At 46.2% G+C, this 121,896-nt stretch overlaps 2 protein-coding genes and 1 non-coding gene across 8 annotated transcripts; 2 read left to right on the top strand and 1 right to left on the bottom strand.

Moving 5' to 3' along the window:
• Positions 1–14,566: 14,566 nt before the first annotated feature.
• GALNT12 (polypeptide N-acetylgalactosaminyltransferase 12) lies at positions 14,567–68,001 on the bottom strand. 5 transcript variants are annotated; one of them, XM_060154764.1, is made up of 10 exons: positions 67,263–68,001; positions 39,998–40,167; positions 35,180–35,369; positions 32,299–32,484; positions 29,439–29,556; positions 27,882–28,058; positions 25,361–25,492; positions 23,328–23,441; positions 18,015–18,161; positions 14,567–15,790 (listed from the first exon to the last, which is right to left on the bottom strand). In XM_060154764.1, exons 1-10 carry the CDS (start codon positions 67,325–67,327, stop codon positions 15,650–15,652), a joined length of 1,440 nt encoding a protein of 479 aa, XP_060010747.1. In that variant the 5' UTR covers positions 67,328–68,001; the 3' UTR covers positions 14,567–15,649. The 5 variants fall into 5 exon arrangements, with proteins under 5 accessions (XP_060010747.1, XP_060010743.1, XP_060010745.1 ...); XM_060154760.1 differs by lacking the exon at positions 67,263–68,001 and adding an exon at positions 53,812–54,202; XM_060154762.1 differs by lacking the exons at positions 27,882–28,058; positions 67,263–68,001 and adding an exon at positions 53,812–54,202.
• On the top strand, positions 42,476–42,548 carry TRNAE-UUC (transfer RNA glutamic acid (anticodon UUC)). The gene has a single exon. It is a non-coding gene; the product is annotated as a tRNA-Glu (tRNA).
• A 328-nt stretch (positions 68,002–68,329) lies between the features above and the next one.
• ANKS6 (ankyrin repeat and sterile alpha motif domain containing 6) lies at positions 68,330–121,639 on the top strand. Of its 2 annotated transcripts, none has more exons than XM_060154765.1 (15): positions 68,330–68,698; positions 75,997–76,493; positions 81,116–81,160; positions 81,859–82,063; positions 83,065–83,171; positions 85,217–85,365; positions 86,680–86,878; positions 87,660–87,709; positions 90,828–91,031; positions 92,106–92,259; positions 94,336–94,505; positions 103,280–103,466; positions 108,385–108,452; positions 111,592–111,708; positions 121,396–121,639. In XM_060154765.1, the coding sequence occupies exons 1-15, from the start codon at positions 68,346–68,348 to the stop codon at positions 121,498–121,500; spliced, it is 2,610 nt and encodes an 869-aa protein (XP_060010748.1). In that variant the 5' UTR covers positions 68,330–68,345; the 3' UTR covers positions 121,501–121,639. The 2 variants fall into 2 exon arrangements, with proteins under 2 accessions (XP_060010748.1, XP_060010749.1); XM_060154766.1 differs by having other exon boundaries at positions 103,283–103,466.
• The last annotated feature ends 257 nt before the right edge of the window (positions 121,640–121,896 follow it).

The raw sequence follows: 121,896 nt of genomic DNA on the forward strand, positions 1-121,896 counted from the left end.
GTTTTGCTGGAGTCATACAGACCACAGAGACTAAGAGGGCAAGGGGTGGATCCCAAAGAAATACTGGGGTTCTTGCCAGAGTAAAGGGAAGTAGAGGTCAGGGAGACAAACCACATCTTTCCAGCTTTGTGGACAGCAGGGGAGAAAGAATAGCAGGTTGGGGAAAGAAAAGATGACGAGCCCAGGGTAGAATGTGTTGTTTTTTCAGGGTGGATGGGACAGCCGGAGGGAAGTGCTCAGCGGGCAGCAGGTTGGGAGAGACCCAGGCTGGGGGGAGATGTGCGAGTTGCCAGTGTGTACATGGCAAGAGAGAGGCTTAAGAGGGCGAGTAATGCCGTGGGCTTTGGAAACCATTCTGGGCTCCCTGTCTCAGGAACAGCACATCCAGTCTAGTGAACGTCTCTTCCTTCCTTTGCTCCTCAGGATTTGGTGGTGGGACAGCCGCTGCAGCCCTTAGGCAGGCAATGCCCCAGCTTCCATCTTACAGCTCTAGCTCTTTCTTCTTGTCTTAGATGCTTTGCACCTTCCTCTCCCTATGATATTAGGACCTGAATATATTTGACAGCTATCTGAGCTATGGATACAGCAAAGGCAAGAGATCGAAGCCAGGTCTTGGTGCCAGGCCACGATGTGACAGAGCCAGGACCCTTCAGGGCTGATGAGCATGTGCTGGGAATGACACAGGCCAGCACTTCACTAGAGACAGAAGGACAAGCAACTCCAAATGGGGATGACGTCGATGACTTCTCCCACCTCTGCTGGTAATGTTCTCCCATGCCCTCGTGCAGTGGGACTTATGACAGCACCAAATAAGGGAGGTTTGTGAAATGTTGCAACAGGAGGAGGGGACTCGGTGGCCACATAAGTCTTGTGGTATGGCCTGTCTCTGTGTCCTGGTGGCTTCCCAAGGATAATAAATGTCACTAGTGTCACTGCCAACCAGTGTGTTCTCTAACTTCATTATTTTTTACCTGGTAGTTCCTGGGACACAGCTATTGAAAAAAGTCCTGCCAAAGTGTGCCTACCAGATTTCCGTTCTTCCCTCCTTCCTCACCATCAAAACCTTGAGTTTGTTTAGGATGGCAAAGTGCCAGCCGAAAAGCCCACACTTGTCGGCCTCCTGTTCAATGAAGGGGTGACAGGACACAGGACTGGACGGAGACCGTGTGAATGTGGATATTACTCCACAAACATGTGCTCTTCTCTGCCACTGGGGATGGAGGGTGAGTACTCACCCACTGATGCTGGACTTAGCTCCATGACTTCCTTTGGAGCGTTCGCAGAAGGAATAAGCAGAAACCTTAAGTTTGCTTGCGCAGTTTGGCTTGCTTGTTCTGATGACTCACCATGAGAAGAATCCTCCCCGGCTCATCTCTGCTTGTTCAGCCTGGGTTCCAGAACTAGTGCACTTGGAACTGACCTGGACCAAGACTGGCTGGCCCAAGTCTGGAGTGCTGCCCAGCTGAGCCTGGCCAGCTGAGTTTGGGGGTGGTTGTTACAGAGCGTTACTGTGGCAATAACTAATACAGAAACAGGAAGGGTCTTCTGGGAAAGCTCTTTAATGGTGGACAGACTCAGTTAGCAGGTCTTTTGCTCTTTACTCTTCTCATTCTCCTTGAATGATGACACACTAAATGCTTGGTGGGGGATGGGGGAGCATATTACAACCACAGGGTGACAGGCACATGCTAAGCATGGTTGAATGGGAAGACAGAATGAGCACCATCCCTAACAGCACCACAAAGCCACCAAATCAGCCCTGAAATGCCTAACTCTGGACTTCCTCTTATGTAACAAAAATAAAGCCTTGAATTTGATTAAGCCACTGTTTTTCAGGTTTCTGATACTTGCAGCTGAATATAGTTCCTAACTGATGGACACAGGTAACGGTTGGCATTGAAGCCACATCTGTGTTTGAGATCTCTGGGGGAGAACATAAAGGGTCCCCTAGGATCCTGGGGAATGTGGCTCAAGGATGTTGGAAAGGAAGCCCACAGAAGTCTGGGTTGAGTGGAGAACTAAGAGATGTGGTAGCCAGGAGCCTACCTGGAGAGGAGGAGAAAATGCCTGGAGACAGGGGTGGACCAGGCCAAATGCAATGGTGAGATGCAGGAACATGAGGAAGAAAACTTATCAATGGATTTAGCAAACAAGAGGTCCTGGACCTTGGCAGGGGTAGTTCAGTGCAGCGTTGTGGACAGAAACCAAACCACAGAATGTGATAGAATCTGCAGCTCTGGGGGATGGACACTCAAGGGAGGATGATGCAATGGGAGGAAGCTGCCCCTCGGCCAGCTGCAGTCTTGTCCTGACTGCAAAGACCATTTTTCCTCGCTGCCTCCAGGATGACCTCTAAACTCCTCAGCTTGGCATCCAAGCCCCCCACAAGATGTGGACCCTGCCAGGACCTGGCCTCACCTCCCAGCCTCTCTTCCTCACATTCCAGTAACACCACTGCCCACCATTCCTGGCCAGGCTGCCCTCCCCTTGGACTGCCTTCCCCCTACCTATCCACAGGCTGCTCAGCCTTTCAAGATGGCACAGATGTCACCCCTCTCTGAGGAAGACGAGATCAGCCCTTTCTTCAGGCTCCTCCCATCTCTCTGTTTCCACCTTGAATCGTAATCTCCTGGGTCCAGGTGGGAACAGGGTCTGTGTTGTCTGGCACTTGTATGGGGCCAGTAGCCTTGGTGAGTGTCATCAGGGGCCGGTGACAGTCTGCCCTCCACGAAGTTCCCAGGTCAGGGAGACCATGCGGGCATCTTCAAGTCCACATCTGTCCCTTCTACTCCCACAGAGAGGGCTTTCGAGAGATCAGGAAGGAAGCAGAACAATTAGCAGGGAAGCCTGAGGGCTTTCTTCCCTTCCTTCTCCTCTCTGAAGACTTCCCAGGGGGCAGCTGCTTCCTCCCTCTCTTTTTAGAACAAGACGACATGATTGTGACCAAATTTAGAAAATAACCAAAAATTACAATAAAACACAACCCATGTTTTAAAATCCATTTTGACAGCTCCACCCCACTAAAAGGAACGTCTCTTCTGAGGGGTCAGCAGCACGAGCAACAGCAAGGCAGGCTGCCATGTCAGGGGCTGGGAGGCTGGTCGGGGGAAGGGGGCCCTTCTCACCAAAGACAGACCTACCGTATCAACCAACGGGTGGGATGATGAGACCCCAGGGGAAGGGCAGGGCCAGGCATGGGACAGAGGGGTCCAAATTCAAGGGAGCATCTTCTTGGCTTCTTGTTTCTGCCAACAGCTGGAAAGGAAGGATGTTCTAGAAGCCATCTCAGAGACCAACCACGGTGGTTGGACCCCTCCTTAGCACAATGCTACTTTTAGCACATTGTTGTGTGTTTTGTGGGGAACAGAGGGAAACCCAGGTAACCAAACAGTGTCACCCACCTCATATAATAATAATAGCAACCAGGTACTGGGTGAGTACTATGTGCCAGGCAATGTGCTAGGAGGGCTTTCTTTTCCTTTTTTTTTAATCATTGCTAGGAATTCTACATGAGTCATGTTGCATCAGAGAGATTATCACAAGAGAAAAAAAAAAAAAGATCTTTGTGGGCCAGAATCAAGGAGATAAATTTGTCAGGAACAAATGTAAAGGTGTGATTTGCAAGTCTGGCATTCAAGAGGCAGTTTTAGTAAGGCTGCATTAATAAAGATAAAAAGGCCAGATTAAGGGAGGTGATAATCTCACTGAACTCAATTCCCATCAGTTCAAATGGGACCCATTCTCTCTGAGCCTCAGTATCTTCCTCTATAAATTGAAGCTAGAAAATACCTCCTTTGTAAGACTGTTGTGAAGATTAAACAATGTATGAAAATATTAGTTCAGTGCCTTTTAAGTAGCACGCTCTTAATAAATGGCAATGACCATAACTGTTAAAAACTTTGGTATTTAAAATGGAGTTGCAATTTTCTCCCAGAGGAGGGAAGAATCTGGAGGTGCATATTGTTGTCACACATCTACACCCCTGTTATAGGCAGAGGAAGGAGACTAATTCTCCATTTCCCCAAAGGACAGAACCATGTTCATTTGGCAAAAGCTAATACTGAGCCAATTCCAGCCAAATAAAAGGAATTGTAATAATGAAAAAAGACTGGAAAGAAATGCTTCCAAATGGTGCTGTCATTGGGTTGTGAGAACTTAAGTGACTTCTTTATATTCTTGCATAGTTTCCAAATTTTCAGCTGAGCATATATATATTTTAATAATCTGGAAAAAATAAAGTGTTAAAAAAAAAAAAAGAAGATGGGACTTCCCTGGTGGCACAGTGGTTGGGACTCCACGCTCCCAATGCAGGGGTCCTGGGTTTGATCCCTGGCTGGGGAACTAGATCCCATGTGCATGCTGCAACTAAGAGTTTGCATGCCACAACTAAGGAGCCAATGAGCCGCAACTAAGGAGCCCTCGAGCCACAACTAAGGAGCCTGCCTGCCACAACTAAGACCCAGCACAACCAAATAAATAAATAAATAAATATTTAAAAATTAAAAAAAAAAAAAGAGACATGTCAGGAATGCTGTAGTAGAAGTGGGAGACCAGACTTGATTCGAGATTCTGCCAAATGTGAATCTCATTTCCAAGCTTCAGAAAACTGAAATCTGGGACTTCCCCGGCGGTCCAGTGGTTATGACTCCACGCTTCCAATGCAGGGGGCACAGGTTTGATCCCTGGTCGGGGAACTAAGATCCCACGTGCCCTGAGGCATGGCCAAATAAAATAAATAATAGCTGTAATATTTTTTAAAAAACTACATTAAAAAAAATGAAATTCATTCCCAATACAGGCAATGCAGTAGGAGGGCATCCTGCCCTCACCCTCAGAGGACAGGGAACAGGCACCTAACAAAGTACCACTTCCAGCTCCAGAAGCACAGGGACCGACTGCTCCAACGGAAGGTGTCACCCAGGGTCTCAGCAGCCCGTGAAGTGGGGAGGGAGCTTTCCCCCCAGCATTAGGGTGAGCCTGGTCTCCTCACTGGGCAAGTTACCATCAGAGTGTGGCAGAGTTAAGTCTTCCCTCAACTTTTGATTAAGAAAACAACCTTGGGCTGGATTCTAAAAGGCAGGAGTGAGAGGCAGGGGTGGGTGATGAGACAGATGTTGGTACCGGCAGCAGCAGATGTGGCTTCTGGGTCCAGCCTTGTCTCCCCTCCATGTGTGATGCTGGGTAAGCCCCTTCCCTCTCTGGGCCTTGGGGTCCCCACCTGTAGTTTCAAGAGGTTGGACAGAATGAGTTCAAAGCTGTTTTACAGCTCGGAATCAGCAGCTGGAAGCCACAGGCCCTTGGCCATACTTTCTCGAAGTCTCCATGGCCCAATGGACCTCGGAAGTCTTTCAATCCCATTGCTCTACCCCTGACCTTAATGAAGCCACATCTGGAGTGTATCTCCTCTGATCCCTGTTTTGTACAGTTCCTCACAGCTGGATCCCCATAAATCAATTTGTTTTGCAGACAAGTTCCCAGAACTGTCCAGAATCCTACCCAGAAAAGGCAGTTTTATTTTGCCTCAGTTTCTGGTTCCAAAAGGAGTGAGCTGAGCCTAGTCTACCTCGGGACAAGCTCCCCGAGTCTTCCAAATCCTGTGGCCTGCTAGGGTTTTGCAGAGAGGCTGAGGCTACTGCTCCTGTCCCCTACCCGCAGGCACAAAGGATGAACTGGCCTGGTGGCCCCCTTCTTGGCCGCTCTCGAGGAGCAGTGCCCCCACTTCATGGCCAAAAAATTGGACTGAGGTGACCCCCAACCCCCGGCTGCTCTTGGGTTCAAAGTTTTCCCAGAGATAAACTAGTTATGAGAGGAGAAGGGTTAAAAAACTAATTTCCGGGCTTCCCTGGCGGCGCAGTGGTTGAGAGTCTGCCTGCCAACGCAGGGGACACGGGTTCGTGCCCTGGTCCGGGAAGATCCCACATGCCGCGGAGTGGCTGGGCCCGTGAGCCATGGCCGCTGAGCCTGCGTGTCCGGAGCCTGTGCTCCGCAACGGGAGAGGCCACAACGGTGAGAGGCCCACGTACCACACACACACACACAAAAAGCTAATTTCCTTGAGGATGGAGAGGGAAGGAGGACTAGGAACCATTAAGGACTCCTGCTTGTTTGTTCTGCCATAAGGCACTGAATCCAGGACTTCTATGAAGAGCAAACATTCTGCAGGCAGGAGTTGAGACACGTGTTTTTTCTGACGGCTGCTCTGGTCCTCAGGATATCTCTGGGATCGAGCAACAGAGAATCTGTGGCCAGGAAATGGCCCCTGAGCCCCCATTCTGCTGGGTGCCCTGAGCCTGCCTCATCTCATTTAATCCTCACAACCCCCTAGAGTTAGCTCCTAGCACTGCCTCTATTTTACAGATAAGGAACTGTGGCTCAGAGAGGTTAAGTAACTTGCCCGAAGTCACAAAGCTGGCAAGTTCACCAGACCAAATTTATATCCAGGTCTGTCCTTCTACATATCTCAATGTCTTTTAAATCTACCCTGACAAATAAAGCCAAACCTAGGCCCCTAATTGTTTCCCTACTAACAAGACTTTGAGCCCAGACTCCATTTGGGAGAATTTTTAGAGATAATTTTCAACAAATACACTTAGCTTAAGTACATGTACTTAAAAAGCCTAATAATACTCAAGGTTTATAATAAAATCAGCAGTCCCCTGTCCCAATCCTACCCAGATCTGGCTCTCAAGAGAGCCCCTCCTCTCAACATTTTCAGCAATTTCTTCCAGTATTTGCCTCAGAACTTCAAATAACACATTAGCCCTGCTTTCTCACGATTTTTCAGTTTTAGACCATTATTACTGACTTCCTATTATGGAAAATGAAGTTTCTCTTATACCATTTCTCTCCCTCTTGTTGTCCCACCCTACAGCCCACTAATGTCGTTTCACTGCCCTCAGAGCATTTGGGGGGTCCTGAGCTAGATGAGACTTCTCTGCAGGGATGGGGAATGGAGTCTTGACCTTCGGTTAAATGCAGAAGATTTAATGCAAGCGTCTATCTTTACTCCCTCACAGAACTCCAGTGAAAACCACATTCCATAATGATGTTTTGAAGAAGGGAGGGCTGACAGCCTGGAGGAGAGAAGATTGAGACACATATCCTCTCTCCTTGAATCTCTGAGGGGAAGAGAGAGCACACATGCTGGGTGGCCTCCAAGCGGGGGGTCCAGAGCAATAAGGAGGCTACAGAGAGACAGATTTCAGCCTCGTAAGAAGTTGTCCAAGAACACAACGGATGACCTGTGAAGAGGGGAGAATCCCCGCACCAGCAGTGGGCAAGCTAGGGCTGGCTGGCCACTGCTGGGGACAAGGAGGGACTCCTGCTTAGGAGGGAGTTGAACACATGACTTGTAAAGTCCCTGCAAATTCTATAACCCAGTAACTTGCTTCTTTTTATAACAGTTGGCAGTCAGAATCCAGTGGTGCTGTGCAATCACTGTTGAGTTAATAACCAGAGCTGCCCAATAGACACACCCATCGGGCAATTTCTTTTTAGGACACTGAAATAACCATCTTAACAGTCTGATGAGCAATCAGTTCCACTGACCCTTGCCTTGTAAAAGAAGGTTCGAGATGATTCACAGAGCAATCATGACATGGCAGATGGGACAGAACTCAGTCCCACGGGCTCTAAACCCTCCAAAGACAGCAAAGTGCTGGATGGGGCAACCGCAGGGGATCTGGCCACGGACTGTGGGCCTCCTTGGCTTTGCAGCAAGAATCTCAAAGGGGAAACTGAAGAAACACCCCCCACCCTCTTCTTGAATCCTGCCTTCCTACTCATGCCTCGTTTTAAAGAGAAAGAGGGCAGAGTGTGGGTGTGGGCAAAACGGAGCCCACCAGGACAATGGCAGCTGGAGGAGCAGGTCTGCGCCCCCAGCGGCTCTGAGCCTGGAGCTCTAGGCCTGGCTCTGCTCCCTGACTTGGCACTTGCCCAGAGACGTGACTCTGCTGTGACCCCTGTACTCTCCAAGCAGGACAGACTCTCATTAATTCTCGTGCCATGACCAGCAGTGTGCTGTAACTGGACTAAGAGTGAGGGGAGGGCTGTGGCCAGGGTGTACGAGCTACCTGACTTGGGCAAGTCGCCTCCCCTCCCCTCCAGGAGGTACCAGGTCCCAGCAGTTACAACTGAGCTCTGGAGTTAGACCATCTGAGTTCAATTCTAGCACTGCCCCTGATTAGCTGTGTGACCTGAGACAAGTTCCCTACACTCTCTGAGCCTCAGTGTCCTCACCTTTAAATTGGGGATGGGGGAAGCTGGTAGGAGGGGAGGGGAGGACCAACACCTACGTTACTGGGTGTTTTCAGCATTAAATTAGCTCATTTACATGAAGTGCTTAGAGCAGTGCCCAAACTCATGGTATTATTATTATTATTATTATCAGCAGATGCTGAAAATAAAAAGGAGACAGCAATCCTCACTCGGCTGACTTTATAGGAGCAAACAAAATAAAACTCTTGAAAACAAAACTCTAAAGTTGTGTATAAGTGTGAAAAATTTGGTGTACAGTGCATTAAATCTCACAAACATTAGGAGACTGTAAGAGGCCAGCATTTCCAACCCCACTTGCTTAAATAAACGTTGCGGCTATGATACAACAAACCATGTGGCAAAGTCTTTAGAACTTCTTATCAAGCTAGGAAACTAATTTTCCTTTTTATAATTTAATGTAATACAGCAAGCCAATATTTGAAGATACAATTTTTTAAAAAAGAGTACCAATTTAAAACTTTAAGAAAAACACACCCAGGCCAAATTTAGAACACTGATTACTACATAGACTGACAGGTATTGACAAAGAAAACGCTGTCCCTAACTTGTTGTGTGATCTCAGGCAACCCCCTTCCCTCATGGGCCTCATTACCACCTCTACCCACTGGGCAAAGGATGATCTCTGGGTGCCTTCCAGGTCTGCATCCCATGGACCTGAGATTTGGAGGATTCTTTTAGATCAACAGACATGCCTGCAACTAAAGCACTGTGATATTTCCTGAGCTGACAACACCATCTAGTGTGTGTGTGAGAATAGACACCAGTGACCAGGCAACCAGGACCTGCATGCTTATTCTCACTTGAATAATCTGCTACTCAAAATTTGATCCAGTGTGGCATCATCTGTGTGCTTGTGAGAAATGCAGAATCTCAAGGCCTATCCCAGACCTGCTGAACCTGAATCTACCTTTTAACAAGATGTCAAGTGATTCCCATGCACATTAAATTGTGAAAAGTACTGCTTTCATAGGAGGAGAAAAGGGAAGCTAGTTAGCGCAGGAAATTTCCCTTTAACACATATCCAGAATCGACCCATATAAATAAAACAAATCCTTCCCAACTCATGTGTAAGGACACTGTCATGCAATGAAGGTTCAGGTTCTTGGGAATTTTTACAAGTTTTCAAAAAGGAATCTTCTGGAATGGTAAGTAGGCATCTGATGAGATGGGCATCCCTGAGCCAGAGTTTCAAATGCACCTGCATGGTCTACATTGTTATTAATGTAATAATCATACTGATGAGTCTTTGTTTCCACAAATTCAACATGAACTTGACCACTCTGAGCTCCCATAGGCCACCTCAGGTCCCAGCCACATGGCCCATCACAACATGGCAGCTGATTTCTTCAAAGCCAGCAGGAGAATCTCTCAGCAAGCGACCTCTAGAGGCTGAGGTTTGCAGTCCCACAACCTCAAGGAACTGAATTCTGCCAACAAACAGTGGGCTTGGAAGAAGAGTCCAAGTCCCAGATGAGATAGCTGCCCTGGCCAACACTTTGATTTCAGCCAGTGAGATCCAGAGCAGAGAACCCAGCTAAGCCATGTCCAGACTTATGACCTACAGGAACCACTATATTTGCCGCTATATTTGAGGCAATCTATTAAGCAGCAATAGAAAACTAATAAAGATTTTGGTAACTGGGAGTGAGATGACACTCTAAGAAATACCTAAAATGTAGGAGCAGCTTTAGAATTGGGCAGTAGGAGGAAGCTGGAGGAATTCTGCAGCACATAATAGAGAAAGCTTAAATTTTCTTAATTAAACAGACTGTTAGCAGAAATATAAATGTTGAGGATGCTGCTGGTGAAGGTTAAGAAGAAAGTGAGGAACATGTTATTAGAAAGTGGAAAAAGGAGATCCTTATTATATAGTGGCAGAAAGCTTAGCAAAATCGTCTCCAGCAGTTATGTAGAATTTTTAAGGGATGAACCTAGTTATATAGCTAAGGAGATTTCCAAGCCGTGCTGAAGATGCTGCCTGGTTTCTTCTTGCTGCTTATGGTAAAATGAAAGAGGAGAGAGATTATATATGTATAATGTTATACGTAACATTATATATGTATAACTGTTATACAAAAATTAAGTAGGACTGAATTATTTAGAAAATTTTCAGGCTCTCCAGATGGCAAAAGAGGCTAAAAATCAGAATGGCTACTGAAAATGTGGCATAGAGAAAAGACTGAGTGTGTGACTGTACAATCTTTTGTTAAAACCTCAGAAAGATCAAAAGCTCAGAACGTTCAGTCACACAAAGGGCCCTTTTAAGAGATCAAGAGTGTGTGCATGTCATGGATCTTCTTGACTACACCAGGGGCATCCAGGAAGCTGAAGGTCATTATCACTCAGCCTTCTCAACAGGAGGCCAAGAGAGAAAAGGGATTTGTTTGAAAAGATCTAGTGGATGTGGCTTCTGTCTAATGGAGTGAAAAGCAGTGAATCCATGAAAGACCACAAAGTTCTTGAGAATTATCTCAGCAGAAATCCTGCCAGCTAGGGGGACTTCCCTGGTGGTCCAGTGGCTAAGATTCCATGATCCCAATGCAGTGGGCCCAGGTTTGATCCCTGGTCAGGGAACTAGATCCTGCATGCCACAACTAAGACCCTGCACAGCCAAATAAATATATAAATAAGTAAATATTAAAACAACAAAAAAAGAAAAGAAATCCTGTCAGCTTGGACAAAATGGGACAGAGAGAGAGAGAGAAGAAAATGAAAAGAGGAGGTTGGACAACCAAAATTCTACTGGTGGGAAGCAGGCTCACAAAACGACTCAGCTGCAAACGTGTGTTACTTTTCATAAAATAGTAAGGATGACAAGAAGGTGGAACCACGTGCCCAGAGGGAAGAGCCAAAAGCCTCTCACGATTATTCCCAGGTCTTGAAACTGAATCAAGAAAAGTCAAATGTTTACCTGATTTCAAAACAATTATGGACCCATGACTCCTTTTGACTTTCATTTCCCCCTGTTTGAGCCAGAATATCTATAAACATTATCCTATGCCCTCCTACCACTGTATGTTGGGAGTATTGGGGTGGATAAATGGCCTCTTCAGTGTAACAGATGGAGAGCAACCGTGTCCTAGCAGCTGCATATACTGAAATGAGCTGCACCTGGACCTGGACCTGGACCTGATTTAGATTTTGGACTTTTAGCTGATGAGATTTAGATTTAGATGATGAAAATTTAGACTTTGAACTCATGCTGTAATGAGATGAGACTCTTGGGAACCTTGGGAGGGAGTGAATGTATTTTGCGTGTAAGGGATGTGAATTATTGGGGATCAAAGGTGCACAGTGATAGGCAGAACTCTAAGATGACCCACCAAGATTCCTGCCTCCTGGTACACATGCCGAATACAATCCCCTCCCCTTGAGTGTGTGCAGGATCTGTGAATATGATGGCATATCACTCCAGAGAAGGAATTACCTGGATGTAATTAAGGTCCCTAATCAGTTGACTTCTGAGTTAACAGAAGGAAGATTATCCTGGGTCAACCTGACTAGATCAAGTGAGAACTTAAAAGAGATAAGAATCAGCAACAGACACTCTCCTACTGGCCTTGAAGAAGAAAACTGTCATGTTGTGTAGAAGGCCATATGGCAGGGAATGGAAAATGGCCTTTTAGAGCTGAGGTCCTCAGTTCTACAGCCTCAAGAAATTGAATTCAGCCAACAATCAGTGAGATCACAGATGAGATCACAGCCGTGGTGGACACCTTGACTGAAGCCTTGGGAGACCCTGAGCAGAGAATCCAGTCAAGCCATGTGCAAGGGACTTCCCTGGTGGCACAGCACAGTGGTTAAGAATCTGCCTGCCAATGCAGGGGACATGGGTTCGAGCCCTAGTTCGGGAAGATGCCGCGGAGCAACTAAGCCTGTGTGCCACGACCACTGAGCCTGTGCTCTAGAGCCCACGAGCCACAACTCCTGAAGCTCGAGCACCTAGAGCCCCTGCTCTGCAACAAGACAAGCCACCACAATGAGAAGCCTGCGTACCGCAATGAAGAGTAGCCCCTGCTCGCCACAACTAGAGAAAGCCCACATGCAGCAATGAAGACCCAACGCAGCCAAAAAAAAAAAAAAGAGCCACGTGCAAACTTTTGACCTACAGGAACTGTAAGATAATAAATATATTTAACGTTTTAAGCTGCTAAGTTACAAAGGCTTCAAAGCAACTATTAAAAATATAGTCAAATAATTAAAGAAAACTATAATTAAAGAACTAAAGGAAATATGCTAACAATGAGTCAATATATAGGAAATCTCAACAGAGAAACAGATACTACTGAAAAGAACCAAATGGATATTCAGAGTTGAAAAAAAATGACTACAAAAAATGACTACTGGAATAAAATGACTACATAGCTCAATAGTTTGATTTGACAGAAGAAATCAGTGAATTTAAAGATAGATCATCAGAAATTATCCAATTTGAAGAACAGAGAAAGGGGCAGAAAAAATATTTGAAGAAATAATGGCTAAAACCTTCCCAAATTGATTTTTAAAACATTAAATTACATTCTAAGCTCAACGAACTCCAAGTACAATAAATACAAACCACATTTACACATATCTTAAACTCCTGAAAGACAAAGAGAACATCTTAAAGGCAGCAACAGAAAAATGATTCATCCCATACAGGTAACAAAATGATTAATGGATGACCTCTCAGTCAAAACAATGGTGACACTATGGTAGTGTAACCCCAAATTCACTGTGCTGAAAGAAAAAAATCCTTGTCAACTAGCATTCTATATCCAGCTAAACTATCTTTCCAAAAACTGAAAGCATAATAAAATCATTCCCAAATAAACAAAAACTGAGAGAATTTTATTGCTAACATATCTATCCTAGATGAAATACCAAAGAAAGGCCTTATACTGAAAGAAAATTACACCAGAGGGTTACTCAGATTCACAGGAAGTAATGAAGAGCATGGAAAATGGTACATAGATGGGTAAATATAAGAGACTGTGTGTATATTATGTGTGCATATTTTTTCTTTTTCTCTTACTATTTAAAGCAAGACCTAAACCACTCTGTTACTGAGTTTATAACATATAGATATAACATATATGTCCATAATAGCACAGGGGAGGAGACAGGAGCTATACTGATACAAATTTGCTAAATTTTACTCAAATTAACTCAATACGAAGAATGAAGAAGATTGTAATAAATCCAGGAAGCATAATATAATCCCTTAGGGCAACTGCTAAAAAAGTAACTAAAAAATATATCTGAGAACTTAACAGAAGACATTCTTATCCATATCATGCAGATGAGGAAATGAGTGCTAGCAGGTGAAGCAACCTACCCCAGCTGGGGCTGGCCCCCAAGATCCTGACTCCACACAACAGGACTGGAGGCCAATCCATACCTTCCAGTGGGGCAGGTGGAGACCTACCCAGGCTGAGATTCCTCATCCATTAGGGAAGGGAAGATTCCTCAAAATATTGTAAATTGCCTTACAGTCGGAAAATATCTTCCTGGACACCCTGAATATTTTTATTAGTTCTTCCATCCTAAAAATTACCCCGTAGAAACTGCTGGCGAGAGTAAGAGGGATGACTTCTCAAGCAAAGCTAATTACCGGCAGTGTCCAGTGAACACACCCAAAAATGCTTGTGTAGACTCCCAGCACTCATTATGAATTTGATCAGCATTAATTTTCCGTCTGCCTGAACTGCCTTCCTATACCCTGGGAGGGGCTGACACCCCTTCAATGGAGCTCAGACTGACACTGCAGGAAGGGCGGGAGGAGGGGGCAGGGCAGGACTTCTTACCTCCATTACAGGCCGAGGGGGCATCTCACCTGCTTTATAAGTTACCACAATGGAGGAGGGAAGCTTTGGCCTCACAGCATATTACATTTACAGGAGAACTGAGCTGTGCTGGAAGGAGTTCATATCGTATTCCTGCCTGCTGAGGAGCTATTTAATCCTGTAAAGATAAAATAACTAAATTATTTAATATTTATTTTTGAATAAACACCTACTGATGTTTACTGTGCTTCACATTTTATAAAGTGCATTTTTGAAAACAGAAATTTAATGAACCCATACTGTATGCCAGGGACTAAGCTAAGCCCTCACCTGCTCTATGTTATTTAATCCTCACAAGTGCCCCACAAGCTTGGTTTCATTATTCTCATTGCACAGATGAAGAAACTGAAGTTCAGAGTGGTTAAGATGTATCAGATTGATCCAAGCCAGGTGAACTGGATTTGTTCCTGGCTAATTGTTAAACTGCATCCCTCAAAGGGGAATGTGTAAAAAAGAGCCTGAGACAAAATTTGATGCTTTTTAATCAATTGAAGACATGTGTGTCATCTCTCACATCTGACTGACTGCAAAAACAAAGATTGGCAATGTTCTTGCTTTTTTTAAAAAAATCACTCATATTGACTTCATCAAGTTGACAAGATCTCAGAAGTAGATCTGGGATCGTTCACAAATCAGAATTATGAAGAGAAACTGCAGCAGCTGCTGTGGCACAAAATCTATCATGGATTGAAATGACCAAATATTATTAATGAACAAATTTGAAAACTGAATTTCACATACAGCATTACATTTCTCCCTGACACTAATGTGTGATAAAAATTAAAAATGATATAAACATGTTTTAAAGTCATTGTGGTAATTACTAAAAGTAGCCAGCCATCCCACAGCTAGGCACTGTCAGAAGTCTACTCTGTGCAGTTGAAGTTTATATTAGCCCAGTACATCAAATTGTTCCCTTGAAGTTTCAACTTTGGTGAGTCCTCTTCGACTAACATAAAGTTTTGACTATGACAGCAACACATAACCACATAGCATTCTTTATTAAATAAATCTAGATTATCTCAATGACCTGAAGGAATCAATATAATGTTCCAGTGTCCACCTATCTACAATGAGAAAAATCTTAACCCAATGTTTGAGGTATTATCAATTTATGCAAAGTACATTGCATGAGTCTAATTTCCATGCAAACATCTTCATACCTGGGAATCCTTTCAAATACCAAAATAAAATATTTACCTTTTTGCTAAGGGGAATAAAAAGACATGACAGTAGAATATACATCTTGATAGAAAAATAGTTAAAGCTTTTAATTCTCTGAATACCTAGAGTTAACATTTTATGACTACCCTTTGAAAACAGGGTATTTGGGAACAATTTTAAAGTTTTCAAAATCAGTACAAAGCTTATTCACATTTTTATTAAAGCCAACATCACTTTCACAAATCACAGAATGATTTCCTTATGAAAAGAAGAGCAGCCAAGTGTTTGGTGTGTCTGTCTCTGTGCTTAGCTAAGTCTGTTAAACACGGAGTCCAGGGGCTCCCCCCATCTCCTCTAGATGGGCTCCATAGTACAGTGACACTTCATACCATGTGTTCCTTGAAGAACCATTTCTGATGATCTGAGTTGGTACAGTCTCGTAAGAGTGGTACAAAACCGTCGCTCAATTCCTTCCTCTCAGCCTGAACACATTTCTTGGACTGTACATGAAATAAAGAACCATCCTACAAAAGATAATAGACATTGGGTGTTCAAGATAATTATAAGCAATTCCTCAGAAAGTATCTTTTCCTTAAAATGTGTTGTTAAGTGCTCAGGGTGATTTTTATTATTTCAGAAATATTTATTGAGTAGTGAGTGTCTGCAGGTATGAAGGCAGCCCATGACTGTCTGTGCAGAGAGAGGGCCAGGCGTGTAGAAACGTATGTCATGCTTGTCTCTCCCCGGAGCTCTTCATGGGGTCCGTGACTCTACCGTCAGGGCCGATGGTGCCACCTGCTGGCCATTCTGGGATCGGTCAGACCCTATATCTCACCCTTACTGATGTTCTTTTCCTTCAGGGTAACCAGGACCAAAGATCCTTTATTAATCTCTTCCACTTCTCTTAGGTCAACTAATTCCATCTCTGGTAGTCTCTTTCTCCTATGTATTTAAGTGGAGAATCTGGAAACTTGGCTTTAGTCCCAGCTCAGCCACAGACCGGCTGGGTGAGGGTACAGGTCACCAGAGAGGAAGCTGGTTCTGCAAACAATGCCAATTCCCAAACCCCGAAGGACAATGACCCTCTTTACTGCCTCTCCCATTTCTTCTTTCCCCAACTGTTGTTGAGTTAACTTGGCAAGTCTCTCCCCAAGTTCTGGAGTTTATTTTTTTCCCTCTGTCTCTCTCTGGTGTAAGCTGTACAGCCCCAAGGAACTTCATCATGGTTGAGAAGCAAAAGGGCAGAACAAGTGGCATACCTGTTCCAGGGAAACAGAACCCTTGGAAATAAAATTAGATGCAAAAGAATCTCTATAATATTAATCTGGAAAGCCCTTAAAGGTGCTCATAAGTTGCCTTTAGAATAATGTGAAAGTAAATAATTAAAACTTCCCTCCTCCCACCCTTCTAAAGAAACTTGCTTAAATGGTCACTGAAATTAAAGATTTTTAAGGTAAAATTTTAACGACATTTCAAACCAATTTCATGATTTCTTTTTTTTTTTTTTTTTACAGTACACAGGCCTCTCACCACTGTGACCTCTCCCTTTGTGGAGCACAGGCTCCGGGTGGGCAGGCCCAGCGGCCACGGCTCAGGGGCCCAGCCACTCCACGGCATGTGGGATCTTCCCGGACCGGGGCACGAACCCGTGTCCCCCGCATCGGCAGGCAGACTCTCAACCACTGCGCCACCAGGGAAGCCCCATGATTTCTATCTTGCATTACTCTTCTTTGAGGGCTTACAATGGCTTCCAGTTGGAAGAAAGAAGGGAAGGACAAAACTTTTGGGGTTTACAAAAATATTTTTCCCTATTATTTTTTATATCACATAGACAGCACTATGGTGCCTGGTTTTTCCAGGAAACCTGCAAATTTCGTTGCTAATCATAACACTTTCTACAGGAAAGCATATTCCAACTTCTAATTATACTTAGAATTAATCCATTTATAAGTAGTATAGATGAATCTTTCTATCCCTGGGGCCAGGCTGGGAATGAAAGTTTTCCATTGACATAAAAGTGAACTAATTCTTTCTTCTGAATTATTTTCTTTGGATTTATTCCCTCAAGTGCTTTTTTAGTGAGTCTTTGGAGATGACTGGTGTATGAGTCCCACCACGGGCTTACTGCAAACATGGTAGAGGTAGTGCCTTTCAGGCGTGAAATAACACCCAGTTCCAAATCAACAATGGCTCTTCTGATAGAGAACCAACTCCATCAGAGAGGTTTTCTTGGTTATTATACAAGTAACAATTAATGTCTATAGAGCTTTACAGCTTCCAAAGACTCTTTCTGGCCATACATCTACTCTTCACTAGAGGTAGACAAGGCTGTGATTATTGTCCCCACTTTAGAGCTGGGAAAAATGAGACTTAGACAACGGGAGTGGCTTCTACTTGGATCTAACCTCATGTCCTCACACTTGGCAATTTGTTTCACTCGTTTGAACCCCACATGATCTCTGAACACATTGGCGACAGCGCCTCTTCCCATTCCAGCCAGTCACAGCTTAAAGTGTAAGGAGGACAGGAAGACTGAAAGGGAGTGGACAGTGAGGAAAGAAGGAAAGTGCTATGAGTGCTGGATGCCATGGGATCCCTTGGGGTCACTGTGAAGTTCCTGGTCTCCTGTAGGAGTATGTAGTCTCACATCCCTGAGACTTGCTAGGGACTTGCTTTACTTCTAGACTCCCCTCTGCAGCCCATGGGACCAGGAGTGACAGCAAGGAAGGCATGAGACAGCTCCCTTACCTCCTGCAAGATGAACTTCTGATCCTCTGGGGTGGCTCCCTCGCAAAGATGCATGATGAGAACATCCATTCCGGCCTCCACCGCCACGCAGCCTTCTGGCTGGTGGGTGTTATAGCGTATTTCATTCTGGGACGTGTACTCGAAAAACTAGAAACAGGGCGGCCAACATGTGCCGGTTACCCTCTGATGTGCAAAGAGGGAAGTCTTTAGAAAGAGGGATGAAAACCTGGGGTCACCAGGGCGTGGGTGCTGGGATCCAGCCTTCTCCCCTCACCCACCAACACCAGCCTGTGTCCCCGGAGCACCACGTGCACCTTTGGAGGGGTGCTTAGCAAGCATGAATGGAGGGGCCCTTTCTCATCCTTCTCGTTTGCTAGATTGTGAGGGTGGGGCTGGTTCCTGGGTCACCCCACACCCGCTGTGCCTATCCCCAGGCTGTTGCAGAATGGCAGGAAAGAAGATGGACTGGTCCCAGCAGTCAGGGGCTCTCTGTGACCTTGACCAGCCACTTCCTCTCCTTTTCTTCATTCCTTTCCTCCTCCTTCCCCTGAAATATAATGGAGGCAACCATACCTTGGAGACTATAAAAGTTCTGTGCACAAGCAGGCAACAGGACTGCTAACAGGAGGACTTGTTCTTCAGAGCAATGGTTTTCCTACCCTAGTGTGCCTAGGAAAAATGCTGATTCCAGGCCCCACTCCCAAAGAGGGAATGAGGATTCCTTCTGTCTGAGATGGGGCCTAGGAAGCTGCACTTTTACACTTCTAACAAGACCCACAGCCACCCATCCACCATGATCCATCCCCTTGCTTCCAGGAGACTCTGACACAGGTGACTGTTCTTAAGGCATATGGAGCACTGCTTCTCAAACAAATCTCCCTGAAAGCTGGTCAAGACAAGAGGTGGGTTGGGGAGGGATGGGATGGACCTGAGAATCTGCATTTCTAAGCTCTCAAGTGATGCTGATGGTACCACGTGGGGACACCTTTGAGGAGTGCTATTCTAAAGGGGGTTGAAGAACCTGAAAATTTTAAGGCTGTAGGGGTCCGAATTATGAAAGCTTACTGTTGACCATAATGGTGCATAATATTCAAATGGAATCGGGGTGACTCCAGGTTGGAGGAAAACTTGAATGCCCATCCCTCGTCTCCAGTGTCTGACACCTTACTTAGGACAGCAAGGCTTTGAAGGTCCAGAACCAATGCTTTGCTCTCTCCTGCATCCTCCCCTGGGCCCACCCTGGCAGGCTTGCCTGCTTCCCGGGCAGGGTCCTGTTATGGTCCTCAGAACTTCCAGGTCTTGCTCCCCTGCCCAACTTGCAGTTCAGCACTTAACCCAGACCGATCTACCTGGGCCCTGACTGATGAAACTGCCCTAAAAACCGCTTTGCAATGTGGCACTACACATCAAATCCTATAATTTCATTTAAGAATTAATTCTGGAGAGACCTTCAAGATGGCGGAAGAGTAAGACGTGGAGATCACCTTCCTCCCCACAAATACATCAGAAATACATCTACACGTGGAACAACTCCTACAGAACACCTACTGAACGCTGGCAGAAGACCTCAGACCTCCCAAAAGGCAAGAAGCTCCCCACGTACCTGGGTAGGGCAAAAAAAAAAAAAGAATAAACAGAGACAAAAGAATAGGGACGGGACCTGCACTTCTGGGAGGGAGCTGTGAAGGAGGAGAAGTTTCCATGCACTAGGAAGACCCTTTACTGGTGGAGACAGGGGTGGGGTGAGGGAGAAGCTTCAGAGCCGCTGAGGAGAGCGCAGCCACAGGTGTGCGGAGGGCAAAGCAGAGAGATTGCTGCACAGAGGATCGGTGCCGACCGGCACTCAGCAGCACGAGAGGCTTGTCTGCTCACCCGCCGGGGCGAGTGGGGGCTGGGAGCTGAGGCTCAGGGTTCGGTCGGAGCGCAGGGAGAGGACTGGCGGCGTGAACACAGCCTGCAGGGGGTTAGTGCACCACGGCTAGCCAGGAGGGAGTGCAGGAAAAGGTCTGAAGCTGCCTAAGAGGCAAGAGACTTTTTCTTGCCTGTTTGTTTCCTGGTGCAAGAGGAGAGGGGATTAAGAGCGCTGCTTAAAGGAGCTCCAGAGACCCCGGAGACGGGCATGAGACGCTAAGGCTGCTGCTGCCGCCACCAAGAAGCCTGTGTGCAAACATAGGTCACTATCCACACCTCCCCTCCCGGGAGCCTGTGCAGTCCGCCACTGCCAGGGTCCCGTGATCCAGGGACAACTTCCCCGGGAGAACGCACAGCGGGCCTCAGGCTGCTGCAACGTCACACCGGCCTCTGCCGCCTCACGCTCGCCCCGCATCCGTACCCCTCCCTCCCCCTGGCCTAAGTGAGCCAGAGTGCCTGAATCAGCTGCTCCTTTAACCCCATCCTGTCTGAGGAAGAACAGATGCCCTCAGGCAACCTACACACAGAGGCAGGGCCACATCCAAAGCTGAACCCGGGAGCTGTGCGAACAAAGAAGAGAAAGGGAAATTCCTCCCAGCAGCCTCAGGAGCAGCGGATTAAATCTCCACAACCAACTTGATGTACCCTGCATCTCTGGAATACCTGAATACACAATGAATCATCCCAAAAGGGGGTGGACTTTGGGAGCAACTGGAAACTTGGGGTTTGCTTTCTGCATCTAATTTGTTTCTGGTTTTATGTTTATCTTAGTTTAGTATTTAGAGTTTATTATCATTGGTAGATTTGTTTATTGATTTGGTTGCTCACTTCCTTTTTTATATATATATATATTTTTTTTTTCCTTTTTCTTTTTGTGAGTGTATATGTGTATGATTGTGTGATTTTGTCTATATAGCTTTGCTTTTACCATTTGTCCTAAGGTTCTGTCTGTCCGTTTTTTGTTTCTTGGTTTTTGTTTTGTTTTGTTTTTGTGGTACGCAGGCCTCTCATTGCTGTGGCCTCTCCCGTTGCGGAGCACAGGCTCCGGATGCGCAGGCTCAGTGGCCATGGCTCACGGACCCAGCCGCTCCGCGGCATGTGGGATCTTCCCAGACCGGGGCACGAACCCGTGTACCCTGCATCAGCAGGCAGACTCTCAACCACTGCGCCACCAGGGAAGTCCTGTTTCTTGGGGGTTTTCTGTAGAGTTTTTAGCACTTGTTATCATTGGTGGATTTGTTTTTTGGTTTGGTTGCTCTCTTCTTTCTTTCTTTTTTTAAATTACTCTTTAATTTTTTATTTTTAATAATTTTTATTATTTTTTATTTTAATAACTTTTTATTTTACCTTATTTTTTTCTTTCTTTCTTTTTTTCTCCCTTTTCTTCTGAGCCATGTGGCTGACAGGGTCTTGGTGCTCTGGCCAGGTGTCACGCCTGTGCCTCTGAGGTGGGAGAGCCGAGTTCAGGACACTGGTCCACAAGAGACCTCCCAGCTCCACGTAATATCAAATGGCGAAAGCTCTCCCAGAGATCTCCATCTTAATGCTAAGACCCAGCTCCACTCAACGACCAGCAAGCTACAGTGTTGGACACCCCATGCCAAACAACTAGCAAGACAGGAACACAACACCACCCATTAGCAGAGAGGCTGCCTAAAATCATAATAAGGTCACAGACACCCCAAAACATACCACCGGATGTGGTCTTGCCCACCAGAAAGACAAGATCCAGCCTCATCCTCCAGAACACAGGCACCAGTCCCCTCCCCCAGGAAGCCTACGCAACCCACTGAACCAACCTTAGCCACTGGGGGCAGACACCAAAAACAACGGGAACTACGGACCTGCAGCCTGTGAAAAGGAGACCCCAAACACAGTAAGATAAGCAAAATGAGAAAACAGAGAAACACACAGCAGATGAAGGAGAAAGGTAAGCACCCACCAGACGTAACAAATGAAGAGGCAACTGGCAGTCTACTTTCCTGAAAAAACTTTCAAGAAGAAAGTTTTTCTACCTGAAAAATAATTCAGGGTAATGATAGTAAAGATGACCCAAAATTGTGGAAACAGAATGGAGAAAATACAAGAAACAAATACTGTATGCTAACACACATATATGAAAAAAAATATGGTTCTGAAGAACCTAGGGGCAGGACAGGAATAAAGACACAGACGTAGAGAATGGACTTGAGGACATGGGGAGGGGGAAGGGTAAGCTGGGACGAAGTGAGAGAGTGGCATGGACATATATACACTACCAAACGTAAGATAGATAGCTAGTGGGAAGCAGCCACATAACACAGGGAGATCAGCTCGGTGCTTTGTGACCACCTAGAGGGGTGGGATAGGGAGGGTGGGAGGGAGACGCAAGGGGGAGGAGATATGGGGATATATGTATATGTATAGCTGATTCACTTTGTTGTAAAGCAGAAACTAACACACCATTGTAAAGAAATTATACTCCAATAAAGATGTAAAGAAAAAAAGTATTAATTGAGTAAGTCATCTGAAATGCAGATCTGTTGGTGTTTTTTCCCTCTTTTTTTTTTTTTCTGACCAAAGATGTCAGTGGCAGGGTTATTTATAGTCTCAAAAACAGAGAGAAAGGGAAATAGTTACCTCAACAGTAATTAATATAGCCACACAAAGGAATATCAAGGGGCCGTTAGGAATGATATTCTCAAAGGGTGTCTAACAATACAAGTAAAGTATGATTAAGTAATGGAAATAAGAGACTATAAAACATGTAGACATTATAACAACTATTTAAAATACATAATACCAAGCTCATGCATTAAAAGACATGGGGGGACTTCCCTGGTGTTACAGAGGTTAAGAATCCACCTGCCAATGCAGGGGACATGGGTTTGAGCCCTGGTCCAGGAAGATCCCACATGCCGTGGAGCAACTAAGCCCATGAGCCACAACTACTGAGCCCGTGTGCCACAACTACTGAGCCCGTGCACCTAGAGCCCATGCTCTGAACAAGAGAAGCCACCGCAATGAGAAGCCCACACACCACAATGAAGAGTAGCTCCCACTCACCGCAACTAGAGAAAGCCCGCACACAGCAACGAAGACCCAGCGCAGCCAAAAATAAATAAATTAATTAAAAAAAAAAAAAGACACGGGAAGTAAATATATCTTAATTATAATGGTGGTCGCTCTGGGTCCTGTCATTTACTACTTGCTTCTACTTTTTATATTTCCCAAATGTTCTGTGATGAGTATATATTACCTTTATAATAAAAAAGTCACATATTTAATGCTTTAAAAACACACAGATTTCCCCTCATCTCCCTCTTTAAAGGCCCACACCAATGATCCGTTGAGCACTGAGCGTCCCATTGTCCATTGTCCCAGAGCTTGAGAATGTCAATCTATTAAAGAAGCAGCACCTACCTGGTTCTGACCCATCCCATGACAGTGGTACAGAATGACCTGATGTCCTGTGATCTCGTGTTCATTGGGAGGGTTATAGTCAAAGCAGTAATCTTTTAGTCCTTTGTTCTGGAGCTAAACAAAACATAAAGGCATTTTAGTCCAGATTCCACCTAAGGCTGTGTGGGCGGGTAAATGGAGTAAGAGGAGTGGCTGCCTCAAGAACTGGACTCATTGCTAAGAGCCCCTGCCATTTCTAGTTTTAAAAGTGTTTTCCCATCCTATACCACAGGCAGGAATCATAAGCTCCATTTTAAGATGATAAACCTGAGGAGCAGAGAGATGAACTCTTTATGGCCTGAGAGCTCATACCACTTCATGTCTCATTAGCGCAGCCTTACTGCTGCACTAGGCCAAACACAGCTGGATTGTCACCTTGCGTACGCACCAAGGAGCTCCTGCTATCGCACATCTGCGAAGGACACCCCAATTGAGAGACCCAGCATTCCACAGATCAGAAGTCCATCATTGTAGATTACAGGAACAGCATAATACAGAGCCAATGATTCACACACAAAGTCACACAACAGGTAAGCGGAGATACCTGAGTCTTGAATCCAGGACCTCAGACTCCAAGTCCAGTACTCTCTCCATCACTCAACATTGCCTAATCTAATGTCATCTCTAAGGTACTTTTGGATCTAAATCCCTTTAATCATTCTAAGAGCAAAAAACCATGGGAGGTTCCATGCTCCTCCTCCCTTCCAGGAGCCTCCAGAGAAAGACTCAAACATCTTGCAAATCCCTTTCTGGAGAGTTTAAAGAACCTCCTTCTGAACCCCACTCTTGCCCTGGCCCTTGTCCACCTTTGACTAGCCTGGTCCTGAGGATAAGACTCAGCCATATAGAAAGAAGAACCCACAATCCACTAGCTCATAAAACACAGAACAGCATGCTCTTGATGTCCCTTTGCTTGTGAAGGAATCTGGGAACAGGAGATGTGAATAATCAGAGCATCTTATATCTAGAAGAACTCAAACGTCATTAAGCCAAGTTGTCCCCACTCTTGACCACCAAAGAACCTCAACCTCAAATCAGCTCCCTATGTTCAAAAGATGTGGTCTACCAAAGAAACTACAAGAAAAACTAAAAAAGAAGAAAAAAAAGGAGCAACCCCGAAAGATTAAAACAGATTGATTAAGCTAACTATATCAACTTGGTGATACACATAGAGAATGATTTTGAATGACTTTAGAGCATAGTATGTTTGACTACACTTCCTTAGTGAAATATATTTCATAAATAAATAGAGCTGCAAGAAATCTTAAACCTCATTCAGTATTACACTGTCAGTGGCAGGGTGGAGCAGAGAAGAGGGAAAGCAAGAGAGGCAAAATCTTGGTAATTGTAGAATCTCAGGGACAGGGCTCATTACACACTCTCTCTGCATTTCTGTATGTTTGAACATTTTCGTAATGCTAACTGAAATGAACACACTAATACCCTGCTTTGTATTTATCAAAACTTCCAGAATGGAACACAGCTCTTCTGATGAACACAACACAGCAGAAGAGGCCTCCCTAAATTGGTGGAGTTTCAAGCAAAAGCCAAAGGTGCTGGACATTTTAGTTGACCTCATCCCAACAACATTTCTTTTAGGTTTTTTGAAATAACACAAGTGACTCTCCTTCCCTACTACTGCTTTTGTGGATCCCTGAGTTGGGAATTAGTAACTGGTCCAGTTACTGAGACTTGAAGTCATGTGATAGGAGTTAGTATAAAAAAATAGGACTTGGGAACACCAAGTTTCCAAGCCTCAGTTTCCATCTGTAAAATAGGAGGCTGTACTCACCAATTCTGAGATGCTTCCTGTGCTGACATTCTGGACCTGAGGCCCAGAGACTCAAGGGGAGAAGGAAGGACAGTGGATGAAAAGGGGGGAGGGGTGTGGGAGAGGCCAGCTGTCGCCATGAAGGGGTCTTTCTTTCACAGAGTTCGTCAATCAGACCTGGAGGCCAGGAACACCCTGCCCAGCATGGGCCCACCTCGCTCACCATCCCGAAGAAGCCAGGCCTGTCCTCAGGCACGTGCAGTTCTGGATACACAGTACTCAAGAACCACTTGAAGTCCTTACACTGGAGCCTTGCACGGAGCTGCCTCCTCTCTGTCACATCCCCAAAGGGTTCCTGAGAAAATGACAAAACAGTGAGCCCCTGCAGGCCACGGCGCTTCCTATCAAAGCCCCTCTCTCACTCACTCAGTAAGCTTTTATTGAGCACCTATTGTGTGCGTAGCCTGCACGGTGCACGGAGGATAAGGAATGGCCTCAGACATAGTTGCAGCATCTTAGTAGGAGAGACTGCTGCACAAACAATGACATCCCCAGGTGCTCTCACTGCAGGGAGGTGTGGCCAGGTACAGGAAGGAAGAACACAAAGCACCTGCAGATGGGACAGGGAGCTGAATTCTGGGGCTGCACCAGCATCCCTGGCCCCATGTGTCATCCATGAGCGTGTGATCACAGACCAGCAACAAGTCAGTAGCACACGTATGCCATAATGTTCTGATTCACCACTGATACCTGAACACTCACTTCCAAACATAGGTAAGTATTCTAGAGGTAATTATGAATGAAAACCTTATATGCCCAATCTATTGAAGTCTAAATATATTCTTCGGATAGTAAGAGCAAAATACTGCAATAATAAATACTTGTAGAAGTTTAGTTTTATGGACAAAACCAATGATTAAGAACTTTTTTTTTTAGTTTATTAATTAATTTATTTATTTTTGCTGTGTTGGGTCTTCGTTTCGGTGTGAGGGCTTTCTCTAGTTGTGGCAAGCGGGGGCCACTCTTCATCGCGGTGCGCAGGCCTCTCACTATCGCGGCCTCTCTTGTTGCGGAGCACAGGCTCCAGATGCGCAGGCTCAGTAGCTGTGGCTCACGGGCCTAGTTGCTCCGCGGCATGTGGGATCCTCCCAGACCAGGGCTCGAACCCGTGTCCCCTGCATTAGCAGGCAGACTCTCAATCACTGCACCACCAGGGAAGCCCCCAATGATTAAGAACTTCTGAATTATTAAATAAAGCAAGCATCTATTTAGCACAGCAAATGTGCAACCACAAGAGCAATGCTGAGCGCAAAGATAGGACTGTCCCTGACGTTAAACTATTAAAATTTGACAAGTTAAACATTTAACAAAATGGTAATGAGAGGAAAAACATTTGAATAAAATTTCCAATTTCTCCTTATTTCCCAGAAGTTCATTCTTTGATGAGAGTCACTATGACCTCATCTTCAACCAAATGTCCATTTCAACACATGGCCACTGGTCATTCAGACAAAAGGTGCATGCAGTGCCCCTCTTACTAACATATTACTCTTTGGGAACCATCAGGAAGAGGGATCTGTGGGTTTCAGACTGGGTGACAGGGAAAAGCAGATGTTTCTACCCTGCAGCCCTGGGCAAGAGAGAGGAAACAATGACCCTGGAGCCCAGAGGCAGAGAGAGACCAAAGGGGAGATCAGGGTGAGGGTCCCGAGGGTTCCACAGAGCAGAAAGAGATCCACTGGGGTGGACCCAGTTCTACCCGCATCAGCTATGAGGCCTTGGGCAAGTTCCTTAAATCACTCTCTCTCTGAGCTTCAGTGTTCTCACCTATAAAATGAAAATTTCAGAGCTACCCTGAAGGGCTGCTATAAGGATTCACAAGAAGAGAGTTTCATCAAGTGGCCAGGAAAGAGGTCTTGGGACAGAGCTTCTTGTCTTTCCACGTGGCCCCTTAGTTATGTGAACACAGGTAAGTGGGAACCCTGTCCTGGGGTGTGCAGAGGTGGTGTGTCAGAGGCAGTGAGGCTCTTTGCTAAAATGTATTTGTAACCCCAAAATCAATACTTGTGGTGTCTTCACGCTTTCAGTCATTCTAAAACATGACAGTCACCCAACGTGCATGTTCCCAGCTGAGGTCACGTCTCAGCTCTTGTTCTGAAAGCAAGTGTCCTGTTCATGGTCTATTTAGTGGCACGGTTTTCAGATTGTTCTGCATTGTGTTGGTGATTTCACTGTTTTAAATGGCCCCCAAGCGTAGCGCTGAAGTGCTGTCCAGTGTTCCTAGGGCAAGAAGGCTATGATGTGCTGGAGGGAGAAAATAGGTGCATTGTATGAGCTTCACTTGGGCATGAGTTCAACGTAACCAATCAACAGTATATATTAAATAAATTATTTAAACAGAAACACACATAAAACCAAGTTATGTATTGATCGATCGACAAAAACGTCCACCTGCGAGAGGTTTGCAGGACTCTAACCCTGTACTTCCCCACGAGCAATGGCTCAAGAGTTGGTTCCAAATTCAGTGACTGCAGTGCCTGTACACAGCATTAACTGCTGCGAATAGTGAGAATCAACTGTCTGTTGTTACTGTAAGTGAAGGAATAAAGTTTTCCCATACAAGTGTCATGAGCACCCAATTTCCTCTCTATTTCTGGAACTAGATCTACTATGGTAGGAGGACAGAATTAGCTGCTGTTGTTCGGATGCAGCCAGATGGAGCGTGGGCAGGCCGGGAAACTCACCAAGCGGGCCTGGGGGTTGCGATGGTAGTAGAGCTCTTTAAATTCATCCATCCACACTTCCGCTGCGCGGACACTGTTGGCCAGAGCCTTGTTGCGGGAGTAGGGAGCTTGCCTGGGGAAAACGTGGCCAACGTGCGAACACGGGTGTGTCTCCAGGGTCCCCCCGCACTGCCAGATCTGTACACAGAGCGGGTAGGAGGTGTGGAGTGGGGAGTGAGCGGGAAGTCAGCTGCAGGTCCACAATGCCCAGAGCAAGGAGGCTGGACACACGGAGGTCACGGTGAACACTGCCAAGGCCTCACCCCCCATGGGGCAGGGGGCCACTCCCCCAGGATACTCAGGACACGGGATGCAGTCAAAGAGCAAGAAAGCAGCCTCAAAGACAACTAAGCCATCGGAATCCAGACCCCAAAGTCCATGCACTAAGGCGCATGCGCTTGACTCCTAGGAGCACCGACAGTGGACCTCGCTGGGAACTTACTTATTATGTAAAGCACAGGCTGATTACCTGGTCTCCTAGCCACAGAAGATAGGAAAGCAGCAAGTAAGAAGAGAGGTTTGGAAGGGGGACAGGAAGAGCTTCTAGAGGCAGACAGAGCAGCCTGACACCTGGGGAAGAGGTAGAAAGACCATTAAAAGCACACTCCAAAACTCAGCAGGTGGAGTCATCTGAAGCCTTTTCATGCTGGGGCAAACGGCTGTGAATACCCCATTGTCCCCTGGATGTATGACCAAGGACAGCATCTGGTGCTTATAATGGGGGGGGGGGGTGTGAGTCCTTAGTGGAGAGTCAAAGCCTTGTTTATTAACTCTTAAAGCAGGAAACCATATAAAATATTTGTAAAGTTTAAAATTTTCCATTTAAAAGCACGAACATCGACATAAGGTTTTGATACTTAAAATGCAAGATTCAATTAACTAGAAAATCCACCCAAATGCTTGGGCTTTCCCAAAGGGGCCTCTGTGGATCACATACAGCAGGATCAATAGATGGGCTCATTACAAAAGGCAGATTCCCAGTCCCTACCGTAAATCTATCAAATCTGACTTTCCAGAGACCATGCCTTTTAATCCGCATTTTTAACAAGTTTCCCTAACAATTCTTCTATGTGTCAAAGTTTGAAAGTCACTGTGCCAAATAAAGAGGCTACTTTATCAAGCAGTCAAGCAAATCAAGGCTCCAAAACATGGGATCAGGAGGCAGGGACCCGTGTTTTAGTCCAGTCTCTGCCATACACTCTGTGAGTGACCTTCAGCCAGTCGCTACCCGCCTCCGGCCTCTGCCCCTCCTCTTTATGGAGTGAGAGGAAAGAACCAGGTGAGACTTGCAAGACCCTTTCCAGCCCCAAATCTATTAAAAGTGTATTTTTAAAAAAAGTTTACACAAGAAGACAGGCGTGATTACAGGATATGTGTGCCACTGTCATCTTTGAGGATCGTTGGATAAACTGCCAATATGGAGGAAAAGTCCACCAGGCTCTCCTAGCAAATACATCCTTCCCAGAGAGAAAGAGAACAGGTTAAGAATGAGTCCAAACAGAAGACTGGAATACTTACTCTAAATGAGAATTCGAGGTTTTCTCCGCCCCAAACTTCCATTCCTGTATCGTAAGACCCCAGGTATTCAAAATATTTCTTACTCACAGAAAACAGCCCACCAGCCATGGTTGGAGACCTAGAAGCATGTGAATCATAATTCAAGGTAAGCGGCAGGAAACCATCACAGTTAGTTGAATCCCTTCTCACCACAAGTCTGGAGTCCATTCATCCATATAAGCATACCCTGAGTTCACGTTCTGGGCCTGGTGCTGAACTGGGCTGGATGCACAGACGTGCCCCATAGCCCCTGCCCTGGGGAAGCTCACAGACATCTCACCAGGCAAGCACAGAGCAAGGTGTGGGATGACTAAGGCCAACCTAGGGCCCAGCGGGAATGCAGAAGCAGCCATGAGATGCGGAGGGGGGCGGGTAGAGCTAAGTTTCTCGGAGGAGGCATGGTCTGCAGCACAAAGGGAAGTTAGCCAAGAAGAGGAATGGAATGGTCCTCCGAGAAGACAGGAGCATGAGCAAAGGCCTAAGGGTGAGAGAAAGCCTTGTACTTCTAGGAGCACAGACAACAAGGAGAGATGAGAAGAGAGAGACCAGGTTCTAAGAGGGTGGCAGAAGTAAGGGTGCGGTGGCCTTGCTCGTGCAGCCCTCACAGATGTCCTTTATGGGCCAGTAGAGGCCACTCTGGCATCTTAAAGCTCCCCAAGGGCTTGAGCCTCTCCTGTTGGAATGGCCTCCCCTGCAGGACCCACACGGCCAGCTCTGGCCTGCTGCCTCAGCCAGCCCTGTTTTCTCCCTTCCAGGTTCATCTAGGAGACGGCACTGGTTTCAGAAATGGCCCAAGGCTTCCATCCTACCCCCGCAGAAAGCTATAGCGTCAACACACCACAGAGATGCAGAGGAATAAATTTAAAAATGGGGAAATTATAACATGAAGAGCCTAACAGTTCAAAATTTTAAGATCCTCCAGTAGTGCTTCCAGGCCTTGACAAAGTATTGGCTTCTCCTGCACTCCAAGCTCTGGGCCAATGAGAACAGGACAGCAAGACTATGGAAGAGAAGGTTCTAGGCTACAAAGCATTTTCATGTGTGTTCATCCTAAAGGCTAGGAAATAGGTAGGGTGGATATGCTCATACCTATTTCACAAGTGAGAAAACTGAGGCCCAAGGATATTACAGGAGGGGAACGATAGCTGGCCACAGTGTCCCTGAGCATGTGTGTGCGTGCGTGCATGCGTGTGTGTGTGTGGGGGCAGTTTGTGTCAGCATCACAGGCTGCATATGTGACGCTTGATATGATCCCTCCTACTTGGTGTCTCAGTTTCCAAACCTGTTAAATGAGGGGTTGGGCAGGATGCCGCCCCTCAGGGCTCCCGTAGAAGCCTACATGTCATCCTTGAGTCGTCCTCCCCTCATTCCCATTCAATTCCTCTCAATTTTCCCACCACAAAGTCTCTGGAGTCCACCATGTCCCTCCATCTTCTCCTGCACCATCATCTCTAAGCTGGAGGACTGCAACGCCTCCCAGTGGTGCCCCTGCCTGCAGCTCCACCCCCTCCAGGCCCCCACCCCCCATCATGTGGCATCCAGCACAGACTTTAGAGAATGCAACAGGCTAAATAAGGTCACTTCCAGTTCAAATCCCTTCAGTGGCTTCTGAACACCCACAGTAAAGTCCAAACCCCTTTCCTTGGCCTTCAAGGCTGGATATGACTTGGCCCCATTCACCTCTCCAGCCCTGTCTCTCAACACCGTCTCCACAGTTGTTCCTCTCCAGCCAGCACTGGGTCATCTCAAGGTCTGGACTCAGGTGGAAGGATTCAGAAGGCCAGCTGCCAAACATGGGTGCAGATCTACGACACCACTTCTGGGTCAATACCCCAGTGATAAAGCTGAAGTCCAACCTCCACCGGCCTGACTCCCACATCTGTCTCCCATTTGGTGCTAAACTTGGAAGGAGAGGAAGAAGCCAGACTATGACTTCAACACCTCAAGAATGAGGGCAACCCAGCACCGCTTGAGCCTTCTCTTCTCAGACCCAGGCTCACCCACTGGCCAAAGCTGGACCCTGTACCCCCAGGTCTACTCATCCCCTGCAGCTCAGAAGGAGCCTGACAGTGTGTCCTCAAAATATTAGCCATGGAATTACCATAGCAAGTCCAGTCCTAGGTATATACCCCAGAGAACTGAAAACAGGCACTCAAACAGACAATAGTGCACCGCTGTTCACAGCAGCATTATTTACAATAACCAAAAAGTGGAAATAACCCAAGTGTCCATCAACAGACAGATGGATAAAGAAAATGTGGATGCATACACAATGGAATATTATTCAGCCATTAAAAGGAATGAAGTTCTAGAAGGACCTTGAAAATACTTTGTTAAGGAAAAGAAGCCAGACACAAAAGGATAAATATTGTGTGATTCCACTTATATGATGTACATAAAATAGGGAAATCCATAGAGATGGAAAGTAGAGTAGAAGTTACCAGGGGCTGGAGGAGGGGAGGAAAGGGAATTATTGCTTAACAGGTATAGAGCTTCTATTTAGGTTGATGAAAAAGTTCTGGAAATATGTAGAGGTGATGGTTCTACAACATTGTGAATGTGCCTGATGCTACTGAATTGTGCATTTAAAAAATGGTTAAAATGGTAAATGTTATACATATTTCAACACAATTTTTAAAATAAATTTAAAAAGTATATATATATATACACCAATATAAAATCCACATATATAGCAATGATATTTAATAAAAGTAAACAAATACTCTGGAAAAAGAAAAGAAAGGCAACAGCTAACCATCCCTCCTGAGGGCCTTCACTGACAAGTTGGCCAGATGCGTGCTCAGAGAAGTCAACCCCTGACCTGATGACATCGATGGGGGACCGCATGCGGATCCTCTCCCTCTCGGGAACCACGTGCCACGTGAACACCAGCCTCCAGTCGAAACCGCCAATCTGGGGCTCCCCAGCGTTCCCCAGGTACTCGAAGGTGTTCCAGTCGATCACATCGATCACAGGGCACACCACTGCCAACTCCTCTTCATGGATCCTGAAAACAGTCAGAACAGCCTTCCACTAGAAGGAGGAACACCTGTCTGAGAAAGGCCTGCTTCTCTTATTCCAGGGGTCTACAGCCAAGTCAGCCCTGGCAGGTGAGCAAAAGGGGGCTGCTGGGCAGTGGGGGGAGGCAGGGAGCTAGGACTCTGGCCCTGATATGAAAAGTCCCACAGCTTTAATATTCTGATTCCATCTAGGGATATTCTGGTTAAATTTGAATCCCTCTATGAAAGTCATGATGTCAAAATTAAAGCTAAATTTTAAAACGGAAAGCACATTTTCAGTTTCTTCAAGACTGCAAGAGATTTCTTCATTTAATTAAAATGAAACATCTTCAAGTCAAGAAATAATTATCTCCCTGTGAACAGAGATGCGCCCAGACCAAAGGGTCTGCTTTGCAGTTAGAAAATAAATTTTAATCCTGCCTCTTATTTACTGTGTAACATTAGCATTGTCACTTAACTGCTTAGAGCCTGTTGCCTCATGGGTTACACTGGAAAAATATACCTACTCATAGGTTAATGTGGACTCCCTACGGGAATGTTTGTAAGAGGCTGGCAGAGAACCTGGAACTACTGCTATATTTTTCTTTTAACCTTTTTTATTATTAAATGTTACACGTAGTGGAAAATGTGATAATTTCCTTTTGCAAGCATCAGCTTGTGCGTAGTCTTCAGCAGTTCTCTCCACAATCATTCTTACAAGCCCAGCCATCCCAGCAGGCTTCCAGACTGTGTTTCTTTGCATTTGACAGCACACCAGGAAACATGAGCTGAGACTGAACCACGTGTGAATGCTAGATTTCTCTGGGTTACATTTTGGGGGCAGTTCTCTAGAATTTGAGACCTATAAATCATTAACTTGTGACTTGCAGTCCAGCTGGTTGGAACCACGGGTAGTCTAATTTTTGCAAGAAAGGGAAAAACGGGGGGAGCCTGCACTGGAGTAAAGAATTCTAAATCACGGTTAGAGAACGTGCAGGCCCAGTAGCAGTGGTTACTGGGTAGTGTTTCCTGGCATCTTGTGAGCCAGGGACCAGGGATGCCAAACATCCTGCAGTGTGCAGTCCAGCCCTACACAGCAAAGAATGGTTCTGCCCCAGATGTCAACAGCAGCTTATAAAATGCCAGGAGCACTACCCAGTTGATGTGACAACCAAAAACATCTTCCACTTCCAAAAGCCCCTGGAGGAAAGGGGTTACTGTGCCTGGTTGGGACCACCTGAGGGACAGTCTACACTCCAGTGTCTCAACTCTGGTGCACCCTCAAGTCTTCAGGGAGCTTCTGAAACATCCAGAAGGCCAGGATCTACCCCTCCAAATAGTCCAGGAGTTTTTAAGGTTCCCCAGTTATTTCTAAAGGGTAACCAGGGGAGAATCCCTTTGTCTCCAGGTATGGAGCAAGGACGTGATTATGGGGAATGCTGCCTCGCTCTTTCCAAAGGGTGGGACGGGGTGAAGTGGAATTCTAGATGGCATTAATGAATCAGCTGAAGGGGAAAAGTGCCCCTACCATGACTTTAGACAGGCCTAGAGGCAGCCCTCTGTATGCACAGTGGGGGAAGGGGGAAGGATGAACTCACTAGTCCGGGTTCCAGAGTGAGCACCTAGCTGTCACTATGTTCTAAGTAATCTCAGAGTCCATCACTGGGCTGAGGAATCCTGAGTCCTTTCTGCGGGTGAAGCTCACCAGAGCTGAGCGGGAGAAAGAGGCAGCAAAGGACCAGGACAGCAGGAAGTGGCAGAGCAGAGCTCAGTCTCATGCAGGAACAGAGGCGAGGGGGTCCCTAGCTCTTTCAAACAGACCCTGACAACCAAGCGTTGGATGCCAAGGGAGAGCAGTTTGCCAAATGCACAGACTCTGATCCTCCAGCCCTTCAACCACTCCACAGGGAGGGGACCAAACAGAGACCCCCCAAACTTTCCTCTCCCACCCGGAGGAGCTCTGGGCTTGCCAGCTCAGCTCCTGATGCTGAATCAGTAGGATAGAAAGGGAAAGAGAGAAGAGAAGAGAACAAAAGTAGGCCCAGGGGTAGATGAGAAGGTGAGTGTAAGAGACTGTGGGACAGCAGGGGAAATATCCTTGAAGACACAGCCATATTTATACTTTCATGACTCTATAAAAAATATATTAAAACAATATTTTATGACTATATTGGTAAAAAGACAAACAATCGAGGCTAGATTCATTATTATATATTCATTATTATGATATTCATTTTCCATTCTGATTTTAAAAGAAATTAACATAAAATTTTTTTGGGGGGTCCCTTAAAGTTTCATGGGTGGGCCGTAGGTATTGTAGGTACTGCATGTAATAAATAAGTCAGCCCAGCTTGAAGGAAATACACCAAAATGTATACCCTCCAGGAGTGCAATTCTGTGTGACTGATCATATTTTTTTCTTGGTTGATCATACTAAGTTTTCTACAATAAACGTGTATAATAAGCAGTAATAAAAGCAAACACTCATCTAGGACCTCCCACATGCTGGCATGTTCTAAGCACTGTCCGTGTATTAAGTCATTTAACGGCCTCCACAGCCCCAGGAGGTAGGGACTGTTACCACGCTGTTACCACGGACAGAGGCTTTGCCCAAGGGGCATCTGAGCCCAGCACCCCTGCCTCTCATGCCAGTTTGGTCAGGGCCCCCGCCTCCCCCCCGCCCCCCACCGACGGTCCACGCACCTCTGCAGCAGCGGCTCCAGCCACCCTTCGTGGCACTCGCAGTGGCAGTCCAGGAAGGTCAGCACGTCGCCCTTGGCCGCGGAAGCCCCCAGCAGCCGTGCCCGCACCAGGCCCTCCCTCTTGTTGGCGCGGATCAGGCGGACCTTGGGCAGCCTGGCCAGCTCGGAGGCCAGGCGTTCCTTCAGGTGCTCTGGGGAGGCAAGCGGGACACCGAGGGTCACCGCCACACATCCCCAGCCGCGTCCTTGAAGGGCCTCCCTGTCCCCAAAAGAAGACTAAGTAGACACGAGCCTCCTTTGCTCTGCACCATGGACGTGCTCACCGCACCCAGAACCAAGGCTGGAAGCCCCTGAAGGCCAGGGAGGCTGAGGTGGAGGATTCCAGAACCACCAAATGCTCCCGTTCAAAACACACACACATTGAACTGTACTCCTGAAATGAGTGAATGTGTCATGTGGATGTATCTCAATAAAGCTATTACCTCCCAAAATTACCTTGACTTGTAAACATTTAAATAAAAAGCACAAGAACCATCCAACCACGATTTTTCCAAAAAATTGTGTTAATATAAACTTTGTTCATTTATGTTAATTATGCAACACATCATAAAATTTTAATTTATATGGAATTATATTAACATAAATTTTATTTATAATACAATTACATTAACACAAATTTTCTCAGAAGTACGTTTCAGTTGACACAGTAATAATAGTAACAATGGCAGCCAACATGAGAAAGCCTGCTGTGCTAATTACAGTCCAAGTGATTCATAGAACTCACATGAGTCTCATAACAACCCTATGAGGTAAGTACTACTACTGTCCCCATTTTATGAACGAGAACATTGATGGCAGAGAGGCTAAGTGACGTGCCGAGGTCCCAGACAAGCGAGCTGAGGAGTCATGATGTGAACCCAGGGACTCTGGCTCGAGTCTGCAGGCTTAACGCTGCCTCCAGAGCTTTCTTCCACAGCTGCCCATCCTTGTTAAACAAATCCAAAACTTGTCAGGAGGACATGCTTATCCCATTTTGTAAGAGAGGAAATGAGTCCTTAAGAGTTGAAAGGATGTGCCCACAGCTAGAACTGGCCCCAGGACTCCCAACTCCACACACAGGCTCTGGGACTAGAGGTCCCGATTCATGCCCCTCGATGGGTAGGTGGAGGCAGGTGAGAACCAGTCAGGTAAAATAAAAATGAGAGAATCTCCCCACATCAACATGGGCTTCATCTCAAAGTCCCCCTCAATCATCAGTGACGGGAAAACTTTGTATAATGTTCTCAGTTGCTTTGTTGTCTGTGAAATGTTTCCCTAAGTACTCTTGATACTCAAACAAGAAACAAAAAACATTCATTGGTTGATTTTTTTTCAACCCTAAATATAACTGCATATAAGCTAATGGCAGGAATAAGGGAGGTGACTTCCCAAGCAAAGCTAATTAGTGGCAGTGCCCAGGGAACACACAGGAAAACTGTGGTGCAGCCACCCAGCACTCAGGATGGGTTTGGTCTGCATCAATTTTCTGTCTGCCTGAACTGTCTTCCCCAATCCTGGAAGGCGCTGACATCCCTCATCAGCTCAGACTGACCCTGCAGGAAGGGTGGGAGGAGGGGGCAGGGCAGGACTTCTTACCTCCAATACACGCTGAGAGGGGCATCCTGCTGACTTTACAAATTACCACGATGGGGAGGGGAAGTCCTGTCCCCCCACAGTCTTGGCCTTACATTTATGGGAGCACTGAGCTGTACTGGGCTGTATTCCTGTCTGCTGAGCAGCTGCTTGATCCCATAAAGAGAAAATAATCTGATATTTGCTTCTGAATGAATACACTTCTGAAACGTTTTTGGCACTCTGCCGTTTTTTAAATAGTTCATAAAAGCTGAAGTTATCGCTGAACAAGTGCCAGCAATGGGCCAGGCCCTGATGTAGCAAGCTACCACCTTCATCTCATTTAATCCTCAACAATGACCCTGAAAGGTAAGAACTACTATTATGCCATTTTACAGGGCTGGAAGGCAAGGTTGAAACTGGTTAAGCTCCTTGCTCAAGGCTATACGGCTGCAAAGTGCTGGAGCTGGGATTCTAGGCTATGCGGTGTGACCCAGAACCAGTGTCTACACAGACATATTTAAAACAACCCTGAGAGGAAAGGAAATGGAGATGCATGCCTACTATAAGCTGGCTGCTATGTGAGGTTCTGTCCTACACATGATCTCATTTATTCCTCACCACAAGTCTCTGGTATTAGTGTAGATAAACCCATTTATAGATTAGAAACTAAGGCTCAGAAGACAAGTGACTTGCCCAAGGTGCCATGACGGGTTATGGTAAAGCTCGCCTAAGACCCCTGACCACAGAATTCAGCACCTTGTAGGCTACACTAGGCCTCAACCCCCAGTCTGGCTTGCCTGCCGCCATGGGGAATGCCAGCTGTCCCCTAAGACTCACTCTCCCCATGCTTTTCAGCTGAGCACATGGACACCCTCCATAGAGACGATGTTCCTAGCCTCCCTCACAGGTAGGTGTGGCCAGGTGACACTGTTCTACTCAGTGGGACTGAGGGCAACTTCCAGGTGTAGCTCCCAGTCCCCTTGAAACCCTCCTGCTGACGGGAGTGAACAGGAGGTGAAGACCCAGCCTGGGCTATGCAGACAGAGGCAGTGCACCATCCTCGAGAAGAAGGAGGCTTAGGGCAGGAGGAGCTGGGCCCTAATAGCGCGGAGGGGCCACACCTGCCCTAGACTATTACCCCAGATTTGTGATGTGAGCGAGAAATCAATTTTTATCTCATGTAAATCACTGTTATTTTGAGTCTCTGTGAGAACAGCCCGGCACACCCACCAATTAGGACCTATACACCAGGCTCTGAAGTCAGACAGACCAGCCTCAGAGCCTGAAGCAGCAGATGCCCAATAAGCAGTGGCTCTACCCCGATGGGTGGTCCGGGGTGGTGATTTGGTTTGAAACGGGCTCTAGCAACCAAGTCCACAGCTCTCCCTCTTGCAGGGCCATGACATTTCCCCTCACTTCAGCTTAGCTGCCCTCACGTCAGCTAGTGGGCAAAGATGTGCTGGCTGACTACCACTCCATGGACAGGGCTAACCCCAGCCAGGCAAGGCCATGGCAGTCCCTACGCCCCTCCCCCTTCCATCCGTGTCCACCCCCAACGTCAGCCTTGCTCCACAGGGCAGCACAGTTGAGTCCCCAAGACCTAGCGACGTTCCAGCTCTCCCGATAGCCCTCAGGCGGCTCCCAACAGGCTCCTATTTAAGCTAAACCCCTTAGATTGGCCTCCGAGGCCCCACCTGATCTGGCCCCACCCACCCTGCAACCTCATCCCCCAGGTCACCCTCCACCAGCCGGTGGTCTGACCTGGAGAATGGCTGCTGTTCCAGCTTCTGCACCTGCTGCTTCCAGCCCGGCCCCTCTCCCCAGACCTTCACTGCGCTGCCTCTCTAGCTTCTGGCTTAAAGGCTACCTCCTCAAAGAGGCCTCCCTGACCTCCACCCGCTAGAGTAGGCCTGGTGCCCAAGCCCCACTCGCTCTCCTGTTCCCAGTATTCTTTCAGAGCACTTCCTACTCGTGCTGTAGTATAGTATCACGTTCCATTATGGTATGCTATGTTATACTGTGTTGTACTATGTGATGCATATATTATGTTATGTTCTTTATATGTTTATTGACCATCTCCACCCACCTCTCTAGAATGTGACTTTTATGAGAGCAGGGATTTGTCTTGTTTCCCACGGAATCCCCAGCGCCTTAGCACACATTCAGAAAACGTTCACTGAATCATAAAGGGCCAGCCTTGGACTGCAGTGAATTGCTGGATCCCAGGTCACTGGTTAGGTCTGTAGGGACAACAACCACCCTTTCAATGGAATGCCTCTCCCTGGCTTCAGTTCTTCTGTCTAGGCTGCCCCTTTTTGATCTCATCCCAAACTCAACATGTTCAAGGCCAAATGCCCCCCTTCCCCTGCCAGACCTGCCCCTCCTGCCCTAAATGGCTTTTCTAACTCTGGGACCGCATCACCCTTCACCCGGAGACCCAAGCCGGAAGCCCGAAGGTCCGCCTCACACCTCAGCCAGTTTCTAGGCCTGTGGATGCCACCACCTCCCGGGTACCCCTCCTTCCACCCGCCTGCCCTTGCCCTGCCCTCCCCTCCCACCCGACTCCAAGCCTCCATCTCCCACCTGGGCCACCTCCACAGCCCCCTGGCCTCCCTGCAGAGCTCCCTAGTACCCCATTCTCCACACTCCAGCCTAGAGGGATTCCCCAAAGAGCAAAACTGGTCTCCTGCTTGAAATTCTGCCTTGGCTCTCCCTGCCCTCAGGACAAAGCCCCAACTCCTCAGCCTCGGGTCGAAGGCCTGAGCCCTCTCCCCCCACCCACCCCCGTTCATCTCTTGCTACTCACTGCAGCAGCCGGCCCTCCATCCTTCCTGAACTACTTGCAGATCCTACACAGTCCACACAGCACTGCACCTCTAAGCCTTTCCATATTCTGTGCCCTCCACTTGAAACGCCTCCCTCCACCTTTGCTGTCTGCAAACCCAGCCTTCAAGATTAAGGTCAACCATCCCCTCCTGAGCACCCAGGTGGGGTGAGTCCCGTAGCACCGTGTGGTAGAGCCCTCTGCCATCACGTCTGCCTTCCCCACCTGGCTCTGAACTCCCTGAGGGGAGTGGCCAGCCACACAGGGGTGCAGGAAGCCTGTCCTTCCAGGCCTGTTCTATACGTCCCACGTCACACTCTCGCTTCCCAGGCACAGCCACAGAAGGGCAGGCTCTTCCAAGAGCCCACGTCAGGGGCTCACCTCGATCGCTGTAGTCATCTACAAGGATAACTTCTTCTAGCAGGGTGTCTGGGGATGTCTCGAGGACACTGTAAACTGTCCGAAGGAGAGTTGACCAGGCTTCATTATAAAATGTTATGATGACAGATGTCGTGGGCAATTGATCATAATTGTATTTCTTCTCTTTGCACCTGCGAACACAACACAACTTCAGGAATCAAGACCCCACTGTTGACTGTATGTACCAGGCCCAGGCTGGTGCTGGGGATGGAGTGATGAAAGGGACGTAGGTCACGGTCCTGGGGCCTCCCCCTGGGGAATGGCAAATAGCTGCTGGGATGTTCCAGAGTCCCCCGTGTTCCATTAGGAGACCCAGCAGATTCTTTAAAAAGGTTTTAAATACTTAACGAGCTTGAACTGCAGATGCTGTTTTTAAGCTTTAAAGCAATTTTCAGATTTGTGCAACATGCAAACTCAGCAGAATCAGAAGGGAGGGGGACTGTCACTTTTCCCTGCCCAACAGCTCTCCCATCTGTCCACGCCTTTCCAATCCCACTGAGGCCTTTGCTCAGACTGCGCCCTTTCCTCCCTTTCCTGCTTGGCACACTCTCTGTCCTCTTTCAAGAACAACTCACCCCGCCTTCTCTGGAAAAGTCTGGGGACACCTGTGTGGGGCAGGTGCTCGCCCCTCCTTGCTCCTACAGCACCTTGCCCACGTCTCTGTTTCAGCAGGTGTCACTCTCCGTGCTCCAGAACTCACCACCACTTGAGTCTCCCCCTACCTTCTCCCAGCACCTTTCCTACTCTGCATCCCAGCAGGGGCTACGCTTTCAAAGGTGATGCACTGAATGCATAAACTGGAACCATGGCTAGGATGTGTGAACATTCCAGGAAGGGCTCTGTAGAGAACACTGACTACCCCCTAGCCCCCATACCACTGCCACCACCCACCCTCCCGTTCCATTCTGAGGCAGTCTCGTGGTGAGGAGGGCGCTGAGCCCACCCATCTCTCTGGGGTTAGGCCTTGGCTGGCAGTGATAAGAACCATTTAGCTCCCTCTTTCTTTGGTAGGGTTTTCTGTTACTTTGCACAGAAGGTTCCAGGTTGACACAGAATTCTCTCCTCAGAGTAATGGATGACAAACTCCCAGTGTCATCCCAGGGAGTAGGCAGTGCCTGGAAATCAGGACATGGCTGACAGCAAGATAGGGGAGGAACAGAAACCCACAAGGGACACCAGAAGGACCAGGGTTTGAAGGCTGGCCTGGCTAAAGGCCAGACCAAGGGATGGGGTGGAAATTCGAGAAGAAGATAAATGTTGAGGCCTGGCCAGCCTCCGGGGGCAGAAAGGGAAGGTCTTACAGATAAGCTAAGTGCAAGATCAAAGAGATGGAGAACCAAGCAGGGTGAGGGGTGAAACCAACATCTATTGACTATCTACCCCGTGCCAGGCACTGTAGCAGTGGGACCTGTATCAGTCAGTCACCGATCATTTCCTCATCGCCTACTATGTGCCAGGCACATAGGCAAAGCCCCTGCTTCCCAGAGCTTACAATCAGGCGGACAATAATCAAATAAGTAAACATATCAATAATTTCAGAAAGTTAGGGTGCTATGAAGAAAAGGAGGGGGATGAAAGAGAGAGCAACTACAGAGGGGAGTAGGAAGGGGGAATGGAGGCAACCACAGAACAGGTAATCAGGGAGGGCCCCTCCAGGAGGTGACATTTAGGATGAGGCCTGAATAATGAGGGACCCAGTCCCACAAAAAGCAGAGGAAAAGCCTTTTGTGTACACAACTTATTTCTTTTTTTCTCCTTTTATTTTATTACGAAAATTTTCAAACATGCAAAAAGTAGAGAGAACAGTATAAGAAAGTCCTGTGACCCTTTCACCTAACTTCAGTAGTCCTTAACACATGGTCTTGATTCATCTTTGTCTTCACCCACTACCCCCATCCCAGACTAATTTTAAGCAAAACCCAGCATACCACAGCATCCATAAATATTTCAATATATATATCTAAGGGATAAAGATTCTTTTCATAATGAACACAATATCATTGTAACACTTTAAAAGTTAGCAATTCCTTAGTGCTATCACATCTCCAGTCTATAAGCTTTCATCAAAATTAATGGTGTGTCTTCCAATGGTTGGAAGACACACCATTCTCTTATGAACCAATAAGAAAGACAAATGCTACCAATCATAACTGCAGAATGCTCTGATTTTAAGAGACATCCTAATTTCAGAAATGTTTAAATATTTTTTTTAAAGTGGCTTAGAGCAGCGGTACCCAACCTTTTTGGCACCAGGGACCGGTTTCGTGGAAGACAATTCTTCCACGGATGGGGGGTGGGGGGTGGAGATGGTTCAGGCGGTAATGCAAGCAATGGGGAGCAGCAGATGAAGCACCGCTCGCTCCCCTGCCGCTCACCTCCTGCTGTGCGGCCCGGTTCCTAACAGGCCCGGGGTTTGGGGACCCCTGCCTTAGAGGGAATTCCCTGGTGGTCCAGTGGTTAGGACTCTGCACTTTCACTGCCGAGGGCCCAGGTTCAATCTCTGGTCAGGGAACTAAGATCCCACAAGCTGCACCACGTGGCCAAAAAAAAAAGAAAGAAAAAAATGCCTTAGAATTGATGAAATGTAGCACTTTATTTCACTCTCAAAACCTCTTCCTATGTTAGCATTCACTGTTCCTATTTTAAAGACAAGGCTGAGAGGCGGGGTAGCCTGGACAGTTCTCAGAGTGCCTGCAAGTGTGTATGTACTTGGCTGAACTCCTTGTGTCCCTGTGCGATCTTGTCACAGGGTTCTGGCTCGTGCCTTTGACCCTGCGGGAGGCTCAGGTGGGCCATCAGAATCTAAACAAAGATCCCTACATCCCCTCTCCTCAACCAGCCCTCCCTCCTACCAAGAAACAGGAAATTTCTCCTCTCATCCCTCTCAGGGTCTTCTAAGTAGCTCCAGGTCCCTTTTCCTAAGCGCCAGCACAGTTTCTGTAGAGGGCTCTGAGGCTACCCAGGCAGCAGCCCAGGCTCTGCCATCACTGGGGTGGCCTTGCCACATGAATAGGCTTATCTGAGAGTCTCTGAGAGGGGCTGGCTCTTCTCAGCCCCCTTTACATTCTCATGCCTGCTTCATCTGTAGGCTGGAGGCATGACCACGCTGGTGCCCTGAAGCGATAAGGCATTCCCACCAGCCTTAGCCAGTGGGACCTGAATTCTTGGACACGCTGGTCTTCTGAATCACGGAAGTGGTTACTTAGCACTGTGCTCCACAGAGGGGAGTCCAGCCCATACTCAAGGAGAGGAGAATTAGGCTCCTTCTTTTAAAGGGAAGACTATCAAAGAATTTGTAGGTATATTTTAAAACCACCACACATGAACAGAATGCAGCAGGAGTAACAGTATGTGGCTTCTAAGACCAGGTCGTAAGACACCGAAGGTTCCTCTTTGTTCCCTCCCATGGACCATCCAATCCGGGGAAAGCCAGCCACTATGTAGTGAGGACACTCAAGTGTCCCATGAAGAGATCTATGTGGAGAGGAACTGAGGCTTCTGACAGCCAGGACAGCCCAGACAGACTTTCCAGCATATGATGGGCCATCCTAAAAGCAGATCCTCCAGCCTCAACAGCCCCAATCAAACCCTGAGATGACAAAAAACCCAGGTAGCATTTTGACTACAATCTCATGAGAGACTCCCAAGCCAGACCACTCAGATAACGCACTCACAAATCCTTGACCCACAGAAATTATGCGAAATAATAAACGTTTATTGCTGTTTTAAGTCATTAAGTTTTATGGTCACACATGCGCTGAAATAAATCGCAAGGAAACTATCAGACAGGCCTGAATTGACATTTTATAAACCAACAGGCCTGTACTCTTTTACAAAACGTGACTGTCCTAAAAGACAATGAGAGTCTGAGGAACCATTTCAGACTAAAGGAGACTAAAGAGGCAGGACAACTAAATGTCCTACTTGATTCTCAATTAGATACCGGGTAAGGAAGAAAAAAGTTGCTCTAAAAGTTGGGACAGTTGGAAACATCTGATATTGTATAAATTTCTTGAATTTGATAACTACCTTCATGGTATCTTGAGAGAATGTCCTTGTTTTCAGAAAATACACACAGAAGTAACAAAGGATAAAAGATTATCATCTCTGTAACTTATTCTCAAATGTGTATAATATTATAGGATACATATAGAAAGAGAAAAATTAAGTAAATGTGGCAAAATAATGAGTGGGTCTAGGTGAAGGATATAGAGGATTTTGGCTATTCTAGCAAATTTTCTCTAGGTTTGAATTTTTCAAAATTAAAAGTTTAATACAAAAAGAAGAAAAGAAAATTTTTAATGTTGCAAAGGGTGTACCCAAACACCAAGCCAATTCTGACCTACACGTATCTCAATCTTAGTGGCCCTGTCCAAGGCCCTCTCCTTTCTCACTCATTCCCACTTCTACCAAAACAGCTGCCCTCTGAGGATGTGGAGGAAAAAGAACACTTGTACACTGCTGGTGGGAATGTAAGTTGGTGCAGACTGTGGAAAACAGTACGGACATTCCTTGAAAAACTAAAAATAGAACTACCGTATGACCCAGGAATTCCACTCCTGGGTATATGTCTGAAAAAAACCAAAAACACTAATTTGAAGATACATGCATCCCAAATATTCACAACACCATTATTTACAATTGCCAAGATATGGAAGCAACCTAAGTGTCCATCAACAGACGAATGGATAAGAAGATGTGGCAGAGGGCTTCCCCGGTGGTGCAGTGGTTGAGAGTCTGCCTGCCGATGCAGGGGACACGGATTCGTGCCCCGGACCGGGAAGATCCCACATGCCACGGAGCGGCTGGGCCCGTGAGCCATGGCCGCTGAGCCTGCGTGTCCAGAGGCTGTGCTCTGCAACGGGAGAGGCCACAACAGTGAGAGGCCCGCGTGCCGCAAAAAAAAAAAAAAAAAAAAAAAAGATGTGGCAGATATATACAATGGAATACTACTCAGCCATAAAAAAGAACAAAATTTTGCTATTTGCAGCAATGTGGATGGACTTGGAGGGCATTATGCTAAGTGAAATAAAATAAGTCGGACAGAGAAAGACAAATACTATATGACATCACTTATATGTGGAGTCTAAAAAAATACAACAAACTAGTGAATATAACAAAAAAGAAGCAGACTCACAGATACAGAGAACAAACCAGTGGTTATCAGTGGTGGGGGGGTGCAAATTATTGGACGTAAGATAGGCTCAAGGATGTATTGTACAATATGGGAAATATAGCTAACATTTTGTAATCAATCTAAATGTAAAGTAACCTTTAAAATTTGTATAAAAATCTGAAAATTTTTTAAATTTTAAAAATAAAATAGAACAAAATAAAATTAAAAGAATAAAAAGTCAGAGACAAAAATTTTTTTAATTAAAAAAATGTTGATGAAAACAAAAAACAGTTGCCTTCCTCCAAATATATGTTAGAGCAAAAAGAAAACACACACATATATGTATAAGAATATTAATAATTATGCCTGGATTTAATATTCTCTGAGTACTAGACAGGGTGCATAGAAAAGCCACCACAGCCCACTAGAAGCATCAGAAAGAACTGCTTATACTACATGAAAAAAAAATGTTTTTGTGAAACTAAAATTAAGATTTTTTTATCTTTAAAAACAAGGTAAAGCTAAAATTTAGTTTCACATATGCACCAGTCCAAAGAGAAATGAGTAGAAATAAGGACAATGAGGTTTTCAAACATGAAATTTATTCAATTTAAACGAACTGTCCTTTAGTTTGAAATCACATCCTTATTGTTTTGGATTAAAATTTATTTCTTCTCAAGATGGGAGTAAATAGGAGAACAAGACAAGCTCTGTTTGACCAAATAGAGTTGGGACTGTATGTCAGCCCCTCCTCAGTGTTTTTGTTTATGTGTTTTCACTGCTGTGCAAAATCCAGAAGTTCAAGGGCACTGTTCTCAAATGTCCAGGGGGGCTATTTGTGTGCTCTAAGATTACAAGATAACAATTTAGCAATATACACTCAGAGCTTTCTTTTTTTATTATTATTAAACATTTTTTATTTTTGGCCACGCTGCGCTGCATATGGGATCTTAGTTCCCCAACCAGGGCCCTCAGCAGTGACAGCTTGGAGTCCTAACCACTGGCCCCCCACGGAATTCCCTACACTCAGAGTTTTAAAACGTTCCTCTTCTCATTCATCTCATATCAATACACCTAAGAATTTCTCACCCAAGTGAATAATCAGAGATACCCTGAAGGAGGCTTGTCGTAAAAATTTTTCTTTGTAACATTATTTATAATAGTGAAATTCTGTAAACAATTTAAATGTCGGAGGATAAACATTCATGATTGCATGAAGAAATGCTATATGGCCATCCAAAGCCATGTTTTCAGAGAATATTTAGCAATAAAAAAAGGATGACCACTCTCTGACGTTTAATCAGAAAAGCAGGATACAGATCTATAAACAGCATCATGTCAGTTCTTCGAACAACAAAGTGTGTGCATGCACTCACACATAAACAGTAAACAATAGAAAGAAATATGCCAAGAATGTTAACAATGGTGATCTCTGAGCAGTGGGATTATCACTGATTCTTATTTAATTCTTTATATTTTTCTGCATTCTAAAATTGTTCTATAGGGCTCCCCTGGTGGTTAAGAATCCGCCTGCCAATGCAGGGGACACGGGTTCGATCCCTGGTCCGGGAAGATCCCACATGCCACGGAGCAACTAAGCCCGTGCGCCACAGCTACTGAGCCTGTGCTCTAGAGCCCGCGAACCACAACTACTGAAGCCCATGCGCCTAGAGCCATGCTCTGCAACAAGAAAAGCCACTGCAATGGGAAGCCCATACACCACAACGAAGAGTAGCCCTGCTCGCCACAACTAGAGAAAGCCCACGTGCAGCAACAAAGACCCAACTCAGCCAAAAATAAATAAATTTATTTAAAAAAAATAGTTCTATAATGAACATGCATCATTTTTATAATCACAAGAAAGATTTTTAAAATGCTGAATCACATTTCTTTAGCTTGCCATAGCAAATGTCTTTACTGAGTAATATTTAACATTCTGCCCTCTCCTTTTTTTGTTGTTGGCGTAGTATATTTTCTCCTTTGTTCTTTAATATATCGCTTTACAATAGCCAAGACATGGAAGCAACCTAAATGTCCATCGACAGATGAATGGATACAGAAGATGTGGTGTATACACACACACACACACACACACACACACACACACATATATAATGGAATACTATAGCGACATAAAAAAGCGTAAGATAATGCCATTTGCAGCAACATGGGTGGACCTAGAGATTACCATACCAAGTGAAGTGAGTTAGAAAGAGAAAGACAAATACCACATAATATCATTTATATGTGGAATCTAAAATATGACACTAGTAAACTTACTTACAAAACAGAAACAGACTCACAGACATAGATAAAAAACTTATGGTTACCAAAGGGAAAAAAGGGTGAGGGAAGGATACATTAGGAGTTTGGGATTAGCAGATATAAACTACTATAAATAAAACAGATAAACAACAAAGCCCTACTGTATAGCACAGGGAACTATATTCAATATCCTGTAATAAACCAAAATGGAAAAGCATACATATATATATATAACTAAATCACTTTGATGTACACTAGAAAGTAACACAGCATTGTAAATCAACTATACTTCAACTGAAAAAAAAAGAAGATAAAACATCCTTTAAAAGCATTCTCCTTCATGAAGTTCAATATATCCTTCCTGAATATCTCTAAATTTGCATCCAGGAAAAACACTTTCCCCTTTTCCTGGGTGATAAAAAGCTGTGCATCCTTCCATTAGGCAAGGGCAGCTATGCATCACTCAGGGTTCCACTTCTGCATAGGAGATAAAAGAGAGCTCAGAACCAAATTCACTGCTAAATCATAGTAAGCCATCCTTTCCTTAACTTTCTGGTATAATCCATGTGCTTTGTAAGGGCAGGGGCTGAACTGTGTTTTTCTCTGTATTTTCTGCATGCTTTGCAGAAAATACCTAGTAATACCTAGTAATAATAGTAACATTTATTGAGTGCCTACTACATGATAGGCAGCGTGCTAAGCATTCTACATGCATTATTCCCTTTAGCCTTCAAAACAACCCTACTGGGTGCGGACTACCATAACCTCCACCAGTACAATATATGTCTATGTATTTTATGGATATGAATGAATGGGTGCGGCAAATACTTCCAGGTCTTCTTTTATATTATATTTAGGTTATCACATAAACATCTTTAAAAAAATGAAAATTCATATCCTTTGGAGAACAGGCCAGGGAGGTCATAATATACATAGGTGTGTTTTATTGGCCCAGAATGCTTTCTTCTTTCTTCATCTTACTGCACTTTGCTCTTTCAGGAACCATGCCTCCTGCACTCTCAAGCTGTATGGTTTGTGCAGGGCTGGACACACACACACACACACACACACACACACACACACACACACGCATACATACAATGTGTGTGCACACACTTGTGTATACATATGCACATATACACACCCCTCTGGGAAGGTCACATGCCCCTGGCCTGACCAATCAACATTTTCCTGATGAAATCAGTTGAGTCCCTGTATTCAGGGCCCAGAATAATCTGAACCCAGTTCTAATCTCAGACTTTACTGTCATAGAAGTCAATATATTTTCTTTTATATTTAAGTCAGTTTGCATTGAGTTTCCAGTCACTTTCAACCAAAGAACCCTAACTAAGAGAGAAAATAAGTCTTTTTTTAAAGTGAATATAGGACTTCCACTCAAGGCAGTATGAAAGATTTAAAATATCTGGGAACATCTCTTGGTAAAGGACACCCAAAAAATTCTTGATAAAATACTTAAAAAAAATCTTTTAAATGCATGGATCAGCTTACAAAAAAGTAAAAGAAGTCCTCGGAGTACAGGAACAACAAGGAAATCTATGAACCTGGATATCAGAGGTATCAGACAGAGCATAAAATAAGTATGCTGACTATGCTTAAATAAATAAAAGAGGACCTCAAATGAATGACAAAGAAACAAGAATGACAGACAAATTTAACATAGTATAGACATCTCACAGCAAAGAGCAAGCCAGGGGACAGTAGAATACTATCTTCAAATGCCAAACTATCAACCTGGAATTATATACCCAACCAAACTATTTTTTGAGAACAAGAGCAAAATAAAAACATTTTCAGATAAATAAAACTGAGTGTTTACAACAATAACCTTGTCTACAGCAAGAAATACATGATATCTTTCAGGAAGAAGAAAAGAATCCCAGAAAGATCTCTGAGATCCAAAGATGACCATTCAGGAAAGAATGATGGGAAGAGAAAATGGTAAACGTGTGGATAAATGTAAACAAATACTGCATTTTAAAAAATGTCTAATGTGTTGGTTTAAAAAGCAAGACAGAATTAAAATAGTGGAGTAAAATGACATACAAATTGGGAAAGAAGGTGATCAATGTTAAAGCATTCTAGGATCCATAGTTATCGATTAACTTTAGACTTTTTTCAGTTAAATATATACTTTCAAATTTACCACTAAAGATTGGAAATAGATAACTGCCAAATTAATAGAGAGAGAAAAATGGAACCAGAAGGTTCTATGGGTTCAAAAAGCAGTATGGAAAAAAGGGAAAAAACATAGAAAAAGCATAACAAATAGAAAGCATAAGTAAGATGGCATAATCAAACACTAAAGTATCAGTAAGCACAGTAAGTATAAATGGCCATAACTATCTAGTTAAAGTCAAAGACTGTGAGTCAGGATTTTTTTTTTAATGATAACACAAAATCCAGCAACATGCTAATTAGAGACATGCCTAAAAGCTAAGTCACAGAAGAAGTGAAAATAAAAGGATGGGAGAAGTTATCATGAAAACTCTAACCAAAGGAACATGTTCTGTAGACTTAAGGTACTGATTCAAAGAAAGGACGCCACTCTGACAACCACAAGATGGGTCTAGGAAAAACTAATAAAATAGCCTCAGTTTACAACCTTGTCGGGGAAGCAAAGAAACATCAGTCTAATCTCCACACCATGTGTGATGTTTCTCCAAAGGTAATGTTAAGAGAACAGACAAGCAGGCTACCTCTCTGCAAAAAGAGAAATCTTAACCAACTCCCTCCTGCCAACCCCAGCAAGACACAAACACTTTCTTTTGCTGAATTACCTATTTAGAGCTATTTTGAGACTCTTTGCCATCCTAGCACCCAAGTCCTAGTCCTTAAACTCGGATACACACTCTGCAACTATAGCACTAATACGGCTAAAACCAGAGCAAGCGTTCAGGAAATGCAAACACCTGTGTGTATTATTTACACACTTTTCTAACCAGCGGTTCACAACTCCTTGGCAGTGGCAGAGAACAGCTGATGTTCACATGCGTGGCATCCCCATACATGTGCGGTGGAAATGCAGAGCCCCAAGGGCGCTGTCACTCCACCTTTCTCTCCTGCTAAAGAGGTTAGAATGCAAATGAGAATAACAATATAGGATTATCTCAAGGCTTCCCTTATCTATGAAAACTAAAACTTCATGTAAGTATTGGTACATGATTACCCACCATCACTTGTGACACACCTTGTAACTGACTGTGATGTCACCACGAGTTTCATCTGCATTTGACCTGTTATCAATCCCCACTTTGTCTAATTCTGGTATTCTCCCACAGCCTCAAAAGCACCCACCCTTAATCTTCGGAGCGAGAAATCCAAAGGCTCTAAGCCAGTAACTTTCAACACTACTTGCACATCGCCTCAGCCTAGGCCCTACCCACCAAAACTCTATTTAATCATTCTGGGGAAGATCCCTCACATAATTTTTCAAAGTTCCCCAAGGCCACAAACCCAGCTATCTGGCTCCCCACTTTGGCCTGCTGCGATCTCACAGTGAAAGTTCCCTCTCCTCACTAGGCTCAAATGAGATGGTATTTGTGAAAGAGTTTTGCAAACCCTATACTTACTACACTACCATGCAAGAATTCCTTGTCATCCTCCTCCCTCCTCCTTTTCCTCCTCGATTCAGTGCCGTAACTAATAGAAAAAAAGCGATGCACTAATCTACTGGCATGTGAATTATTAGCCTCACAGAAGGGCCAGGGTCTACACCAAGTCTTGAAGAATTAGAGCCAATACTTCGAAGTGTCTCTATTAGCTACCAAGGCTTGCAGATGCCAGAAGAACCAAGCCAAACAGTCCCTTGCCTATGATAACACATTGATCCCCTGTAGTGCAAAGACTTTGGTTAAAAACGTGTGTGGGCCTTTGTACATACTCATGCCTGAATATGTTCTCACCCACTTACCCGTGTGTATATTTTTCAGAATCTATTTCTATACCTGGAAAAGTCTAGAAGGATACACAGCAAAATGTTAATAGTATGGTAGGTTTGGATGGTAGGTTTATGGATGATTTTTCTTTTTTTTTTGCTTCTCTGTATATGCAAACTTTTCTAGAGTGAACATGTATTGCTCTTATAATTAAAATTAACAGATAAATAATTGCCTCCATATCAAAAGGGAGGATGGAATAAAAGAATAAAAGATCTGGGTTCTAGATCAGCTCTGCCCCAGATCTGTGTGTTACCTTGGGGGCATGGCTTTTCCTCTGGTTAGACTGGATGCTCCCTCAGGACCTTCCTTCCTATGACATTCAAGGATCCTAACAACACCTCTGCTTATTAATTAGTTCTAACCCTCCCCCTCACCCAGGACCCCGACTGTGAACTCATAATCTGCCATTCTGGTTTCTCAGGCTAAATCTCAACACCTTATTAGGTCCTCACGCCCGTATGAACTATAATAAAAGTGAGTCTTTGTGAAAGGCCTTGACGCTACTGGCTACATCTAAGTTATACCTCAAGGCCTGGCTGGGCTGAGACCGACACAGATGGAGCTCACCTTTCTCTCTAGGCAAGAATGACCCAATAGGCCTTGCTGCAGGAATTAAAGACAGGAGGCATTCACACTCCTTATCACGCTGGGTTTGGATTAACTTCCCAGGGTCATTGCAATAGCAGGATCTATAAGCAAATCCTGATAGGACACAGAGCAGCTGTGTCACCATGGAGATGGAACACCATACGCCCCACAGGTCATCCACAATGTTTCAAAGAGACTTCACAACCTGGGACAACAGAGGAAGTTGGAACCTGGAAAAGAAAAACTTTATGACCAATCCCTGGATGACTCTTAAAAGCAACCTCCTGAGTGTATTGTTGGCAACAGGGAAGGCAGGAAAAACTAATAAGAACTGAGTACACAGTGTGTTCCCAGGTGTTAGGTGTTCTATTAACTCCTAGGTTGTGTTATTTCTACTCATCCCCTATTTTGCCGATAGGGAAATTGAGGCTCAGAGAGGCTAGATAAGTTGCCCAACATCACAGAGCTGATAAGCAAAAGAGCCACGATTTTATTTCACATGAGCTGGGTCTGAACCCTGATTCTGACCTGAAAGCTTCCCCTAGACCTTGCCTCAGTGAGCACCCTTCGTGTTTCAAGGAGATAAACATATATTCAGCCATTTGGCTGAAGAGGAGGAACTACCACCAACCCCAACAAACAAAGCTCGACTCAAAAAGATAAACAGTAAAAATGCCTAAGGTAAAAGCATAGGCTAGGCATGAGCAGATCCTGAAAAACAGCAGAGACAGTGAGGTGCAAATCCATTCAAACTTTGCCAGTGAGGGCAGAGGTGGGGCCTCCTCCTGCAGACATTCATGCTCTCTCTGACCAAGGATGCACAGAGCAGTTGCCTAAAATCCTGAAATCAGCACAGTACCATGGGGACCAGGAGGGTCACAGTCCCCCAAGGCCAGTTCCACCACTTTCCAGCTGTGGGGCCTTGGGTGAGTCACCTGACCTCTCTGGGCCAATTTCCACACCTGTAAAGCAGGAGGGACAAGGAGCAGGGAGGAGTGGCAGATGCCTGGTACATACAGGAGGCTGCCCACTTGGCTCCAGAACCCCCTCTCTGAGCCCTCTTTCCCTCAAAGTCTTTGAGGAGGGGGCTCCAGCAGGGACCTGGAAGATCCCTACCAAAAGAGGAAAGGAAATAGAAGGCCAGGAGGGCCATCCTCCACCTGCCAGCTTGTTCCCTTCTTACCTAAGCAGTGGGTACAACCCCTCCAGACAGCAGCTCCTATAGGAATTAGGCCTCTGACCACACAGGTTCCAGGACTGTGTCACCCACAGGAGTCAGCTCTGCTGGACCACAGCCAGAAGGAGCCCTTCCCAGCAGCCGCTCCTTCCTGACTTCCTCCACTTAAAGGTCAGGAGTCCCAACTCCCAGAGAGAGGGCAAGGAGGCTTGCGACTTCCGACTTGCCCTTCCAGGCACCTTTCATCTCACCTGCCAGGCGGGCCCTCCCCTCCTGGTTGATTCATGGGCCCTGGTGCACACAGGTGCACACAGGTAAGTGAATGAAGCCTGTCTCGAACCCCACAGGTCCTTAGCTTCGCCAAAGCAGGACGTTACAGGCGTAACTGGACTGGGGGTGCCTTTGGACCCAGGAAGGGCACCCAAAGGGTCTCATCTGAAACCTGTCTGCAGATTTGTCAATTTCTGAGATTTTTCTATTTTCATTTTTTAAAACTTTCTCCCCCACCCCGCAGTATGAACACTTTCACTGCCCACTTCCGAGTGACTCAATAAGACGCGAGATCCCCAGGTCTTTCGAGACCCCGGTTCCACCTTGCCACTTCACAGCTGCAGAAACTGAGGCCCGGGGACTCCGAGGGCGCTGCTTCTCCCGCCACCTGGGGACTCACAGAGGGTTCCAGCGCTCGGGCAGGCGGCGGTGCAGCGAGATGCGGTCGCTGAGGTAGATGTTGATCTGGTGCAGCCGCACGCTCTCCTCCTGCAGCCGCAGCTCTTCGCCCTGCAGCTGCAGCCGCACTGCCTCGCCTCGCGCGCCCAGAGCGTCCTCCCGCACCGGCGGCCGCGGCAGAACCGGCTCTCGCCGCCCAGAGCGCGGGGTGCGTGGGAGTCCTGGCTCGGCCGTCCCGGCCCCGCGCCGCGCCCGCAGCACCGAGCCCAGCCCGGCCAGGGCCAGCAACGCCAGCAGTACCAGCAGCGCCTCCCGGCCGCGCCGAAGCCCTCGCGGGCAGCGCCTCCACGCCGCGCGCCCCAACATGCGCCCGCCAGCTGCGGCCAGCGCCCGGCGCGCCCCGAGCCGTTGGCGCAGCCAGCGACCCGGATCCCGGAACCGGCGCGCCGCCCCGCCCCCGGCCCGCCCCACCTGCGCCCCGCCCCCTTCCCGCCCCGCCTGCCCGCCGAAGGGGCGAACTTTTACAGGGTCCTCAGGAGGGCTCGCTGAGCCGTGCACCTTCTTGGTGGGCTGTGTGCTTTATTAAAAAGGTAACGGCCGTAAAACCCTCAGCTCAGCGCCTGGCAAGTCGTAAGCGCTCCGTAAATGTTGGCCGAATGCGCTGTGCAGGGCGCTATGAATTTCACTGCCATTATCTCATCTGACCCCTACACAGTCCAATAAGAGAGGTACATTTTACAGATGAGGAGACTGGGGCACAGTGAGGCTAATTTACACCGGGCTATCTCATGGAGGCCTGCAGGCATACCGACCTAAGACATTCTGCTCGGATCCCTTGAATAACAAACCCTCCTCTGGCTCCCTATTAGTCGGTAATGTTTCTTATTCCTCACTTTACAGACGCCTCCAAGAAACTTATCAAAGAAATGAACTATCCTCTCAGAAAAACACGCAAACACACCCATGACTGCACACACCCCAGGCCATCCCTTCATGTTAAGTAGCCCGGTTCCTGGCTAGAGGTTTCCTTTGGGAGGATTGGGAGAATGAGGAAGCCACAGGGGTGCCGGAAATATTTAATAGGGTCCAGACTAGAGTGAGGCATGAGGCTCTCTCCAAGGCGGAAAATTGAAGTGTGGGCCAAATAAGCCTCAGTAATCAAAATAAACAATATTTTTCAAAATCAAAATGAATGCAAAAAATCCATGACAACAAAATACCAAAATTTTAAAGGCAGAAAATCTAACCCTGTGCTTGCACAGCTCACTTCACTCACCTCACCCTAATCCCAGCCCTGATTCTATCTCTTGATTTTAGTGAGGATTACATGGATAAATACATATGTAAAAATTCATCAAGTTCTTCTTTAAAACCCATGCGCTTGACTTATGAAAGTTATATCTCAATTTTTAAAAATAAATAAAAGAACAAAGAATAAAAAAAGGAGAACCCCTAGCCTCCAGGACAAGTGCCGAAGTCCTCAGCTTGACTGGAGAGACCCCCATAATGTGACTCCAAATTCTGTAATGCCTATCCCCCCAACCACTGGGGGATAGGGGAGGCATGGTTTCACTCCAGGCCTTTGCATAGGCTGTTCTCTCTGCTGGAAATGCCCTTCCCTACCTAGCAAACTCCTACCCATCCTTCAAGACCCTGCCAAAAGCCACCTCCTCCATGAAGCCTTCAGCAATTCCATGGTTTTTTAGGTAAACGTATTTAAAGATCACATCATCCTTTTGTGTATTAGTCAGGGTTCCACAAGAGAAACAAAAGCAGGAAGAGATATATTAAGAGATTTACTGCAAGAAATTGGCTTATACAATTGCAGAGACTGGTGAAGCAAGTCCAAAATCTATAGGGCAGGTCATCAGGAATGACAGGCTGAAACTCTCTGACATAAGCAGAAGCTACAATCCACAGGCAGAATTTCTTATTTTCTAGGGCAATCTCAGTTCTGCTCTTTAGGACTTTAACTTATTAAATCAGGCCCACCTAAACAATCTCCTTCCTTAAAGTCAGCTGATTGTAAATGTTAACCATATCTACGAAATACCTTCATGGCAACATTTACATTAGTGTTTGATTGAATAACTGAGGATTAAAGCCTAGCCAAGCTGACGTATCAAACTGACCATGTCTATTAGTTTCCGAGAATTGCCATAACAAACTACCACAAACTAGGTGGCTAAAAACAACAGAAATTTATTCTCTCACAGTTCTGGAGGCAATAAGTCTTATTAGCAGAGCCACTTTCTCCCTGGAGGCTCCAGGGGAGAATCTGTTCCATACCTTTCTCTTAGTTACTCGTGTTGCCAGCAATCCTTGACATTCCTTGACTTGTAGATGCATCACTCCAATCTCTGACTCCATGGTCATATGACATTCTTCTAGTGCGTTTGTCTCTGTGTCCCTTCTACTCTTCTTCTAAGGGCGCTGGTCATTGGATTTGGGCCACTCTAATGATCTCATCTTAACTTGATTACATCAACAAAGACCCTATTCCCAAATAAGGTAACATTCATAGGTATCAAGGATTAGGACTTCAACAGATCTTCTGGGGGGACACAATTCAATCCATATCACCATCATACTTTGTTACAGCCCTTCATACCCTGGCCTTGTAAAAAAAAAAAAAAAAAAAGAATGTAAAGGATTAAGAGTATGGGGCTGTGGTCACTTTATGATCCCAGAAGTTGGTTCAGTGTCAGACACAGTAAGTGCTCAATTCATGGCTGGCTTTCTGTCTCACACTTACTTAAGTAGGCACCTGTTGGAACTCAGTGGGGAAGTACCTGATGGAGGGCACAGCCTGGTTAAGTGCAGAGAAAAGTTACTCCCAAAAGGTAACAAACATGAATTCTTTAGGTCTTCTTGCTGGAAGGGCCTCAGCAACTCAGTCTGGACGTTTTCAGAATCTGTTCCTAGAAATCCCAAGGGAAAACCATCCAGGAAAGTAAAAAGGAGGCTGACTGGACAGGGCTCCAGTTATTGTCCCTGAAACCAGAGCATTGACACATTTATTTGCTTAATTCTTTGAGCTTCCTTATTAGATCATCGCAGCCACGTCTCTAATTACCAGAGGACTTGGTAACCAGGCCAAAGGAAGTACGTTGTCCAGGCCCACAGCTGATCAGTAGCAGAACAGGAAATAGAACAGAATAAAAAGGTATGGTACAAACTGCTAGATGTCTGCCAATATCCAATCTTCTCTTTTTCCTTCTCTAGAATCCTTTTTTTAAAAATGTGTTTGTTTCTCTGGACCCATTGTCTTCCAAAATAAAGACTATATTTCCCAGCCCTCCTTGCAACTAGGCATGGCCAAGTGACTAAGTGTGCCACCAATGGGCTATAAGTGGTGGTGTCAAATAGGGCTTCTGAGTAATGTCCTTAAAGGAAACTTCCTTACCTTTCTTTCTTGCTGGCTGGATTGTGGCTATGAAGACTGGAGCTCAAGCAATCACCTTGGGTCATGCACTGAAAATGGTGAAACACCATGGCAGAAGGAGTCCAGTTCCCTAACATTGTGGACACTGAACCAGTCCTGCTGGCCTCCTTCCAGGCTTTGTTTAGTGAGAGAGAAATAAACTTCTATCTCATTGAAGCCACTGTTTCTATGGGTTTTCTGTCTTAGGCAGCCAAGTCTAATCCTCACTGATAACAGATGATTAATTGCAAGAGAATTCTCCCCAAATCTGACTCTGATGGTACGGTGATTTTAAAACCAGGCTGAAAATTCTTTGATACTCCCTTCCCTTGAAACAAGGCAGACTTCTAACTGCTTCAACCAACAGAATATGGTAGAAGTGAAGTTCTGTGACTTCTAAAGCTAGGTATAAAAGGCCATGAAGCTTCCACCTTGTTCACGGGACCACTGTTCTCGGAGCCCTGAGCTGCCAGGAAAGAAATCTGACGATCCCGATGCCATCACGCCAGAGAAGCCACAGGCAGACACACAGTCAACAGGGTCAGCTGAGCCCAACCTTTAGCCACCCTAGACAGCCCAGGCAACAGACAGGTGAGTGAAGAAGCCATCTTGAAAGTGGCTCCTCCCCAGTCATTCAAGTCATCTCAGCTATGGCCCCAGATGTCACAGAACAGAGAGGTGCTGTCTTCAAATCCCTGACCCACAGAACCCATGAACATAATAAGATGATTGTTGTTTTACACCATGACGATTTGGGATGGTTTGTAACACAGCAGTAGATAACTGGAACAACTGGATGATTTTAATCAACATATTTCAGGAGGAAATATTACTGAGCATCTAAACATGTGCCAGGTACTGTGCTACAGACTAGGCAAACTACAATGAGCAACTGTCGATGATAAACAAAGCTGGATACTAGTTAAATGGTAAAGACAGATTTGAATCGGTAACATACCATATCAATAGGGAAGGAGGTCCAGTATGAACTGATTCAACTTTGATTTGCATAGGGGTAACTGGGAGTTTTAAGTAGAGCTGAGGAAATGAAAAATTACAAAGGATTGGTCAGCATAAATGCTGATTAGCCCTGATATGTCTGTTGGCTTGCAATCATCAAAGTCAGGATTCTATCCTCCCACTGAGACTGCCAGACAGAGGCCCTATCCTTCCTGACGATCGCATTTTAAAGGAATGACTGGGGCTTCCCTGGTGGTGCAGTGGTTAAGAATCCACCTACCAATGCAGGGGGACACGGGTTCGAGCCCTGGTGTGGTAAGATCCCACATGCTGCAGAGCAGCTAAGCCTGTGAGCCACGACTACTGGGCCTGCGCTCTAGAGCCCGCGAGCCACAACTACTGAAGCCCGCGCGCCTAGAGCCCATGCGCCACAACAAGAGAAGCCACCTCAATGAGAAGCCCGCGCACTGCAACGAAGAGTAGCCCCCTCTCGCCACAACTAGAGAAAGCCCGTGTGCAGCAACGAAGACCCAATGCAGCCAAAAATAAATAAATAAATAAACTTAAATAAATAAATAAAGGAATGAATTTCAGGTCCTTGAGAAAGATACTCCTGAATTGTAGGAGATACATACACATCTCAAAGGGACAGAGAAAGGATTCACAATTGTAAGCCCTTTTCAGTAAATGTTCTTAAAAAGGGTGGTCAGGGGCCTCTGGTTAGGTGTTGGACAGAGCAAACAGCAAATTGTTTGGGTAGTCTTCAGCTTTCTCAGGCAGGCACTTAAGGGGTGCTAGTGTCACAGTCTTGGAAACTATGTTAGTGTTTAAGTCTTTTAAGGTGAGGGGAGGCGGGTGGATGAAATCATTTGTGTTGAGAGTCTGTAGTTTTTACAGGCCAAGTTTGAGCCCTAGTCAAGATGAAAGCTCAGAGGAACCTGTCTAGAATTTGGTCAAGGAGAGAATCTTTGTCACAAGACAGATACTTCTGACATCATGGTGCCGAGAGTGTAATGGAATGGACAGATAATAAAAAGATAACTTATTAGAGTTGTGATAAATATTTTGAAGAAGCATTGCAGGGTGCTAAAAGGACTTATACTAGTAGAACCTGGTTTAGTTTAGGGGTTTAGGAAGGTTTCTCTGAAGAAGTTATGTTTACACGGATACCTGGATGTTAAAGTGAGATCAGTGATTTGAAATCATACTTTAGGTTAATCTGGAACTCCCTTTGCTGCTGCCCAGCTCAGGGAAATGAATAGTTTTGTATCTCCTGTAGAAAGATAATGTGTAAACTGGTAAGCTAGTCCCAAGCTTTTTATCAAATATTCTCTATTTTCAAAGGGACCACAGCCCAAAAGTTAAGAAGCATAAGTCTGGTCTGATTCTCTCATTTTACAGATGGGGAGCCTAAGACACAGAGTGGGGAGGCGGTCTTGAACAAGTTGGTGGCTCAGGCAGAGTAGGATCTAACTTGCCATCTGCTTCAATTCACAGCCTCTGGTTACTGGCCTCCCTGGAGGATATGGCCCTTCCACGAGCAGCTCCCCCAGGGCTCCAGGAGGGGGATGGGGTTTGAGGTGAACCATACAAAGCAGCTCCTACCCGGAACTGCTGCTGCTATCAGACTATAGACTAGTGGGAGGTGACTCCATGCACAAAACAGAGTCCACTGGTTGGTGCTGGAAGGCAGGTGTGATAGGAAAGTCTTGGAGCTGTGCCTTTTGGTCTCTGTCCAAACGCCCAACACATTTAAGATCTGTCAGATTAGAAAACAGACAAGGATTACAACTTGGATCGGCTTACCAAATTGGAATGCTTCCCAACAGAGGCTTAGTTGCAGAGAAAAGAGTGATGGAATTAGGCCTTACAAGACCTGGGTTCAAGTGCCAGGTAATGGATACAAGCTGTCACTTACTGAGCACCTATATGTGCTGTAAACTGCTAGCATTACCCACTGACAATCTTGCAAGGTTTCTTCTCTGAGGAAACTTGGGCTCAGAGAAGTGAGGTGGTTTATCCAAGGTCACACAACATACAAGGGGCAGAACAAGGATCTGAGGCCAGGTCTCCTGACCCCTAGTTCAGGATTTCCTACCACACACCTCAATGGCAGGCTGCTGTGAGACCAAAGACCAAAGACAGCTTAGCCTCGTGGGTAAGAACACAGCCTTGCAGCCCGCTTGCCTGAGCTCAAATCCCAGCCCCATCACAGATTGCTGTGCAGCCTTAGGCAAGTCACTTAACCTCTTTCAACGCAATGTGCTCATGTATAAAATAGTGGTGATAATAACAGTACCAGAGTAGGGTTTTGGGAAGGATTGAGCGATGTAGTCCACACAGACAGCCTCCCTGGACACAAAGCAGGGCGGAAAGAGCTTCTGCAAGGGCAAATGGAAGATGACTAGTGCTTTGCTACTCAAAGTGTGGTTCTTAGACCAGCAGCATTGGTACCACCTGGGAGCTACAACAGTTTGTTAACAGAGGTAAAGTAACAGGAGTTACTCTGCTTACCCAGAATAAGTACTATGTAAATGTTATTAATGATGATAAGTTGGCATCCACAGAGGGCAAATCCAGCTGGGACCTTAATTCTTTTCATACCTCTTCCCAAATTGACTAACTTGTCCTCTCCTTGGGTTTCTTGTTAGTTTGAGGAGATAATTTGTTCTTTGACCACACCATCTCATCTGCTGCTCAACCAACAAATAGATTTCTGTAGAAGGCACTTTTGATTTGTCATATTAGCTCCCTTCACAGGGGATCATTACATCCCTTTTAGAGCTTAATAAGTCATACGGTAGTGGTACTTCAAACATTAGTGGGGAAAAGATGGCTGATTCAATTAATGATTGGGGCAACTAGATAAACATTTGGGAAAATAAAGTTAAATGCCAACTTCACACCTTACACCAAAATAAGTTCCAAATGATCTAGAAATGTCAAAGTAAAAAAAGAAAAATAAGAAAATCCAATGATGAAAGTACTGGATGAAAAAACCCAGAGACCATTATGGAAAAGATTTATAAATTTGACTACATAAAAATTTTTAAATTCTGTAAAGCCCCAAATAATGTAAACTCAAAAGACAGAAGACAAATCAGAAAGACATATTTGCAGATGACATTTACCCAGTATGTGAATCAACAGAGAAATAAAAAGAACAAACAGAAATAAAAATGACCAAAGGATTTGAAGACAGCTCCCACAAAAAAGAGATCTAAAATGGTCTATAAATGTATCGAAATATGCTCAACTTCTCTACTTAAAAAGCATGCAAACTAAACTTACTCCAAAATATTTTTTTCACCTATCAGATTGGCAAAGATTAAAAAGGTTATTAATTCCAGTGTTGTCAAGGATGTGAATAAACAGGAACTCTTATCCAGTCAGTAGGAATGCAAACTGGTACAACCTTTTGGTAAGCAATTAGGCAACATCATTTGAAATGTTAATGTTCGTATCCTTTTGATTCTGCAATTTCACATCTAGGAATTTATCTAACAGAAATAGATTCATAAGTGCTCAAGAGACAAGCTTACAGGAAGCTTATCGCAGTATTGCAGAGGTCCCCAACCACCACCCCCCCACCGCCGTGGACCGGTACCGGTCCTCAGCCTGTTAGGAACCAGGCCTCACAGCAGGAGGTGAGCGGCAGGCAGCGAGCAAAGCAGAGCAAAGCAAAGCGAACGAAGCTTCATCTGCCCACTGCCCCCCACCACTCGCATTACTGGCTGAACCATCCTCCTCGTACCCCCCAACCCCAGTCTGTGGAAAAACTGTCTTCCACAAAACCGGTCCCTGGTGTCAAAAAGGTCGGGGCCCCCTGCAGTATTGTATATAAAAGCAAAAAGTTGGAAACAACCCAGATATCCATTAATAGTAGATTATAAAATGAAGTACTGCACATCCATACACTAATATACCACAGTGTCATTAACAAGAATGACATTAATTCTAAGTGTTTAACATACAAATGTGTTTAAGATGCGTTGTTAAGTCAAGAAAATCAAGTTGTAGAGCTGTATGGATAGTATGATCCTATTTGAATAAAATACATTAATATATAAAAAGGAAAAACTCTAAAGAAATATTCACCAAACCATTAACCATATTATATTTATTTCTGATTAGTGAGATTCTTTGGCCCTTTCATTTTCATTCCATTTTTTTTCAACGAATATTTATTTATTACCTACCACTTGGCAGGCAATGTACTAGGTTCAAGGGATATGATGGTAAACACCCAGAGCCATTGATCTCAAGAAGCTTACATTCTGTATTTCTACAACATTGGAACTCTTTACAACACATATTATCATCTTATTAGGAAGATATTTTAAGGTAAATAAATACTCTTTAGAGATTATTTTACTTCCAAACCCTCCTTACCTTTCTAATCCATTGCACCAGTCTCTGATCCCCCGTCCCTCCTTTCCAACCTGTTTCCTCTCTTTTCCTACAACTACCCAACTCACACCCAGTTTTCCTGCCCAACTTGTGGTCAAGCTCTCCCATGAAGCTGTCAGTGACACCCTCAAACTCTGAAACCTTCCTCTGAATTGATAACAAAAGCTCACAGACCACCCTGTTCCACAATCACGTGGGATTCCCTGGGGGCCAGGGGCTGTGTCCCTATCATCCAACACACATAATGTCTGGCACACAGGAGGCACTCAGGTAATGTTGGTTGAACAGGGATTGTGTCGGTGATGGAGGTACACCACTCAGACGGCCCTTCAAGAGAAACTGCTGCAGGGAGAACAGTTGACTAAGAGACTCTAGCTGCTATGCCTTCGGGTCCTCCGTGATATTCTTGCTGAGGCTACAGTTCCTCTGGTTTCTCCCAGTCAGTGACCGAGCATGGGAGGGACACCAGAACCCAGCCATTTCTGTTTGATGCAGGAAGACTTAGCAGACTCCCTTTGCCTGGGGACTCCCCATCAGCCTGGTTGAGTCATTCCCAGAACTGCAGGGCAGTCTGAAGCTCTTCCTACCCAAGCCTCCTCCCTTTCCACTCTCTTTTCCCAGTTGTCAGACCTGCATCTGGGTCTGAAGGCTCTCCTTCCCTTTTCTTCTTCCTTCCACCTTTATCCTACACAAGCATTTCTCCCAGGAAAAAAAAACATTATGGCATTTGATTCTTAGAGGACCCAAACCAACATAGGGATCAGTGAAAAGATACTGGAAGAGAATTCATAAATAATAAGACTGTAGATACACTTGCAGAAGAGATTTATGTATAAAGATGTGCTGGATCCATTCTTCCAAACCTTTGTGCACACAAATCACCTGGGAATGGTGTTGAAATGGATTCTGGTTCAATAGGTCTGGGGTGGACCCAAGATGCTGTATTTCTAAGAAGCTCTCAGGATGTACTGATGCTGCTGGTCCAGGGACCAGAGTTTGAGCAGCAAGGTGCTGGAATCTTTATTTGCCCCGCTCAGTCTCTCCTCCCTGGGAGGCTGACTGTGAGGGCCACATCAGTAGGCTCTGAACCTCAGGCTAACAGTTATGTTTGGCCAATGAGGAGCATTGACAAGAGATCAGAGGGCAGGAGGAGGATGAGGTCAGAGGTTTTTATTCCTCTGGGGATTGCTTCCTACTGGGTTGCCGTAGGATGGCTGCATCCCTCTACCAAAGGCCCAACTCCTATCAGGTAGATCTCTCCAGTTTTCTCTCTTGCAGAATTCCAGTAACTGCTCTCTCCCTTTCCCCCTTCAGGCCTGGGGTGGTGATGGCTCCCTACTGTTGCCAGCCTCTGAGTACTACAACATCCCTTGTAACTCTTAGTAAATACTGCCCACGTGTCTGTAATTAGTTCTTTAGTAAATGGTCCTCATTTCCTCAGCCAAATGTGCCACCTGTCTCCTGCTGGGAACCTGACTGCTACAAGTGCTGTTCAATGCAGAATTTTTTTTATAAGAGCAGAAAACTGGAAACAACCTAATTGTGCATCATTAAAAAATGATTAAATAAATTACAGTACATCTGCTTAATGGTGTTACATGCAACAATTAAAGAGGATGCAGTAGGGACGTCCCTGGTCGTCCAGCGGTTAAGAATCTGCATCGCAATGCAGGGGACTCGGTTCGATCCCTCGGGGAACTAAGATCCCACATGCCGCAGGGCAACTAAGCCCACGTGCCACAACTACTGAGCACTCGGGCCACAACGAGAGCCCGTGTGCTACAACTAGAGAGAAGCCCGCGCCTGGCAACAAGGAGCCTGCACACCACAACTAAGACCCGACACAGCCAAAAAGAAAATAAATATATATATATTTAAAAAAAAGGATGCAGTAGATCTATGTTCATGGAAAGACGCCCAAGCCATTTATTTAATGAAAAAAGGGCGGGGGAATATTCAGAATAGCATGCATAGTAGGAACCCACTTCTTTAAAAAGTAAAATAGTAAAATATGCATTTGTTAAGGCTTGGATTGCATCCCCTGCTCAAAACAAACCTAACCAAAAAGAATGGGGGTGGGGGGGTTCTGATCCCATCTTTTTCTATCACTTGTCTCTGCTCTTCTGTGTGGTGGCTTCACTCTCAGGCAGGTTGTCTTCAAGTGGGGGCAGAGCGAGCCCCAGCCTGGCTTATGACGTCCTGACAGCTGACAACCTTTAACAAAAAATCCTGCACTGAAGGAATTGGAATGAGCTCGGACATATGCTAATCACTGAACCACGTGGACTGAGAGTGGGGGAAGGAGGCTCCCGAAGAGAAAGAGGGTGTCTCTTCCCCAAGTAGGAGAGGCAGGACAGGTGTAAGCAATACAGATCCACTCTAGAGGGAATATTTGTAGTAGACATTTGTTATCCTTTTTGGCTGCCCAGCATGGGAACCCCCTTCCTATGCTGGAGAGTCTCCTACCTTCTGGGGTACACACAATGGAGCCTACCTCCCATTATACATGCTGAAAAAGCTAGAAATGCACTTTCCCAACTCCCTTTCTGCCAGGCAAAACACATGACCTGGCCAGGCCATTCAGATGCTCCCATCTCTGCCTTGGACTCTGAAGCTGGTGACACCAAAATGGGCCTGTGCAGACTCCATCCTGGTATAGGGTGCAGCCTGGCATGATTTGGGACATTGTTCTTGGTTGTGGGGCCTCCGGGGCTGGTTCTCTGGCCCCGTGGGATCTGTGAGCTATGAACAAAACCTCGTATTAAATCCCCTTTCTTCTTAAATTATCCAGAGGGTTAATTTCTGCTGCTTGCAATCAAGAACGTTGATTAATGCCTATAAGTAGGTGTGCATGTTTAAATATGTATGAAATATTTTTGGAAAGATAAAATAAATGTGAATATTGGTTACCTATGGGAAGTAGGACTGGGAAAGTGGAGGAGGAGGGAAAAAGGCTTTTGCTTTATGCCCGTTTGTATTGTTGGAATTTTTTTTTCTTACCATGTATATTACTTTTACAGTGAAACAACTAGTTAGTAAAATATAAGAAAAGACACCTGAATAAATACAATAAGACAAAGAAGCAATTGCTCAGGATTTTCAAGGAACCAAGTCTTCATTAGACATTCAAAAGAAAGTCATCCTCAACTCTGTTGTCATGAACAGAGCCAAATGTGGAAATGAGTGACAGTGTTTGTTTAATTAATTAATTAGTTATTTATTTTGGTTGTGCAACTAGCGGGATCTTAGTTCTCTGACCAGGGGTTGAACCTGTGCCCCCTGCAGTGGAAGCTCATGGAGTCCTAACCACTGGACCACCAGGGAATTCCCCACACCTTGTTTTATTGTGCTTTCCTTTATCGTGCTTCCCAGATGTGGCATCTTATAGACTGAAGGTTTGCGGCAACCCTGCATGGAGCATGTCTACCAGCACCATCTTTCCAACAGCATTTACCCACTTTGTGTCACTGTCACATTTTGGTAATTCTTGCAATATTTCAAACTTTTCATTATTATTATATCTGTTATGGTGATCCATGATCAGTAATTTTTGATGTCACTATTGCAAAAAGATTACAACTTGCTGAGGGCTTAGATGATGCACTCTCTCCAAATGTTAGCATAACTTGACTGCTCAATTCCTTCAGGTCTCTTTGCAAATGTCACATTCTCAGTGATATCTTTTCTACCCAACCTATTATAAAATAACATCCCATCCTCTAACCCATTTACTTGGATTCTGTTATATTCTATTTATTGTTTTAATAACATTCATCACCATCTGACAAGGTATTTACCTTGTTTGTTTTCTTAAAGACTATTGCACACTTACTAGACTACAGTATAGTGTAAACATAAATTTTACATGCACTGGGAAACCAAAAAGTTGCATGACTCACTTTATTGCAGTGGTCTGGAACCGAACCCGCAATATCTCTGAGATATGCCACCTCCCACATGGCCGAAATGATTAGCTCTATTACTGAATCTCACACACTCAAACACTTGCCATGACTCTCCATTACTCACAGAATAAATCTCTAGCACTGAAGCATTTTGCAGCCTGAACCCTGTGTACTTTAGAGACTTTTCCTCATTTTACCCTTCGCCTAGAAGACCTTATCTTCCAGCCCTGCCGGTCCATATCCTAAGGGCATTACCATCTTTGATCTGCCAAAGCCATGACCCTTATTCCTTCCTCATGCCCTCATCAAGTTTTGTTCTGTATTATAATTCTATATACTAGACTTAGTCATTTAACAGTCAAGTTAAATGACCTAGCACCTACCATATGTCTAGCTTTTTGCTAGGCTTTGGGACCATAGCTCACAGTCTGTGGAAACCAATTACCCCAGATCAGAATGTTAAGTATGTTATCGCGATGAGAATGTAGTGTAAAGCAATTGGCTGGCAGGGCTGCTCTCGTTAGAATCTTTCTCTTTCCCTCCGCCTGGATTGCACTCTCTCCAAATGTTAGCATAACTTGACTGCTCAATTCCTTCAGGTCTCTTTGCAAATGTCACATTCTCAGTCATATCTTTTCTACCCAACCTATTATAAAATAACATCCCATCCTCTAACCCATTTACTTGGATTCTTTTATGTTCTATTTATTGTTTTAATAACACTCATCACCATCTGACGTACAAGTTACTTACTCGTTTGTGTATTTACAGCCTCTTTCCACTCTCAGGTCCAGGACAGCAGGGATTTTATTTTGCATCTTCTCCGGGGCCTAAAACAGTGCCTGGCACACAGTAGTCACTCAATAAATACTTGTTGAGAGTAGAAAGAGAATTGGACTATATGTCAGAAGACCTGGGTCCTAGTCACAGCTCTCCCACACGACAGTCGTGTGGGCTTTAGCAAGACACATCCTCTTTAAGCCTCAGGTGCCTCCTCTGTAAATTGGGGGTGATCATCTCGGCCCTTCCCCGCGGCTGACAGCACTGCTGTTAAGTATCAAACAGTGCGTCTCAAACTTTAACGTGCCTCAGAATCACCTGGAGGACTTGCTAAGATACCGGTGGCTGGGCTCCATACTCGGTTTCCTATGCAGTAGGTCTGGGTGGGATGAGAAAATGTTCATTTGTAAAATGTCCCAGACGGTGCTGCTTCAAGAACCACTGACGAAGAGAGATGAAGGTACAGGAGGTGATTGTAGGCCTAACGCCCGTCCCAGACAAGTATGGCACTGATGGCCCGGCAGGACATTCTGCGAGGACAGAGTGGACGCATCTGTTCCTTAATTCAGTCAACGACCATTTCGGAGGCGCCAGGTTAGTGCCGGGTGCCGAAGGGGTCAGCGGCGCGTGCCACAGGCCAGGCCCGTGAGCCCGTGGACTCAGACCCTGGCCCAGTGGTTGGGAGCTCGCAACGTGAGGAGGGCTGGGACGGCCGCTCGGACCTCCGCACGCGGCGGGAAGTATCCGGAGCAGCGGGGAGGGCCGCAAGCGGGCGCCCAGAACGCAAAGGTAACCTCGGGAGCTCGGCGTCGGACGCAGCTCGAAACTTCCCGGAACTCGCTGTCCAGCCCCCGCCCCCGCCCCAGACGCCGGCGATTGAGGCGTGCCCTCGCCCTGGGCGCGCGTCCGGCACACAGTAGGCGCGCGGCCCGGCCCTCCTCACGCGGCCGGCACACAGTAGGCGCGCGCGCGGGCGGAAGGGGGCGCCGGCGCGCGGTATCCGGGGGCGGAGCCGGCTGGTTCAGCGGCGCAGCCGGACGCGGGCCGGTGGCCGCGATGGGGGAGGGCGGATTGCCCCCGGCCTTCCAGCTGCTGTTGCGCGCCTGCGATCAGGGCGACACGGAGACGGCGCGGCGGCTGCTGGAGCCGGGGACTGCGGAACCGGCGGAGCGCGGCGCGGAGCCCGAGGCGGGCGCGGAGCCGGCGGGGCCCGAGGCGTCCGGGCCCGGGGCGGGGTCGGCGGCCGGAGCGCCGGTGCCCGTAGATTGCTCTGACGAGGCGGGCAACACGGCGCTGCAGTTCGCCGCGGCCGGGGGCCATGAGCAGCTGGTGCGGTTCCTGCTGCGACGCGGCGCCTCGGTCAACAGCCGCAACCACTACGGCTGGAGCGCGCTCATGCAGGCGGCCAGGTGAGGGGTCCGGGGCGCCGGGGGATCCGGGGTGGTGTCCAGCGGCCCCCGGGGCGCGGGCGGGCTCAGGCGGCCGGACCTGCCCGGTGGCCCCCCGCAGATGCCCCGGGAGGTAAAGAGTGAAGGACTGGTTCGAGAGAATTGGAATGGTAAACTTTGAGTAGCTTGGGATACGACGAGAAGTGGACGCTCTTTTTAATAAAGTAAAATCCGAATCTTAGAAACATTGGCCTTTCAAAACACAATCTGGAGACAGCAAATAGAATCTTAGAGACTTAGAACCTTAGTGATGTCCATTTATTACTTCTGGCAACAAGGGTTTTCTAAGAACCTACCTACCAACCCTAGCTTGGCGTTCGGGATGCTGCGGTACCCAGGTAAAGTTCCCACTGGAGCAGCTCACATGCCATTGGGTAGGCCAGGTAAAGGAACAGCTTTCACGGGGAAAATTGGGGGAGCTTTTGGAGAGCAGACTCAGTTTCAGGAAGCGGGGGAAGGTTTCTGGTAAGGATGATGTATGTATTCAAGTCGAGACCTAAGGATACCTAAGAATTGACCTGGACGGAAGAAGTGGAAGGTGGGAATGGGGTGATAAGAGGCCCGTGCAAAGGTTTGGAAACCAAAGTGAAATAGGCATTGGTAGGACTGCTAGAACGATGTTGTGGCTGGGAGAGCCTGGGAGTAGTGGGAGATGCACCGTGGCAAGGCTGCGAAAGGTGAGCTATCCTAAGGACATTGGGAAGTAATGGAAGTTTCTAGGCAGAGCAACTGACAGAATGAGATTTATGTTTTCAAAGATCACTTTCACTGCACCGTGAGGATGGATTGGAGGGGTGAGCTAGAATCGGAAAGGCTGGTTAGGAGAGGATTGCAGCAATCCAGGAAGAGGTGTTGGTGTCTTGGACCAGAGCAGAGATGGCGGTGTGAGAGCAAAGCAATTAGTTTGAGATGTCCTCAGGAAGTAGGATGAACCGGACTTGAAACTGGTATAAAGAAACTCTGATATACAGTGAAGTCTCTCACTCCTGTCAGCCAACTACTTAGGTCCCACCCAGTTTCTTGGAGAAATTCCCCAAGGAGGGAACAGAAGTCATTTGTAATTTTGATGGATATTGCCAAATTGCTCTCCATACAGGTTCATTAGTTTCCTATGGCTGCTGTAACAACTTACTACAAAGCCAGCAGCAATCACATCACTCCAAGCCCTGCTTCGTCATCACATCTTCTGCCTCCTTTGCCTCCCTCTTCCACATTTAAAGGACCCTTGTGATTCCACTGAGCCCACCTGGATAATCTCCCCTATCTCAAGGTCAGCTGATTAGCAACCTTAATTCTATCTGCAACCTTAATTTCCCCTTTGCCACGAAACCTAACATATTTACAGGTTCTGGGGATTAGGATGTGGACATCTTTAGGGAGCCCATTATTCTGTTGACCACAGTAGTATTAACCAGTTTACCCTCCTGGCAGCAGTGTATGTGAGTTCCTTTTTTTTCCTGCAGCCTCTCCAACAGAGTATATTATCAAACTTTTGAATTTTTGTGTCTGATGAGTAAAAAATATCTCAGCGTGGCCGTGACTTGCATTTGTTAAACTGAGTGAAATGAAACATCTTTCCATATGTATGAGCCATTTGTTTTTCTAAAAGGCGTTGAAATCACAACATTCTTACCCATAATCTTCTCATTGTGACCCGATTATATTTCATTTCTGAGTTCATTTCCAAGTGTTACATGGTTGTTCTAGTTTAATTTGTATTTCTGGAAAATTTTTACTCTGCATTATTTTCGTCGTTAAATATATCGTTTTCAACTGCTGTGTGATATTCCATCCATGGGCACTACTTAACCATTTGTGGTTTGCTTAACCATTCCTTAGTCCTTGGGTATTTATTTCAGTCTGTAAACACACCTAGGTAACACATCCCAGTTGTAACACTTGGGCTGCCCATTCACATGGGTAGTGCAGTGTTTTATGCACCTATCAGTGTGTTGGGACTCCTTGTCTTAAGACACTTGATTTGTTGTCCAGAGCAGTCTGGGGTGCCCATAAAACCTTTTGGGCTATGGGCCTTACTTCTGAGGTTCCCTGTCTCTCTTAGTGGCCCCATCCACTCTTCCAGGCTTTAAAACTCCAGGTAGGTCCTCAACCAAGTACCCGTCTAGGCCTTAGCATCTCTCCTTCCCCTCTGCGTTAGTCCAGGCCACACATTTATAAGTGGCCTCCCACTGCTGTCTCTTCTTCCAGGTGTGCCTTCTGTAATCCATCCTCTGCAGAGCTTCCAGATCTTTCTGAAATGAATGTTTGGTTGTGCCTCTCCTGTGATAGCTCCCCTAGTCAGAGCCCTTAGCATGGCATTTGAGGCTCTCACATTCGGACCTCTTCCCAAATCCTCTCTTCTTCTTTCCCCCTGGCTTCCTAAATTCAGGCCAAGATGACATCATCCAGGCCTTCTCTTGTGTCTCCCTGCATGTTCTTTGTTTTTTTAAGTTAACGTTTATTGAGCATTTACTGTGTGCCAAGAATTTCGTCTCCACTTTATGAATGAGATTTGACATTACAAAATCTGCTCATGAGCATTCAGCTAGTCAGCAGATTTGGGGAGTCCAGCCGCAGAGTCCTCACCACAACCATGTACTGGAAACCTCTTCTTCCCCTTCTCCCCTCAGTGAGTGAAGCCCCCACTTCCTCCCAGCTTAGCTTCTTCTGGGAAGCCTGCCATGATATCCCCCCTGTTTTCTGGTCTCTCAGCCCTGGGCAGGCCTCTGCAGTAGTGCCCACCACTCCCACGTTATAGCTGGTCACCTTTGTCAGTGACACCCAAACCTGGCTGTACATCAGAATCATTGGGACGCTTTTCCAAATCAGATCCCTGAGTTCCCTTTCTGGGATTGTGATTCAGAAGACCCAGGGGAGGGACAGGGACTCTGTGTGACACGAGGCTCCCCGGCGACGATTCTCCCACATGGTAGGTTTGGGAGCCACTGACGCGCACCTAATCTCTGAACTCCCACCTGGAACCGAGGAACCCTTAGTGAGCCCCGGGGGCCTTGCTGAGTGAGATTTATGTCTGCAGCACCTGGTTTGCTGCAGGGTGTCTCAAAGACCCTGATCACCAGTTTTTTGCTGCTAACCAAGTTCTGCAGGATGGTCAAAGTCATCTGATTAATTTCATCTAATGAAATTTAACCTTGATAGGACAGGAGACTCAGAAGAATTAAGCTGAACTCTGCTAACTAATAATTTAACATTTTTAGAGGATTTTCCTTCTTCTCTACAAGTTGGTATTGTAAAAAGAGCTGGAATTTGTGGTCCAAGTGTCCTGACTTTATCACTTGCAAATCGAAAGGCTCTGGACTAATTATGTTCCTCTTTTTTCCTCCATTTATCTTACAGGTGCTATTTTGGAAGCGTTAGCTATGACATACTCTCTAATTTACTATGGTAGAATGGGATAGTCCTATGAGACGATGAGAATTGACTCAACCTTTAGCTGAGCCTAGACACTTTAAAATTTAAAGTGTCTAGGTACTTTAAAATTTATTGTACTTCAGTTTGTGATACTGACCATCTGGACTGTCTGTGCTGGCTTGTGCTCAAGCATTCGCTTGCCTAACCTGCATCAAGAGCTCAGTGTTGAGGAATAATATGTAGGGAGACTTCCTAAAGGATACACAGTTTGTCTGACCCTTGAGTCAGGACGGCCAAGCACATGGCTGTGTGCCGACACGTTCCAGTCCTGTGCTCTTTCTCCTTGAAAGTAGATAGGCCTCAGAGATGGTGCTCCTGGCAGCCACCACTTTCAATGAAGTGAGCATCTATTTATCTTCCCAGCTCTCTGTGTTCCAAAGCTCGTCATTGGATCTGGACCATCAGAGGCCCTGTGCCTGGACTGCACTTTGGTCTCTTGTGAGTGTTTTAGTATCAGAGATGGTTTCATTCATGTTTTTTTTCCTATTCTTAAAATGATAACCTTTGTTGAGCACTTAGTTTGTGTCAAGCACTGTGCTAAGTACTTCAAATGAATTAACTCATTCAGGCCACACAGAATCTGAGGAAGTAGGTACTGTTGCCTTCCCCATTTTACAGATAAAGAATTGAGGCTCAGAGAAGTTAGGTTACTTGCGCAAGGCCACACAGCTAGTAAGAGACAGAGTCAGATTCACACCTAGGCAGGTGCTCCAGAGCCTATGCTCCCAGCCTCTGCTCTCAGCCATGAATCCTGTAACTCACCATTTTCCTCTTGGTGTTGGCCACAAGGAAGCCACTTGCCAAATTTGCTAAACACTAAAGGGACAGCTTATATGGTGTTTACTCTGGCTCTAATTTCACCCTTGGCTTCCTTACTTTCCTTCTTCTGCCCTTCACTTTTCCGCCTGCTAGCGTGGCAGAGCTGGCCTCTCAGCCCAGTGCTTTGAGAGTGGGAGTGTGTGCCAGGTCTTTCAATACAGGTGTTAATTGCTGAAATTAATTGGTAATCATAGCAGCTGCTCAGAAAGCCCTGAGCTTCCCTATCTTCAGTAATTACCTATTAGAAGCTTAGCATCCACAAAATTATCTCAGCCTTCATTGAATCCTTTTATATTTTCAGCCTAATTGAATGACCTCTTGGGCTACTCATGAGTTCAGAAAGCATTCCAAGTGTCAGCATTTCTGCTCAAATTCAGCGCTTTTCCTCCTTTGTGAGTTTGTTTTACCAGAAAAAGTGGGCTTTGGGATTTTAGGGTCTAGGTTCAAGTTTTGACTCCATCGCTTCCAAATTGAGAGATTCTGGATTATTGCTTTCCATTGTAATCTTCAGTTTCCTCATCTGTGAAATAGGCATTATCAGTTTATCTCAGGGCTTACTAAGATCCAATAGATAAAAACAGGATTTTTATCTGTTATCTGCTGTCAGGGATTATGCTAGATTTTATCTCATGCTTGATAACTAAATAGAGAAATCTTTTTTTAATTTTTAAAATTTTTTTGGCTGCGTTGGGTCTTAGTTGTGGCATGCGGGGTCTTTGTTTGCGGCGTGTGGGCTTCTCTCTAGTTGTGGCGTGCGAGTTTTCTCTCACTAGTTGTGGCGTGCGGGGTCCAGAGCGCATGGGCTCTGTAGTTTACGGCACATGGGGCTCTCTCGTTGAGGCGCAAGAGCTCAGTAGTTGTGGGGCGCGAGCTTAGTTGCCCCACGGCATGTGGGACCTTAGTTCCCTGACCAGGGATCGAACTTGCGTCCCCTGCCTTAGAAGGCGGATTCTTTACCACTGGACCACCAGGGAAGTCCCTAAATAGGGTAATCTTTTAAAGTTATCTACTCCAACGGAGGATACACCAGTTCTTCGGCCATTTCTGTTGCCTGTCTGGGGACCAGCCTCTGCGTGGTTATGCCAACTGTTCATTCACTCACTCATTCGACAAAATTTACTGAGCTCCACTGTGGGTCTTGTCCTTGGAGAGTGCACAGTCTAACAGGAAGACACAATTATAGAAGGAGGGCCCAGGTACATCAGGAGGGGTGAGGACAGGGGATTGTGTGTGTTCAAGTGAGGGACACCTGAACTGATGTGGGGAGATGATCTGGAAGCTGCTCAGAGGAGGTGAGATCTGAGCTGAATCCTGCAGCAGGATAACGGGTGTGCTTAGACCCGTAGACAAGGACAGGAGGGTACTCTGGTCAGAAAGGCAGGATGGCAGAGGCATGGGAGGAGTATAACTGCTGAGTGCAGGTGAGCATGGCAGTACAGTGTGGGAGTTGGGAGGAAGTAAGGTTGACAAAGTTGGCAGGCCTTTTCGGGAAGTGGGGGAGTGGCCATGAGATTTAGGTTTGCGGAGTATCATTATGGAGAATGGGCAGGGAGACAGGCTGGGGTTGCAGCTCTCCACATTTTTGCCAGATTCGGTCCACTCTTGGAGAAGAGGCCAGACAGGCCCAGTTCCCCTGCAGCTGGGGAAGCCAGTTCACCAAGCTCTCCCTCCGAGCTCCGCAGGCTGAGTGACCCGGTGCTGTTCAGGTTCACGTCCCAGAAGGTATTTGTAAGTTCAAAACAGAGTTCAACCTTGGCTCTGCCTCCACAGGGAGGAGGGAGGCCCTGGGTTTAGAAGAAGCACAAAACCGCTTCCGTAAAGGAGGGGAACGCCACAAGAGATTCATTGTAAAAGCTGCCTCGCAGATGCAGACCTCATGCCGGCATTACGGTCTTGTAAAACCTGGCGCCGCCGGCTCCTTTCTTCTTGTTGTTCTTTCCTTTTAGTCCAAGGCTCCTTCCAGCTCTGAGCCCAGAAAGATTGCGCCAACCCCAAACGCTGCAAAACAGAACTCTTCTGCCCTCTGGCGGCAGACGAAGGAAGAAATTTTGCTGGGAAAAGGCATCTGTTTTCCTCTTCCTGGTATTAGAGTTGGTGGGTGCGTGTCTGTCTCCCCAGCGTCCCAGCCAGGCAGTCGCTCAAGCTTCCCTGGAGAGGGTCTGGCCCAGATCGGATTCTCAGCCGCCAGCAGGGGACATTCCAGCCAGAAGGTGGCAGCAGGCCTCTGGCGAGAGGTGCCCCCACCCGCCTCTGCTGACCACAGCTACGCCACACTTCTTGGCATGGGGTCCGCTGTCTCATCTCGAAGGACCTTCTGTGCATGTGTGTTTGGGGCTGGGAAGGGTAGACGTGAGTCAGACATGGGCCCTGCCTGTGGGGAATGAGAACACAGAGAGGGAGCTTACCCAGCTCTGAAGCAGAATCACACGAACTCTCTGCGATGTGGGAAGCAGCGTGGTGTAGGGGAAAGCAGGAGGGCAGCAGGATTCAGACAGACCTGGGCTCTGACCCTGTGGCCACCTCTCACCAGCTGGGTGACCTTGACCTGTTGTGTGATGTAAAATGTTTAAATGATTACAATTGTAATAGCTAACATTTATGTGGTGCTTCCTTTGGCCAAGCACTGTTCTAGGTGCTTTATGTATGTTTTATATTTATATATATTAACTCATTTAATCCTCCACAGCCCTTGAAGTAGATATAATCATATCCCCATTTTAGAGATGAGGAAATGAAGGCACGAAGAAGCCAAAATTCTTTCTCCAGGTAATGCAGCTAGTGGGTGGCAGAGCTGGATTGGAAACTAGACAGGGCAGTGGCTTGCCTTTGTGATGGTGTGTATGCAGGGCCAGCACAGTGCCTGGCAGCAGAAGAAGGCCTTTGATTATAAGCAGCTATTACAACTTTAATAGTTAATGATTCAATAGTTAATAACTAAATGATTACATGAGCTGTCTCCTCATCACTGCCCCATGTTTAGTGTCACTAATTGTCCATCTTTCTGGCAGATTTGGACATGTGAGCGTGGCACACCTCCTTTTGGATCACGGGGCTGATGTCAATGCTCAGAACCGGCTGGGGGCCAGTGTGCTCACCGTGGCCTCTCGGGGTGGCCACCTGGGCGTGGTGAAGCTGCTCCTGGAAGCCGGTGCCTTTGTGGACCATCACAAACCCTCAGGCGAGCAGGCGGGGGACGGCAGGGACGAGCTCCTGGACGTCACGGCCCTGATGGCCGCAATCCAGCACGGACATGAGGCTGTGGTACGTCTGCTGATGGAGTGGGGTGCAGACCCCAACCACGTGGCCCGCACTGTGGGCTGGAGCCCGCTGATGCTGTCAGCACTCCTCGGGAGGCTTGGCACGGCCCAGCAGCTGGTGGAGAAGGGGGCCAACCCGGACCACCTCAGCGTGCTGGAGAAGACCGCCTTCGAGGTCGCACTTGACCGCAAGTACAGGGACCTTGCAGACTACCTGGACCCGCTGACCACTGTCAGACCCAAGACAGGTCAGGCTGCGCCACCGCTAAACTACCCCCTCGTCCCGCCGTGGCCTCACAGAGGACCCCAGATTGTGTTTAAATGGCAAACGCCGAGGGGTGTCCAAACAGAAGGGCATGTGGAAATCGCAGTCCAGCCTGCGGGATAGTGGGACTTAAGATGTGCCGTGGGGGAGAATCAGGCAGGGGTGCCTGCCACGTGCAGGTTCCTGGCCCACCCTCCCTCCAGAGAGTGATTTGGTAGCTCTCAGAAGAGCCTAGAAATCTGCACAGCAAGGCCCCTCCTTCCTAACCAGATGATTCTGGTGCAGGAGGTTCTGAGATCCTTCTAGAATGGGTCAGCAAACTTCTGTAAAGGACCAGATAATAAATATAGTATTTTAGGCTTTGTGGGCCACACAATCTCTGTCGTAACCACTCAGTTCTGCTAGAATGAAAGCAGCCTACGTGATATGTCAAGGAGTGGGTGGGGCTGTGACCAGGAAAACCATCATTCTAAAAACAGGCACAGGGGTGGTTTTGGCAACCCCTGCTCTAGAACAGTGTGCCTAACCTCAGTTGCCAATGACCAGTGCCCAGAGAGTAATTCACATAAAATTTAGCCTACTTTTCTGTTGTGTTTTTTCAACACCTATTAGTGTATCCTGTTTCTTTTTTCTTTTTGCCATCTTTCTGGCACTTAAAGAGATGTCTAAACAATCCTTAGCAAATCTGCTACAGGACATATGTTTCAAAACCTCTAGTTCATCATGTGCAGTAGCATTGTGTAATGCAGAGTCACACAGCCTCAATACCCTCTGTCTGTGATGCTCTGATTTCAGTGGCAGGCCTGAGACAACCTGGGCTGTAAGGCTGGGCTGCAGCATGTGAGCACGTAGGACCGAAAGGTAAAAATTGGAAGAAAAGGTCATCAGACAGACAGGCTAAAAAGACTTGAAAGTGTTGAAAGGTTTGAACCATCCAAAGAATACGCAGTAGTCCTGTCAATCACTTTGTAAATCAACTACATTTCAATTAAAAAAAAATTCAAATGGTCAATTAAAAAAAAGTTCCATCAATCAAAAGATGCTGCACATTTTGGGAAATGCTTATTAGAAATACACTGTCGGGTCAAAATACTCTGAAATAAACATGTTGAAAAACCCCGTAACAACAGAGGGATGGTGAAAATGAAGAGAACGCCAAACAGAAAGGAAAAAGAAGTAAAGTTTAGGAAAACCTATCTGGAGCCAGGAGACCTCTTTACTTTGTGCAGATTGGACAAGTGAGGTCCAGAGAGGAATAGAGGCTGGTCAAAGGTCACATACCGGTTAGAAGCTGAGTGACACTCAGAAGGCGAGGGAATCCATGGGAAGAGCACGGGGATGTGACTCCGCCCAGTTGGAGCACTTGTAGGGCCGCTGGGAGCTGGGCATGCTTGTAACTCTCTCTGAGCCTTCCTTTGCCTCTTGTGTAAAATGGGGTTAATGACAACTACCAGGTGGTCATGAGCAGAAAATAAGCCGGCCTCTGGGGTGTGAGCCCTTGGGCTAGAATGTAATAGCAGTTCAGTGTTAGGTCCTGGGGAAGAGTTGCAGTTGGAAGGTAGGGCTCCAGCCTCACACAGGGTATTTTCCTTGACGCAAGGCTGCTGCCCTCCTTTAAAGGCTTTGGTTCCATTTGTCTCTGTAGCCAAGATCGGGACGGGAACTGCCTTCTCATGTCCCTGCTCTGCCAATAGGCAGACTCTTATCTCACCCCCACCCCGGGGAGGTTGGCTTCAGCCACGATGCAGGTGAGGGAGATCAGGCAACTCGCTCAAGGCCTCCACCCTAGAAGTCGACAGTCTGTAACTTGCACCCTGCCTGTAGCCACTGAGCTGTGCCTCTCGTACTGCTTATTCTCCTCCTTCCTCAGATTTCCCCCAGCCGGCGTTCTGGGGTCTTAGCTCCCCACGTGCCTCCTTAGGGACTGCCCTGGCACCCTGGGAAGGCGATGCCCTCATCTCCTCAAGGTGCGGCGGGGCAGACACAGTGGTGGGTGTGCCCAAGGTCACCCTCTACCAGGATCCACCCAGCCTTGCCTGTGCTGGCCAAGGGACCTTGGACCAGCTGCCTGCGTTCTCTAAGCTTCTGTTTCGTCATCCATAAGTGGGTGACGGGAGTACCCCCTGCCTCACAGGACTGCTGTAACAATCAAGTGAGGTCATCCCAGCCCAGAGGGAGCACGTGAGAGATGCTGGCAGCTGCCTCACCCCTGTTACCGTAGTCATTCTATTTGATGGGACCGGGTCATGGTTACGAGCAGACTTCCCCATCGAGCAGACCAGGATTTGAGGCTCAGCTCTCCCACTTTGTGGCTGGGCGACCTTGTTGTATTCATTGTCCCTCCAGGACTCCAGTGTCCTCTTTCATAAAACAGCCATAATAAATGCACTTACCTTGTGAGGTCCTATGAGCTGTGGTAAGATAATGCCTGTAAAATACATACCCCAGTGCCTGGCACATAAAGAGCAGTGAGTGGAAGCTACCAAAATGGATTTTTATTGACCATTCATTCATTCCGTTACTCTGCAAGTATTTGAGTGCCTACTATGTACCAGGCACTGTTCTAGGCACCAGCAAACAAATCAGACCTAATCCCTGCGCTTGAGGACGCTGGCCTCTGTAGGCGAGACAGCCAAGAAACAGGAAATAAGCATATTAAATAAAATAAGTTACATAGTACGGTAGATGGAAGTACCATGGTGGGGAAGAAAACAAACAGGGGCGAGGTGGAGGGTGTGGGAGCAGTGGAGTTGGGGCGATACAGGCCACCGTTTGAAATAGGGCCGTTGGGTGGCCCCCTTGAGGTGAGAGTTCAGCCTACTTGCAGGAGCTGAGGAAGTGTTCCATGCGGCCTCTCAGGGAAGAGCCTTCGGGTAGGACAACAGCAAGGGCAAAGGCTGTGTTACTAATAATGACAGATTATTAAGTGAATAACATTAGGTCCCAGCTTTTTTTGTGAAATGCCAGAAATCCACCCCGCATCGGGGCCTTGGAGATCCCCAGCTCTCTCCCTTGCATTAGCTGCAGGACAGGATATCTTTGAGGCTGTAACTGTCCTTGTGACACCCTCCCCACCCCCACTGTGGTTGTTCCTTGGGCTATGGAAGGGTCCCTGGAGTTGCTCTGATACTGATGCAAAAACTGGAGCCTGGAGCGAGGAAAGGACCAGCCCAGGGTCACTGGGCATCAGGCACAGCTGCCCCAGCTTCCTGGGGTAAGACTAGACTGTCAGTGATTGATTTGCACCAGAAGGTTGCTTAGCAACCAGCACTAGGGCCAGGTGACACGCTCTTTTCTGTCAAAGGGTCTTGGCATGAGAAGGCCCTGGCCCACAGCAAATTAGACTCTTAAACACTTAAAGGAACGAGACATATTTTTTGAAACCAAAACACAGTATCATTTCTTAATAGTATTTCAAAGGCAAAATTAGACACTTGGTTCCATGGCCCTGTGTATACTTCCTTGTAAGAGCCCTGGAGTTAACTAGTACCTTTTCTGGGGTGGATGCTGGTCACTAGGAAAGATAACAAAAATTGCTCTTTTTTTTAGAATAGAGCCTAAGAATTTCTGAAGCATTTTACCATCTATATTATCCACCCCTGCAACAACCACATGGTCCCCATGTTAGTGTGTTGTCCCCATATTAATGATGAGGAGACAGATCTCTCTGGAAACATGCATTCAGATTCGGGTACTCTGACTCCAGACTCTGTGCTCCTTGTGCCACGCTGCACCTTCCTCCCAGCTGCCGGAGGGGGCTGATCTGGACCAGGGATTTGGCCCAAAGTCACAGGTTTCCTCCTGCAGCTGCTCCATCCCCCCGGAGTTAGTCAAAGGAAGTCCTACATTTGCACACCAGCGAAGAGCCTGGTCATGAGGATGGATGCTTTCTGACGGGAAGAAGCAGGGTACCCGCTAGCTCCAGCTTCGAGGAAGATGACAGAGAGCAGATGAGGGAGGGGCTAGCCCTGGGTGGGCGCAGCAAGGCCCAGCACGAAGACATCAGTTGGGCAGTCGCCTGCTGGGAGCTGCATCTGCAAGTCTGGGGTAGGGGTGACTTTCAGAATCATTCAGATGGCTGCTTATTTGGGAAGGAAAGCAAATATTAGCATTGGCTCTTCTGGTGGCCACGACCATGACCTCCTCTGGGATTAGCTGCTCAGTGTCTCAGGGGTCCTCTGCTCTGGAATTACCTCATGGTTGTACATTTAGTTTTTAGACTAAAAGAATCATTGTTTCTTTTTAAAATCTTCATAGGAATACAGATTTTTCCAAGACTGTACTTTTCCATTCTATCTGAGAAAGGCCATCCCAAAGTTTGGAGTGCCTAAAAATGACTGCTTTATGAGTTGTGGGATCGGGAAATGGTCTGCTCATTCATGTTTTCTGGGCCAGATGACCTCCCACGGTCTGTGTCTGAAGCATTTTCAGACACTCTGACAATAGCCCTTCCAGAAGGTCTGCTGGAGTCATCTCAGGTCTCTGATTAGACTGCTTTTGAGAAGCAGATCATTTTTAAAGCTAGGCTGGGTCGTTACACCCTTGTGACTTTTCTGTTGTTTCAAACCTTTCCGTGGTTAACTTGTAAAATCTTTGTTTACCCAGATGAGGAGAAAAGGCGACCTGATATTTTCCATGCATTGAAAATGGGTAAGCGCTTGAGAAAATCTTTTTGGATATTTAAGAATACAGTGCTATTTTTTTCCAACCTAATTAATATTTATAGTCCTTTTCAAGGCCACTCAGAGTATTTGAGAAAGAAACAGGCATTTTGTTGTTTCCTGACTCTAGTTTCACCCAGGGAGGTTCAGACCCTGGAGTCTGGTAGTCATGCTGTTTTACACACAGGTTCCAGACTGCTCTCTCAGGCCCCCTCTGCCTCTCCGGCTAAACCCTGTGGCTATGTCCTGGCTTTTACTTACCTCTAAAATGCCTGGCTGCCCGCCTACCTGCTCCACTCTCTTTGTAATGAAGGGCTGTTTAGCCTAATATTGCCTCTCCTGAAATAGACACCCCACCTCCAGGAAGCTCGCCCTTACCCTCACCTCTCAGGGATACCTGAGCTCTCCTTCTGCGTGCGCATTGCCCTTCATCACCATTCTTTTAAGATGTCAGTGACATTTTCTCTCTTTTGGGAAAGCCGTTCGTGTGCTTGCCTCCATCCCTCCTAGACGGAAGGATTTGAGAGTGCGGGCTACCTCTGACTCATCTTTGTAGCCCCTGCGATGCCCAGTAGCCCAGTGCAGAGGCTGGCTTAGCACATCTGTTACATGAAACCACTGGGTAAATGATCCTGCGGTGCCAGGCCCACGCATCACCAGGGCTTCTGCTTCTGCTTCTGTTTGCAGGAAACTTCCAGCTGGTCAAAGAGATTGCCGATGAAGACCCCAACCACGTGAACCTGGTTAATGGGGATGGGGCGACCCCACTGATGCTGGCAGCTGTCATGGGGCAGCTGCCTCTGGTGCAGCTACTGGTTGAGAGGCATGCTGACGTGGACAAGCAGGACGGCGTGCATGGCTGGACGGCCCTCATGCAGGCCACCTACCACGGGTCAGTGCCAGCTCCACTCCCTCAGTGGGGAGGCTAAGATGTCCCGGGCTGAAAGAGGGTTCCTGATGGGTTTCTGGTACCGAGATGCTACAGATAAGCCCCCCCCCCAATTATGACGATGTTGAGGCACTCAAAAAAGACTAAAAGCCATGCAGGCTCAGTCTATCCTGCATTCCTACCCTTTGTGTCCAGATTTCCTGTTGCCTTGGCACACAATTTCACCTGTGGTCATGAGAAACCATGCAGAAGGAAGGTTTTATACTGAAAGATAAGTTTCAGTTGAGCAAACAGATTAGTTCTTTTGGAGTTTCACATTGGTGTATATAGCAGCCCCCCTGTTGCCCCTGTTGGGAATGAACGTCGGCCATTTGTACCACTGGCTTCTCGTCTGATGGTGAGGCTTGTCCCAGCCCTCGTTTTGCATAGGCGTCAGCGTCGACTGGTGCTTCTGAATCCCTTCTCATCCAGTCATCCCTCTGCCCTCCTGGATGCCTCCTCCTTGGGGTGGGCTTGACCAAGAGGCAGGGATCTGCATACAGCCTTATACCTGCTCAGTGATCTGATTCCAAATTAGGGGCTCCACCCTTGTCCTGCTTCAGGTGATCAGAGCAGTCTCCTGTATCCTTTTGAAGTGGTTTCTTTCCTCATTTGGTAGGCCTCAGACTTCCACATCAAACACCCTGGCCTGCGGGAGGCTTCATGTTTCAGCTGCAGGAGTCCTGATTTGGGGCTGGAGGGGCAGGGCCTGCATGTGGTCCTGGGGGCCAGTGGTTTTGGGGCAGAGCCCTTGGTTTTTGGTTTGTGGAAGGAACACTCAGGCTTTGATTTCTGTCATGGCTGGCCACAGTATAGGGAACAAGGGCTGGGAGACACAGCTTTCCAAGCCCTTTTACAGATGCAGAGATGCTGCTGTAGTTAAAGCCACCACTCATGTTGCCCAGAAGCAAGGCCATGATTTCCCTTTCAGTGGGTCTCACTCTGGCTTTTTCTTTCTTCCACAGGAACAAGGAGATTGTCAAATATCTGCTAAACCAAGGAGCTGATGTCACTCTTCGTGCAAAAAACGGGTACACGGCCTTTGACCTAGTGATGCTGCTGAGTGATCCTGGTGGGTTGTTTCTGGAAAAGAGTTTTGAGCCTGCCGGGTTCTCTGGCTGGGAATTGAGATAATCACCTGTGATTAAGCACTTGCTTATTCAAGGGGGAAGCCACTCTCAGACTCCCAGAGCTCCCCACACAGCCTCAGGCAAGTCTTCACTCCTCCCAAGGAGGGTGGAGCTGGGACCAGGTAGACCCTGAGGCCTCTCTCGGCTCCAGCCTTCTGGGAGTCTCCCGGAGGGAAGGCCTCGGCAGACTGCACAAATCCTAGATTGGTATTTGTGCTCCCAGCCAGAAACTGATTGACTCCGGAGGAAACAGGCCCCTCTCACGAGCAGAATCAGAGTAAGCAGTGACCCCCGTGGCTTAATTGTGTAGGTGGAGGTTGCAGGTCAAGGGTCCTGTGCTGGAGGTGTCGCCATTACTAAGCCCCCAGCTGGCACCTCAGACCCTCCCCCACTTTGACAGGCCTTCCTCTGGGACCTGGGGCTTCCAATTAGCCAGCTCAGGGGGCAGGGTCTGTCTTACCTATTGTCTCTCTTGTGACCCCCGAGTTTCAGCCCAGAGCGGGAGAAGCTGGGAGGCCTTCCTGGCCCGCAGGCTCTGAGCCCTGAGCCGGATTCTAAGCAGCTGGCGGTGGAGGGGAGGACTTTTGCCTCCTCAGCGTCTGGTGGAGGGACTCCTGCAGCCTCCCTTAGCTGTGGAGGTGGCAGCCCCTTCCTTACTGCCAGCATCACCTCCCCCGCCACCCTCCCCTCCTGCGGGCCCCACACATCACACATATGTGCTGGTCCTGTTGTATCCTTGGAGAGCAGCGAGAGAAGCAGAGCTGCTTGTAGAGGGGAGGAGCCCGGCGTCTGGGAAGACTTGAGCCCTGCTAGAGAGATAGGGCCCTCCACCCAAGTGCAGCGATCTCACTCCTCACGTGGCTAGGGTTCACATCATTCAGGATCAGTCTCCCGGGGACCCCGGCCTCCTCCCACACACGCTTTCCTCTGACAGACTCGTCTCTTTCCCTGTGTCTCTTCCCGCTCCGCCCTTCTCCCCCACTCCCTTTCCCAATAAAACAATCTACCCCAATGGATTTTTTTTTTCCTAGTGGGTTTTCAAATGAAGTTTTTGCCTGAAATTTTCAAAGAAACACATGCTTATTATTGAACACTTGGAGAGAAAAAAAGGAAACAGTCATCAAGAGAAAAGCATAATAATAGTTGGTAGTATTTTCTTCTCAGTCCTGTTTGTTGTTTTTTCAATAGCCTAGTTGAGTTAATAATAACTAATACTACTTAACCTTTCTTAAGCACTTACTGTATGTTAGGAATTACCTCAAATCCTCCAGATACCTTTATGTGGTGGTACTAATGTCACCTCTTAATCTACCTGCAGTTACATGGCCAGGGAGGAACAGAGGCAGAATTCAAACCTCAGTCATCTGGCTGTAGGGCCTGTACTTTTTTTTTTTTTAAACAACAACTGTTTTATTTTACTTATTATTTGTTTTTAATAAATTTATTTATTTATTTATTTTTGGCTGCGTTGGGTCTTCGTTGCTGTGTGCGGGCTTTCTCTAGTTGCAAGTGGTCTTCGTTGCGGTGCACGGGCTTCTCATTGCGGTGGCTTCTCTTGTTGCGCAGCACGGGCTCTAGGCACGTGGGCTTCAGTAGTTGTGGTGCACGGGCTTAGTTGCTCCGCAACATATGGGGTCTTCCCAGACCAGGGCTCGAACCCGTGTCCCCTGCATTGGCAGGCGGATTCTTAACTACCGCGTCACCACGGAAGTCCCGAGCCTGTACTTTTTTAAACCCACCACCCCTCTGCCTTCCTGGTAGGACAGGACTTCTGGCTTTTATTTCTGGTTAAGTGGGTTAAGCCCTGCTCACCTGTTTGCCACCTTTTGAAGAGCCAGTGGAGGGGCAGGGCCGCCTTGATCCTGGAGTAACACAGGCTCTGGAGCTGTGGGGCTGAGTTCTCAGGCTGATGGGGGTCATCTTGGGCCCCCACCCCATGGCCCGACAGACATATTTGCAGGTAAAATGCTGCCTTTTGTGTCCATAGACACGGAACTTGTTCGACTGCTGGCATCTGTCTGCATGCAGGTGAATAAAGACAAAGGCCGGCCCAGCCACTCACCACCCCCGCCCCACTCGAAGGTCCGACAGCCCTGGAGTGTCCCAGTGCTGCCTGATGACAAAGGTGGACTTAAGGTTTGACTTTTCTTGTCTTAAATGGCGTCAGAGAGCCAGGCCAGAATGGGTGAAGCGGGGAGATGCTTGCCGCTTCCTTGTTAACCAGGGCTGGTGTAGGCTGGGGTGGGGGGCCCAGCAGGGGCAGGAAGTAAGCTGGAGGTGAGCAATAGGGAACGGTGGGGACCAGGGAAAACTGGGGTGATTGTAACCACTTAGTGGCCTTAGTCGCTGCTTTGCAAGTATGTGGGTCCATGTTGCCACATGTTCCCATCTTTTTCAGGAGAAGCTAGAAACCCAGATTTTGATGCAGAGACACAATTTGGAAATGTAGGGAATTTAAACATTTTTTTTGCATGATATAGTACTGAGCTGGCCAACCTTGAACACCTCTTCTTCCAGGCCATCTGTCTGTGGCCTGTGCTTTAGTGTGGAAAGTATTTGCTGATTGCACCATTCTAGGATCTCCCTGTGGTCCACAGACCCCCGTCAGCTTCTTCTGGAAACCTCAAAACCAAGCTCCAGTTGCCTATTTCTAAACTGCAAGCTGAATGTTTCTCTTTGAATTTCTTATCCTCCGAGCCCTGCTCTGCTTGTTGGAAATCAAAATTATTTTTTCCCTTGTCCTGGCTGGGGTTCTAGCACCTTCTCAGATCTGCAGACTTAGCATTCTTCTCATGTTCGTCGCTCACTCAGGCCCCTGGATTCTTCCTCACAGTGTTGTTTGCATAGATCTCTTCATTCCTGCCTCACTGCCATCTCTGTAGGCCAGGCTCTCACAGCCTCCCTTTGGCGCTGTGCCAGTAACCCCTGAGCTATCGTGGGATTATGTAGACACCCTAGGGGTGGCACCTGTCCTCTCTTTAGGTGGGAAGGCATCAGCTACAGGAGCAGATGGTCCAGGCGTTGGTGTGGACACCCTGACACCTCTCACGTTGTTACTGGAATAGGGGGAAGGAGGTTATGCAGTAATAGATGTTAAGGTGTTTGGTATTGCCTCTGTGTCCACCTGTCTGTCCCTGTTTGACTGTAAGACATTGAGCAAATTGATATCCCTGGGTCTGTGTTTCTCTATCTGTGCAATAAGGAGATTGATTGGAAGAGGGTTAGCAAATAGGGTTCACTGCCAACTCCAGCCTATTAGAAAGGCCCCCTAAGGGCTGGGTCAGGAAGGATTTAGAGAGAACCATGGCTTTTGGGAAAGGGTGCTATGGTTGATTGGTAATGCCCGCAGTGGGCCCAGGAGAGGGGAAGGGAAGCACGTGTGGAGTGTGGTCACTGTCCCTGGGCTAGGTGTTCTTGGGGCATGACCTCTGCTCTGCATTTCCTTGGCAGTCCTGGTGGAACCGAATGTCCAATCGGTTCCGGAAGCTCAAACTGATGCAGACACTGCCCCGTGGGCTGTCCAGCAACCAGCCATTGCCTTTCTGTGATGAGCCAGAGCCAGCACTGGACTCCACAATGAGGGCGCCCCCCCCAGACAAGACGAGCCGCTCTGGGCTCCCCGACGTGACCCCCACCACCAAAGACAATGGTAAGAAGAAGTTGCATGTGTGGTAGAATTTCCAGAATGGTCAAACCCTGAACCTTTTTGCCCTCACCCTCTTCCCTTTGTCCCACCTCCTGGGCTGATGCCAGAGGTGAGATGCTGTTGGAATGTGACACTGGGGCAGAGTGGCTGGTCTGGCAAAGAAGGGACATAATTGCTGTCAGTGTGGTAGAATGGGGAAGCTGGTGGCACGAGTCCCAGGCTCCTGTCCCACATGCCCTGTTGAGACCACTGGCCAGTCACTGCCTCTCTCTTGCCTTCGATCAGAGATTTTCCCACCTGCCGAATGTGATTGGTCTTGCACTGACAGTGTTTTGAAATAGAGTGAATTACTAGGGTTGGGCTGGGGGTAGTGAGCTCCCCACCACTGGAGGTATTCAACAGATTGGATGACTTTGCCAGGGCACTGAAGGAGATTCCCACACTGATTGGGACGTCAATTAGATCAGATCCCTTCTAACAGTCAGACTTCCCACACCCAGACTAGATCCTTTGGCACCACTGTTTGAGACAGACTATTGAGCTGGAGGTACCACTGTCTGACCCAGCATGACAGTGGTTTACGGGAAAACTGAAAACACACTCTAAGATACCTTTTAAGTGCTTTCCTTCTATTCAGATATAGAATACCAATTATTATTAAGTATTTAATCACTCAGGAGAGTTGGTTTTCCAGGATGAAGGCTGACCTGGTCACTTGTCATGCCATGAACTCTTTGTGGGGTGGGGGTGGGGTCATTTCAGGAAACTTCTATTTGTTTCTCAGGTCCTGGGAGCACAAGAGGAGAAAAGGAAGATGTGTTATTGACAACCATGGTGAGTGTGGGGCTTTTCTAAAAGCATTTCAGGTCTCTACCAATCGTTAGGGGATTGATTTCTAAGAAGGGATGTAGGCGTTTGTCTTTCTCTGTGGTGGTTACAGATGGGGTCGATATCAAAATGTGTAACAGTGGGTATATCTCTGGCACCGAGAAATCAGGACAGATGCCAGCCCTGAATTGCAGGTAAGGCTGTGCTTGTGCTTAGCAGCCGGAGGTAATCCCCAATCATGTTCTGAAGGAGGCAGTACTGAGGACAGGGGCCTTGTAGGCATAGGAATTGATGGGTGACATTGAACTCACCCTTTTGGTTACGGAAAGCCAAGGAGAGAGAAGTCAAAGAGGAGGGTATGTTTCCAGCCTGAGAGAGGCCTCAGTTTCCTCATCTATAAATTAGAGATGTATCAGGATTAGGTTCAGCTATGAGTAACAGAAAATCCCCAAATAACTGGCATAAATATATGACAGCATCACATTTCTGTCAAGTAAGTGAAGTTCAAGACTAGTTTATTGTTCCATAGAGTTTGGGACCTAGGTTCCTTTTACCTGTTGGTCTACCAGCCATGGCTACTACTACCAAGGTCACCTTTTGGTCCAAGATGCCTGCCAGAGCTCTGTCCATCACTACCTCACTCCAGCTGACAGGAAAGATGAGGGAAGAAGAGGTGACCATAGGCACATGCCAGGTGTCTTTAAAGAAGTTTCCTGGGCTTCCCTGGTGGCGCAGTGGTTGAGGGTCCGCCTGCCGATGCAGGGGACATGGGTTTGTGACCCGATCCGGGAGGATCCCGCGTGCCGCGGAGCGGCTGGGCCCGTGAGTCATGGCCGCTGAGCCTGCGCGTCCGGAGCCTGTGCTCCGCAACGGGGGGGGGCCACGACAGTGAGAGGCCCACGTACCGCAAAAAATTAAAGAAGTTTCCTGGAAACTCACACATCACTTTTGCTTACATAAATGGGCCAGAATTTAGTCACATGGCCCATTCACACTGCACAGGAGGCTGGGAAATGAAGTCTTTGTTCCGAGTGGTCGTGTGCCCATCTAAGTATCAGGTGTGTCTGCTGAGGAAGATATCGAGGATGGACATTAGGTGATAGCTAGCCTTCTCTAACTTAGGGGATGATCTCTCATGGTTGTGGTTTTTCAATGAGATCATCCCCAGGAAGTTCTTAGCATAGTGGCTGGCCCAGAATGAGCTCTCATTTATCTACTGTGTGACGTTGGACATGTTACCTCACTTCTGTGGGCTTCATTTCTCTTCTCTGAAGTGAGAGTCTCCTGGTTGGAGTTGGGCTCAAGTCCCTTTAGCTCTGAGGCCTTAATCTGGAGGCTGGCCAGGAGAGGGCAGTATTGGAGAGAAGAAGGGAGCAGAGGAGCCTCCAAAAGACTAAGCTGCCCCAGGACCTGCGGAGCCCTGACCAGGATCTGCCCGCTCTGCCCTGCTGTGTAATAGGCATAAATTGGTGTCTGCACACTGACTGTGGGACTTGTACCGCCCAACATTTGATAATGTTATTAAATAGCAAGAATTACTTTCAGTATGAAGACAAATGCTGTTACTGAAATTTTGGAAGATGCAGTAAAGTATAAAGAAAAATAAAATTGCCCTTGATCATACATCCAGATATAATCATGATTGACATTTTGTGGCATATATCTTTTGAGTATTTTCCCTAATCATTTTTTCACATCTGTGAATATGATATCGTGTTATATATAATAAACAAATACTTAACACAGCACTAAGTGTACCAGCCAAATGCTTATTAAGTATTTGCAGCACTTTACATATATTCACTCACTTAATATCCCCAACAACCATGCCAGGTCAGGCACTGTTATCCTCCCCATATTGTGCTGAACCTGGTGTATTAACAGTTTGTCATGACCATTTTTTCTGTGTCAGAAACACTCTTTGGTCCCATCACACCCAATGGCTGCAGGATGAACATTCCATCATGGGACTGTGCCCTCATCTCTTTATCTAAGACTGACCTGGACTTTGGGGTTCCTAGTTTTTCATTGTTTTAACAGCTCTGATGAATACCCTTAGGCAGATGAGGTTGTCGAGGTCCAGAGGGGACACCCCTTATTCACGGACTCTCAGAAAAGCAGGATAGAGCCAGGGTGGGAACCCAGGATGCCCACCCTCCCATCTTGTTGCTCTCCTGTCCCACCTCCTCATGCCCTCTAGAGGGCACGAGTGTGCCTGCCTGCCCCGTGGCAGATGGAGGATGGCCACGGTGCTCTGCTGAGTGGGCGTTTGCAGCCATCCTTGCGGAGATGCCCACCTGCCTGGCTCCCGAGGCAGGTTTAGCTGTGGTATGCCCTTCCCTGCAAAGCACCATCTGGCACCAAGTTCACTGTCTTTTCTTAATTAAAGTTAGCTTGGACTGTGTGAAAGCTTTTCCTTGACAATCCGCCAGTCATCATTGTGTGGATTTTATACTGACCCCAAATCACATTTTCAAAACTTAAATTGCAGTTAAAAATGTCAGCAGTGGGAGGTGTGGCTGGAGTAGGAAGGAAGTGGTGGGATGGGGGATGGGAGGGTTGGCTGGGTTCACAGATAGCCAGCCTGGGCCTTCCAGTACCCTCATTCCCTCCTCCCGAAACCCTCAGCTCTGGTCACACCAGTGTCCTTGCAATTCTGTGCACTGGTCTTGCTCCTCTCGCCTCCAGGCCTTTCCACATTCTCTTCCCTCGGTCTGCAGTGCCCTTTCCCCAAACCTCTCTGTTGTCCTTTGGGCTCAGATCAAGTGCCCCCCAACCCACAAGATGCCCTCTCTACCTGCAGGGAGAGGTGGCCCCTCCCCTGTGCTGCCCCATCACAGCACACGTGTCACCTCTTGGCTACCCCACGACTCTCCATACTCCCTGCCCCTGTTGTGTGTTTCTGCTGTGGACAGATGCAAGAGAACCTGGGAGTTGGAGCAGAGCAGCTGTGGGAATCGCTTGGTTGCTGGGAAGAGAGCTGAGGACATCATGTGGGTTTCTGGCTTGGGTGGAGGGGTAGGTAGTGCTGCCGTTCTCTGAGAAGCAGGGGAAACCTGGAGCCTTCCTCGCAGAGCCGGGAGCCCTCTTGGTGCTTGCCTAACCCACAGCCTGTCTTTTTCAGCTTCGGAATGGAGCCCCCTTCACCAGACTCCCAAGCGACAAGCTGAAGGCAGTCATCCCCCCTTTCTTACCCCCTTCCAGCTTTGAGCTGTGGAGCTCGGATCGGTCCCGGACATGTCACAACGGGAAGGCAGACCCCATGAAGACTGTGCGGCCCCATAGAGCCAGCAGGGGGCAACCTGTGGGCGGCGGGAGCACAGACACCGTAAGTTGTCCAGCTGACATGCTTTACACGTCACCACTCACTGACATTGCAGGCAGAAGGGACCTGAGACCCACTAATCCAGGGGGGCTGAAGCTTTTTATTTTCTTTTAAATGAGTGATATTCTTTTGTCTAATGAAACCCTACCAAAGAACTTAATATGTAAGCAGATTAAAATGTTAGAGTGAATGGAGTGAAAATGGGAGTCCCTCTCCCTGGAACACAGGTTGAAGACCTGATCTAATCCACCCTTCCCTTTAGTAGATGAGGAAACAGCCCAGAGAAGGGAAGTCAGTTGCTGAAGGTCACCCAGCCAAGTTGGGGCGGGGATGCTGGGACCAGAAATCAGGTTCTTGGCCTCTAATTAAGTTCCATACTACATTGCGCAGGTCCAGGACAAAGCTCAATGCTGGGAGGCAACTATGTGTGCTACTAGTGTTTTCTTGCAACCAGAAAGTGTGACTTGTCTCCTTTTGACCGCAGTGGTTTCTGACTTGGTGGCCCTCAGTGTGTCTCTGTGATATACTGAGGTAGTCCGTCCCGTTGTGGGAGCTGATCTCCATATGTGTAGACTGTAAATAATGTAGGTACAGTAAATGGGCAAACCGAGGACAGGGATTTAGGACCTGACCCTGCCGCTTTGTGTCGACTGATTGGAGAACCTCAGGGCCCCCGTCTCTGTCTGACCCCCATTGCTTGCTGCTGCCTCCCTGGACTGTCGTAATACCAAATCACTAGTTGGAGACCAAGGGCCTGGTGGCTGGAGGTACTCAAAAATGGACAGAGTGGGTTTACATTAGTCCACCACATGGGAGCAGGTGGGTGACCTGTAGGAAACGATGTCACAGGTGCTCAGCCTGAGTTAATGGTCGGTCAAGTTGTCAGCAGATAGATGTGAACTGCCATCCCTTGGGGGACTCCTAGCAGGATGAGCACCGGTGGGCAAGGACATGCCAGTGGATGCAAGCACCGGCTGGGATGGGCCAGCTGAACTCCAGGTCCCTCACCGCTGTGATCTGTGCATCGGAAGGAATGAACAGCAAACCCTAACTGTGATATCTACCTTGTTCTTGCAGACTCCCGTCAGGCCAGTTAAATTTCCATCTCTCTCCAGAAGCCCAGCCTCTCCTGCCAGTTCTGGAAACTTCAACCACTCACCTCATTCTTCTGGTGGCTCCAGTGGGGTAGGAGGCATGAGCAGGCACGGTGGGGAGCTACACAACCGCTCAGGTGGGTACCCAGGCAGGCCACTCCGGGGAGGTGGGAAGATCCCTTGGGGTTGAGGGTGTGAACTGGGGACAGTCCTAGAGACCACTGCATACAACCTGTCTTTCTCGTTGATGTGCCTAAAGGATTTTTCAGTGAATTCACAATTCATAGTTTCTTCTATGCATTTTCTTAGGGCAGGGGAGGGGAAGAAATAGTCTATAATGCTTTATTTTCTTGGAAAATTTTACAAGAAACTAAGAGAAATACATGGTGTTTTTGCGGTATTTAAAATCCTTGAAGATTAAACCTTAGATATCTTCTCATCCTGAGCCTTCAATGAACAGATGAGGAAACGGAAGCTCAGAGTGGGTGACAGATTTGCCCAGAGACACACAGCAGATTTGCCCAGAGACAATTAAGACTCAAAGCAAATGCCCCACAGTTATTTGGGGCTTATTGGCATACTTTCTTTTTCTTTAATTTTAATTCTTTTCACATCATTACATTTGTTTACCATATTCTTTCAGCAAATATTGTTGACCACTTATTAGATGCAAGGCAATGTCTAGGCGATAGAGCATTTAGCAATAAAAAATTCAAAGTCAGTTCTGTAAGAAGTTGTATTCTGGTATAAACAGATAATTTTTTAAAAATCTGATGATAATAAATACTATAAAAAACCAAGCAAAACACCAGAGTATGGGAATAGGTAATGAGGCTGGTTACAGGATATTTTCTGGTCCTCCCCGAGGGGATCCAGGATTAACCAAAGCCAGCTTTGCAGGAAGGCACCCTGCTTTATGCCATTACATAAGGAATGCATGCTTCTTATGGAAAAGCTTGAAAACCAGATAAAGAAAAGAAAAGTATAATCTCACCCACTAGGGATCATTGTTAACATTTTGGTGTATATCTTCGCAAAGTACTTTAATGCATATTTTTGAAAGCATAATAATAATTTATTAAGCACTTAGTGTGTGCCAGGCACAGTGCCCTTTAAATAGATTATCTCCTTCAGTCCTCCAACAACCTGTGAGGTGTCCTGTCCACTTTACAGAGGAGGGAACTGGGGCTCAGGGGAGTTAAATAACTCGCCCAGGACCACACAGCTGCGAAGTAGCAGAGCCAGGACCTGCACGCAAGCAGGCTGACTTCCCAGTGTAGTCTGCTCTGTAACCTTTATCCTCTTTGTACCCATTACCATGTTGTAAACACCTCTTTATGCCAGTACACGTGTAGCTACAGCATCTTTTAAATAACCAGACAGCCTTCCACTCATATGAGGTGTCAGTTTTAATTCACCAGTTCCCTCTTGTTGAATGGTGTTCAACCATTCAGGCTGTTCTCGATTTTTGCTTTTGGAGATCCCACTCTAAGTAATGGCTCCATAGCTCTGCGCTTGCCTGCTTGCTTAGCGATTTGCTTAATGTAAGTGCCTTTGAATCAGGGTGGCGGGGGCAGTGGGTGTGCCTGTCTTTGAAGCTTTACACTTTGCCCTCCAGACCTAGTAAGTGCTCTATAAATGTCAGATATCAGTGTTCTCCCTCCAGTGCCCTCCCGCGCTCTGGATATTATCACTTTCCCCTTTTCCTTCCTAATAATTCAAGGTTGCTGGTAGGTTTGGGGAAACAGGGAGAGGGAACTTGGCAGTCAGGATTCAGTCAGGGAAGCTAACCCCTTGAGTATTATGGAGTGAGAAAGTTATTGACTCAACTGTGGGAGTAGCTGGGGGCGTAGAGATCCAGAAGTGGAGGCTGGATGATGGCAGAGGAGCCCTGGCGTGGCAGCATGTGGAGCTGCTGGCAGGCGCTGCAGCGGGGCTGCTGGGGGAACCCAGGGCAGGGCGTGCTGTCTGTGCCCGCTGGCGGCTGACTGAACTGGCCGTGGCTCGGGGGAAAGCGAGGACAAACTGGAGCCTTGATGGCCGTCCACCTGCCAGTTGTCATGCACAGTCCTCCTGTGGTTAGCCCTGACCCAGAGCCAGGGGCGGGGGTCTGGGAAACAGGGTTCTGGCTCAGCCAGGTCGGCACCTGATGTCCACCGCCTGCACTGCAGTGCTCTGGACCCAGGCAGTCATTCCTATTCCTGTTTCCTCAGGTGGAAGCATAGACAGTGTTCTGTCCCAGATCGCTGCCCAGAGGAAAAAAGCAGCCGGATTATCTGAGCAGAAGCCCAGCCATCGGTCAAGTCCTGTTGGGCCAGCGCCTGGCTCCAGCCCGTCTGAGCTCCTGGTCTCCTCTGCAGGCGGCAGTGTTCCTGGTGGCAAGGTGCTTGTTCTGTTTCCGTCTGCTCCTCTGACGCTCACAGGTCCTGTTCTAGCATGGTCCACGCCTGGGGAGCACAGGCGGTGCCACCGTCGTGGGATAGGACTAAACCTCCCATCTGGCCGCACCTGGGCTTTCTGAGAAGGGTGGCTGCCGAGATCATACCCTGTGCCCTTGGTCTCCTGCACACGTGTGTTCACCTCTCGCCCGATCTCCAGGATACCTGCAGGTGGGAGGGGTGCTGAGGTGCGGTGCGATGCCAGGGTGAGCACTAAGTTCTCCAGCCCTATACTGGTCATCCAGCCTCACACGGCACGTGTTTTTGTTCACTGATTTAGAGCAAAAGGGTTCAGAGTGTGGGTTCAGGAGCAACTGCCTGGGTTCTAATCACAGCCTCACACTTCAGCATTTAGAATGGGGCTGGTACCTGGTATGCCTGTATAAGTGTCAGCCCTTACTGTTGACAGTCGTAGCAGTAGTATTTGTACTCCTTTCTTATGCATCCACTGTCCACATCTTTGGAGCATCTGCTCTGTGCCTGGCACTTCCAGCAGTGAGGATCCAGCAGTGAACCAGGGCTTTGGTGACCGTTCTCAGGGTGTCACTGCAGACACAGCCATCTCACACTGGTGTGGTAGGGTCTGCTGTGGAGAGGGGAGGATGCTGTGGGGCACGGCTGGGTTTCTGCCGAGGCTTGAGGGCGTCAGTGACATCTAGACAGGGCTCTGAAGGATGAAGTGCCAGATGAAAGGGGCAAGGGTGGGGCGAGGGGGAGACTGTCCCAGGGTGAGGGGACGGCACGTGCAGAGCGCCGGAGATGAGAGTGTGGTGTAGGAAAGGAACTAAAGGGAGGTTGGTGGGCAGGACAGAGCCAGGACCTCACGTCCCTGCTCTGGCACCTTTCCTCCATTAGTGCAGCCCCAGAGCAGTCACCACGTTGGTAGCAAACTGTGGGATTTGCAATGCGTGGAAAACCCCACATGCCTCTGGGAGGGGAGGTCCAGTGTCTTCAGAATCTTCCCCCTCCACCTCCTGAGTCCCTCCTCTGGGGCTGATTAATGGAGTGAGCCCCCAGGGTGTGGGTACCTAGTCATGAGCACAAACTGGCTCCTTTACCAGATGGCTCTCCAGGTGCCCCTCCAGTGGGGCAGTATAGCCCACTTCCTCTTCTGAGAGGACCCCAAGTCCAGGCACAACCGCACTCTTCATCTTATTTTCTAGATGTCTTAAGCTTTTTCCCTGAGAAAAGTTAGATCGTCTGAAGGCCTCACTCTTGGACCTTTGCCCAGAAGTGCCTCCAGAGATTGATGTCTTAATGGATGTATGAGAAATAGTCTTTATTGTCTGCCCAACCACTGTTGGTTATACAACTCTTTTTGTTATTCAAAGTCCCTTACACAGTTGGACCTGTATAATTAGTTTCTTTACAATATAACTCCAGAAAAAATTTCTCTCTATACATTAGCATATTTTCTGTTATGTTCAAAATTACTTGTGTAATAGGATTTATGTAATTAAGTTCCTTTTAGAATTCAGCTCTACGGAAAAAATGTCTCTACTGATACTTCAATACATTTTATTTCATCAGATACTTCGATACATTTTATTTCATCAGATAGTAAGAATTCTATAATTAGCATATTTCACTTTTTGCCTTTGCTGCTAGGAGACTCAGCTACTCATTAAGGTAAATCTGCTACTCTAGAATTTTGATATAGTTTTCCTCTTCTCTGTTGTCTAAAATTTTCTGTTTCTATTTTGATGGTCTTATTAGATGTGTTATATATTGTTAGCTTCCTTTAATTGGTGTTGGAAATAGGTAGGCATCTAAGTTATAAATTAAATTAACTATTACCTCACTTGGATGCACCTATCATTTAATCTATATACAAGTGTGTTCTGATGAAAGGAAATTGTGTCTAAAGATGCATTCAGGAAACAGAAGACTGGGGAAATGATTCAGTTTAATGATCACCTGATATTCTTAACATAAGAATATACTGTAATCCTGGGGAGCTATTTAAAAAATTCAGATTACTGGGTTCCACACAGCATAACTGAATGAAACTCTTAGGGTAGGGTTAGGGGAATCTGTTTTTCTCCCCAGAGAGTGTTGCAGCCAGCCCAGCCCAAGTTCTTAGAAACCACTGCCCTAAACCAAAGGACACAGGAGTGGGCTTTCTGTCAAAGGCTCCAGCAGCAAAATGGAGACATGAAGTGCTTTTCAAAGACTGCGTTAGGAAGAATTAGAAATTAGTATTCAAAATATGAGCCTCCTAAATCTGGGTTTTGTACTTTGCTTAAAACAAGCACCACTGCGATGGCGGGATATTTGTAAGGCATGGCTTCTCACATGAAGTGTGCCTTAGGAGACACAGAATTGGGGGGAATGGGATCAGAGTATGCTTCAACACTTCCCAGATCTCAGGAAGCCCAAAGGCCCACTGGGAATGTCAGCTTTCTGTTCCCACCCGAAAGCACAGTGGTTTAAAACAGAAGGCATTTCTTTTGCTTGCAAATCTGTGGCTGGGCAGTTTAGTCTTGACTTAGTTAGGCAGTTCTTCTGGTCTGAGGGGATCACTTAGATGTTTGGCTTTTGGCTGGGGTGACCAAAAAAACAGGGCCATGTATGCCCACAGCAAGCTTGGGTATGTTCTAATGGCACTAGTCAAAGGCATAAGTTGAAAACCAATCAAGTAACTAAGTCATCACACCCTCTGTGCAGGAGACCACACAGAGTTACATAGCAAAGGGTATTGATCCAGGGAGTGGTGGAGATGATACCATTACATGATCAATCTGCCACACCGCGGATGAGAGGAATGGTTCAAATATTTCAGAGCATCCCAAATTTTATATTTATCTGCTCCCTCCCGAATAATGCTGCACACAAGGCCTAGAGTATTGTGTTTCTTTGCTCTTGGCTGGGATAGATCTGTTTCTTAGGGATATACCAATTACCTTCTGCTTAACCAGAAGCTTTATTATGGAATGTCGGGCTTTATAGAAAAAGCAGAGGAAGAATTCCTTAATAATATAGGCAGCTTATTGACAAAGTCTTTTAAAACGTAAGAAAGGGACTTCTTTTTCCACTCTGGGTTGTAGGTAGCTCGAAGGAGCATTAAAGTCCTAGCAGAAGGAAAGGTGTACCCATTTCCAGGCAGGAAAATATTTGTCCTGGTCTCTACTATTCTAAATGAGATGTCCAATTTTTAGCATAAATTATAAGACGTACAAAAAGGCAAGAAACACCACACTCCCAAGAAGTAAGGCAGTCATCAGAATCTGATGTAGATGTGAAACAGGTGTTGGAATTATGTGACAGGAAATTTAAAAGAACTACAATTAATATGTTAAAGGCTCTAGTGGAAAATTTGAACAGCATGCAAGATCCTATGAGTAACAATTTCAGCAGAGAAATGGAAACTATAAGAAAGAATCAAATGGAAATGCTAGAAATAGAAAACCTGTAACAGAGATTAGAAATGCCTCTGATGGGCTCCTCAGTAGACCTGACACAGCCAAGGAAAGAATCAGTGAACCTGAAGATAGGGCAATAGAAATTACCCAAACTGAAACACAAAGTAAAAAAGAAGGTAAAGCAAAAAAAAAAAAAGCAGAGCACCCAAAAGCTGTGAGATAATATCAAATACTCTCACATACAAGTAATTGGAACCCCTGAAGAAAGAGAGAATGGTGGTGCAGAGGAATATATATGTATTTTTTAATGACCAAGAATTTCTCCCCAAATTAATGACAGATGCCAAACCATAGGTCCAGGAAGTTAAGAGAACACTAAATAGGATAAATCCCAAAAAAGAACACTTTGTCAGAGTAATTCACCATATTAACAGACTAAAGAATAAAATGCAGAAAAAGCACTTGGCAAAATTCAAACTCCATTCACGATCACAACTTTTGGCAAATTAAGAATTGAAAAGAAATTCCTGGACCTCATGTAAGATACCTGTACTTAGCATCATACTTAATAGTGAAAGACTGAGTGCTTTCTGCCTAAGATCAGGAACAAGGATGTTGTCTCTCAACTTTGTACCAAAAACTATAGCTAGTGTAATAAGGTAAGAAACAAATAAAAGGTACACAGATTGGAAAGGAAAAAAGAAAACTATCTCTATTTTTAGATGATACGATTGTCTGCTTAGAAAACTCAAAAAAATCTACACAAAAGCTCCTAGGACTAAGAAGTGAGTTCAGCAGGGTCTCAGGATACGAGGTCAATATACAAAAGTCCCAATTGTATTTTTACACACTAGCAATGAACAATTAGAATTAGAACAGTTAGACTTTTAAAATATGAAACTTAAAATATCATTTACAATACATTTGAAATGTATTATATGAAAATAAAATTATATGAAAATGTATTATGAGAATGAAATACTTAAGTATAAATCTAATAAAGTATACGCAGAGTCTATAAGTTGAAAACCACAAGACACTGATAAATCAAATAAGCTTAAATAAATAGATATCAATTTTTTTGTAATTTGATCTATAGATTCAATGTAATCCCAATTAAAATCCCAGCTAGCTCTTTTTGTAGAGATCTAGAAAGTGATTCTTAAATTTATATTTAGATGCAAATAAACTATAATAGGCAAAAGAATTATGAAAAAGAGAATCATAATACCTAGTTTCAAGACTTACTATAAAACTACAGTACAGTATTAGGGAAGGACAGACACACAGGTCAATGGAACAGAATAGAGAGGCCAAAGAATAATCAACTGAATTTTTTTTTTTTTTACAAAGGTGCAAAGGCAATTCCACAAAGAAAGGGTAGTCTTTTCAACAAATAGTGCTGGAACAATTAAATATGCAGGAAAATGAACCTTCACATATTTCTCACAGCTAATTCAGAGATTAACTCAAAATGGATCATAGACTGAAATACAAAATGAAAAACTATAAAATTTCTAGGGGAAAGTCTGTGTGACTTTGGATTTGGCAAGTAAGTTTAAGATATAGTACCAAAAGCATGATCCATAAAAGAAGAAAATGTTAAATTCGACTTTATGAAAATTCATATCTTTTGTCTGTAAGAGACAGCATTAAGAGAATGAAAAGACAAGCCACAGACTAGACAATATATTTGCGAATCATGTATCTGATAAAGGTCTTGTATCCAGAATAAAGAACTCTCAAAACTCAACAATGAGAAAACAACCAATAAATTTAAAAATGGGCAAAGTATCTGAAAAGTATCATGAAAGAAAATATGCAGATGGCACGTAAACATATGAAAAGATGTTCAACATCATTATTTAGGGAATGCTACTTAAAACCACAATGAGACAGCACTCTACACCTATTATTAGACTGCCTAAAATTTAAAAAAAAATTACAAGTGCTGTGAGAATGTGGAGCTACTGGAATTCCCATTCATTGCTGGTGGGAATGCAAAAATGATACAGCCGCCTTGAAAAAGTTTGTCAGTTTCTTATAAAACTAAACATACATATAGCATGTGACCTGGCTCTCTCACTCCTAGATATTTACCCAAATGAATTTTTTTAAACTTCTGTTTATACAAAAATCAGTTTGCAAATGTTTACAGCAGTTTTTTCATAAATACCCCAAACTAGAAACATCTCATAACAGGTGAACAGGTAAACTAACTGTGGTAATATCCATGCAATGGAATACTACTCAGCAATGTAAAAGAACACACTACTGACACATGCAGTAACTTAAGTGAATCTTAGAGGCATCATGCTGCATCAGACAAAAAAGTGTACATATCGTTTGATTCCATTTATATGACAGTATACAAAAGGCAAAACTATAAGGATGGAAAACAGATCAGTTATTTCCATGGGTTGGGATGGGGGGAGGGGTTGACTAGAAAGAGATAGCACAAGGGAATATGGGGGATGATGGAACTGTTCCATATGGTACTCTGTTGGTGGAATACACAACTCTATGTATTTATCAATACCTGTAGAATTGTACACAACAGTTATTTTTACTGTATGCAAATTTTAAAAAAATCAACCAGGACCTAAGGATGTACGCAGACTATGACAACCGATGTAGTTGTATTACAAGTGAATGACATAACTGCACTGTAGGAGGTGGGAGAAAACATGTAAATGGATATTGTGAGAGTAAAGTAAAGACAAAAAGAACTGTACAAAAGCATTGTACTCTAGTTGATTTTTTTTTTAATTGGGGTATAGTTGTTTTACAATGTTGTGTTAGTTTCTACTGTACAGCAAAGTGAAGTAGAGGTCCCTGTGCTATACAGCAGGTTCTCATTAGTTATCTATTTTATACATAGTAGTGTGTATATGTTAATTCCAATCTCCCAATTCATCTGAGGTTTTTTTTTTCTTGCAGGCGTTATGGTGTAGCAGTTGTGAAGCTACTTTACATATATATACCTTTTGTGTACATATACACTTTATATATATACTAGGGTTGAACAAATAAGTAAATATATTATAGATAATGAGCCCAGTTTTTAACTGTCAGAGATTGAGTCAAAGGGGAAATGCTAGAACTAATCCTGTGAGTATTGGATTGGAGTCAGAGGTGTCAGTATGAATCAGTATGAATGTATGCATAAATATACATATATACACAGATTGATAGACATAGGAATATACTTATTGTAGAGCTATGTGTGTATGCATGGGTTAGTAGACTTCATATATTTCCTTGCTTTGTTCACTGAGAGGACCTAGAAGCAGTGATATCCCAGTAGCCATGAGCAACCTACTATCCAGATTTTGGTTTCTAAATAGCACCCTTCAATAAAAGGGACCAGGGCATAACAGTAGTATTGGATTATAATCCAGAGAATAAATATCCACAAGCCCATGCTGATATGAATAAATAACTGAATAAATAAATCGGGGGAGAAGGAACAAGTCTTCTGTACAGAAGAATTCCAAGTAATAAATGTGGAAGGAATAAGGGAAATAGCAAAACACCATTAGAACATCACAGTAGTAATTGCTCCAGAGAAGATGCACCAAAGAATGTTAAAATTAGCAGGCAGAACTTTTAAGAAAAAACAGAATATTTAGCTCAAAATGTCTCCCCAAATATTTATTGGTTATAAAGGGAAAAATAGTAACTTCACAATGGAGAAACCTGACAGACAACACCTTAACTAAATCATCAAGGCTAGCATCAGTGATAAGGTACTGATACTTTGTATCTCCTGGTGTGATGCACTGAGAATGGCACATCACCTCAGTGGTCATCAACCTCAAAATCCATAAGTAAATCTAATTATGAAAAAATAAGACACACCCAAATTGAGGGACTGTCTACAAATACCTGACCAGGACTCTTCAAAAGTGTCGAGGTCATGAAAGACAAGGCAAGACCAAGGAGTTTTCACAGATTGGAGGAGACTAAGGAGACCTAACAAGTCAATGCAGCATGGATCCTGGACCAGAATAAGAATCAGTGTAACAACCAGTGATATTTGAGTACCGTCTGTAGTTGAGCTGATACTGTCCCAGTGTTAATTTCTTAGTTTCCGTCATTGTAAGTCTAAGAGTACTCACAAACATAGAAAACAAATTTACGATTACCAAAGGGGGGCAGGGAGGGACAAACTAGGAGTATGGGATTAACAGATACAAACTACTATACATAAAATAGATAAGCAACAAGGATTTAATGTATAGTCCCAGGAATTATACCCAATATCTTGTAATAACCTATAATGGAATGTAAACTGCAAAAAAACCCTACCCAAATCACTATGTTGTACACCCCAAACTAGCACAACATTGTAAATCAACTGTACTTCAATAAAATAAAGTATTTCAAAATAAGAAGGGCTTTTTGTGTGCAACACACACAAAGGAAAAATAATAAGTGTTCTGTGGTGAAAGGTTAGAAGTGACTGGTTTAAATGAAGAAACATGAAGAGCAGAATGGGCCTTCGTTTGTAATAAGCCACACTTCCATTTTAGAGCTGGTTAACTGAGAGGTTAGGGGACTCAGCCAAGGACACAATATCGCAGCTGCAGGGGCAGGACTAGGACCCGGGTTTTCTGGCTCCTTATGTGCCACTTTTTCCATCCCATTCCCTGCCTCTCTGCTCCAGGGGAGGATTTTCCTGTAACTGTTTTGATAATACTGTTTCTGCTTTGCATGTTTTCTTAAGTAGATGTCATAGTCCTGGTTAGATATCTTGTTGAGTCAAATGTCCCACGTGTTCCCTGTTGTGGGTGTCTGTTTGAATCATGTCTACCCTCCAGGTGATGGCTTATGTATTTGTCTTATTCTTTTTTATTTTTTTTGACTTTATAATCAAATTTATTAATAACCTCTGGAAATAAGAAAATATTACACATTTACACAATGAAGGATAAAGGCCTTTCTAATCTACAGACATACAGAGACAGATAAAGAGGGCTTATAGCTTGGATTCTAAAATTTCAGTCACAGGTCAAGAGTAAATGCAGAAACCCCAAATCTCACCAGTCCTGGTATGAAAGTTGTTTTCCCTCCCAGTGGGCAAAGGACTCAATTGATTTGGGCTCAAAATTGTATTTCTCGGGCTTCCCTGGTGGCGCAGTGGTTGAAAGTCCGCCTGCCGATGCAGGGGGACACGGGTTCGTGCCCTGGTCCGGGAAGATCCCACATGCCGCGGAGCAGCTGGGCCCGTGAGCCACGGCCGCTGAGCCTGCGCGTCCGGAGCCTGTGCTCCACAACGGGAGAGGCCACAACAGTGAGAGCCCCGCTTACCACAAAAAAAAAAAAAAAAATTGTATTTGTCTTATTCTTTTCAGCAGAAACTGGAGACGAGCAAAAGGCCTCTGTCTGGAACTTCCACTACCTCCAAAAGCACCTCCCCCACGCTCACGCCTTCACCTTCTCCCAAAGCGCAGGCAGCCGAGTCCTCCGTGTCCTCCTCCTCATCCCACCGGCAGTCCAAGAGCAGCGGGGGCTCCAGCAGTGGCACCATCACTGATGAGGGTGAGTCCCCGGGGTCCTGAAAGCCCACCCTTTCCTCTTCACCATGGTAACCTAGCAGCTGCCCTTCTTTGCTATAGCCATCCTAGTTCAGGTGTTTTATCATTTTTTCAGTCAGACAAAAACACCTGTCTTTCCCCTTCCCTGATTCTACCTTGTATTTTTGTCTTCATTGAGCTTACATACCTAAAAGGTGTATAGTAGTTTTTGAATGTAGGTGAGTTTTGTTTATATATACAAACAAACACCCATAGAACTGCTTCTCCGACCCCAGTTATGTACCTTTCCCTGAACCTTGTACGAATCAGAACTCTGTCAGTTGCAAGGGATGCAACTCAAACTGATTTAAGCAAAAACAATACCAAAAACTGATAATTTGTTGGCTCATATAATGGAAATATCTAGGGTGTTCTTCAGGTGTGTCTGGATCCAGGTGCTTAGGGAATGTTTTTCTCCATGTCTCAGGTAAGCTCTCTTCAAGTAGTGGCAAGGATATACCCAGCAGCTTCATGCTTACTTCTTCCTACTAACTTAGCAACCCCAGCAGAAAGAGTGCTACTTTCTTAGTAGGTACAGCAAAATCCCAGGGGTAAAGGTCATTGTCCTGTCTTGACTATATTTATAACAACTTGGGTTGTTTGCCCATCCTTGACTATCTCTGTGTCCGCAAGGGTGGAGTGTGTCTGCCTTTGGAGCCAGGGTTGGGGTCAGGTCTGTGTGGATTGGGAGAGGGAGAGAAGTAGCTCCTCAGAGGAAAATGGAAGTGGATGGAGGGCAAGCAAAAGCAGGAGATGTAAGCAGGAGAACGTTGGAAGTTGCATGAGTGGGGATGATGAGGAAAGGAAGATGGACCGGACGGCCGGGCAGGGGTGGAGGCTGTGCAGTGAGGCCCCAGATAAAGATGTGAAAATATAAAAGATAAAGGAGAGAAGAAGCTCATCCTTTACAACTGCCCTCTGGTGACTCCTGGGAGCAGGGATGGGGGAGGAGGGAGCAGGGCTTTGATGAGAGATGGGGCCCAGGCAGGTGCAAATCAAGGAGTATAAATCAGAGAGGGGAGGAAACTCTCATTGTGTGTGTGGTCCTCACAAGTGCATTTGCAGGCATCTTGCTGCAGCTACTGGGAGGGAGTGCAGAGCAGGTTCTGCCCAGCAAGTGATAAGTTGAAATCAACTGCACAGGCTCTGGTCTGTACTGAGTTGATAAATGTACACTGCCATTGGCATCTGCTTTATTTGGGGCTGCTTTTATTGTTTTGTGATATCTAGTGCAATCATTTATAAAAGCTTCAGAGATTCACTTAGCAACCCCATTCCTCCCTAACTGTGTTTTCTCTTTTTTATATAATGTTTTTTTCTTTTTTTTTTTTTTGGCCACACCATGTGGCTTGTGGGATCTTAGTTCCCCAACCAGGGATTGAACCCAGGCCCTTGGCAGTGAGAGCGTCAAGTCCTAACCACTGGACCACCAAGGAATTCCCCCTAACTGTGTTTTCTGTGTGGAGTCTTAATTTCCCTACCCATGAACTCTCCCGCCTCAGAGGCTTTCAGGAATCTAAACTCCTACAGTTTCAGTTTGGGATTTGTACCCCACCTTTTTGCAAAACAGAGTTGAGACAGTCATCAGAATGCACTGTCTATGCCCACTTTGCACCCCTCTCATTCATTATTTAAAAAAAGGTTTGCAAAGCCTAGTTGGGATAAAAACAGGAGGACCTGACAGCAAATTCTTTTTAGATTACCTTCTCTGGCTTAGAAAGCCTAGTTTTCCCTCCTAGGGTTCCTGGGTCCCGAGGCAGCCAGACCCTTGTCCTTCAGGCATTAGATTATCACAGACCAGAGCCTGCAATCTATCCCCAAATAGCCATTCTTCATGATATTTTTGTGGGAAATCTGTAGCCTCAGTCAAGGACTGCATGCAAGCCTTTGCCCTGCTCATCCTCCCACCTGTGTCCATCTGTTCGTTCCTCCTGGAGGAAGTGGTGGGGCGGTGACGACGTGGCCTTCTCAGCCTCACATTCCTTCTATGTAGGTGACTGGGGCAGGCCCTGGGTACTGTAACCTGTTCCAGTGTCAGCATAACTCATCATCAGGCTGGGGATTCAGATACATTCCACATAATAACATTAAATGATTGTAACGCAAGGTGGGATCAAACGTGTGTTATCAGCAAGGCACGAAGCACCATGGCAGGCTTCACTGAAGAGTGGCCCTCGTGGCGGGCCAGGAGGACTGAGAAGAATGGGGGGCTGGGAGCCGGGAATGGTGGCCCAGAGCCGATTGTTACATTTGTAGGAAACAGTTGAGCTGGCAATTAAACACAGCTGTTTAAAGTCAAATTACAACAACAAAAATATGTGTAAAAAAAAGACAGGGACTTCCCCAGCGGTCCAGTGGTTAAGACTCCATGCTTCCAATGCAGGGGGTGTGGATTCGATCCCTGGTTGGGGAATTAAATCCCACATACTACATTGTGCGGCCAAAAAGTTTTAAAAAATAAAAATAAAAATAAAAATGCTTAAAAAAAAATCAAACTGCATGAACTTATAATTAAGCTGATTATATTACATGTAAAGGTATGTGGCATTTAAAACAAAATATATTATTTACTAATTTTTAGTGCGTTTTACTAATACCTGTTCTCTTAAGGTTCTTTATGTCTCTTTTATCTACGTGGTGGGAATACTGTGTATTGATGTGTTACTGCTGTGCATCTTTCCCAGTTCCACTTCCAGGAACATGATGTTGGTAGGTTGAAATTGACCACAATGGGGCATTTATACCACGAAAATCAGCAAATACCCACTAGGGCTTGATTTAATGTTTTAAAGAGCATCTGGATGTCATCTAGACAGTGACAGAGACAGTGTTAATTATACAGGTTAAACTTTAACTGTTTAACCTGTTATATTGAAAATAACATTAAAAATTGAGAAAATATTCTTCAAGGTTTTGAAAACCATTATCTGATTCAGCAAAGTTGCTCACATGAAGTTCCAACTGTGTCTTCATCATTTCATTTCATCTCGCACGTTCACGTAAACGGAAGCATTAGTGAGCCTTCATGTAGGAGCTACACTCATTGGCTGTGTCTTCAAGAGTAAGGCAAAAATCAATGAAGGCATTCAGTGAGACGCCTGAAATGCAGTGAAGGCATTGGCTATATGGAATTTATAATACAGAGTATTGTGTAATTTATTATTGTATGTAAATTGTGCACACACATCCTTAAATCAGTAAAATCATGTACTTATATACGTGCGTACATTCCCCCTCCCAGAAATCCAGTTGTTAAACATTTACCAGCACACAGATGTGGAGAGAGACTCGTGGAGGGAATGACATCAGCAAAGCATGATAGGCGTCATGAACCTATAATAGATTATGTGTGGACTGGGACTCGTTTCATCTCATACATCCTATTTCATTAGCACCTCTTCTGCGAAGCCTGTCCGGTCCCTTGGGCTGGTCAGGTGTCCTCTCTGTCCCCAGATCCCCTTATTCATGCCCTTCACCATATACTCATCACCAGTGGGAGAAGTGGCAGAGCAGTGTGTGTAGCAGAAGCCTGGTAGCTAAACCACTGTGTTTGAATCCCTGCTGTGCCATAGACTAGTGGTGTGACCTCACCCGAGATATGGTACCCAGCTTTCTGTGCCTTCCTCATCTGCAAATGGGGACAGTAAGAGGGTCTACCTCATGGGGTTGTTAAGAGGAGATGCATCATCCATACAGGGTGCCTAACAGTGAGCACTGTGCATCAGCTGTCATCCTCTTCATTATATCTTCCCAGCTACACTGAGTTCCTTCACAGCATGGACGTTTTCCATCCTTGCATTCCCAGTACGTAGTAGGCACAGTAGTAGCCACTGTTGAATGATGAATGAGTGAATAAAAGGACCTCTGACCTCCTAACCTCCAGTCCACTCTTTTGTAAGCTGCCCCCGCTGCCCCAGGACCTTTGCACTTGCTGTTCTCACTGTCTGGATGCTGCCTGGTGCTCTTTGCCTTGATATCTTGATATCTGCATAGCTCACTCCTTCATTTACTGCTCAAATATCTCCTTCTGAGAGGCCTTCCCTGACCGCCCTCTATAAAACAACATTCTCACATCCCCTGTCAACCTCCCCCACCCCGCTCTGTTCTTCCTCATCGCCTTGAGCCTGACAGCCTGCTTATGGTCTGCTTTGGTCCCTGTTGAGCCCCCAGTGCCTAGTCTGATAAATCCTTATCGAATGTGTGAAGGAATGTTTCTTAAAGCCCCCACAGATGCTGCTTTTGTCTCCTTTATCTTCCCTGCTCTGATAACTTGATACTCAAAATCTTCTGTTTTCCCCTGATCTGTGCCCATCTGGCTCTGCTGTTTCATTCAGACATGCCCTTCCTTCAGGAAGCCCACAGCCTCCGAACGCTTGAGGCAAACCTTGACTCTGGTCTGAAGCCCACCTACCTGTTCTCTCCAGTTCTTTCTCTGTCTAGCTGAGGACTGCTGGCATTAGTGTTTACTGCAGCTGTAGCTAACAACAGTCAAGAAATCATAATTAAAAGTTGTTCTGGGACAGATGGGAGGGTTTTAGTCCCAGCAGCTAGAACTCCAAGAACTTGATGGTCCCGCCATTGGAGAGTCAGCCATTGGAGCCTGGCCATGAACTGCCCCCACATCTTCTGTCTTCATAGCCCAATATGGGGGTTTTGGCAAATGCTGAGAGCCTGCCCTAAGGGAAGATTATGGTCAACAGGTGGCTCGGGACCCACCTTCAGCTTCATCCCCAGGAACGCAGCTTAGATTTCCTTTCTGTGTTGGGGTTTCTGGTAGAATTTCGAAATAAGATTACCACTGTTTTACGAAAGTTTGAAGATCACTCTTGATACATTTTACCAAATGCTAAAATATCTTATTTTACATTCTTTCCCTCTTGAAGATGAACTGACTGGAATCCTTAAGAAATTATCACTTGAGAAATATCAGCCCATTTTTGAGGAGCAAGAGGTAAGGATGTACTTTTTTGTTTTGTTTGTTTGTTTGTTTTTGCGGTACGCGGGCCTCTCACTGTTGCTCCGGACGGGCAGGCTCAGCAGCCATGGCTCACGAGCCCAGCCGCTCCGCGGCATGTGGGATCCTCCCGGACCGGGGCACGAACCCGCGCCCCCTGCACGGCAGGCGGACTCTCAACCACTGCGCCACCAGGGAAGCCCAGGATGTTCTTTCTGAATGTCAATTTATATCTTACCATAAAACAGTTGTCTAAATATGTAGGTTGTCATCCTATAAGCCTAGATTGATCTTTTTCACTGAGATAGCTGAGGAAACAGAATTCTTGTTCAGCACATTTGGTTCAGTTCATAACAGTGAAATCCTGGGGACCTTATGACTTGTTTTGTTATAATAGAATTTTATAATTTTGAACTCTGCTCTCTCTAGTGAAGTTTGTGTCTGTCCTTCTAGTTGAAGGGGATTGCCTGGCACGTTCTTAGGTTTAAAGCAGGTGAAAAAGCAAATCCTGATGAACCTGTGTTCAGTATCTGGATGTAAATAGTCTGTGTTAGTCTAAGAGGTTCCTATTTGCTCTAAAGCGCTCACCATCACATTTTTAAAAATTACTGTCCTGCAGTTTGGCAGTTTCTCAAAATGTTTAGCAGAGTTACCTTATGACCCAGAAATCCCTCTCCCAGGTATATACCCAAGATAACTGAAAGCATGTGTTCACACAGAGTGTTCATAGCAGCACTATTCATAGTAGCCAAAAAGTGGAAACGACCCAAATGCCCCTCAGTTGATGAATGAATAAATAAGACGTGTTACCTCTGTACCATGGAATGTAGCTAGGTCATGAAAAAGAAGGAAATGCTGATACACACTACAACATGGATGAGCCTTGAAAACACTGTGCTAAGTGAAAGAAGTTAGTCACAAAAGGCCACATATGGTATGACTTCATTTATATACAGTGTCCAGAATAGGCAAATCTATAGAGACAGACAGTAGATTAGTGGTTGCCAGGGAATGTGGGGAGGATAGAATGGGAGTGATTGCTAATGAGTATGGGTTTTCTTTTTGGGGTGATGAAAATGTTCTAAAATTAAGTGTGGTGACGGTTGCATAACTCTGCACTAAAAATCTTTGAATTGCACACTTTAAATGGGTGAATTGTATGGTAGGTGAATTACGTCTCAATAAGATGTTAAAATTTTTACTGTTGGCCAAATAAAACTCCTCAGTGGGCCCATTAGCCACCAGGGTGTAATCACTGGCTTAGAACATTCTGGTGCCCAGTTTAGCACATGACAACTGTCATAGTTATTGTAGCAATCACGAGAGTCACTCATTGTCCCCAACAAGCTTGAGACGCAGTTGAGGAGTTTGTTTTTTTTGGGGGGGGGCGGGTAATACACAGTATATTGGCATTCAAAGTAAATACAACAGATCATGTTTGAATTTAAAAGGGTCTGCCTCCGAATAAAAGCCAAAAGCCATTATAAAAAAAGGCATTGTGGTTGTGAAGAAAATCCAGTCTCTATAAAAATAATTCAAGCTAAATTATGGCAAGAGAAATGTTCCTCACTGGGCAGATGAACTCAACCTAGTCAGTTTGATTTAAATATTATTTAACATTTTCTCTGTTATTTGAGAAGGCAGAATTATTTGGTCATTAGAATCTTATCTAATTCATAAATTCCAAAATCTGAGGAGTTTGTATTTTTGTTCAAGAAACAGTAAGGGGTGCTGTGGCTTTCTTCCTTGGTTTGCTTTTCTGCCCTATCCAGCCTGTCCTTCCTGCCTCCTTGATGTCTTAAACTTCAGTGGCGATTGTTCTCATCGTCAAAAAAATCTTTACTGTTTGCTGATGGCTGCCTGCTTTTATTTTATGCGTTCTGTGCTTTCTGAGGAGCTGGGTGTGGGGTCTCTGCCACAGGTCTGGGATGGTGGGGGAGGGGAGTATCCAGCAGGGCCGGGGGCAGGTGGTTTCCGTCAAAATCATGTCACCTCTTCCTTGATCCCGTTAGCACCTTGTGATCTGTAAAGTGTCTGAGGGATTCAGGGAGCTTATCCGTTATCAGAGGGGCCCTTTCTGCATCTCAGGGAGAGCTTGATGTTGGATAAGGGAGCAGACCCTTCCCCACTAACTCAAACCTGGTTCAAGATTTTTTTTTAAATCCATGAAAGTAAAGTGACTATTAAAAGAGATCAAGACAGGGAAGAAATTTCTCCTGGAGCTGAGGCCTAGGCAGGGATGACAGAAATGTTAGAATTTCTCTGGCAAAAACCAAGGATTGAACAGCTTTGAGATGCCCTTTTTTTTCTGGTAAAAACCAATGGCCCTTCTTTCCTTTATTGCTTCTGCTTGTTTATTTTCTCACTCTGTCTTTCCACAGTCTGCATCTCTCTTGTCCTTGGGGGGGGAAACATGGTGAGTACTGCCACATACTCATATTTTCTGTGCAGTATCGGATACTGTTAAAAGTGCAGCAACATTGGAATTAACTTTCTAGTACCAAGACTTGGATTTTTTACCACTCGAGTCACCCAGATTACCGTCTCAGAGACTTCCCTTACTTGTTTCGTTTTCAGAGTCTTTCCAGAATGCACCTCTCCTAAAAATCCCAGGCTTAGAGCTGAGGAGAGTTCGTTTTTTTTGTTTTGTTTTGTTTTTGTTTGTTTTTTATTTTATTTATTTTTGGTTGCATAGGGTCCTCGTTGCTGCGCGCGGGCTTTCTCTAGTTGTGACGAGCGGGGGCTACTCTTCGTTGTGGTGCGTGGGCTTCTCATTGCGGTGGCTTTTCTTGTTGCAGAGCACGGGCTCTAGGCATGCGGGCTCAGTAGTTGTGGCTCACGGGCTTAGTTGCTCCACGGCATGTGGGATCTTCCCGGACCAGGGATCGAACCCGTGTCCCCTGCATTGGCAGGCGAATTCTTAACCACTGCACCACCAGGGAAGTCCTGAGGGTTCGATTTTAATGATGTTTTCAAATAAACTTTCAGCATAAAGCCAGGACTTGGAAGTAGTAAATCATAATTAATTCATTGCTCATAAGCACTAATAGCTCGTTATCGTGATAGTCTGGTTGTGGTTGGGGAAAAGAGGTGTGGCGCCGAGCAGATAGCAGCCAATCCCCCTCTCTCTCCCCAGGTGGATATGGAAGCGTTCCTCACGCTCACCGATGGCGACCTGAAGGAGCTGGGTATTAAGACAGACGGGTCCAGGCAGCAGATTTTGGCAGCGATTTCTGAACTGAACGCAGGCAAGGTATTGTTCTCAATCTTTTTTTTTTTTTTTTCCTGTTTCCAATAGCTGAGAGCTTCACTAGGATCCTCGGCCCCAGTGTTCCAGGGACCTTCATGGTCTGATTTCATCTCTCCCCCACACCTGGTGGACGACAGCCCCGCTCATACACCTCTCATGACCGAGGGGTCACTACCTTTGAGTATACCTGTTCCTTTTCGAGATCTGTCTTCCCATAAGGTGGTTTCTCCTTAGATTTGGCTAAAACATTCCCTCCGGTCATCTCACCCCACCGGGCTGGGTTTTGCCCTCCGGAGCACAGTGGAAGTTGATTAAGACAGGCCTCAGGGTCAGGCCGACCTGGGTTTGAATCCCAGCTCCTCCACTTACAGTGACCCTGGGCAAGTCACACCCTCCGCTGAGCCTCGCTTTCTTGTCTGTAGGGTGGGGGTGATGGGCTCGCTGCCGGGACTAAAATGCTCCGCAGAGCACCTAGCACACAGAGATCTGTCAGTCAGTGTTGTTGTTGTTGTTGGCATCCTGCATTTTTGTCTAATGTTCAACTTCTGTTTCACCAGCTTTAGAGCTAAAGATTAGCAATGCCTCCACCCACCCATCCACCCACCCAAAGGCACATATGCAAAAAACAAACAAGCAAACAGAACACAAGAGAAGTGAGGCACCACTCACTCTGCAGACAGTTGTACAGTCGCTCTTGGGCTATTCACATTCCTTTGCCTTCTGTCTTTTTCCCTAACGTGGGCTGGATTTTTTTTGGTCTCTTATTCAAGCAATAATGTATAAATACTTGCATACCTGTTGCTCTTTCACACTTAGCCGAACAGCTCCCCACTTGTTCGATGATAGCGACAGGTAAAATCTGGGATTTGACCATTTTAAATAGTACCAGAATGGACATCTCTGCGTTTTTGCTTTTTCTGCTGTTGTTTTGTTCTTCAGGCTGTGTTCCACAATACAAGGTTATGTTAGCGATCGTACCATTTTATGGTTCTTTCTATATATTGCCAGGTAGGCACAGAAATATTGAACAGACCTGTAGTGACAATCTCAGGTAAATATCCACGTAACAGTTTATCATTCACAGATCACTGTGCATACCTTTCCTCAGTTAATCCAGGAGGCCAGTACCCTCACACTCTCCTCATGCAGCCCAGGAGCAGAGTCGGGGGTAGGGAGGGGGTCCTTCTCACTGGTTCCTGCAGCATCACACTGTGAGGAAGCAGCTCCTCCAGCCCTGCAGCCTCGCCGGGTTGGGGGCTGGTTTTTCTGCCATCGGGGTCGTCACTGTTTTGCCTGTGTGTAGGCTGTGAGGTTATCCTTCAAAGTGATGTAGTCGGCATTGCTTCAGGCATTGCAGGTGTCTGCAAGCCTAAGCATTTTCCTGCAGGTCTTTGCTGTGTGTTCTTTCTCTTCTGCAAGTGGCCTGTTCCTAAACACTGCTCACCTGTCCTGGGACCCTTGCTGCCTCACTTTACAGATAGGGAAGCAGAGGCTCCGAGAGAGGCAGTGAGCCCCAACTCGGAGACCAGCACCGTTTCTGCCCTGCCCTTAGACATGAGCAGCAGAAGGTGGGCAGGTCTCGGCTGCTAGGAAGGGTTCACCTAGGGAATGGAAGCCTCAGGGTGGCTTACTGCAGGTGGATCACCTGAAGCCAGCACTAAACTCTTCAGAGCATTGATTTATTCATGAGAAATCTCCCTTTAACTGTCTGCCATGTCCCAGGCACTGTGTGGGTGTTGAGCACTGAGTATCACTCAGTGCCCAGCATTGCTCTGAGCACGTCACATCTAGTCATTCGTGTAACCCTCACGAAAGCTGCTGAGGTTGTTTCCAGTTTACAGATGAGGGAACTGAAGCACAGAGAGATCAGGGAACTTGCCTAAGATCACACAGTCAGTAAGTGGCAGAGGCAAGATTAGAACCCAGAGTTTGTGTCCTGGCCTCTCTGCTATCCTGCCTCGGTATAATCCACAGGCACGGGACAGGCAAATTGTGTTGTGAGAGCTCCTGACTTAGAGTGGGGACTGGTAAGGCAAGGGCCTGGAAGACGTCCCCGAGGAAGGGCAGGAGGGCTGCAATGTGAAGGAAGACAGGAACCACCTGGCAAAGGGGTAGAAGAAAAGTGCAGACCAGGCAGAGGGCAGCACATGTGCAAAGGCCCTGCAGTGAGAAGATGTGTGGTGCATTTAAAGAACTAAAGGAGTGGCTGGAGCATGGAGAGAAAGATGCCTGGTGTGAGGGGAGGCCAGAGGGGACAGATTAAGGCTCTCAGGGTGGTTGAGGGTGACCCAGTCAAGTGTCCAAGGGCTTCGGGGTGGGGACTAGGTGAGTGATGGTAAGGAGGCTCTGGCTCAGAAGTTAGGACCCTTCCTCCTCCTGGCCTCCAAGGGCCAGATGTGTGAGCCAAGGGGAGGAAGGAGGTGAGGAAAGCCAAGCCTAGGCCAGTCGAGAAGGACAGAAAAGATTCTAGATGTAGGGCCAGTGAGGACCTCGGAGGGCATGGAAAGACAGGAGCTAGGTGTCCCTGGAGCCTGGCCTGGGGCTTGGTAGATGGTAACCGCTAGTGCTTCTGGAACCTCTCCTCTGCCCTCAGTGGTTATGGCCTCCTTGGTCCGGAATCATAAAAAGAAAACAGACTGGGTTGGTTTGCAAATCTTAGGAAACTGTCATCATCAGAGTGGATGATGTGACATCTCAAGCCCACTCCAAAGGAGGACATTTGTCTTAAAGTCTGTACAGGCTAGAACATTTTTTTGTTTAAGTTTTCTCTGAAATTCATTGCCCCCCTTCTCCTTGTTTCTGTAACAGCTTGTATCCCATACTAAGCGGGGCCCCATCGAGAGGAACATCCGCTGGTGGTTGTCTTAGTTCGGGCTGCATAACAAAATACCCAAACCAGGTGGCTTGTAAATGGAAATTGAATTCTCAAAGTATGGAGGCTGGAAGTCTAAGATCAGGGTGCCAGTGGTTGAGTTTGGTGAGGGTCCTATTCCAAGTTGCACAATGCCACCTTCTCATGTGTCCCCATGTGACCCATAACAGAGAGAAGCCAATCTCTCTTATCTCTTCTTATAGGGACACCGATGGTGTCATGGGAGGCTGACCCTCATGAGCTCACCTAATTCTAATCACCCCCCAAAGGCCCCACCCCCTAACACCATCACATTGATGGCTTAGGGTTTCAACACAGGACACAAACATTCAGCCCAATACCGTGGTCTTCCTTGGGGGCCCCAGCTGATCATCTCCCAACTGAAAGATCCGGGTGCATCCAACATGCCACGCCACCCATGTCCTCCCCACAGGTAGCATCCACCCTGCAAAGTCAGGCAAACCCACGTGGAGATAGGTGCAAGGGGAAGGGGCTGAGCTGAACTGATCGCTGGAGAATGGCCCTATTATTCAAGGGTCAGGACTTATTCAAAGTCCTGTGGAAATGAGGACTGTGTGTCAAGTGCATCTTAGAGCAAAGGTATGATTGGGAGACGTTGAATATCACAAAAGCAAGTGTATCTTGCCTACTCTAGGTTACCATTGCAAGTCTGTGCTGGTTCTTAGAAAGAGCAAAGAACTTCTCAGGCCAAGTGTGGCTTCCAATAGCTCTTTGGACGCCTGGGGCCTCGGCTCTTCTGGGCTGGACCCGCCTGACCCCGACTCCTCTCTCCTTCTTGATTGCTCTAGGGCAGGAGCTTCTCCTAATGTTCATCCTCTTTCTTTCGAAACTGAACCTTGGCCAAAAGAGTACCCATTGTGGCTCAAATGCTCTGTACACATTTGAAAACTCAGGACACTTGGGAGAGGAGATGCCCAGCTTTCCTTGTCCCCTCACCCCCATGTCTTTCTAGCTGTGGTCCACAGCATGCTGGAGGGTTGTGGAATCAATTTAGTAGTTCATGAGTAGCATTTTAACAAGCAAAATAGAACAGAGCAGAAAATATGAACGTTCTTTGCAGGTAAGAAGGCTAAAGCTTGTTTAAGTTGTATGGATTTACATGTAACAGGGTTGTGATATAAAATATATTTCATACACAATCAAAAAAGTTTGAACATTTTAGCCAAAAAAATTTTTAATAGATCTTTATTAGAGTATAATTGCTTCACAATACTGTGTTAGTTTCTGTTGTACAACAAAGCGAATCAGCTATATGCATACACATGTCCCCATATCCCCTCCCTCTCGAGCCTCCCTCCCATCCTCCGTATCCCACCCTTCTAGGTCATCGCAGAGCACGGAGCCAGTCTCCCTGTGCTATGCTGCTGCTTCCCACCTGCCAACTGTTTCACATTCGGTAGTGTATATATGTTGATGCTACTCTCACTTTGCCCCAGCTTCGCCCTCCCACCCCATGTCATCAAGTCCATTCTCTATGTCTACCTCTTTATTCCTGCCCTGCAACTAGGTTCATCAGTACCATCTTCTTTTTTTTCTAGATTCCATATATATACATTAGCATACGGTATTTGTTTTTCTCTTTCTGACTTACTTCACTCTGTATGACAGATGGGTCCATCCACCTCACTACAAATAACTCAATTTCGTTTCTTTTTATGGCTGAGTAACATTCCATTGTATATATATGTGCCATATCTTCTTTATCCGTTCATCTGTTGATGGACACTTAGGCTGCTTCCATGTATTGCAAATACAGGGAAGCTATTGTAAATAGAGCTGCAATGAACATTTTGGTACATGACTCTTTGAATTATGGTTTTCTCAGGGTATATGCCCAGTAGTGGGATTGCTGGGTCGTATAGTAGTTCTATTTGTATTTTTTTAAGGAACCTCCATACTGTTCTCCATAGTGGCTGTATCAATTTACATTCCCACCAACAGTGCAAGAGTGTTCCCTTTTCTCCACACCCTCTCCAGCATTTATTGTTTCTAGATTTTCTGATGATGGCCATTCTGACTGGTGTGAGATGATATCTCATTGTAGTTTTGATTTGCATTTCTCTAATGATTAATGATGTTGAGCATTCTTTCATGTGTTTGTTAGCCATCTGTATATCTTCTTTGGAGAAATGTCTATTTAGGTCTTCTGCCCATTTTTGGATTGGGTTGTTTGTTTTTTTGTTATTGAGCTGCAGGAGCTGCTTTTGACTTCTCCATCGAATCTGAATGAGATCCTTGCTGGGTAGAGTAATCTTGGTTGTAGGTTTTTTTCTCTTTCATCACTTTAAGTATAGCCTGCCACTCCCTTCTGGCCTGCAGCGTTTCCACTGAAAAATCAGCTGATAACCTTATGGGGATTGCTTTGTATGTTATTTTTTGTTTTTCCCTTGCTGCTTTTAATATTTTTTCTTTGAATTTAATTTTTGTTAGTTTGATTAATATGTGTCTTGGTGTGTTTTTCCTTGGGTTTATCCTGTATGGAACTCCCTGTGCTTCCTGGACTTGGGTGACTATTTCCTTTCCCATGTTAGGGAAGTTTTCAACTATAATCTGTTCAAATATTTTCTCAGACCCTTTCTTTTTCTCTTCTGGGACCCCTATAATTCGAATGTTGGTGCATTTAGTGTTGTCCCAGATGTCTCTGAGGTTGTCTTCAGTTCTTTTCATTCTTCCTTCTTTATTCTGCTCCTCAGCAGTTATTTCCAGCATTTTGTCTTCCAGCTCACTTATTCGTTCTTTTGCCTCAGTTATTCTGTTATTGATTCCTTCTGGTGTATTTTTCGTTTCAGTTATTGTGTTGTTCATCTCTGTTTTTCTTTAGTTCTTTTAGATATTTGTTAAATATTTCTTGTATTTTCTCAATCCGTGCTTCCATTCTATTTCCAAGATTCTGGATCATCTTTACTATCATTACTCTGAATTCTTTTTCAGGTAGATTGCCTATTTCCTCTTCATTTATTTGGTCTCGTAGGTTTTTACCTTGCTCCTTCATTTGTGACATATTTTTTTGCAATCTCCTTTTTTTTTTTTCTCTTCATGAGTGGGATTGTATTCCTGTTTTACTGGTTGTTTGGCCTGAGGCTTCGAACACTGGAGTTTGTAGGCTATTGGGTAGAGCTGGATCTTGGTGCTGAGATGGGGACCTCTGTGAGACCTCACTCTGGTGAATATTCCCTAGGGTCTGAGGTTCTCTGTTAGCCCAGTGGTTTGGACTCGGAGCTCCCACCACAGGAGCTTCCGCCCAACCCCAGGCTCGCAAACCAAGATCCCGCAAGCCACATGGAGTAGCAAAAAATAAAAGGGGCGGGTTGGTGGGAGGCCTTGGCTGTGGAGGGCGGGGCCTAAGCAAGGGCGAGGTTTGGGCGGTGGGTGGGGCCAATACTCAGGACCCACAGGGCTGGAAAAGGCCCTGGGGGCTGTGGGGGGTGGGGCTTAGGCTCAAGGAACAGAAGGGACACAGATGTGCCCCCCACCCCTGGTCTCAGAGGGCAGCGGACCTCACCTGGGAGCCCGGCAGGCTTTCTGGGCTCGAGTGGGTGGGGCAAACTCCCTCCCACCTCTCCTGCTCCTCCGGTCTGGGAGGGCCCCTCCCGCCTGCCTCTCCTGATCTCCCTGGCCTCCCTCCTATGCTCCCAAGGACCTGTTGGCCTGGACAGGGCATTGGAGGGCAGGGGACCCGCCTGGGAGCTCAGCAGGCTCCCCGGCCCGCGTGGGCCAGGCGATTGCCCTCTGCTCCTCTCATGCTCTTTCCGGAGAGTCCCTCCCACCTGCCTCTCCTGATCTCCCCGGCCTCAGGGGCGCTGATCCTGTCTGGCCTCCACTTCTCCTACCCCCTCAGTCCCCCTACATCCTACCAGTTCACTCTCGGGTTCTTCCCGTCTCCTTGGGCATCAGTGTCCCCCACCAGTGGCCGGCAGGCACCCTAGTTGTGGGGAGACGCTAACTCTGCATCTTCCCACACTGCCATCTTGACACCATCTTTGCCTCCTCAAAATTTTTTTTTTAATGACTATTCGCCCAAAACCTGGCTCAGCCATAAAAATATCAGCAAAGCAGCGTGGACCCTCAGCCTGCAAACTATTTGACTTCCAGGTGAGCCCACCCCAGTATCCGAGTTGTGATGTATACTCAAGTCAGCTTATTAGTCTGTTAGTTTCAGACAAGTGCTATATTGGAGAAGGTTAAACAGAAATGATGGCCTGAGTTTCACCTTTAGTTGGTCCTAAAGCCATTGCTTCTTTCCATTCCCATTTTTTTGTGATTATTCAAAGTTGTGCATATTTGTCTTACTAAATTTGCACAGTGCCAGAAAGGCGAAAAAACTTTCAAAGGAGTCACGATCCAACTACCCAGAGGCCAGCACTGTTCGTATTTGGTGAGATCGCTCTGCAGTGTTTTGTGCTGAATGTTTTCTTTATGTGGCTGAGATAAATTTGGATCTATAATTTTATATTCTACTTACTTTGTTTAACAGTAAATATATGCAGTTACCCATGTCATTAAGAACTCTTTTAATATAATAAAATAAATTTGCAAGGATGTACTAAAATTATTTTTTTTAATCCCTACTTGTTGGATATGTAGATATTCCAACTTTCTATAAATAGTGCTACAGTGAGCAACTTCGTGTATAAGGCTTTCTAATTATCTCCTCAGAATAGACATCTAAAAAAAGTGAAATTATGGAGTCAGAGTCTAAGTCAAGGTATATGGTACTTTGTCCTGAAATACCTTCCAGCAGGAGCCAGTGAACACCCCCACCAGCTGTGGTTATAAGTTCCAGTGTCACCCTTGCCAGCATTGGGTACTACCAATTTGCTTTTTAATTTTTATTAATTTGATAGGCCGAGAAGTATGCCTTGTGTTGGTTTGTATTTCTTTAACTACTAGATAGACTGAACATTTTTTCTACTTTTAATGGCCATTTGCTTTTTTTCTTTTTGAGAATTATCAGGCAGGTCCTTTGAAACTTGGGGGTTTTTAAAGGGCAGTTATCATTATCATCTTCAATCAGGTGTGGATGCAGGGAGTGATTATGGTTTTCATCATCTGCGGCTCCCTCCTGAGGTTAGGAAGCATAATGTGCTGGAACCCTGTCTCGCCCTGACCTCATTTCTCAGGCAATTAAGGCTAAGGTGGTATCTAATAATGACATGGTTGTCATTCCCTCTATTTATTTTTTAGCCCTCTGCAGTTTGCACAGTGTCACCCCGTTCATTATCTCAGGTTGAGCCTCATCACAGCCCCAGCATGTGATACCATCCCCCTTTTACAGATACAGAAACTCAGCAGCATGGGGTCATGCCTGGGACAGAGTGAGTAGTGGGTTAGGGATTCAGGGTCCTCTGACTCCACCTCCCCACCTCCAATGCTCTGTCCTCTTCCCTGCTGCCTTTAGGTGTGTGTTGATGGAATCCTGATGGCACTTTCCCAGCTGTCTTGGAAGAATGACCTGGAAGGATTGTGTGAAGGGAGACTCTTCTGCCCTCCCAAGTGTCCAGGAGGCCTCGTCAGCACTAGAGGTCTCTGCTTGGGGATCTGGAAAGGGCAGTCCATGCAATAAAGGAAGAGAAAGTTTAAAGTCTAGGCTCATTCGGTGGAGTTTTTAATTTTTTTTCCACTCTTGGCAGAAAACAATCTGCCAGAGATTATTCAGTTTTAATTTGCTTTACATTTTGACCACATTTATTTCTTAGTTTAAAAAATATATGTTTAGGGCTTCCCTGGTGGCGCAGCGGTTGAGAGTCCGCCTGCGATGCAGGGGACATGGGTTCGTGCCCTGGTCTGGGAGGATCCCACATTGCCGCGGAGCGGCTGGGCCTGTGAGCCATGGCCGCTGAGCCTGCGCGTCCGGAGCCTGTGCTCCGCAACGGGAGGGGCCACAACAGTGAGAGGCCCGCGTACCGCAAAAAAAAAAAAAAATATATATATATATATATATATATATATGTTTAATCTACACTGCTGTTCTCTGAGGTCAGGATATGCTGGCCTCCTGCTGCCCACCCACAGCCCAATGTCAGCAGCAACCATCTGAGGTACAATTATCATCCTCGTTTTATAGATGAGGAAATTAAGGCCCAGAGAGATGAAGTATCTTGCTCAAGGTCACCCAGCTAGTAAATGGGAGGGTTGGGATTTGAACCCAGGCTGTGTGATTCCAGTCTCTGTTCTTCACCTCTATATATCACTGCCTCTCGCCTATGTATTCAGTGAAGATGTTCTTTGGGCTTAAAAAAAACATCCACATCCCCCCTCTTTTCCCATCTCAAAATACGTGTGTAAAGAGCAGCAACTAGGAGGGGGGTCTGCAAGGATGGGGTGAGAAGTGAATCACTGTGAAAACGAATCTGTCATCTTTTGGACAAGGGGGAGTAAAGGCAGTTCAAACTCTCACTCTGTATCAGAAAGTTCAGCTCCCTCTGAAGTCCCTGGAGATACGAGGGCTGGAAAGATGCACAGGGCAGGGTAGGAGACGTCCCTTCCGGGCCGAGTGACCCAGGGCAAGTCATTCTTGCTCCCTGGGTTCTGCTGCCCTTCCTCATCTGGGAAATTGGACCCCTGCATCTTGGGGGCCTCTCCAGGCCTGGCATGCTGTGTTTGTGGGTGCTGGGGGAGATTCTGACTCAGGATGTTTTTATTAAACTCAGTACTCTTTCAATTAGGTAATTTGTTTTCCCCAAGATGCCCATGGGTTTTTCAAGTATGAGTTAAACGTTAACAGCACTGTGTCAATTGAATTAATGGTTAAAAGATTTAACAAGACTTTCTGTGTCTGTTTTCAATTTCCTCCACAGGGACGCGAGAGACAAATTTTACAGGAAACCATTCACAACTTCCACTCTTCCTTCGAGAGCAGCGCCAGCAACACCAGGGCCCCTGGAAACAATCCCTGTACGTGACCTTCCTTCCTGTGGTGACCAGCGTGAGCTTGCTGAATCTCAGTACCCCCTTCACGTGGCCGGTGCTCCAGCCACCATCAGACCTTCCCCATTCCCTGAAACACACTATGTTTTTGTCACACCGCTGTGCCTTAGTCCTTCTGCCTGGAACACCTGTCTTCCCTTCCCTTCTGTAGTAGTTGGTGATGCTTGTTGCTGTAACAAACTCCAACACTGTAGAGACTTACTCTCCCATACAATCCAGTATGGCTGCATCCGCTCGGCAGAAGCACACGGTGATTCAGGGACCCAGCTCCTTTCATCTGTGGCTCTGCCATTCCTGGGGCCTCAGAGGCTTTGTTTCTGGCTGGCAGAGGGGAAGGGGATGGTGAAGAAGGCACAGCCATTTCTTTACTG

Source organism: Lagenorhynchus albirostris, chromosome 7, assembly GCF_949774975.1.
Source record: "Lagenorhynchus albirostris chromosome 7, mLagAlb1.1, whole genome shotgun sequence".
In the NCBI taxonomy this organism is placed as follows: domain Eukaryota; kingdom Metazoa; phylum Chordata; class Mammalia; order Artiodactyla; family Delphinidae; genus Lagenorhynchus; species Lagenorhynchus albirostris.

What these genes read in the sequence shown, in the direction of transcription:
- GALNT12 (XM_060154760.1), bottom strand. Translation starts at nt 54,176, where the DNA reads ATGTTGGGGCGCGCGGCGTGGAGGCGCTGCCCGCGAGGGCTTCGGCGC. An exon ending in CCCGAGCGCTGGAACCCTCT is followed by an intron (nt 40,168 to 53,811) that starts GTGAGTCCCCAG and finishes TTGTGTTCGCAG; the next exon opens with GTGCAAAGAGAAGAAATACA. An exon ending in ACCTCGAATTCTCATTTAGA is followed by an intron (nt 28,059 to 29,438) that starts GTAAGTATTCCA and finishes CTCTGTGTACAG; the next exon opens with ATCTGGCAGTGCGGGGGGAC.
- ANKS6 (XM_060154765.1), top strand. Translation starts at nt 68,346, where the DNA reads ATGGGGGAGGGCGGATTGCCCCCGGCCTTCCAGCTGCTGTTGCGCGCC. An exon ending in CACTGTCAGACCCAAGACAG is followed by an intron (nt 76,494 to 81,115) that starts GTCAGGCTGCGC and finishes TTGTTTACCCAG; the next exon opens with ATGAGGAGAAAAGGCGACCT. An exon ending in GATGCTGCTGAGTGATCCTG is followed by an intron (nt 83,172 to 85,216) that starts GTGGGTTGTTTC and finishes TTGTGTCCATAG; the next exon opens with ACACGGAACTTGTTCGACTG.